The 114,367-nt window shown below is 35.0% G+C and overlaps 2 protein-coding genes across 15 annotated transcripts; both read left to right on the top strand.

The window, feature by feature from the left end:
• The first annotated feature begins 22,856 nt into the window (after positions 1–22,856).
• CFHR3 (complement factor H related 3) lies at positions 22,857–34,495 on the top strand. Its single transcript, XM_050782649.1, is given in 6 exon segments — positions 22,857–23,024; positions 27,303–27,497; positions 27,935–27,994; positions 27,997–28,110; positions 32,805–32,987; positions 34,107–34,495. Coding segments are annotated over 6 exon segments (816 nt in total). The 5' UTR covers positions 22,857–22,966; the 3' UTR covers positions 34,313–34,495.
• A 33,200-nt stretch (positions 34,496–67,695) lies between these two features.
• Positions 67,696–113,817, top strand: CFHR4 (complement factor H related 4). Of its 14 annotated transcripts, none has more exons than XM_050782532.1 (14): positions 67,696–67,881; positions 90,548–90,742; positions 93,116–93,298; positions 94,877–95,053; positions 95,336–95,518; positions 98,230–98,427; positions 100,669–100,851; positions 102,439–102,615; positions 102,881–103,063; positions 105,337–105,534; positions 107,750–107,932; positions 109,755–109,931; positions 110,219–110,401; positions 113,408–113,817. In XM_050782532.1, exons 1-14 carry the CDS (start codon positions 67,824–67,826, stop codon positions 113,602–113,604), a joined length of 2,475 nt encoding a protein of 824 aa, XP_050638489.1. In that variant the 5' UTR covers positions 67,696–67,823; the 3' UTR covers positions 113,605–113,817. The 14 variants fall into 14 exon arrangements, with proteins under 14 accessions (XP_050638489.1, XP_050638479.1, XP_050638548.1 ...); XM_050782522.1 differs by having other exon boundaries at positions 67,731–67,881; positions 90,545–90,742; XM_050782543.1 differs by lacking the exon at positions 67,696–67,881 and adding an exon at positions 79,633–79,668 and having other exon boundaries at positions 90,545–90,742.
• The last annotated feature ends 550 nt before the right edge of the window (positions 113,818–114,367 follow it).

Below are 114,367 nucleotides of genomic sequence, written 5' to 3'. Positions count from 1 at the left end.
GAAAACATTCTGCAGGATATTATCCGGGAGAACTTCCCCAACCTAGTAAGGCAGGCCAACATTCAAATTCAGGAAATACAGAGAACACCACAAAGATACTCCTCAATAAGAGCAACTCCAAGACACATAATTGTTAGATTCACCAAAGTTGAAATGGAGGAAAAACTGTTAAGGGCGGCCAGAGAGAAAGGTCGAGTTATACACAAAGGGAAGCCCATCAGACTAACAGCAGATCTCTTGGCAGAAACTCTACAAGCCAGAAGAGAGTGGGGGCCAATATTCAACATTCTTAAAGAAAAGAATTTGCAACAGAGAATGTCATATCCACCCAAACCAAGTTTCATAAGTAAAGGAGAAATAAAATCCTTTACAGACAAGAAAATGCTTAGAGATTTTGTCAGGCCTGCCCTACAAGAGTTCCTGAAGGAAGCACTAAACATGGAAAGGAACAACAGGTACCAGCCATTGCAAAAACATGTCAAAATATAAAGTCCATCAATGCTAGGAAGAAACTGCATCAACTAGAGAGCAAAATAACCAGCTAATATCAGAATGACAGGATCAAGTTCACACATAACAATATTAACCTTAAATGTAAATGGACTGAATGCTCCAATTAAAAGACACAGACTGGCAAACTGGATAAAGAGTCAAGACCCATCAGTTTTCTGTATTCAGGAGACCCATCTCACATGCAGAGACACACATAGGCTCAAAATAAACGGATGGAGGAAGATCCACCAAGCAAATGGAAAACAAAAAAAGCAGGGGTTGCAATCCTAGTTTCTGATAAAATAGACTTTAAAACTTCAAAGATCAAAAGAGACAAAGAAAGCCATTACATAATGGTAAAGAGATCAATTCATCAGGAAGAGCTAACAATCCTAAATATATATGCGCCCAATACAGGGCACCCAGATTCATAAAGCAAGTCCTTAGAGACCTATGAAGAGACTTAGACTCCCATACAATAATAATGGGAGACTTTAACACCCTACTGTCAACATTAGACAGATCAACAAGACAGAAAGTTAACAAGGATATCCAGGAATTGAACTCAGCTCTGAACCAAGCAGACCTAATAGATATCTACAGAACTCTCCACTCCAAATCAACACAATATACATTCTTCTTAGCACCACATCACACTTATTCCAAAATTGACCACATAGTTGGAAGTAAAGCACTCCTCAGCAAATGTAAAAGAACCAGAATTTATAACAAACTGTCTCTCAGACCACAGTGCAATCAAACTAGAACTCAGGACAAAAACTCAATCAAAACTGCTCAACTACATGGAAACTGAACAACCTGCTCCTGAATGACTACTGGGTACATAATGAAATGAAGGCAGAAATAAAGATGTTCTTTAAAACCAATTAGAACAAAGACACAACATACCAGAATCTCTGGGACACATTTAAAGCTGTGTGTAGAGGGACATTTATAGCACTAAATGCCCACAAGAGAAAGCAGGAAAGATCTAAAATTGACACCCTAACATCACAATTAAAAGAACTAGAGAAGCAAGAGCAAACACATTCGAAAGCTAGCAGAAGGCAAGAAATAACTAAGATAAGAGCAGAACTGAAGGAGATAGAGACACAAATAACCCTCCAAAAAATCAATGAATACAGGAGGTGGTTTTTTGAAAAGAGCAACAAAATTGATAGACTGCTAGCAAGACTAATAAAGAAGAAAAGAGAGAAGAATCAAATTGACGCAATAAAAAATGATAAAGGGTATATCACCACTGACTCCACAGAAATACAAACTACCATCAGAGAATATTATAAACACCTCTATGCAAATAAAGTAGAAAACCTAGAAGAAATGAATAATTTCCTGGACACTTACACTCTCCCAAGACTAAACCAGGAAGAAGTTGAATCCCTGAATAGACCAGTAGCAGGCTCTGAAATTGAGGCAATAATTGATAGCCTACAAACCAATAAAAGTCCAGGACCAGACGGATTCACAGCCGAATTCTACCAGAGGTACAAGGAGTAGTTGGTACCATTCCTTCTGAAACTCTTCCAATCAATAGAAAAAGAGGGAATCCTCCCTAACTCGTTTTACGAGGCCAACATCATCCTGATACGAAAGCCTGACAGAGATACAACAAAAAAAGGGAATTTTAGACCAATATCCCTAATGAACACCTATGCAAATATCCTTAATAAAATACTGGAAAACCAAATCCAGCAGCACATCAAAAAGCTTATCCACCATGATCAAGTGGGTTTCATCCGTGGGATGCAAGGCTGGTTCAACATACGCAAATCAATAAACATAATCCAGCATATAAACAGAACCAAAGACAAAAACCACACTATTATCTCAATAGATGCAGAAAAGGCCTTTGACAAAATTCAACAGTTCTTCATGCTAAAAATTCTCAATAAATTTGGTATTGATGGAATGCATCTCAAAATAATAAGAGCTATTTATGACAAACCCACAGCCAATATCATACTGAATGGGCAAAAACTGGAAGCATTCCCTTTGAAAACTGGCACAAGACAGGGATGCCCTCTCTCACCATTCCTATTCAGCATAGTGTTGGAAGTTCTGTCTAGGGCAATCAGGCAAGAGAAAGAAATCAAGGGTATTTAATTAGGAAAAGAAGAAGTCAAATTGTCCCTGTTTGCAGATGACATTATCGTATATTTAGAAAACCCCATTGTCTCATCCCAAAATCTCCTTAAGCTGATAAGCAACTTCAGCAAAGTCTCAGGATACAAAATCAACCTGGAAAAATCACAAGCATTCTTATACATCAATAACAGACAAACAGAGAGCCAAATCATGAATGAACTCCCATTCACAGTTGCTTCAAACAGAATGAAATACCTAGGAATCTAACTTGCAAGGTATGTGAAGGACCTCTTCAAGGAAAACTACAAACCACTGCTCAGTGAAATAAAAGAGAACACAAACAAATGGAAAAACAATGCTCATGGATAGGAAGAATCAATATTGTGAAAATGACCATACTGCCCAAGGTAATTTATAGATTCAATGCCATCCCCATTAAGCTATCAATGACTTTCTTCACAGAACTGGAAAAAACTGCTTTAAAGTTCATATGGAACCAAAAACGACCCCGCATTGCCAAGAAAATCCTAAGCCAAAAGAACAAAGATGGAGGCATCACGCTACCTGACTTCAAACTATACTACAAAGCTACAGTAACCAAAATAGCATGGTGCTGGTACCAAAACAAAGATATAGACCAATGGAACAGAACAGAACCCTCAGAAATAATACCACACACCTACAGCCATCTGCAAATCAAAACCACAATGAGATATCATCTCACACCAGTTAGAATGGCAATCATTAAAAAATCAGGAAACAACAGGTGCTGTAGAGGATGTGGAGAAATCAGAACACTTTTACACTGTTGGTGAGACTGTAAACTAGTTCAGCCATTGTGGAAGAGAGTGTGTAGATTCCTCAAGGATCTAGAACTAGAAATACCATTTGTCCCAGCCATCCCATTACTGGGGATATACCCAAAGGATTATAAATCATGCTGCTATAAAGACATATGCACACGTATGTTTATTGCAGCACTATTCACAATAGCACTGACTTGGAATCAACCCAAATGTCCATCAGTGACAGACTGGATTAAGAAAATGTGGCACATATACACCATAGAATATTATGCAGCATAAACAACGATGAGTTCACGTCCTTTGTAGGGACATGGATGCACCTGGAAACCATCATTCTCAGCAAACTATCACAAGAACAGAAAACCAAATACCACACGTTCTCACTCATAGGTGGGAATTGAACAATGAGATCACTTGGACACAGGAAGGGGAGTATCACACAAGGGGTCCTCTTGTGGCGGGGGGAGGGATAGCATTAGGAGACACACCTAATGTAAATGATGAGTTAATAGGTGCAGCACACCAACATGACACATGTATATGTATGTAACAAACCTGCATGTTGTGCACATGTACCTTAGAACTTAAAGTATAATAATAATAATAAAAAAAGCCAGGCATGGTAGCCACACCTGTAGTTCCAGCTACATGAGAAGCTGAGGTGGGAGAATGACCTGAGCCCTGGAGTTTAAGGCTCCAGGGAGCTGTCATTGCATCACTGTACTCCTGCCTGGGCAACAGTGAGCATCTGTCTCTAAGAAAAGAAAAGTAGCCAGGAGCAGTGGGTCACACCTGTAATCCCAGGACTTTGGGAGGCCGATGCGGGTGGATCACCTGAGGTCAGGTGTCCGAGATCAGCCTGGGCAACACGGTAAAACCCCGTCTCTACTAAAAATACAAAATCAGCTGGGTGTGGTGGCACATGCCTGTAATCGCAGCTACTCGGGAGGCTGAGGCAGAAGAATCACTTGGACCTGGGAGGCGGAGGATGCAGTGAGCCGAGATCGCACCTTTGCACTCCAGTGTGGGCAATAAGAGTAAATCTCCGTCTCACCGAAAAAAAAGAAAAAAAGAAAAAAGCTAGTGGCTAGGAATCCTAGCAAACATTTAAAGAATCAACACTAATCCTTCTCAAATTCTGTCAAGAAATTTAAGAGTGAACTCTCAGTTTTATTATATGAGGTCAAAATCACACTGACACCAAAGCCACACATGGACACAACAAAAAAATTATAGATCAATATTCTTCATGAAAATAGAGGCAAAAATGCTCAACAAAACACTTGCAAAGTGAACACAACACACTAAAAGAATCATTCACCATAATGAAAGGGGATACATATCTGGGATGTAAAAATAGTACATATACACCAATCAATTACTGTTCCACACCAAACTAAAAGAATGAAACACAGAAGTTGTATATTCATCTCAATAGATAAAGAAAAGGCATTTAACAAAAATCAACACCCTTTCATGACAAAAAGTCTCAACAAATTAGGCAGAAAAGAAATTACCCCAAGACAATAAAGGCTATATATCACAAGCTCACATTTAACATTATACTCAAGAGTGAAAAGTTGGAACATTCTTCTCTATGATCAAGAAAAAAAAAAAGAAGCTCACTCACACCATTTCTGTTCAACATAGTACTGGAAATTCTGGCTAGAGCTATTAGGCCTGGAAATTGGATAAGAAGAGAGTGGTCTCTGTTTGCAGATGACATGATCTCATTATATATACACAGAAAACCCAAGGACTTCACCAAACCTTGCTAAAACTAATAACCAATTCAGTAAAGTTGCAGTGTACAAAATCTACAGACAGAGCCAGTTACATTTCTATACATTAACAGCAAACTATTGAAATAAGAAATTGAAAAAAAAATTTACAATAGCATCAAAAATAATAAAATACTTGAGACTAAATCAAAGCAAGGAGATGAGAGTCCTGTACTCTGAAAACTAGAAAATATTGATGAAAGAAATTGAAGAAAACACAAATAAATGAAAAGATGTCCTGTCTTCAAGGATCAAAAGAATCAATATTATAAAATTGTCTTCAATACTTAAACCTCCAGATTCCATGTAATATTGTCAATATTCTAAACACATCTTTCACAGAAACAGAAAAAAAAACTAAAATTAATATAGAACAAGAGACACCAAATAGCTAAAGCAGCCTTACAAGAGAAAAAAGCTAGAGACAGCACACTATCACGCTCTCTGGCTTCAAATTATACTACAAATCTATAATAATCAGAACAGTTTAGTCCTGACACAAAAAAGATACATAGACAGAATTAAAAGCTCCTAAATAAACTTATGCATATATAAAGGCACTTGAAAATATTCATGGAAAATTGAATTAAAATAAGAAAATTTTAAAAATACAGTTTATTTCTTAACATAAGCTCCATCAAGTTCAACACACTTTTGTAAACAGTGATACAAGCCATTTAGTCCATCCCTAAAAAATCGATAGTTCTGGGAAAATAGCCATCCATGTTAAGCAGTCTTTTTTACATAATTAACTGAAACGATGGGTACCCTTTGTAAGATTTTTTAAAATTAGGAGAAGGCAAATCAGGACTGTAATATAGGAATGCTCAGTGATTTCCCATACAAATTCTCACAAAATTGTTTTTGTTTCATGAGAGGAATGGGCAGGAGCATTGTTCTGGTAGAGGAGGACTGTCTGAAGTTTTCCTGGGCATTTTTCTGCTAAAGCTTTGAAAACTTTCTCAGAACATTCTCTTAAGAAGTATATGTTACTCTTTGGCCTTCCAGAAACTCAACTAGTGAAATGCCTTGGCCATCTCACAGACTGTTGCTGTGATGCTTTCTCCTGACTGTTCTGCTTTTGTTTTCATTGGACCACTTCCACCTTTGCAGTGCCATTGCTTTGATTATGCTTTACATTCAGGATCATACTGATAAACTCATGTTTCAGCTCTTGTTACAGATCTTTGAAGAAATGTTTCAGGTTCTTGTTCCCACCTGTTTAATACACTTTCCATTAAAAACTGTTCTTTTGTTGGCCGGGTGCCGTGGCTCATGCCTGTAATCCCAGCACTTTGGGAGGCCGAAGAGGGTGGATCACGAGGTCAGGAAATTGAGACCATCTTGGCTAACACGGTGAAACCCCATCTCTACTAAAAATAAAAATATTATCCGGGCGAAGTGGCGGGTGCCTGAAGTCCCAGCTACTGGAGAGGCTGAAGCAGGAGAATGGCGGGAACCCGAAAGCCAGAGCTTCCAGTGAACTGAGATTGCGCCACAACACTCCAGCCTGGGCAACAGAGCAAGATTCCGTCTCAAGAAAGAAAAAACACTATCCTCTTGTCCACTACACCTCATCTGGGTGCAATGGTCCTGGCTCTCGTTGAATGAAAATTTTGCTTTAACATTATTTTTTCCATCAGAACTTGCAAGGTGAACTAATTATGGTGTTGACTATTGATTCTGCTCTTAATCATCAGTCCTCTTTAATCCAGGTCTGAGCAAAATTATTTTTTTCTCACAAATTAGTGTGGCTAGTCTGCCGCTGTGGGCTTCATTCTTAACATTGCCTTGTCTCTGCCTAAAATTAGTTATCTCTTTGTCAACTGCTGAGTTCTTTTGGTGTGTCTTCCCCTTAAATTTTTCAATAATTTCACTAGTGCTCCATGATAAATGTTGCTTAGGATGTGGAAAAAAGGAAACACTTTTACATTATGGGTGGGAATGCAGATGGTTACAGCCACTGTAGAAAACTCTGTGGAGGTTCCTCAAAATATTAAACATAGAACTATCGTATGATTCAGCAATTCCACTTCTGGCTGTATAAACAAAGAAAATGAAATCAGTATGTCAAAGAAATATCTCCACTCTTACGTGTTTTGCGGGGTTGTTCACAATAGCTATGATATGGGAACAACTTATGTTTCTGTCAAAGATGATTAAATAAAGAAAATGTGGTGCATGTATACAGTGCAACACATTAAATTGTGCCTTTAAAAAGAAGGCAAATCTATCTTTATTCACGACATTGACAAACATGGCAGATATTAAGTGAGGTAAACCAGACACAGAAAGACAAATGCCGCATGATGTCATTTATATGTGGAATCTAAAAAACACCTGAGCCCATAGAAACAGAGAGTAGAAGTGTAGTTACCAGGGGTTGCACAGTGGGAGAAATGGAGAGATGTCAGTCAGGGGATGTAAGTCATAAGACGAATAAGTTCTGGAGACCTGGTGTAAAGCATGGTGACTATAGTTATTAATAATATATTATATACTTGAAATTACAAAGACAATAGTTCTTAAGTGTTCTGATGTCATTCATACACACAAAAGGTAACTAGGTGAGATATTGGATATTTGATTAGCTTCATTATAATCATTTTAAAATGCTATATATATCAAAATAATATGTTGTATAACATCAATATAAAAATTTATATTTGCCAATGATGCTTTTATAGAGGAGAAAAAATTGATTACATTAATCAATAAAAATGGAAGTTAATGGACCAAAATACTACTTCCAGGTTTTGAAATATAAATACTTCTTTTTATAAAATAAGAAAAGATTTTTTGTTTGTTGTGTCACCTGGGAGCTGTGTATTTTGATTTATTCAATCTGTTTAAAATAAATACAGTATTTATTCCATTTAAAACTCAAATTATCCCAAATTTGGTTACTGGGTATCTCTGGAAACTGGCTCCTCGTTGCTTCTCATGTGTCCTAATTTCATTTTAGCAAGTCTCTTTTTTTATTCCAGCATAACATGTTCTAAGTTCACCTTATATTTCCTCTGCCCAACATTCAGAATCTTACATATTTCCAAAAAGTCTGATTATTTTTAAAGCAGAATAAAATTTAGAACTCAAGAACCATGAAGTATTGGTGATAGATGGGAATGTTCAATACTTTGGAAATATAATTATTTTCAGGGATTTTTGGTGGTAAAATCTTTGAAACATAAATAAAATATAAAAGTTTGTAGTTCTCACTGGATTTTACAATTCAAATTTAATAATAAATCTGTGAAAACAACTTTATTATATATGTTTTTTCATGTTTGTGAATATATGGAACGTCTATGCCTGTATGAGGTACATAAAATATTTTGATACAGGCCTACAGTGTTTGATAATCACATCAGGGTAAATAAGGTACTCATCATCTCTAGCATTTATCCTTTCTTTGTGTTACAAACAATTCAATTATACCTTTTATTTTAAAATGTACAATAAATTACTTTTGACTATAGTCACCCTGTATAGGTGACTATACAGTGACTGGTGACTATAGTCACTAGATCTTATTTATTCTAACTGTATGGTTATACTCATTAAATATATTCTTGTCTTATTTGTCTTTACTGACTGATTCGTGAAAATGTCAAAATTGTAATGAAACATTGATATTACTAGTTAAACTACTAAGTGAAAATTAAAATTTCTTTGTGTTTATTTTGCCCCTAGATAGTTGACTCTGAGTGTGAATCTTCTTTTCAAAAATGACTTAAAATACTTCTTATCTCTGGTTCACCCTATTACCAGATCCATAGAGTTGTATATTAATTTTCATTTGTTTTCTTCAGTCTTAGATTTTGCTTCTTTTTTCTTTCTTATAAACTAACAATAAACTGTCTGAAAGAGAAATTTAAAAATATATTCCTTTTCTGATAATATCAAAAAATATAATTAGGAGTAAATTTAACCAAGGATCTCAAAAATCTATATATTTTAAACAATAAAATATTGATGAACTAAATTGAAGAAGACACACATAAACAAAAATAGCCCATGCTCATGGACTGCAAGATTTAATGTGTTTAAAATGTTCATATTACCCAAAAAGATGTAAGATTCAATGCAGTCCCCATCAAAATTCTAATGTCATTTTTTTTTACAGAAAAATGAAAAACAGTTTGAAAATATGTATGAAATGACAAAAGATCCTGAAGGTTAAAATAATTTTGATCAAAAAGAACAAAGCTGGAGGCGTTACACTTCTAAATTTTGATTTATGGTATAATGCTATCATAAGCAAGGTCACATGACATTGGCATCAAACAAGACATATCCACCAATAAAACAGAATAAAATTCAATATATTTTCAATAAAGATGACAAGAACACACAATGGGAAAATAGTCTCTTCAATACATCTTGCCAGGAAAATCGGATACTCACATACAGAAGAATGAAATTGATCCCTTGTTTCACACTACATAAAACTTTGTACTCAGAATATATGTAAGACTGAGATGTAAAGCCTGAAACTATAAAACTGCTAGAGGAAAATAAAGGAGAAAAAAATACATGACATTGGTCTGGGCTATGATTTCTTGGATCGAATCCTCAAGCATCGGCAACCAAAGGAAAAATACACACATTGTATTACATCAAACTAAAAAGCTTCTGCACAGCAAATTAAACAATGTCCAGAGTGAAGAGAAAACTCATAAGGTGGAAAAATATTTGCGAGTCATATATCTGATAAGGGGTTAATATTCAAAATACATAAATAACTCAACTCAATGGCTAATAAAAAGGAATTAACCAATTTAAAAATAGGCAATGTACCTGAATAGATATTTCTCAAAACAAGATGTACAAATGGCTAACAAGTATTATTATCAACAATACAAAAAAAAAAGTGCTATCAAACATGTGGAAAAAAGGGCACACTTGCACATTGTTGGTGGAAATGCAAATTAGTACAGCCATTATGGAAAATAATATGCAGCTGGTCAAAAAATGAAAAACAGAACATATGATCAATCCAGCAATCCCACTACTGAATATATGTACAAAGAAAATGGGATCAGTATGTCAAAGAGTTATCTGCATTCCCATGTTCGTTACAGCATTATTTATAATAGGCAAAATATAGAATCAACTTAAGTATCCATTACAGATGAATAGATAAAGAAAATGTGGTCTATATACACCATGTAATACTATTCAGCCTTGAAAATCCTGTATTTTCAAGAACACAGAATAAACATGGAGGACACTAAGTTCAGTGAAATAGGACAGATAAAACCACACAATCGCACTTAAACGTGGAAACCAAAAAAGTTGGACTCAGAAAAATAGTAGAATGGTGATTACCAGGACTAGGGTGGGAATGAGGGTGGAGAGATGTTGGTCAAAAGGTAAAAAATTTCAGTTAGATAAGAGAAATAAATAAAAATATCTGTTGTAAAATATGGTAACTATAGTTAATAATAATATGCTGTATTCTTGAAAACTACTGAGTGTAGATTTTTAGCAGTCTCACTACACAAAAAAAAGAGAAGTATGTGAAGTAAAGCATGTATTTATTAGCTTGATTTAACCATTAATGTATACATATTTCAACACAATATGTTTTATATAATAAATATATGCAATTTTATTCACCAATAAAAAATAAATGGAAATGTTTACAAAAATAGAAAATGAGGTATATATACACAGTAGAATAATATACAAACCAAAAAGAAGACAATTCTGTCAATAGTGAAAATGTGGATGAATCTAGAGGATATTATGCTAACTAAAATAAACTCAACACAAAGACAAATCCTGCATGATCTTACTGATATTTGGAGTCTAAAAAATTCAAGTTTACAGAAGGTGAGAGTGGAGTGGTAGTTACCAGAGGCTGAAGGGATGGGGGTGGTTCTAGGGAGGTGTTGGTCAAAGGGTGTAAAATTTCAGTTAGACTAGAGGAATACATTGTACTATCTATTGCACAGCATGGTGACCTTACTTAATGATAATAACAGCGATAATATTGTATATTTCAATATTGCTGTGAGTAGGTATATTCTATTTAATATATTTAGGCCTAGCCTTTCTGACTACTACAGAAAGAGGAGCTAAACATTTGTTGTAAATATGCTTATCTTACAAAAAATAAGTTCATTTCACATTCATGTAATAAATCTAATCTTTACTTTATTGATTTTAAGATTGATAAATACCTTATCTGAATACCCTTTACAAATTTTATGTAAATCTAAATTTATTCCATAAGAAAAATTTTATGTACAAAAAAGATAAAAGTCTGAAGTATGTTTCAGTTTGGGTATTTCACTTTGTATTCACTGAATATTGAAAAAATTAAAATAGTATCAAATAATACATACAGTCATATAATCTGCTAAAAATACGCTGAGGAAACTACTTACTTTTCTGTGTCATTTTTGTCATTTTCGATAGTCAAGGTTTTTTGCTATATTATACTTTAAAAAGTAATTAATGAAGGGACTTACTCTTTTTTTCTTAATAACACACTTAACAATATTAGTGGATTCCTGGTGTTCTTCACTAAGGTCCTTGGTCAGTAATTTCTGATTATATTTTATGCAAAACACTTTGAAAACACCTTGTGCTACATTTTAAAGTTTATTATAATCCACATTTCTGACCAATCACAGCTGTTGCAAAAAGTTGGAACACTCGGAAAAATAAAATTATTTTCAAAAATATTTCCTTCTCCTTTTTCCAGAATTTCAAAAACAACTGTGTTTAAAATAGCAACCATAGTTTTGAAAATTACAATGCTTTTATAAAGGTTTAACAAAGACTAATTACAGATAGAGGAAAATTTCATTATAACTGAAAATGTTTTCATTAACATGTTATACTTGGCTAAAGGTCATTATCCAACTAAAATTCCATCTCTCTTCACCATTGACATATATATTTTGCTGAAGATTCTTTAACTTATGTTTTTGAGTTATTTTAAAGTTGTGGAGGAGGTTTTGCTAATTTTACTATATTTATTATATGGTTTGTCTTTAGCACTATTTATAGATCTTTTTCTCCTAAATATGAGCCATATTTTCTGCTTCTTTACATATCTAGTAGGTCTATTCTACTCTGGGCAATGCCAATAACACATTGTGGTGATAACCATGGAATATAAAAGTTACCAATGGGTTTCTCATATATGCTATTTATGGTATTGAGGTACTTTTCTTCTATACCTATATTTATAAATTTTTATGTGTACAACATAGGTGTACAGTAGGTGTATGTATTCATGGAGTCCTTGCAATGTTTTGACACAGGCATACAATGTGAAATAAGCACATCATGGAGAATGGGGTATACATTCCCTCCAGCATTTATCCTTTGAATTCCAACAATCCAACAATACTCTATAAGTTATTTTAAAATGTACAAGTAAGTTATTGACCATAGTCAACCGATTGTGCTATCAAATAGATGGGCTTATTTATTTTTTCAATTTTTTTTTTCTTGGTACACATTGACCATCCCCACTTCCCCTCTAGCCCTATACCATCCTTCACAGTCTCTGGTAACCATCCTTCAACTTTCTATGTCCATGAGTTCAATTGTTTTGATTTTTAGATGCCACAAATAAGAGAGAACATGTGAGGTTTGTTTTTCTGTGCCTGGCTTTTTTCACTTAAAATAATGATCTCCAATTCCATCCATATTGTTGCAAAAGACTGGATCTCTTTCTTTATTATGGCTAAATAGTACTCCATTATGTATGTTTACCACATTTTATTTATTCATTCATCTTCTGATGGACACTTAGGTGGCTTCCAAATCATAGCTATTGTATTCAGAGAGGCAACAATCATAGGCATGCAGATATCACTTCCATGTACTGATTTCCATTCACTGCTGGTGTATATACAGCATTAGGATTGCTGGATCATAAGGTAGCTCAATTTTTAGTTTCCTAAGAAACCTCCTAACAGTTCTCCATAGTTGTTGTACTAATTTGCATTCCCACCGACAGTGTACAAGAGTTCCCTATTCTCCACATCCTCATTAGCATCTGTTATTTGATCTCTTTTGGATATAAACAATTTTAACTGGAGTGAGATATCTCATTGTAGTTTTGATTCGCATTTCTCTGATGACCAATTATGTTGATCATCTTTTCACATGCCTGTTTTCCATTTGAATATATCCTTTTAAGAAATCTATATTCAGATCTTTTGCCCTTTTTGATCTGATTATTAGATGATTTCTGATAGAGTTGTTTGAGCTCTTCAATTATTCTGGTTATTAATCCCTTGTCAGATGGGTAGTTTGCAATATTTTGACCCACTCAGTTAGTTATCTCTTCTCTTTGTTCATTGTGTCCTTTGCTGTGCAGAAGATTTTTAACTTGATGGGATCTCGTTTGTCCATTTCTGCTTTGCTTGCCTGTACTTGTGCGTTATCGCTCAAGAAATTTTTGGCCAGAGAAAAGTCCTTGAGATTTTCCCCGGGGTTTTCTGGTAGAAGTTTCATAGTTTGAAGTATTAGACTTAAGTCTTTATACATTTTGATTTGATTTTTGGATATGATGAGACACAGGGGTCTAGGTTCATTCTTTTGCATATGAAAATCCAGTTTTCCCAGAACCATTAATTGAAGAGACCATGTTTTCTCCAGTGTATCTTTGTCAAAAATGCATTCACTGTAGATGTGATTTTGTTTCCGTGTTCGTTATTCTGTTCCATTGGTCTGTGTGTCTGTTTTTATGCCAGTATTATGTTGTTTTAGTTACTATAACTCTGTAGTATAATTTGAAGTCAGGTAATGTTATTCCTTCAGTTCTGTTTTTATTGCTTAGGATAGTTTTAACTATTTTGGATATCTTTCACTTTTGTGGTATCATATAAATTTTAGGATTGTTTTTCTCTATTGCTGTGACGAATGTCCCTGGTATTTTCATAGTGATTGCTTGAATCTATAGATTCCTTTGATTAGTATGGACATTATAACTATATTGATTCTTCCAATCCAAGATCGTTAAATATCTTTTTAATTTTTGGTATCCTCTTCAACTTCTATTTTTAGTGTTTTACTGTCTTCCTTATAGAGATTTTTGAGTGCATTGGTTAATATCTAATTATTTATTTTTATCTGTGATTATTGTAAATGGGATTACCTTTTGGATTTTTTCAGATTGCTTGCCACCGACATATAGAAATGCTAGTGATTTTTTATGTTGATATTATATCTTGCACCTTTACTGGATTTGTTTATCAGTTCTAATAGTTTTCTGGTGATTACCTTAGGTTAACAAAAAAAGTTATACCATCTGCAAACAAACATAATTTGGCTTCGTTCTTTTCAATTTGGATACGTTTATATCCCTCTCTTGTCTAATTGCTATAGCCAGGACTTCCAGTATTATGTTGAATAACAGTGGTGACAGTGGGCATCCTTGTCATGTTCCAGTACTTTGAGGAAATGACTTCAGTCTTTCTCCATTCAGTATGATAGTAGCTGTGTATCTGTCAAATGTAGCTTTGATTATGTTTGGGTGTGTTCCTTCTATCTTCAGTTTTCTTTAGTGTCGTATCATGAAGGATTTTGAATTTTGTCAAATGCCTTTTCAGAATCAATTGAAATAATCATGTGGTTTATATCCTTCATTGTGTTGATATGATGTATCACATTGATTGAGTTGTGTATGTTGAATCATCTTTGCATCACAAGGATAAATCCCATTTGGTCATGTTGAATGATCTTTCTAGTACGTTGTTAAATTTGTTTGCTATTGTTTTGTTGAGAATTTTTGCAATTACATGTATCAGACATATAGACCTGTAGCATATTTTTATTAAAATGTGTCTTTGTCTGATTTTCTTATCAGGGTAATATTAGCCTCATATTGGAAGTATTTGCTCCTCCTCCTCCTCTATTTTTCTAAATAGTTAGAGTAGAATTGGTACTAGTTCTTCTTTAAATGTTAGGGAGAATTCAACAGTGAAATCAATATGTCCTGAGCTTTTCTTTACTATGAGACTTTTTATTCTGGCGTTGATCTCATTACTTGTATTAATAGTTGGTCTGCTCAGGTTTTGGACTTCTTTCTGGTCCAATCTTAGTAGGTCTTAGGTGTCCAGGAATTTGTCCATTTCTTCTAGATTTTCCTATTTATTGGAATATCATTGCACATAGTGGGCAATAATGATTCTTTGAATTTCTGCACTATCAGATGTAATGTTTCCTTTTTCATTCCTGATTTTATTTATTTGAATCTTCACTCTTTTTCTCTTAGTCTGGATAAAGGTTTATCAGTATGTTTAATATTTCAAATAAAACAACTTATTCTTCATTGATCTTCGTATTTTATTCATTTCAATTTCAAGTTTTTTTGCTCTGATTTTTATTATTTATTTTCTTCTAATAATTTTGGGTTTGATTGCCCTTCCTTTTCTAGTTCTTTAACATGAATCACCAAATGGTTTATTTCAAGTTTTCCTTTCTATTTTATGTAGTCACTTATAACTATAAACTTTTCTCTTGGTACTAATTTTGCTATATCCCATAGGCTTTGTGTTTCTATTATCACTTGTTATACAAAATGCTTTAATTTCTTCTTAATTTCTTCATTGTCCCACTGGGCATTCAGGGGCATATACTTTAATTTCCATATTCTTTAATTTTTGGTTTCAACTTACCGTAAGGACTGCAAATACTATTTTATAACCTGTTCTTTTCACCAGAAAACAACTTAACACTGTTTGCATAAACTAACAAGCCAAAAGAAAACTCATAACAACTCTCCATCTTAATTTTTCCTTCTGCTTTCAAACTTTTTGTTGTTTCTATTTTTATCTTATTGTACCAACTATGTCTTGAAAAGCTGTAGTTATTATGTTTCATTAGTTCATTATTTAGTCTTTCTACTTTGGATAATGGTAGCTTACACAACCCAGTTTCAGTGTTTTAATATTCTGTATTTTTCTATGTACTTACTATTAGCAGTGAGATTTGTGTCTTCAGGTGATTATTTATTGTTCATGAATTTTTTTATTGAAATATTCCCCTTAACATTTCTCGTAGGACAAGTCTGGTGTAATAAAATCCCTCACCTTTTACTTATCCGAGAATATCTTTATTTCTTCTTTATGTTTGAGGGATATTTTCACCAGATATTTTATTCTAGGATGAAAGGATTTTTCCTGTCAGCATGTGTCATGTCACTCCATCCTGGCCCATAAGGTTTCCTCTCAAAAGCCTGCTGCCAGATGCATTGGTGCTCCATTTTGTGTTATTTATTTCTTTTTTCTTACTAATATTAGAATAGTCCCTTTCTCCTTGAAGTTAGAGAATTCGATAATTAAATGTGTTGAGGTAGTCTTCTTTGGGTTAAATCTGCTTGGTGTTCTATAACCTTCTGTACTTGATATAGATATCATTCTTTAGGTTTGGGAAGTTCTTTGTGATTATCCATTTGAATAAGCTTTCTACTCCTATCTTGTTCCATACTTCTTCCTTAAGATGAATACATATAGACTTGCTTTTTTGGAGATTATTTATTAGATCCTGTAACCATAGTTCATTGTTTTTAATTCTTTATATTTTGTCTCCTCTGACTGTGTATTTTCACATAGCTTGTCTTCAAGCTCAACAATTCTTTCTTCTGCTTGATCCATTCTGCTATTAAAAAAATGGCATGTCTAATATCTTCTTCAGATTGTCAACTGCATGGTTCAGCTCCAGAATCTCTGCTTGATTTTTAAAAATTATTTCAATCTCTTTGTTCAATTTATCTGATAGAATTCAGAATTCCTTCTCTGTGTTATCTTGATTTTCTTTGAGTTTCTTCAACAAAACTATTTTGAATTCTTTGTTTGAAAGATCACATATCTCAGTTTCTCTAGGATTGTTCCCTGGTGTTTTATTTAGTTCATTTAGTGAGGTCATGTTTTTTTGGATGGCATTAATGCTAGCAGATGTTCTTCAGTGTCTGGGCACTGAAGAGTTAGGTATTTATTCTTTTCTTCACTGCCTGGGCTTAATTTTATCTATCCTTCTTGGCAAACGTTCCACGTGTTTGAAAGGACTTGGGTGTCGTGACCTAAGGTGTATCTTCTTTACAGGGTGCCCGAAGCTTAATAATGCTGTGGTTCTTGCAGACTTCTAGAGGTACGGTATTAATGGTCTTGTACAAAATCCGAGAGAATTCAGGGTGATGAAGGCCCCTGGACCAGGGTGGCTTAGAGATATAATCTGTGAGTCAGGGACCAGATTCAAAATCCTTAGATGTCTGCCTGATGTTCAATGGTACTGCAGCTGGGCTGGCAGTCATATTGCCAATTGGAGTCCTTCTCACTGTTCCCTCCCCTTTCCAAAGGCAGAGGAGCCTAACCCCATGGTCTAACACCACTCCAGGCTATCAGGAGTACTGTCAGACAACTGCTGATGTCCCCTTAAGGTTTAGTTGCTCCTAAGTCAGTTTGTCGTGAATGCTGGCTGGCCTAGGGTTCACCCTTCTGGGCACTGGACTCCCATCTGGTCCAGGGTGTGTCTACTAATGCCATCCACCAGTCAAGTCCTGGAACTGGGGACACCAGGAGCCCAGCTAGTTCTATACTCCCTGTGGCCACGTTGGTACCGGAAGCCAGCAAGTCTCAGAGGCTCACCTAAGGTCCTCAATGTAGTATCTGAGTATCACTGCAGGTTATTCAGAGACAAGGGGTCTTCAGTTAGCCTGGATGAATGCTGCCATGACTGTATCATTTCCTTCAGGGCAGTGAGTTCCCTCTTGCCTCAGGGTATGTCAAGAAATGTTGGCTAGCAGCAGGGGCCTCATTACTTTGACTGTTGCCCTATCCTGCTGTGGCTGATCTGATATCCAAAGTCTTCCCCATTCTTCCCTCTGCCCTCCTCAAGCAGAAAGAGGGGGTTATATTGGAGCTGTGAACTGTGAAGCCTGGGATTAGGGGCTGGGTTTTGCCAAGACTCCTTCGGCTACCCCAGTTGGTAGAGTTGGTGTCTCTGAATATCATGTATCTTCCCCCAATCCACTGTCTCTGAGCCTAGTTCAGTACTAGGACTCATATACGTGTTGTAATCCTTATGTCCTAGATTGTCTTGCTAGTTTACTCAGAGACAGAGTAGGTAGTCCCAGGTGGCAAGACTTGTGGGAATTCGATTTCAGATCCATGCAATCAGCAATTACATCATGGCTAGTGTTGGTTTAAATGCTCCCTCCATGGGCAGGTGTTAGCTGAGTTTGGTCTGGTTTTCCTTTCTGCTCTAACAGCACAGCACTTTGTTCAATGCCTCACAATTGCTGTGTTCTCCCTCTTTCAGTGCCTAGAGCGAGACTTTGTACACCATGACACAGCTGCAAGTGTGGATAGAGGGGAAAGGGTAGTGTCAATGATTCAAGACTGTCTTATCTATGTCTTCTTGTCTCTTTAGGGATATGAAGTTACGAACATATACCTTGAGTGCTAACCTGATATTTTTTTGTTTGTTTTATGAAGGTCTTTTTTCTGTGTAGATAGTTGTTAAATTGGTGTGTTTGAAGGGGAACGGTTAGTGTCACGTTCCATTCCATCATCTGGCTCTGCTCTGCTAATTTGTTGAGAGTCTTTGTCTTAAAGAAATGTCAAATTTTCTCAAAAGCTTTTAGTGTCTCTGTTGAAATGATCTTATAATTTTGTTCATTCTGTAATTTCGATATGTAACATCTATTGATTTGCATATGTTGACCCATCTTTGCTTCCTTGAGATGAGTTCCACTTGATTGTGCTGAATGACCTTTTTAATGTGCTATGGTTCTGTTTTCCAGGCTAGGCACGGTGTCTCATGCCTGTAATCCCAGCACTTTGGGAAGCTGAGGAGAGCCGATTGCTTCAAGCCAGGAGTTTGAGACCAGCCTAGGTAACATGGCAAAACTTCATCTCTACGAAAAATACAAACATTAGCTGGGTCTGTTGACACAGGCCTATAGTCCCAGCTACTCCGGAGGGTGAGGTGAGAGGATTGCTTGAGCCCAAGAGGTCGAGCATACAGCCAGCCAGGATTGCGCCCCTCCATTCCAACCAGGCTGACAGAGAGAGACCCCATCTAAAAAACAAACAAACAAACAAACAGAAATTAACTTTTTTTGTATTTTATTACGAATTTTAACACCTCTGTTCAACAGGCACATCAGCCTGTAGTTTTCTTTTTGTGTTGTTTCCTTGTTTGGTTTTGGTATCAGGGCAATGCTGGCATGCTACAAAGAGCTGGAAAAATTTCATTATCTTTACTTTTAGTATAGTTTGAGAAAAATTACTATCAGTTTTTTTTTTAATGTTTGGTAGAATTCATCAGTGATGATAACAGATTTTGGGCTTTTTTGATGGGTGAAGTTTATTACTGATTTAATCAACTTACTCATTATTTGTCTATGTAGATTTCTATTTATTCTTAATTCAATCTTGATATGTTGTATGTGTCCAAAAATGTATCCATTTCTTCCAGGTATACCAATTTATTGGTAAGCAATTTTTCCTTATAGTTATATATAATCATTTGTGTTTCTGTAGAACCAGATGTAATGTCTCCTTTTTCCTCTCTGATTTTACTTATTTGGATCTTCTCTCTTATTTTTCTTAGTCTAATAAAAGGTTTGTCAATTTTGGTTTTTTTAAATCTTTGCTTTACTGATTTTTTTTTTAACTTACATTTAGTCTCTGTGTTGTTTGTTTCTGCTCTGACATTTATTATTTATTTTCAAATTGTTTTTAATAATGTTATTCTTATATTTCTAGCTTCTTAAGGTGCAATGTTTGTTATTTATTTGAGAGCTTTCTTCTTTTTGATAAGGCATTTATTGCTATAAATTTTCCTATTAGAACCGGTTTTGCTGTGTCTCATCTATTATGGCATGTTGTGTTTCCATTGTCATTTGTCTCTAAAACTTTACAATTTTTGTTTTCTTCTTACTGTCTTCATTGAGCCATTGGTTTTAAATGAACCTGTTGTTTAATTTCCAAGTGTTTGTAAAGTTTCCAAGTTTTCTTCTGTTATTACTAGCTGTGTACCATTATGATCAGAAAAGATTCTTGACATAATTCCTATTTTTTTCAATTTGTTACAACTTATTTTATGACCTATCTGATGATCTATTCTGGAGAATATTCTATGTGCAGTTAAGGAGAATGTGCTCTTCAGCAGTCAAATTAAATATTCCAAAAATACCTGCTAGATCTATTTGGTCTACAATGTTCTTAAAATCCAATGTCATTTTGTTGATTTTCTGTGGGAAGTATCTTTCCATTGCTGAATGTGAGGAGTTGAAAACTCCTACTATTATTGTATTGCAATCTCTCTCTCTCTCTTTAGAGCTATTAATATGTGCTTTATATATATATATATATATATATATGCTCTAATGTTGAGTATATATATGTATGTTTACAATTCTCATGTGCATGTGCTGATTTGATGTCTTTATCATTATATAATGACTTTCCTTGTTTCTTTTTCTGTTTTTAGTTCAAGTCCATTTTATCTGATTTACATATTTCTGCTCCTGCTTTTCTTTTCCAACAGCATGGAATATCTCTTTCCCTCCTTTCACTTTCATACTATGAGTCCTTAGAGGTATCGTGTGTCTCTTGCAGCAAGAATAGAGTTGAGTGTTTTTGTTTTTTTAAATCCACTAACCGAGTCTGTCTTTTAATTGAATAATTCAATCCATTGACATTCAAGGTAATTACTGATAGATAAAGATTAATTATTGCCATTTTGTAATTATTTTCTAGTCATTAGGCAGTTTTTTTTTCTTCCTATCTTCTTCACTCTTTTGTGGTTAAATGATTTTTTCTATTAGTGTTGTTTGACTCTTCTCTTTTTACTTGGAGTGTTATTATTAGAGCTTTGTGCTGTGGTTATTCTGAGGCCCACAAAATTCTTATATTTATAACAGCTTATTTTACCATGATAACAACTTGTGATTCACTTTTTAAAAGAAAATAAAAAACTGTACATTTTTACTCTACTTTGGCACACATTTTGAATTTTTGAAGTTACAACTTACAACTTTTTAAATTGCATATTCTTTAACCAATTTTGTAGCTCTTATTTTGAATTGTTTGCTATATAATAGCTTCACTCCTAAGTTCTGGGATATTCAGGGTGGTAATCTTGGCTCTGGGTGGTTGCTACTAAGTTTCTGTAGGAGGGAGAGAAGCTGGAGAACTCCTACACTGCTGTTTTGCTGATGTTATTCTCTCCACGATTCTCTTATTTTAATGAGCGGTATCTTAAAACACAGCAAGTATAATAATGTAAAATAAAGAATAAACAGAAGAAGTCAATGAGAGAACATGTGTGGACTTGAGTTATATTCTTCCAACAAAGCAGAAATTTTTATATATATATCATATATATATTGGAAAATAGGTGAGTATCTTCCACATACAGAGGAATCACTAATGAATAACTCTCAGGGTCCACATGTCACTAAAATTTTCTGTTGTCCTTTGCTTTGCAGTACCTAACTTAATTATTTCAGGATGTTTGAAAACAAAACAGTGTGTCTGGACCACATTCCACTGTCTGTATATATATATAATATATATATATGTAAAATATATATATTATATATATGTATGAATGTATTGTACCTTAAAATAAAGATACCCTAAAACACAACTTTAAAAATATTTAAAATCAAGAATATACTGAAACTTTTGTACTCAGTATGATCTATTGTGAGTTCTGAAAATCAGTCTGTTTCTCTAAACACATAAAAATACAGACAGTGGAATGTGGTCCAGACACACTGGTTTGTTTTCAAACATCCTGAAATAATTAAGTTAGGTACTGCAAAGCAAAGGACAACAGAAAATTTTAGTGACATGTGGACCCTGAGAGTTATTCATTAGTGATTCCTCTGTATGTGGAAGACACTCACCTATTTTCCAGTGTTTAATTTTAAAATTAGTGTTCTCATTGTAAGAAGAGTATGTTGGATAAGAAATTGTATTTTGACCATTTGTGAGAAAAAAAAAAAAAACAGCTTGCCAAGCTCAACAGCAGGATTTTCAGAAAGAGATTAGTGTGCCAGATGTTTATTTTCAATGTGACATCAACCCAGTTCCTATTTTCATTTTCTTCTGCATTGCGGACCATAAGTTTGAAACTATAGTTTCCGAAGTTCCTTTCTCCATAGCTTGCTTCTACCTTAGATTCCCCCATGAGATGTACTTAAAGAAGATTTGGAAGAAGAGAAAGACAAAGTATTATCTGGTAGCAGCTGCTCATAGCAGCTGAGATCACCAACAATAGCTTTTCTTGATTCTGGAAGTTTTCCTGAGAAACATCCACTGCAGCACCATGGATAATTAGTGAGGGCATCACTAAGATTCTTGAATATCAGAATTTTCCGGAAATAGCATTTTTGACCTTAGTTCCCTCAGTTCTTCCAACAGTTGCAGAAGCCTTTCGTTCCCTTTATTAATACTCTCTTTACTCAAAAAATAAGAAATAAAATAAATTAATATTTTATATTACTTTTGGATTCAGTCCATTACTGTCCCTAAATAAAATTGTACACATCAACTGATAAGCTACACATCAGGAAATCAATTCCACAGATGATTGTGAAACCACTAACTGGAATTATTGAAGGATTTTGCAAAACTCTCTGAACTTTGATATTTACTAAGTGACCTTAAAGGCCTAGCTTTGTGGTAGTGCACTTAAATTGAGAATCACACTGGGTAACTAGCAAGGAAAGATTTCAAACCCCAAATAGTGCAATTGAGACCTTTGTATGAATACATATTACTGAGAATATCTAACATGTTGTTACTAATCAATGTCATTCTCACCTTGTGGGTTTCCTGTGCTAATGGACAAGGTAAGTTAAAAGCGATCTAAACACTCAGCTTCCCTCTTAAATGTAACTTCAGGTAATATCTAGCTTTGTATATCTATCTGTTTTTTAATGAATCAAAGAGGATTAATTCACTATGCTAGTGGAAGTGGCATATTTTGTGGGAGTATAACAGAAACTAATGTTATAAAAAATTATCTCATTTTAACTTAAAGAAAAAATGAATAATATTTTATTTGTTTTCTAAGTTCTGCAGTGTAAAAGGCATTTAATATTGATTAAGGAGATATGAGAATGTACTCATGAAACGTTATTAGGAAACATGTCATTAGACAGATTCTAAACTTAAGACGTTCAGAATTTTCTTATCCATAGTACAAGGGGAACATTGGGAGTGATTGATATTTTCATAATCTTACATATGGTGATTTTCATACATTTATATATTAAAAATCAAATAATACATTTTAAATTATGCAGTTTAATGTATTTCTATTATATCTTAAGAAAGCTGCTAAAACTAATTAACATTATCATCAACCTACCGTTTCAACAAAATTAGCAACATATATATATGTTGAATATAAACTTATATCGGAATGACATAAAAAGTAGAATATAAACTTACATTGGAATGACAGTATGTTTTGATTGGCTTTTCTGAGTCCACTAGCAAATGTTCAATAAGTAAATACACAGAAAATACTTTTCAGAGCTTTATGTCATTGTTCACTGATTTCTTTTCTCCTTGATAGTCATATATTTTTCTATATTAACTATCTTTTTGAATGCAGGCTTTCCATGTTAAAGAACTATATCATAACATTAGCAGCTGAACCATATGGGTCAAAAATCGTGACCAATCAATGGTGTGTGGCTATTAATGAAGAATACAAACTTTGTTATTATTCAAGATTTTATAATATTTCAACAAACGTAACAGTGGGTAATACTGGAAATCCCATTATCAATTTATGAGAGTATCTTTTCCCTCATCCTCTCCTCTCAAAGCTATGCCACCTTATTTGATTCTAGGGAAAGAGTTTTTAGTTTTATGATATTAACTATCATATGATTTGCTAGTTTTATTTGTTGTGCAAAACAAACTTGATCTATGCCAAAATGGAAAAAAAAAAGGAATTACTCCGGTTATTTCCTTTTTTAACTGAACTGTTACAGGTATATTTTTTCAAATAAAGATTAAATAGATTAAAGTAGAATGCAAAGGAGAAAAATAGCACTAGTTTGAAATGACTGGAATTAGAGAAGCATATGCGCTATACTTTCTTACTTACTTTCTTAAAAGCACTATAGAAAAGAATGATGACAAACTCTTTCTTATCTGATACTCCAGTTGAAAACTTGTTTCCTCCAATGAACTCTTTGTAAGAGTAAACTAGAGCAAACTGTCCTGTAAATTTGGGTCTCACCTGTATTTCTCAAAGGAGAAAGTAACTCATTTAGTGGAATAACGTCTTGGGTAGAGAGAAATATCTTTATGTATTCAGTAGCATTGGCTCAACTGCATCCCTCCAAAATTCATTTGTTAAAGTCCAAACTCTCAATACCTGAGAATGTGAGTGCATTTGGAGAAGGAGTGCTTAAAGAGGTAACTAAGTTAAAGGTCAATGATTCAGGTGGGCCCTACTCCAATATAACTGGTGTCTATATAAGAAGAGAAAATAAGGACACACCATATAGAGAAAGATCAAGCAGGCATAGAGAGAATACAACCATTTACAAGACAAAGGAAGAGGTCTCAGAAGAATTCAACCCGGTTGACAGCTATATCTCAAACTAGTAGCCTCCAGAACTGTGAGAAAATAAATTTCTATGAAATCTGTGTACTTTATTATGGTAGCTCTAGCGGATGAATAGAATGATATTTACACAATTTATTAAAACAATATTAATAATTAAAATAACTTTCTACTTTTTACTCAAGGATATATATATACACACACACACACACACACCCCCAACACAGATTTTAGAGCGTATTCATCAGAATTTGGTAATAATATCTTGGGTGTATTGTCCTTGCTGATTTTTGTCTTGTTGAACACTTTATGTTTACATATTATCTGTATTCATCTATAATCAGAATCTAGTTAATCAAATCAACAGATATTTTTCATATGATTAATGAATGATATACTTTGTTAGTTGCTTATGCTAAGAATTTTTTTTTAATGGTAGTTGATATTTCAGTTCTGAACAATAAAATCAGCACGCCAATTCTTTTGGTAGCCACACTATTTGAAAGATAAACTTGACAGAAAATTTGTAATTGTAACTTATTATAACGTTCATTGAATTTGTATTGACCAATATTTCTTCCATCAACTCATAAGTTATTCACACTTATTTAAAAATAGGGTGTCAAGAACATTATTTTTAATTTATAATATCCTTTTAGAGTTGTTTAAATTGTACATTCATCTACTAGAGTTGCCATAACAAAGTGTCAAGGGTGACAATTCGTAATGTAGAGCAGGGTTGCTTCTAAATCCCTTTTAAACTGATCATTTTCAGTACCCAATGCATTACAATAGTCATTGTACTTCTTTGGGACGCTCAAATTTGTTTCAAATCTCACTAAGAAGCTGGCTTCTGTGTATATTTCACGTGCTCCCATTAAGCTTTGGCATAACAAAAGGTCCCAGGCTTTCCTTGACTTTTCCTACTATGGACCAAGTTCCTTTAGTTTTTCTATGAAATTCAAGTGGCTTTTAGTGGGAAAAACGATTTTTAGAAACAAACCTAAACTATGAAAAACTCACTACAGGTTCGAAATTATTGTTGACTAAGAAAAATAATTTTTGACTGAGCCGGGGGCTCACGCCTTAATCCCAACACTTTGCGGGGCCAAGGTGCGCGGATCACTTGAGGCCAGGAGTTGGAGACCAACCTGACCAACATGATGGAACGCTGTCTCTACTGAGAAGTCAAAACTTAGCCGGGTGTGGTGGCACACACCTGTAATCCCAGCTCCTCAAAAGGCTGAGGCAGGAGAATCACTTGTACCTGGGAGGTAGAAGCTGTAGTGAGCCGAGATCGTGCCACAGTACTCTAGCCTTGGCGAAAGAGCAAGACCGTTAAAAAAAAAAAAAAAAAAAAAAAAAAAAAAAAAAAAAAAAAAAAAAAAAGAAGAAGAAGAAGAAGAAGAAAAAGAAAAAAGAAAGCAAAAGAAAAATTAAAATGATTTCCTTTAATATGTCCCTTTCTTCCTCAGACTAAATATCCTGCAAACATAAGAAAATATAAGAGTATCTCAGGAAGTTATACAGAGCAGGGAAGGTTAGATTTTCCAATATGGAGGAGACACTCAGCATAAAACTGTGCATCCATGCTTGAGGGGCTGGGTCAGAGAAGCTGTCATGCGTCACCCAACAAGCCTCTGGAGCCAGTTAGGTAACTAGCAAACGCTTCCCACTAAGTAAAGATGTCACTTCTCTGAACTTAGTCTTCTCGTCTGCACACTAAAGCTGTTGTGCCGCTAGCCTCCTTCCAGTTCTGATTTATGATGGTTCAAATTTAAAGATTTGTCTTTAGTTATGTTCTCAGTTTTCACAATAAATAGGTTGTAAATATTATTTTCTATCACTTGTTCCAGAATTATAAAAGAAACATAAATTATATGCTATTTAAATTATGGTGTAAGTATAAATATATATATATTTTTTTGAACATTCGTGTATGCACCTATATTTTTTATGTTAATAATATATCTCATCCGATACATGAATTCGCACTATGGTAAGAATGCATGCCATCGAATACAAACAAAATGCCACGAAATTCAACAAAATGTTTTATTTCTGAAGATAATTTGCTACATTTCTGATTTTTTTTAATGTTAGAGTCGTATTTCTTGTTTCTCTTTTCCAAAAAACAATTAATGCCAATGTGTACACCCTGAACTGACAGCTTTAGCATAACTTGGTATAGAGTTAGATAAGCTCAGTTTAAATTAATGCTGATAAAACCTCCAGAATTGCTGAAGAGACCATACTACGTGAGTAGAATTAGAGAAAGTGGAATGAGGTTCTTCTTGTCCTGTTAATTGATTTGGGATCCATTAAGGATTTTATGGAGAAATAAAATGGTCAGATGATGGGTTATTAATTTATACGAAGGAAAATAGATTATAAAGATGAGCGGTCAGGATCAGGAAACTAGTCATGGTTGCTGTGATTCCAGAAGAAAATGTTTGAGAGAAGGTGATATCAAAATTTATCTCTAATATGAGTTATTACAGTAAAAAATATGTATACTTTTTTGTTTGTTTTTTATTGCAAGTGAGACCTTGTCATTTTCCTGACATTAAACATGGAGGACTATATTATGAGAGCATGCGTCGACCATACTTTCCAGTAGCTGTAGGAAAATATTTCTCCTATTACTGTGATGAATCTTTTGAGACTCCTTCAGGAAGTTACTGGGATTACATTCATTGCACACACGATGGGTGGTCACCAGCAGTACCATGCCTCAGTAAGTAAACCTCTGGACAGCTATACATGCATAAAACTTTCAAAGATTAAAGAAAGGAGATCACATAAGTGATTACTCTTGTCTTATGTAACAGAAATAGGGCCAAGAAAAGAGTTGTTCAAGCAAAATGACTAGAATAGATCTTTTCTATTATGAGGAGTTCTTGAAAATCCTATGAGAAGTAAATATAGAGACTTTATGAGAATATCTATATAGTTTATACATATTTTAATTATTTAAACTACAGATAAGTAATCTTCAATGCTGATATTTCTTTTTGTGAAAACTTTTGTTAATAATTTTAGTTCATACTTATTTGTATATTATTTTTTGATGTTTATGCACTCTAATATGGTAACAATAATTTTAATATACTATTTTGAACAAATTTATGCTTCTCATTTACTTTATTTATTTATCATTGTTATGGTCCTTAGGAAAATGTTATTTTCCTTATTTGGAAAATGGACATAATGAAAATAATGGAAGAAAGTTTGTACAGGTAACTCTATAGAAGTTGCCTGCCATCCTGGCTATGGTCTTCCAAAAGAGCAGACCACAGTTACATGTACAGAAAATGGCTGGTCTCCTCCTCCCAGATGTATCCATGTCAGTAAGTACACTGCTCTGAGATCCCAGCATGTTCATGTCTTTCTAAGTAACACAGATGACATTCGCAAACTCATCCATATTAACTGTGGCAAAATGTTTTTGTCAACTTGTTTTGCCAACGGACTTATTTAGTTTTACTTTTTAATTGTGTGAATATACAAATTTCTTGATAAGAACATAGCAAAATAAATGCTCCTATTAATGAGTATTAGTCAAGAATACAGTAAAAGAATTAGAACACAATACTTGTTGGTTAAATAAAGTCATATCGAAGCAGCATCACTGTCTGGGGTAAATACTTGAGGTTGGTCATCTCGCACCAAGAACATTAATTACAAATGAGTGTTCTGGGATATTGTGCATATTCAACTCTAGAAGGTTTCCTACAGTATTTATTCCAATATACATTTATATCAACAGTTCCTTCCTTTTTTACATGTTTCTAATGATTGGTGATGTCACATTTTAATATTTACAAGTTGAGTGGCTATAAAATGTTACAGCATTGTAGTGTAAATTTGCATTTCTTTTACTACCAACTGGATTTACAATATATGTTCACAATTTAATTGGTATTTAATGATTCTAATCTTTGGAAATACAGTTTGATGTTTTTTGATTTACCTTTTTGGGAGTTTTGGTATTTATTAGTTGGAATCATCTTAATAATTCTGAATATAAAATCTCTTTAATTATATGTAATGCAAATGCATTATTTTTGTGGCTAGTATTGTTCTTTCCTTTTTTCTGCATTATGAACATAAGTTGCTCATTTTACTAAATAATTGTCAATCTTTTTTCATGATGAATGTTTTTCGGTTCTTTTTAAAGGAATACATTTTCAAAAGCACAGAGCCATTATACCATTCTTTATTCTAAAATGTCATATGTTATATTTTCATACTTAAAAAATATTTTTTTATTTTCTTGATAACAGCTATATTTCATTTTTAAATAAAATACGATAAACTCAACATTTCCCTAACAGTTTTTATGGTACCTTTCTCATACAGTATATGTTATGTTGTATATTTTGTACATTGTGTGTGTATACACACACAGGCATACACACACACAATGACTATTATTCTGAATACTCTGTTCTACAGTATTAGTAAACAATTTTTTAATCATCATTCCAGTAACCCTCTATTGAATTTTATTTATTTATATATTTTTAAGACAGAATTTCACTCTGTCACCCAGGCTGGAGTGCATTGGTGGGATCTTGGCTCACTGCAACCTCTATCTCCTGAATTTTAATTAATATAGGTTTACAATAAGTATGGATATGGCTTTTCACTCTAATGATGACCTTTCACCCCAGTCTTTTTTCTTCATCAGTCTCTTTTACGTATCTCATCATTCTGTGTCAGATGATCCCATTACTTTTAGACTATTTTTAAAGATTGAGGCTGATAATAAGCTTTGATTAGATGTGCAATTTCTGCTGATATCAACCAACTCAATCAAGGTTTATGCCCCTTGCTTTGGTTTTGGAGCTAATTGTAGAGTCAACTACTTATTTCCTTTTTATTTTTCTTACTTTTTTCCTTCCTTCCTTCCTTCCTTTCTTTCCTTCCTTCATTCCATCCTTCCTTCTTTCCTTCCTTTCTTGTTTCCTTGCTTCCTTTCTTTCTTCTTTCAGCTGTTGAAAGAGTCAACTACATTTTTTCTCCTTTCCTTTCCCTTTTCCTTTCTCCTTTCCTTTCCCCTTTCCTTTCTCTTTTCCTTTCCTCTCCTCTCCTCTCCTTTCTTTCCTTTCCTTTCTTTTCCTTTCCTTCCCCTTTCCCTGTCCTTCTCCCTTTTACTTCCCTTTCCTTTCCTTTTTCCTTTATTCTACTTTTCTCTTCTTTCTCTTTTTTCTTTTTTTCTCCCTTTCTCTTTCTCTTTTTTCTCTTTTCTTCTCTTCCTTTATTTTTCCTTTTTTCTTTCTTTATTTTTCTTTCTTCTTTTTTTCTCTGTTTCCTTCTCTTCCTTCTCTTTCTTTCTTTTTCTCTGTCACTCTTTTTCCTTTATTCCTTTCTTTCTTTACCTTTCTTTTTCTTTTTTCTCTTTCCTTCTCTTCCTTTCTTTCTCTTTTTCTTTCTTTCTTTCTTTCTTTCTTTCTTTCTTTCTTTCTTTCTCTTTCTCTCTTTCTTCCTTCCTTCCTTCTTTCTCTCCCTTCCTCACTCCTTCCTTCTTTCCTTCCCTCCTTCCTTTCTTCCTTTCTTCTGTCTCAAGTTTGTCTGGCTCAAGTTATTCCTAATAATGTTACTATTTTGCTCTTCATGCTAGACTCTGTACTTTAGTCAGGTTATTTATCTACTTTGTAGTGGTCATATAATTAACAAGACTTAGCTTCATCTTCAGATGGATATATCAATGTTATATTATCAATGTACAGTCAATTATCAGTGAATCACAATACTTCTCAATTTAATAAAATGTAAATTCCTCAAACCATGTTGTGAAAATAAGCAGAAAAATTTAAATATACTTAAATGAATACAGCAGATATATACTGGAGTGTGTCCTGCGTTTGTGCAAACTGGCTGTGATTTCCTTTAAAATAATCATGTAAAGAAAACATTTGCCAAATAAATCACAGAATACCAATTTCCCTTGACTTCGGTCTTATTTACATATCCATTCTGCCTTTCTTGGCCTGTTAACTGGTGCACTTGGACTATTCACACTTAAAATAATTATCGATATATAGGACTTAAACCTCTGTCATTTATTAGTTTCTGTTTGCTTCCTCTGGTTTTCAGCCCTATTACCCTATTCCTCCATTCCCTGTGGGGAAATCTTTAAAAAAGATTAATTTTGATTCATATGTATTGTTTTTGATTGTATCCCTTGTATAACTTTTTACCTTTTTTAAAAAAAGTTGTTGCTTTAGCTAATACTATATACATATAATAATATATTACTGTCTACTAGTACTGACATTCAAATCTTCAACTGGAATATGGAAACCTTACTTTCATGTAGATCCAATTTTACTCTCCACGTTTTAAGTACAAATGCCACTAGTATTTTCCATACATATATTGAGCACGATATTAAACTCATTTGCTTCAAACATCAAACATAATTGAAAAAACATATGAGGAAAAAGCCTGTTATATTGACTCCTCTTTTTTTTTTTTTTTTTTTTTTGAGACAGAGTCTTGCTCTGTCACCCGGGCTGGAGTGCAGTGGCCGGATCTCAGCTCACTGCAAACTCTGCCTCCCGGGTTTACGCCATTCTCCTGCCTCAGCCTCCGGAGTAGCTAGGACTATAGGCGCCCGCCACCTTGCCCGGCTAGTTTTTTTTTTTTTTTTTTTTTTTTTTTTGAGACGGAGTCTCGCTCTGTCGCCCAGGCTGGAGTGCAGTGGACGGATCTCAGCTCACTGCAAGCTCTGCCTCCCGGGTTTACGCCATTCTCCTGCCTCAGCCTCCCGAGTACCCGGCTAGTTTTTGTTTGTATTTTTTAGTAGAGACGGGGTTTCACCGTGTTAGCCAGGGTGGTCTCGATCTCCTGACCTCATGATCCGCCCGTCTTGGCCTCCCAAAGTGCTGGGATTACAAGCTTGAGCCACCGCGCCCGGCCTGACTCCTCTTTTTATCTATTATATTGTTCTATTCTTTCAGTCTCCTAAAGTCTCAAGCTCTTTCTTTTATCTTTTTATTTTAATTTGAAGAATTCCTTTAGTTAATCTTTAAGCATAGGTCTACTGGAGACGAATTCTCTTGGTTTCCCTTTTTCTGAGAATGTCTATATTTACCCCTTTACTTGTAAAGGATAATGTCACTGGATATAAAATTTAGTATGACAGTTCTTTAAACACTTGATAACTGTGCCACATGGTTATGGATGAAAAACTCACCGTCATTGAAATTGTTGATCCCCTAGAGGAAAGGCATAGTTTTTGTCTAGTTGCCTTCAAAATATTTTGTTCTTTTTAAAAGTAGTTTTATTTTAACGTATATTTGGTATAAATTCCAAAGTGTTTATCCTCTTTGGAGTTCACTCAGCTTCTTAAATATGTAAGTTTATACCTTATGTACAAAATGGGAAGTTTTCAGCCATTATTTTATTTATTCATTTTTCGAACCTAATACCCTTTCTCTTCTTTTTATGGATCTGCATTATTTGTTGTTGTATTTTTCTAAATGTCTCAGCTCAGTTTTTTGTTTTCAATCTTTTTCAGAGTGGGTAATTTATATTGCTCTATGTTCAAGTTTATGGATTACATTGTCTGTTAGCTCACAATGTATTATTAAGCCTATCAAATGTTTTTAAAAATTTTTTTTCAAATTTTTCAATTTTGTAACTCCTATTGGGTTTTTAAAAACCATCATCAATTTCAAAACCTGTATCCTCTTAGTGTCACTCCAAAGAAGGTTGAATACAAAATAAGAAACTTCCTTTGTCATAGTTTTCTATGTTTAGCATGTATTCATTCAAAAAGACATTTCTTAATTCTGGCCTACTATAAGTGGCAATATTTCTTAATGTTTTATGTGTTTCTTCAGTAAGGCAAAAATAACTTAAATATATTACTTTCAGTTTGTAGAAGTAAAATTTCTTCCAGGAATCATTTCTTTCACCAGAAATCACAAAATTGTTGATATGATATGAAGTGCTGTGTTTGTATTTGCCTTATTTGAACTTATATTTTGATTTGCTCTCACAATAAATCAAGTGATGAAATGATGTTTTTTAGATTCTACAAGAAAGTGTGGGCCCCCTCCACCTATTGACAACGGAGACACTACTTCATTCCCGTTGTCACTATATGCTCCAGATTCATCAGTTGAGTATCAATGCCAGAACTTGTATCAACTTGAGGGTAACAAGCGAGTAACATGTAGAAATGGACAATGGTCAGAACCACCAAAATGCTTACGTAAGTACTTTAATATTCGCATGGACCCTGGAAAAATCAGTGTGATGAGTCTGATATTTCACTGTTTGTAACAAAATAATCACAGATTATTGTATAACCATTCTGCTGAATGCTTGCCTACCAAATATTTATGTTAGAAAGCAAACTTTAGAAATTTTTCTTTACGGCAGGGACAGTGGCTCAGGCCTGTAATCCTGCAGTGTGGGAGGCCGAGGCGGGCGGATCACGAGGTCAAGAGATCCAGACCATACTGGCTAACACACTGAAACCCGATCTCTACTAAAAATACAAAAAAAATAGCCCTGCATGGTGGTGGGTGCCTGTAGTCCCAGCTAGTCGGGAGGCTGACACAGGAGAATGGCCTGAACTCAGAAGGCAGAGCTTGCAGTGAGCTGAGATTGGGTCCACAGAACTACACCCTGGGCAACAGAGCAAGACTCCATCTCAAAAAGAAAAAAAAAAAAAAGAAAGGAAATCTTTCTCTTTATATTTACATTTTATGTTAAAACATTTACTTGACAAACAAAAATATTTTCAAGTTTGACAATATACTGTTTTGATATATTTGGAATACAATGATTACCACAATCAAATTAATTAGCACATTCTTCATCACCAATGCTTACCATTGTGTGTAGGTGGGTGTGTGAGTATGTGTGTGTGTGTTTGTGGTTAGGACACTTAAAATCTGTTTCCTTACCAATTTTCAAATAAATAGTACAATATTATTAGCTATAAATATCACTAGATCTCTACATTTGATTCCCAGTTCTTGTTCATATTATAGCTGAAAGTTTGTACTCTTTGACCAATATCTTAATCAACAAAAAACAGCAATGATAGGTTCTAAAATGCAGGGATCCTAAAATGACAATTGATGTAATGAATCATTGATAATACACCTCTAATTCTCGTACATTAAACATAGTACTTCTTTTTTACATCGTTTACCATTTTAACTTTATTTAAATCAATATGATGTTTTTACATAGTCAGTTTGGATAGTGTTTTGAGAAATAATTCCTGGACCATCATATAACATTCTACTTGAAAACCTGAAAGTCTATGAAGATTTGCATAATAGTTAATGTTTTTATGTTTACTGTTTTCTATTTCCAGATGCGTGTGTAATATCCCCAGAAATTATGGAAAAATATAACATAACATTTAAATGGGCAGCCAAACAGAAACTTTATTCAAGAACAGGTGAACCAGTTGAATTTGTGTGTAGATCTGGATATCATCTTTCACCAAACTCTCACGCATTGCGAACAACATGTCAGGATGGGAAACTGGAGTATCCAACTTGTGTAAAAAGATATTGATCATAAAATGCACACCTTTATTCAGACCTTTAGTATTAAATCAGTTCTCAATTTCATTTTTTAAGTAATATTTTACTTCTTTTTATTCATAAGTAAAATTTTGGGGTTGATTTGTGAAAATGTAATTATAATCTGAGACTGGTGGCTCTCTTCTTAAAAGCACCATATTAAAACTTGGGAAACAAACTGTTGTGTCCAGTTCATAAAATTTTTATGGCATGAAATTAGATGCAATTTTTTCAGACTGTATTTCTGTCCATCACTGTTAAATCTCTCAAAGCTTTCTCCATAGCTTCTGAGGCTCATTGTTTTACAGTAAATGGAAAACATATTGTTGTCTCTGACTTCAAAATTATATCACTTCACAAAGATGTAAAAACCAAGTCAAGTCTTAACTCATGTTAATAATAAAAGTAATTACTATTTATGAATACATAAATGCACCAAAGTGATATCAACACATAAATGCACCAAAACTGATGAAATACAGATACTTCTACAAGATGTCAATCAAGCACACATAGTAATGCAAACTAATCACAAAGAGGAATGAAAATGTAATTGGGTATATAAATACTATAACATAGACATACAAAAAATACAAATACAGTATCAGTTATAACACACTCACATGCACGCACTCACCTGCAAACACAGAAACATGACAGTTTTGCCCTGAATTAATGTTTATAGAAAAAAATGTTGCCAAGAAATTCGAAACTATGGATACAATTCTATATATGTGTTTAGAGATAGTAGGGGTAAAATTTGTGATTTAATTCCTTTGTATATATCAGTATTCTCTGATTTTTCTACCTTTAACATATATTACTTTGAACCAAAAGCAAAATTTATTTTAAATAATGATTTATAACAAACAAGGTGGTACATGTTGAGAATGATAAACATGTCATCAGTAATGATCTTAACATCAAATAACTTCTTAACTATTTTTGGAGAAGAGTTTTGGAAATTTCAATAATAAGGTTCTGAAGTGTAATTTTAAAATTCATTCATTTTAACCAGCACTAGTTAGTTAAAATCATTTTTGACTAGGAACATTTTAAACTCCTAAAGGAGGTGAAGCCATTATGTGCAAATAAAGATATAAATAATACACCAAAAATATTATTTAATGATACCTTATGACTTCAAATTGCATAAAATCAGGTGACTTGTATACTCAGGCTTTCCCCTTGTTAGTGATCCTGATTTAGATAAATTGTATGAGTTGAGGAAAGCCAGCTTTCACAAATTTAAAGGACATTTGTTATAATTAGCAAGTAGTGTTTGTAGTAATGTCAACACCTAGGAATATACATTTATTCCTAAATTGTTTTAGTACTTTTGGTCCACTATAAGAAATTACCATAAACTGGCTAGTTTATAAAAAATAGAAATTTATTTCATAGAGTTTTAGAGGTTGAGATTTTCAAGATTAAGATGCCAACTAATTTGATGTCTTGTAAGGGCTTGTTCCCTGCTTTGGTGCCTTCCTACTATGGTGCCTTCCCACCATGGTGACTTCCCACTACGTCCTTACGATGTGGAAGGGGCAAGGGAGTTCCATGAGGCTTGTTTGTAAAAAGACTAATCCAGTCTACGAGGGTGGAATCCTCATGACCTAATCACCTAAAGAGGCCTCACCTTCTGATATAATCACCGTAGTGATGAGGATGTAACATACAAATTTTGAAGGGACGCTACTATGCAGACAATAGCACAGCATATGGATAAACAAATATATTCCATGTAAATGGAAACCAAAAGAGAGAAGGGTGGATATACTGACATTAACTAAAATAGAATTTTGAGTCAAATCTGTAGAAAGAATTAAGGAAGGTCATTACATAATAATACAGGAGTCAATTCACCAAGAAATCATAACTATTGAATATATATATATATATATGCACTCAACATGGGAGCAATGAAATGTATAAAGCAAACAATATATCTAAAGGAAGAAATAGACAACAAAACAATCATAGTATGGGACTTCAATGCCCCACATTCAACAATGGATAGACAATCTATACAGAAATCAATAAAAACATTGGATGTGAACTATAAAGTAGACCAAATGGACCTAACAGACCTATATAGAATATTCCATTTAACAACAGTAGAATAAACATTCTTCTATATTGTACACACAAAGTACATTCTCCAATATTGATCACATGTTGGGCCGCAAAACAAGTCTTAAAATTTTTAAAAAGATTGAAATTACATAAAGTATTTTTTTCAGGCATCATAATATGAAACTAGAAATCCATTGGAGAAATGTTAGGAAATTCACAAATACATGGAAATTAAACAACATCATCCTGAACAACCAATGAGGCAATGAAGAAATTCAAAGGAAAATTTAAAAATATCTTGAGACAAACAAAAATGGAAAAACAACATAGTAAAAAACATATGGTATGCAGCAAAAGCAGTTTTAAAGGGATGTTTAGAGACATGAATGACTCCATGAAGATTCTAATAAAGCAAGTAACTTTGTATGTCTGGAAACTAGAAAATGAAGAAAAAATTTAACCCAAAGCTAGTGGAAAGAAAAAAAAAGCAAGGTACAGAACTAAATAAAACAGACTGGAAAAATAATAGTGAAGATCCACAAAACTAGAAGTTAGCTTTCGAGAACAAAAACAAGATTGACAAACCTTTAGCCAAAATCAAAAAGAGAGAAGGAACAAATAAATAAAACTAGAAATGAAAGAGGAAACATTGCAACTGATAGCACAGAAATAAAAAGAAACTGGAAAAGACCACTAGGAACAATTGTACGCCAACATATATCTGTTGAATAACCTGGTGGAAACAGATACATTCATAGACACATACAACCTACCAAGACTCAAACATAAAGAAATACAAAATTAATACAGAACAGTAATGAGTAAGAAAAATGAACAAGTAATAAAAAGTCTCTCATCAAAAAAAAAAAAAACCCAAAAAGCTAGTGGCTTCATGACAGATGGAATCCTACCAAACATTTAAAGAATCAACACTAATGCTTCTCAAATTCTGCCAAAAAATTAAGAGTGAACTCTCAGTTTTATTATATGAGGTCAAAATCACGCTGACACCAAAGTCACACATGAACACTACAAAATAATTATAGGTCAATATTCTTCATGAACATAGAGGCAAAAATGCTCAACAGAATACTTGCAAAGTGAGCACAACACATTAAAAGAATCATTCACCATAATGAAAAGGGGATGTATATCTGCGATGTACAGATAGTATACACACACCAATCAATTACTGCTCCACACCAAATTAAAAGAATGAAAAACAAAAATTGTATACTCATCTCAATAGATACAGAAAAGTATTTAACAAAAATCAACATCCTTTCATGATAAAAAGTCTCAACAAATTAGGCAGAAAAGAAATTACCCCAACACAATAAAGGCTATATATCACAAGTTCACATTTAAAATTATACGCAAGAGTGAAAAGTTGAAACATTTTTCTTTATGATCAGAATAAAACAAGGAGGTTCACTGTCACCTCTTCTGTTCAACATAGTGCTGGAAATCCTGGATAGAGCTATTAGGCATGGAAATTGGATAAGAAGACAGTTGTCTCTGTTTGCAGATAACATGATCTCATTATATACACATAGAAAACCCAAGGACTTCACCAAACCTTGCTAAAACTAATAAACAATTCAGTAACACTGCAGGGTACAAAATCTTCAGACAGAACCAATTACATTTCTATACACTAACAGCAAACTATTGAAATAAGAAATTGAAAAAAAAATTCCAATTTACAATAGCATCAAAAATAATAAAATACTTAAGACTAAATCAAAGCAAGGAGATGAGAGTTCTGTACTCTGAAAACTGTAAAATACTGATGAAAGAAATTGAAGAAAATGCAGATAAATGAAAATATGTCCTGTCTGCAAGAGTCAAAAGAATCAATATTATAAAATTGTCTTCAATACCTAAAACTCTAGATTCCATGCAATATTTTTTTTTTTGAGACATAGTCTCACTCTGTCACCCAGGCTGGAGTGCAGTGACTGGATCTCAGCTCACTGCAAGCTCCGCCTCCTGGGTTTATACCATTCTCCTGCCTCAGCCTCCCAAGTAGCTGGCACTACAGGTGCCCACCACCTCGCCCAGCTAGTTTTTTGTATTTTTTAGTAGAGACGAGGTTTCACCATGTTAGCCAGGATCGTCTCGATCTCCTGACTTTGTGATCTGCCCATCTTGGCCTCCCAAAGTGCTGGGATTACAGGCTTGAGCCACTGCACCCAGTCTATTCTAAATACATCTTTCACAGAAATGGAAAAAAAATCTAAAATTAATATAGAACAAGAGACACTGAGTAGCTAAAGCAATCTTAGAAGAGAAAAAAGCTAGAGACAGCACACTATCATGCTCTCTGGTTTCAAATTACACTACAAATCTATAATAACCAGAGAACAGTTTAGTCTTGATGCAAAAAAGATACACAGACAGAATTAAAATTTTCTAAACTCATGCATATATAAAGACACTTCAAAATATTCATGAAAAATTGAACTAAAATGAGAAAAATTTAAAAATACACTTTATGGCTTAACATAAGCTCCATCAAGTTCAACACATTCTTGTCAACAGCTATACAAACCATTTAGTCCATCACTAAAGAATTGATGGTTCTGGGAATATAGCCATGTTAAGCAGTCTTTTTTACACAATTAACTGAAACAATGTGTACTCTTTAAAGATTTGTTTTTAATTACACAAAAGAGGGGCAGTTCAAAGATGGATGAATATGAACAGTTCCAGGCTACAGCTCCCAGCATGAGTAACACAGAAGATTGGGGATTTTTGCATTTCCAGCTGAGCTTTGAAGAGAGTAGTGGTTCTCCCAGTATGGAGTTTGAGATCCAAGAATGGACAGACTGCCTCCTCAAGTGGGTCCCTGACCCCCGAGTAACCTAACTGGGAGACACCTCCCATTAGGGGCCAACTGACACCTCATACAACCAGGTGCCCCTCTGAGACAAAGCTTCCGGAGGAACGATCAGGCAGCAACATTTGCTGTTCAGCAATATTCGCTCTTCTGCAGCCTCTGCTGCTGATAACCAGGCAAACAGGGTATGTAGTGGACCTCCAGCAAACTCCAACAGACTTACAGTTGAGGGTCCTGACTTTTAAAAGGAAAACTAACAAACAGAAAGGACATGCACACCAAAACCCCATCTGTATGTCAGCATCATCAAAGACCAAAGGTAGATAAAACCACAAAGATAGGGAAAAAGCAAAGCAGAAAAGTTGAAAATTCTAAAAACCAAAGCACCTCTCCCCTTCCAAAGGATCGCATCTCCTCACCAGCAATGGAACAAAACTGAATGGAGAATGACTTTGATGAGTAGAGAGAAGTGGGCAAATGATATGAACACTTTTCAAAAGAATACATTTATGCAGCCAACAGACACATGAAAAAATGCTCGTCATCACTAGCCATCAGAGAAATGCAAATCAACACCACAATGAGAAACCATCTCACATCGGTTAGAATGGTGAACATTAAAAAGTCAGGAAACAACAGGTGCTGGAGAGGATGTGGAGAAATAGAACCCTTTTACACTGTTGGTGGGACTGTAAAGTAGTTCAACCATTGTTGAAGAGAGTGTGGTGATCCCTCAAGGATCTAGAACTAGAAATACCATTTGACTCAGCCATTCCATTACTGGCTATATACCCAAAGGATTATAAATCATGTAGCTATAAAGACACAGGCACACATATGTTTATTGTGGCAGTATTGACAATAGCAAAGACTTGGAATCAACCCAAGTGTCCATCAATGACAGACTGGATTAAGAAAATGTAGCACATATACACCATGGAATAATATGCAGCCATAAAAAAAGGATGAGTTGTCCTTTGTAGGGACATGTATGCAGCTGGAAACCATCATTCTCAGCAAATTATCACAAGAACAGCAAACCAAACACCACATGCTCTCGCTCATAGGTGGGAATTGAACAATGAGATCACTTAGACACAGGAAGGGGGACATCACACACCAGGGCCTGTCATGCAGTCGGGGGAGGGGAGAGGGCTAGAATTAGGAGATATACCTAATGTAAATGACGAGTTAATGGGTGCAGCACACCAATATGGCACATGTATACGTATGTAACAAACCTGCATGTTGTGCGTATGTACCCTAGAACTTAAGTATAATAAAAAAAAAAAAATAGGCAAAAGAAAGAAATCAGGAGGAAGCAAATCAAGACTGTAATGTAGGAATGCTCAATGATTTCCCATAACAATTCTCACAACATTGGTTTTGTTTGATGAAAGTAATGAGCACGAGCATTGCTGTGGTGGGGGAGGACTCTCTGACGAAGTTTTCCTGGGCATTTTTCTGCTAAAGCTTTGAAAACTTTCTCAAAACATTATCTTAAGAATCAAATGTTATTCTTTGGCCTTCCAGAAACTCAACTAGTGAAATGTCTTGGCCATCTCACAGACTGTTGCCATGATGTTTTCTCCTGACTGGTTTGCTTTTGTTTTCATTGGACCACTTGTGCCGTATTCAGGATCACACAGATAAACCCATGATTCAACTCTTGTTACAAATCTTTGAAGAAATGTTTCAGGTTCTTGTTCCCACTTGTTTAATACACTTTCCATTAAAAACTATCCTCTTGTCAACCGGGGGCCATAACTCACAACTGTAATCCCAGCACTTTGCGAGGCCGAAGTGTGTGGATCACGAGGTCAGGAGGTCGAGACCATCCTGGCTAACATGGTGAAACCCCGTCTCTACTAAAAATAAAAATATTATCTGGGCAAGGTGGCGGGCACCTGTAGTCCCAGCTACACTGGAGGCTGAGGCAGGAGAATGGCGTGAACCTGAGAGGCAGAGCTTTGCAGTGAGCTGAGATCGTGTCACTGCTCTCCAGCCTGGGTGATAGAGGGAGAATCCCTCTCAAAAACAAAAAAACAAACAAACAAACAAACAAAAAACAAAAAAAACCTATTCTCTTTTCTACTACACCTCATTAAGGTGCAATGTATCTTGGCGCTCATTGAATGGAAATTTTGCTTTAACATTAATTTATCCATCAGAATTTCTAAGGTGAACTAGTGAACTAATTATGGTGTTGGCTATTAATTCTGCTCTTAATCATCAGTCTTCTTTAATCCAGGTACGAGCAAAATGAATTTTTGTTCTCAGAAATTAGTGTGGCTAGTCTGCCACTTGGGCTTCATCCTTAACACTGTCTTTTCTCTGCCTAAAATGACTTATCTGTTTGTAAACTGCTGATTGCTTTTGGGGTGTTGTCCCCAGAAATTTTTCAATAAATTCACTGAGGCTTCATGACAAGTGTTGGTTAGGATGTGGAAAAAAGGAAACACTTGTACATTGTGGGTGGGAATGCAGATTGTTACATCCATTGTAGAAAACTGTATGGAAGTTCCTCAAAATATTAAACACAGAACTATCATATGATTCAGCAATTTCACTTCTGGGTATATAAACAAAGAAAATGAAATCAGTATGTCAAAGAAATATCTGCACTCTTATGACATTTATTGCAGCATTGTTCACAATAACAATGATATAGAAACAACTTATGTTTCTGTCAAAGATGATTGAATAAAGAAAATGTGGGGGGGGGGCGGAGCAAGATGGCCGAATAGGAGCAGCTCCAGTCTCCAACTCCCAGCGTGAGCGACACAGAAGACCGGTGATTTCTGCATTTTCAACTGAGGTACTGGGTTCATCTCACTGGGGAGTGCCGGATGATCGGTGCTGGTCAGCTGCTGCAGCCCGATCAGCGAGAGCTGAAGCAGGGCGAGGCATTGCCTCACCTGGGAAGCGCAAGGGGGAAGGGAATCCCTTTTCCTAGCCAGGGGAACTGAGACACACAACACCTGGAAAATCGGGTAACTCCCACCCCAATACTGCGCTTTAAGCAAACAGGCACACCAGGAGATCATATCCCACACCTGGCCGGGAGGGTCCCACACCCACGGAGCCTCCCTCATTGCTAGCGCAGCAGTCTGTGATCTACCGGCAAGGCAGCAGCAAGGCTGGGGGAGGGGCGCCCGCCAGGCTGAGGCTTAAGTAGGTAAACAAAGCTGCTGGGAAGCTCGAACTGGGTGGAGCTCACAGCAGCTCAAGGAAACCTGCCTGTCTCTGTAGACTCCACCTCTGGGGACAGGGCACAGTAAACTAAACAAACGCAGCAGACACCTCTGCAGACGCAAACGACTCTGTCTGACAGCTTTGAAGAGAGCAGTGGATCTCCCAACACGGAGGTTGAGATCTGAGGAGGGACAGACTGCCTGCTCAAGTGGGTCCCTAACCCCTGAGTAGCCTAACTGGGAGACATCCCCCACTAGGGGCAGTCTGACACCCCACACCTCACAGAGAGGAGTACACCCATGAGAGGAAGCTTCCAAAGCAAGAATCAGACAGGTACACTCGCTGTTGAGAAATATTCTATCTTCTGCAGCCTCTGCTGCTGATACCCAGGCAAACAGGGTCTGGAGTGGACCTCAAGCAATCTCCAACAGACCTACAGCTGAGGGTCCTGACTGTTAGAAGGAAAACTATCAAACAGGAAGGACACCTACACCAAAACCCCATCAGTACATCACCATCATCAAAGACCAGAGGCAGATAAAACCACAAAGATGGGGAAAAAGCAGGGCAGAAAAGCTGGAAATTCAAACAATAAGAGCGCATCTCCCCCGGCAAAGGAGCACAGCTCATTGCCAGCAACGGATCAAAGCTGGACGGAGAATGACTTTGACGAGATGAGAGAAGAAGGCTTCAGTCCATCAAATTTCTCAGAGCTAAAGGAGGAATTACGTACCCAGCGCAAAGAAACTAAAAATCTTGAAAAAAAAGTGGAAGAATTGATGGCTAGAGCAATTAATGCAGAGAAGGTCCTAAACGAAATGAAAGAGATGAAAACCATGACACGAGAAATACGTGACAAATGCACAAGCTTCAGTAACTGACTCGATCAACTGGAAGAAAGAGTATCAGCGATTGAGGATCAAAAGAATGAAATGAAGCGAGAAGAGAAACCAAAAGAAAAAAGAAGAAGAAGAAATGAACAAAGCCTGCAAGAAGTATGGGATTATGTAAAAAGACCAAATCTACGTCTGATTGGGGTGCCTGAAAGTGAGGGGGAAAATGGAACCAAGTTGGAAAACACTCTTCAGGATATCATCCAGGAGAACTTCCCCAACCTAGTAGGGCAGGCCAACATTCAAATCCAGGAAATACAGAGAACGCCACAAAGATACTCCTCGAGAAGAGCAACTCCAAGACACATAATTGCCAGATTGACCAAAGTTGAAATGAAGGAAAAAATCTTAAGGGCAGCCAGAGAGAAAGGTCGGGTTACCCACAAAGGGAAGCCCATCAGACTAACAGCAGATCTCTCAGCAGAAACTCTACAAGCTAGAAGAGAGTGGGGGCCAATATTCAACATTCTTAAAGAAAAGAATTTTCAACCCAGAATTTCATATCCAGCCAAACTAAGTTTCATAAGTGAAGGAGAAATAAAATCCTTTACAGATAAACAAATGCTTAGAGATTTTGTCACCACTAGGCCTGCCTTACAAGAGACCCTGAAGGAAGCACTAAACATGGAAAGGAACAACCGGTACCAGCCATTGCAAAAACATGCCAAAATGTAAAGACCATCAAGTCTAGGAAGAAACTGCATTAACTAACGAGCAAAATAACCAGTTAATATCATAATGGCAGGATCAAGTTCACACTTAACAATATTAACCTTAAATGTAAATGGACTAAATGCTCCAATTAAAAGACACAGACTGGCAAACTGGATAAAGAGTCAAGACCCATCAGTCTGCTGTATTCAGGAGACCCATCTCACACGCAGAGACATACATAGGCTCAAAATAAAGGGATGGAGGAAGATTTACCAAGCAAATGGAAAACAAAAAAAAGCAGGGGTTGCAATACTAGTCTCTGATGAAACAGACTTTAAACCATCAAAGATCAAAAGAGACAAAGAAGGCCATTACATAATGGCAAAGGGATCAATTCAACAGGAAGAACTAACTATCCTAAATATATATGCACCCAATACAGGAGCACCCAGATTCATAAAGCAAGTCCTTAGAGACTTACAAAGAGACTTAGACTCCCATACAATAATAATGGGAGACTTCAACACTCCACTGTCAACATTAGACAGATCAAAGAGACAGAAAGTTAACAAGGATATCCAGGAACTGAACTCATCTCTGCAGCAAGCAGACCAAATAGACATCTATAGAACTCTCCACCCCAAATCAACAGAATATACATTCTTCTCAGCACCACATCATACTTACTCCAAAATTGACCACCAATTGGAAGTAAAGCACTCCTCAGCAAATGTACAAGAACAGAAATTATAACAAACTGTCTCTCAGACCACAGTGCAATCAAACTAGAACTCAGGACTAAGAAACTCAATCAAAACTGCTCAACTACATGGAAACTGAACAACCTGCTCCTGAATGACTACTGGGTACATAACGAAATGAAGGCAGAAATAAAGATGTTCTTTGAAACCAATGAGAACGAAGATACAACATACCAGAATCTCTGGGACACATTTAAAGCAGTGTGTAGGGGGAAATTTATAGCACTAAATGCCCACAAGAGAAAGCAGGAAAGATCTAAAATTGACACTCTAACATCGCAATTAAAAGAACTAGAGAAGCAAGAGCAAACACATTCGAAAGCTAGCAGAAGGCAAGAAATAACTAAGATCAGAGCAGAACTGAAGGAGATAGAGACACAAATAACCCTCCAAAAAATCATTGAATCCAGGAGTTGGTTTTTTGAAAAGATCAACAAAATTGACAGACCGCTAGCCAGACTAATAAAGAAGAAAAGAGAGAAGAATCAAATCGACGCAATAAAAAATGATAAAGGGGATATCACCACTGACCCCACAGAAATACAAACTATCATCAGAGAATACTATAAACACCTCTATGCAAATAAACTGGAAAATCTAGAAGAAATGGATAATTTCCTGGACACTTACACTCTTCCAAGACTAAACCAGGAAGAAGTTGAATCCCTGAAGACACCAATAGCAGGCTCTGAAATTGAGGCAATAATTAATAGCCTACCAACCAAAAAAAGTCCAGGACCAGATGGATTCACAGCTGAATTCTACCAGAGGTACAAGGAGGAGTTGGTACCATTCCTTCTGAAACTATTCCAATCAATAGAAAAAGAGGGAATCCTCCCTAACTCATTTTATGAGGTCAACATCATCCTGATACCAAAGCCTGGCAGAGACACAACAAAAAAAGAGAATTTTAGACCAATATCCCTGATGAACATCGATGCAAAAATCCTCAATAAAATACTGGCAAACCGGATTCAGCAGCACATCAAAAAGCTTATCCACCATGATCAAGTGGGCTTCATCCCTGGGATGCAAGGCTGGTTCAACATTCGCAAATCAATAAACATAATCCAGCATATAAACAGAACCAAAGACAAGAACCACATGATTATCTCAATAGATGCAGAAAAGGCTTTTGACAAAATTCAACAGCCCTTCATGCTAAAAACGCTCAATAAATTCGGTATTGATGGAACGTACCTCAAAATAATAAGAGCTATTTATGACAAACCCACAGCCAATATCATACTGAATGGGCAAAGACTGGAAAAATTCCCTTTGAAAACTGGCACAAGACAGGGATGCCCCCTCTCAAAACTCCTATTCAACATAGTGTTGGAAGTTCTGGCTAGGGCAATCAGGCAAGAGAAAGAAATCAAGGGTATTCAGTTAGGAAAAGAAGAAGTCAAATTGTCCCTGTTTGCAGATGACATGATTGTATATTTAGAAAACCCCATTGTCTCAGCCCAAAATCTCCTTAAGCTGATAAGCAACTTCAGCAAAGTCTCAGGATACAAAATTAATGTGCAAAAATCACAAGCATTCTTATACTCCAGTAACAGACAAACAGAGAGCCAAATCAGGAATGAACTTCCATTCACAATTGCTTCAAAGAGAATCAAATACCTAGGAATCCACCTTACAAGGGATGTAAAGGACATCTTCAAGGAAAAGTACAAACCACTCCTCAGTGAAATAAAAGAGGACACAAACAAATGGAAGAACATACCATGCTCATGGATAGGAAGAATCAATATCGTGAAAATGGCCATACTGCCCAAGGTAATTTACAGATTCAATGCCATCCCCATCAAGATACCAATGAGTTTCTTCACAGAATTGGAAAAAACTGCTTTAAAGTTCATATGGAACCAAAAAAGAGCCCGCATCTCCAAGACAATCCTAAGTCAAAAGAACAAAGCTGGAGGCATCACACTACCTGACTTCAAACTATACTACAAGGCTACAGTAACCAAAACAGCATGGTACTGGTACCAAAACAGAGATATAGACCAATGGAACAGAACAGAGTCCTCAGAAATAACACCACACATCTACAGCCATCTGATCTTTGACAAACCTGAGAGAAACAAGAAATGGGGAAAGGATTCCCTATTTAATAAATGGTGCTGGGAAAATTGGCTAGCCATAAGTAGAAAGCTGAAAATGGATCCTTTCCTTACTCCTTATATGAAAATTAATTCAAGATGGATTAGAAACTTAAATGTTAGACCTAATACCATAAAAATCCTAGAGGAAAACCTAGGTAGTACCATTCAGGACATAGGCATGGGCAAAGACTTCATGTCTAAAACACCAAAAGCAACGGCAGCAAAAGCCAAAATTGACAAATGGGATCTCATTAAACTAAAGAGCTTCTGCACAGCAAAAGAAACTACCATCAGAGTGAACAGGCAACCTACAGAATGGGAGAAAATTTTTGCAATCTACTCATCTGACAAAGGCCTAATATCCAGAACCTACAAAGAACTCAAACAAATTTACAAGAAAAAAACAAACAACCCCATCAAAAAGTGGGCAAGGGATATGAACAGACATCTCTCAAAAGAAGACATTCATACAGCCAACAGACACATGAAAAAATGCTCATCATCACTGGCCATCAGAGAAATTCAAATCAAAACCACAATGAGATACCATCTCACACCAGTTAGAATGGCGATCATTAAAAAGTCAGGAAACAACAGGTGCTGGAGAGGATGTGGAGAAATAGGAACACTTTTACACTGTTGGTGGGATTGTAAACTAGTTCAACCATTATGGAAAACAGTATGGCGATTCCTCAAGGATCTAGAACTAGATGTACCATATGACCCAGCCATCCCATTACTGGGTATATACCCAAAGGATTATAAATTATGCTGCTATAAAGACACATGCACACGTATGTTTATTGCAGCACTATTCACAATAGCAAAGACTTGGAATCAACCCAAATGTCTATCAGTGACAGATTGGATTAAGAAAATGTGGCACATATACACCATGGAATACTATGCAGCCATAAAAAAAGATGAGTTTGAGTCCTTTGTAGGGACTTGGATGCAGCTGGAATCCATCATTCTTAGCAAACTATCACAAGAACAGAAAACCAAACACCGCATGTTCTCACTCATAGGTGGGAACTGAAAAATGAGATCACTTGGACTCAGGAAGGGGAACATCACACACCGGGGCCTATCATGGGGAGGGGGGAGGGGGGAGGGATTGCATTGGGAGTTATACCTGATGTAAATGATGAGTTGATGGGTGCAGCACAGCAACATGGCACAAGTATACATATGTAACAAACCTGCACGTTATGCACATGTACCCTACAATTTAAAGTATAATAATAATAAATCAATTAAAAAAAAAAAAGAAAGTGTGGTGTATGTATACAGTGGAACACATTAAATTCTGTCTTTAGAATTGGAAAAAACTGCTTTAAAGTTCCTATGGAGCCAAAAAAGAGCCCGCATCCCCAAGACAATCCTAAGTCAAAAGAACAAAGCTGGAGGCATCACGCTACCTGACTTCAAACTATACTACAAGGCTACAGTAACCAAAACAGCATGGTACTGGTACCAAAACAGAGATATAGACCAATGGAACAGAACAGAGTCCTCAGAAATAATACCACACATCTACAGCCATGTGATCTTTGACAAACCTGAGAGAAACAAGAAATGGGGAAAGGATTCCCTATTTAATAAATGGTGCTGGGAAAACTGGCTAGCCATAAGTAGAAAGCTGAAACTGGATCCTTTCCTCACTCCTTATACGAAAATTAATTCAAGATGTATTAGAGACTTAAATGTTAGACCTAATACCATAAAAATCCTAGAGGAAAACCTAGGTAGTACCATTCAGGACATAGGCATGGGCAAAGACTTCATGTCTAAAACACCAAAAGCAACGGCAGCAAAAGCCAAAATTGACAAATGGGATCTCATTAAACTAAAGAGCTTCTGCACAGCAAAAGAAACTACCATCAGAGTGAACAGGCAACCTACAGAATGGGAGAAAATTTTTGCAATCTACTCATCTGACAAAGGCCTAATATCCAGAACCTACAAAGAACTCAAACAAATTTACAAGAAAAAAACAAACAACCCCATCAAAAAGAGCCTATAGAGACACATGCACACGTATGTTCATTGCGGCACTATTCACCATAGCAAAGACTTGGAATCAACCCAAATGTCCATCAGTGACAGACTGGATTAAGAAAATGTGAATACTATGGAATACTATGCAGCCATAAAAAAGGATGAGTTTGTGTCCTTTGTAGGGACATGGATGCAGCTGGAAACCATCATTCTTAGTAAACTATCACAAGAACAGAAAACCAAACACCGCATGTTCTCACTCATAGGTGGGAACTGAACAATGAGATCACTTGGACTCGGGAAGGGGAACATCACACACCGGGGCCTATTATGGGGAAGGGGGAGGGGGGAGGGATTGCACTGAGGGTTATACCTGATGTAAATGACGAGTAGTTGTGTGCTGACGAGTTGATGGGTGCAGCACAGCAACATGGCACAAGTATACATATGTAACAAACCTGCACATTATGCACATGTACCCTAGAACTTAAAGTATAATAATAATAATAATAAAAATATTATGTTGTATAACATGAATGTAAAAATTTGTATTTGCCAGTGACACTTTTATAAAAGTGAAAAAAAGATTACATTAATCAAAGAAAAATGGAAGTTAATGGACCAAAATAATACTTCTAGATATTGGCAATATAAATATTTCTTTTTATAAAAAGAAAAGATTTATTGTGTGTTGTTGTAGTTGTGTATATCACCTTGGTGTCCTTAATTTTGATTTATTCTATCTGTTAAAATAAATACAGTTTTTATTCTATTTGAAGCTCAAATTGTACCAAATTTGGCTACTCAGTGCCTCTGGAAACTGACTCCTCATTATTTCTCACATGTCCTAATTAGTATTTGAAGATTTCTTTTGGTTTGTTTTTGTCTACCAAAACATGTTCGAAGTTCACTTTACATTTCCTCTGCCCAACATTCAAAATCATACATGTTTCTGAGAAAGTCTTATTATTTTTAAAGCAGAATATAATTTAGAACTCAAGAGACATGAAGTATTGTTAATAGATTGGAATGTTCAATACTTTGAAAATATAATTATTTTCAGGGATTTTTGGTGGTAAAATCTTTGAAACATAAATAAAATATAAAAGTTTCTAATTCTTACTGGATTTTACAATTCAAATATAATGATACATGCATTAAAACAACTTTAGTATGTATATTTTTATTTTTCAGTTTTATGAGTACATGATAGGTCTATATATGTATGCGGTACAGGAAATATTTTGATACAGGCATACAACGTCTAATAATCACATCAGGGTGAATAAGTTACTCATCATCTCTAGCATTTATCCTTTCTTTGTGTTACAAACAATCCAATTATATATACATTTTAGTTATTTTTAAATGTACAATAAATTACTTTTGGCTGTAGTCACCCTGTTGTGCTATCAAATACTAGATCTTTTTTATTCTATCTAACTATATTTTTGTACTCATTAGTCATTTGTCTTTACTGATTGATTCATGAAAATGTCAAAAGTATAATGAAACATCGCTATTACTAAACTACTAAGTGAAAATTAAAATTTCTTTGTTTATTTTGTCCCTAGATAGTTGACTCTGAGTGTGAATCCTCTTTTCAAAAATTACTTGAAATATTTCTCATCTTTGCTTGACCCTATTACCAAATTCATAGAGTTGTATATTAATTTTCACTAGTTTTCTTCATTCTTAGATTTTGCTTCTTTTTTTTGTTTCTTATACACTAACAATAAACTATCTGAAAAAGATATTTAAATACCTATTTGTTTTGTGATGACAGCAAAAAATAAAATAATTAGGAGTAAATTTAACCAAGGATCTCAAAAATCTATATATTGAAAACAATAAAATATTGATGTAAAAATTTGAAGAAGGCACACATAAACAGAAAAATAGCCCATGTTCATGGACAGCAAGATTTAATATTGTTAAAATGTTCATATTACACAAAATGATTTAAGAATTCAATGTAGTCCCCATCAAAATACTAATATCATTTTTCACAGAAACATGAAAAACAATTCAAAAATTTGTATAAAATAACAAGAGATCCAGAAGGTCAAAGCAATTTTGATCAAAAAGAATAAAGCTGGAGGCATCACACTTCTAAATTTTGATTTACTTTATAATGCTAACTTAGTCAAGATAGTATGACATTGGCATAAAACAAGACATATCTATCAATAAAACAGAATAGAATTCAATGTATTTTCAATAAAGATGCCAAGAACACACAATGGGAAAATAATAGACTCTTCACTACATCTTGCCAGGAAAATCGAATATTCACATATAGGTGAAATGGAACCCTGTTTCACACTCCATAAAACTATCTACTCAGAATATATGTAAGACTTACATGAAAGCCTGAAACTATAAAACTGCTAGAGGAAAACAAAGGAGAAAAAAATCCATGACATTGGTCTGGGCTATGATTTCTTGGATCAGACCCCCAAGCACAGGCAACAAAAGGAAAAATACACACATTGTATTACACCAAACTAAAAAGCTTCTGCATAGCAAATTAATGCACAGAGTGAAGAGACAACTCATGGATTGGAAAAAAAATACTTGCAAAGCATACATCTGTTAAAGGATTAATATTCAAAATATATAACAAACTCAACTCAATGGCTAATAAAAATGAATAAACCAACTTAAAAATAACCAATATACCTGAATAGACATTTCTCAAAAGAAGACGTACAAATGACCAACAAGTATTTTTATCAGCAATACAAAAAACAAGTGTTATCAAACATGTGGAGAAAAGGGCACACTTGCACATTGTTGGTGGAAATGCAAATTAGTACAGCCATTATGGAAAATAGTATGCAGTTTGTCAAGAAATGAAAAACAGAACATATGATCAATCCAGTAATCCCACTACTGAATAAATGTACAAAGAAAATGAAATCAATATGTCCAAGAGATATCTGCATTCCATGTTTATTATAGCATTATTTATAATACCCAAAATATGGAATCAGCTTAAGTATCCATTACATGTGAATAGATCAAGAAAATGTGGTGTATATACACAATGGAATAGTATTCGCCTTGAAAAAAGGAAATTCTATATTTTCAAAAACATAAAATGAACATGGAAGACACTAAGTGAAATAAGACAGACAAAACCACGTGATCCTACTTATATGCAGAACTTAAAAAGTTGGATTCATAGAAAGAGTAGAGTGGTGGTTACCAGGACTGAGATGGAATGAGGGTGGAGAGATGTTGGTCAAAGGATAAAAAATTTTAGTTAGATAGGAGAAATAAATCGAAATATCTGTTGTAAAACATGGTGACTATAGTTAATATGATTTATTCTTGAAAACTATTGAGTGCAGACTTTAAGTAGTCTCACCACACACAAAAGAATGAGAAGTATGTGAAGTGAAGCATGTATTTGTTAGCTTGATTTAGCCATTATATAATGTATACATATTTCAAAATAATATATTGTACATAATCAACATATGCAACGTTTATTTTCAATAAAAAATAAATGAAAATGTTTACAAAAAAGAAAATGTGGTATATACACAGAGTGGAAGGCTATACAGACTAAAAAGAAGACAATTCTTTCAATAGTGAAAACGTGGTTGAATCTAGAGGATATTATGCTAACTAAAATAAATTCAACACAAAGACAAATCCTGCATGATCTTACTGATATGTGGAATCTAAAAAATTCACATTTACAGAAGATGAGAGTGGAGTGGTGGTTACCAGAGGCTGAAGGGATGGGGGTGGTTCTAGGGAGGTGTTGGTCAAAGGGTGTAAAGTTTCAGTTAGACTAGAGGAATACATTGTACTATCTATTGTACAGCATGGTGGTCACAATAATAATAATAGTGATTATTATATATTGCTGTGGGTAGATATGTTCTATTTAATATATTTAAGCCTAGCTTTTCTGACTACTACAGGAAAAGATGCTAAACACTTGTTATAAGTATGCTTTTCTTACAAAAAATAAGTTCAATTGATATTCATGTAATAAATCTAATCTTTGTTTTATTGATTTTCAGATCAACAAAGACCTTATCTGAATACTCTTTACAACTTTTATGTAAGTCTAAAGTTATTTCATAAGAAAAATTTTATGGAAAAAAGACAAGGGCCTGAAGCATGTTTCAGTTTGGGTATTTCACTTTGTATTCACTGAATTTTGAAAAAATTAAAATAGTATCAAATAATGTGTACAATCATATAATCTCCTTAAAAAAATCCACTGAAGAACCTACTTGCATGTGTAGTGTTGGATAATCAGGGTTTTTTGCTATGCTATACTTTAAAAAGTAATTAATGAAGGGGCTTACTCTTCTTTTTGTTAATAGCACACTTAACAATATTAGTGGATTCCTGGTGTTCTTCACTAAGGTCCTTGGTAAGTAAGTTCTGCTTATATTTTGTGCAAAGAACTGTGAAAACACCTTGTGCTGCATTTTAAAGTTTATTATAATCCACACTTCTGACCAATCACAGCTGTTCCGAAAGGTTGGAACACTTGGAAAAAAAATTTTTTTTTTAAATATTTCTTTTTCTTTTTTTCAGAATTTCAAAAACAACCATGTTTAAAATTAATAACAATAGTTTTGAAAATTACAATACTTTTTAAAAGGTTTTACATACACCACTTACAGACAGAGTAAAATTTAATTATAACTGAAAAAGTTTTCATTAACATGTTATACTGGGCTAAATGTCATCCAACTAAAATTCCACATCTCTTCACCATTTACATATATATTATATATTTTTATATGTAATATAAATATATATCTTACATATAAAATATATATAAATATATAAATGTATGTATAAATATATAAATATATGTTATATATATTTTGTATATAATATATAATATAAAATATATAAAATGTGTGTATATATAAATATATAAATATATGTAATATATATTTTATATGTGATATATATTTATATATGTAATATATATTTTATATGTGATATATATTAATATATATGTAATATATATTTTATATGTGATATATATTTATATATTTATATATATTTATATATTAAAGTATATATTAAAAATATGTATTTTAAATATATATTATATATATTTTAAATATATATATTACATATATATTTTCCTGAAGATTCTCTGACTTACATTTTCAGTCATTTTAAGTTATGGGAGAGGTTTTGCTTAATTTATTATATTTTTTATACAGTTTGTCTTTAGCATTATTGATAGATCTTTTTCTCCTAAATGTAGGCCATATTTTCTGCTTCTTTACCTATCTAGAAGTGTTTTATTGTTCTCTGGGCAATGCCAATAACACATTGTGATGATTACAGATCCTGCTATGCATGTCAGAATAATACCGATTTTTCTCTTTATAAGAAATAATGCACTATTCACAATAGCAAAGACTTGGAATCAACGCAAATGTCCATCAGTGACAGACTGGATTAAGAAAATATGGCACATATACACCTTGGAATACTATGCAGCCATAAAAAAGGATGAGTTCTTGTCCTTTGTAGGGACACGGATGCAGCTGAAAACCATCATTCTCAGCAAACTATCGCGAGAACAGAAAACCAAACACTGTATGTTCTCACTCATAGGTGGGGATTGAACAGTGAGATCACTTGAACACAAGAAGGGGAACATCACACATCGGGTCCTATTGTGGGGAGGGTGGGGGAGGGAGAGCATTAGGAGCTATACCTAATGTAAATGACGAGTTAATGGGTGCAGCACACCAAAATGGCACATATATACATATGTAACAAACCTGCAGGTTGTACACATGTACCCTAGAACTTAAAGTATAATAATTAAAAAAAAGAAGTAATGTTCCTGCTAGAAAACTATCATCTTATTATTTTGAGGTACGTTCCATCAATACCGAATTTATTGAGCGTTTTTAGCATGAAGGGCTGTTGAATTTTGTCAAAAGCCTTTTCTGCATCTATTGAGATAATCATGTGGTTCTTGTCTTTGGTTCTGTTTATATGCTGGATTATGTTTATTGATTTGCGAATGTTGAACCAGCCTTGCATCCCAGGGATGAAGCCCACTTGATCATGGTGGATAAGCTTTTTGATGTGCTGCTGAATCCGGTTTGCCAGTATTTTATTGAGGATTAAACCCACAGCCAATATCATACTGAATGGGCAAAAACTGGAAAAATTCCCTTTGAAAACTGGCACAAGACAGGGTTGCCCTCTCTCACCACTCCTATTCAACATAGTGTTGGAAGTTCTGGCTAGGGCAATCAGGCAAGAGAAAGAAATCAAGGGTATTCAGTTAGGAAAAGAAGAAGTCAAATTGTCCCTGTTTGCAGATGACATGATTGTATATTTAGAAAACCCCATCGTCTCAGCCCAAAATCTCCTTAAGCTGATAAGCAACTTCAGAAAAGTCTCAGGATACAAAATTAATGTGCAAAAATCACAAGCATTCTTATACACCAGTAACAGACAAACAGAGAGCCAAATCATGAATGAACTTCCATTCACAATTGCTTCAAAGAGAATAAAATACCTAGGAATCCAACTTACAAGGGATGTAAAGGACCTCTTCAAGGAGAACTACAAACCACTGCTCAGTGAAATAAAAGAGGACACAAACAAGTGGAAGAACATACCATGCTCATGGATAGGAAGAATCAATATCGTGAAAATGGCCGTACTGCCCAAGGTTATTTGTAGATTCAATGCCATCCCCATCAAGCTACCAATGAGTTTCTTCACAGAATTGGAAAGAACTGCTTTAAAGTTCATATGGAACCAAAAAAGACCCCGCATTGCCAAGACAATCCTAAGTCAAAAGAACAAAGCTGGAGGCATCACACTACCTGACTTCAAACTATACTACAAGGCTACAGTAACCAAAACAGCATGGTACTGGTACCAAAACAGAGATATAGACCAATGGAACAGAACAGAGGCCTCAGAAATAATACCACACATCTACAGCCATCTGATCTTTGACAAACCTGAGAGAAACAAGAAATGGGGAAAGGATTCCCTATTTAATAAATGGTGCTGGGAAAATTGGCTAGTCATAAGTAGAAAGCTGAAACTGGATCCTTTCCTTACTCCTTATACGAAAATTAATTCAAGATGGATTAGAGACTTAAATGTTAGACCTAATACCATAAAAACCCTAGAAGAAAACCTAGGTAGTACCATTCAGGACATAGGCATGGGCAAAGACTTCATGTCTAAAACAACAAAAGCAACGGCAGCAAAAGCCAAAATTGACAAATGGGATCTCATTAAACTAAAGAGCTTCTGCACAGCAAAAGAAACTACCATCAGAGTGAACAGGCAACCTACAGAATGGGAGAAAATTTTTGCAATCTACTCATCTGACAAAGGGCTAATATCAAGAACCTACAAAGAACTCAAACAAATTTACAAGAAAAAAACAAACAACCCCATCAAAAAGTGGGCAAAGGATATGAACAGACATTTCTCAAAAGAAGACATTCATACAGCCAACAGACACATGAAAAAATGCTCATCATCACTGGCCATCAGAGAAATGCAAATCAAAACCACAATGAGATACCATCTCACACCAGTTAGAATGGCAATCATTAAAAAGTCAGGAAACAACAGGTGCTGGAGAGGATGTGGAGAAATAGGAACACTTTTACACTGTTGGTGGGATTGTAAACTAGTTCAACCATTATGGAAAACACTGTGGCGATTCCTCAAGGATCTAGAACTAGATGTACCATATGACCCAGCCATCCCATTACTGGGTATATACCCAAAGGATTATAAATCATGCTGCTATAAAGACACATGCACACGTATGTTCATTGCGGCACTATTCACCATAGCAAAGACTTGGAATCAACCCAAATGTCCATCAGTGACAGACTGGATTAAGAAAATGTGGCACATATACACCATGGAATACTATGCAGCCATAAAAAAGGATGAGTTTGTGTCCTTTGTAGGGACATGGATGCAGCTGGAAACCATCATTCTTAGCAAACTATCACAAGAACAGAAAACCAAACACCACATGTTCTCACTCATAGGTGGGAACTGAACAATGAGATCACTTGGACTCGGGAAGGGGGACATCACACACCGGGGCCTATTATGGGGAGGGGGGAGGGGGGAGGGATTGCATTGGGAGTTATACCTGATGTAAATGACGAGTAGTTGGTTGCTGACGAGTTGATGGGTGCAGCACAGCAACATGGCACAAGTATACATATGTAACAAACCTGCACGTTATGCACATGTACCCTAGAACTTAAAGTATAATAATAATAAAAAATAAAAAATAAATTAAAAAAAGAAAAAAAAAAAGAAAACTATCATCTTATGAAGTCATGAGTTTCAGTTTTTTTATGGTGAATCTACTTCAGTTTTGACTTATTCTAAATGTATAGCACTTAGTCCACTCCTGGGACATGGCATTTACTCCTAAGACATATGTTTTGAGTTCCAGTACAACGTGAGGAATTTAACAAATTATGCCACCTTGAGCTCCAAACTCTTCCTCCCTATATGGGTATTAGCTGAATTTTTCACCATTTTCAATCTTGCTTTTCTATATGGTTTTCATTGTAGAGATCTTTCACTTCCTCAATTAAATTCCTAATTATTTTATTTTTTTGTATCAATTTAAATAAGATTAATTTCTTTGTCTCTTTTTCAGAGAGTTGATTTTAGCATATAAAATTCTACTGATTTTCATATGCTGATTTTGTTCTGTAACTCTACGGAATTTGCTTAATATTTCTAACAGTTTGTTTGTAGAGTCTTTAAAGCTTTCTGCATATAAAACCCTAATGTCTGTAAATAGTTCTTTTTAACTTGGATGCCTTTTATTTCTTTCTTTTGCCAAAAAGCTCTGGCTAAAACTTTTAGTACTATCTTGAATAAAAGTGGTGAAGGCAAGCATCCTTGACTTGTTTTGATCTTAGAGAAAAAGATTTCCACTTTTACTCATGGAATATAAAAGTTAGCTATGGGTTTGCCATATATGCTATTCAAGGTATTGAAGTACATTTCTTCTATAACTATATTTTTAAATTTTTTGTGTATATAGTAGGTGTATAGTAGGTGTATGTATTGATGGAATACTTACAATGTTTTGATACAGGCATACAATGTGAAATAAGTACATCATGGAGAATGGGGTATACATCCCCTCAAGGATTTATCCTTTGAGTTCCAATAATCCAATAACACTCTATAAGTTATTTAAAAATGTACAAGTAAGTTATGACTATAGCCAACCTGTTGTGCTTCCAAATAGAAGGTCTTATTTATTTTTTCTTTTTTTGTTCTTTTTTTTTTTTTTTTTTTTTTTTTTTTTTTTTTTTGATACACATTGACCATCCCCACCTCCCCTCTAGTCCTGTACCACCCTTCACTTTCTGGTAACCATCCTTCAACTTTCTATTTCCATGAGTTCAATTGTTTTGATTTTTAGATGCCACAAATAAGTGAGAACATGTGAGATTTGTATTTCTGTGTCTGGCTTATTTCTCTTAAAATAATGATCTCCATTTCCACCCATGTTGTTGCAAATGATTGGATCTCATTCTTTATTATGACTAAATAGTACCCCATTGCGTATGTGTACCACATTTTATTTATTCATTCATCTGTTGATGGACACTTAGGTGGCTTCCAAATCATAGCTACTGTATACAATGAGGCAACAAACATAGAGGTGTAGATATCTCTTATATACACTGATTTCCGTTCACTGCTGGTATATACACGGCATTAGTGATATACACAGCAATATTGATTCTTCCAATCCATGATCATGAAATATCTTTTTATGTTTTGGTGTTCACTTCAACTACTTTTTTTAGTGTTCTACTCTTTTCCTTATAGAGATCTTTGACTTCTTTGGTTAAGTTAATTTCTAATTATTTATTTTTATGTGTGGTTATTGTAAATGGGATTACCTTTTGGATTTTTTTCGGATTGTTTGCTGTTGACATATAGAAATGCTACTGATTTTTTATGTTGATATTATATCTTGCACCTTTACTGGATTTATTAGTTCTAATAGCTTTCTGGTGATTACTTTAGGTTTTGTCAAATAAAAAGTTATATCATCTGCAAACAAAGATAATTTGGCTTCTTTCTTTTCAGTTTGCATACCCTTTATATCCCTCTTTTGTCTGATTGCTATAGCCAGGACTTCCTGTATTATGTTGAATAACAGTGGTAATAGTGGGCATCCTTGCCATGTTCCAGTACTTAGAGGAAAGGATTTCAGTTTTTCTCCATTCAGCATGAGAGTAGCTGTGCGTCTGTCAAACACAGTTTTGATGTTTGGTTGTGTTCTTTCTATCCTCAGTTTTCTTTAGTGTTTCATCATGAAGGATTTTGAATTTTATCAAATGTCTTTTCGGCATCAATTGAAATGACAATATGGTTTATATCCTTCATTCTGTTGATATGATGTATCACAATGATTGAGTTGTGTACGTTGAACCATCCTTGCATCTCAAGGATAAATCTCATTTGGTCATGTTGGATAATCTTCCTAAATATTGTTAAATTAGTTTGCTATTGTTTTGTTGAGAATAATTATATTTATCAGAGATATTTCATTTTTATGTATCTTTTTCTGATTTTCATATCAGGGTAATGTTGGCCTCACAGAATGGATTGGGAAATATATCCTCCTCCTCCTTCTCCTCCTCTATTTTTCAAAATAGTTAGCGTGGAATTGGTACTAGTTCTTTTTTAAATGTTAGGTATAATTCAACAGTGAAGGTATCATGTCCTGAGCTTCTCTTTACTATCAGACATTTTATTCTTGCTTTGATCTCACTACTAATTAATCTCATGTTAATTGTATTAATATTTGATCTGTTCAGGTTTTGTTCTTTCTGCTTTAATTTTAGTAGGTCTTATGTATGTAGGAATTTGTCCATTTCTTCTAGATTTTCCAATTTTTTTGGCATGTATTTACACTTAGTGTCCAATAATGATAAATTTCTGCAGTATCAGATATAATGTCTCCTTTTTCATTTCTGATTTAATTTATTTGAATCTCTCTTTTCTCTTAGTCTAGATAAAAGTTTATCAGTTTGTTTAATATTTCAAAAAACCAACTTTTGTTTCATTGATCTTCATTTTTTTTCCACTTCAAGTTTATCTTCTCTGACTTCATCATTTATTTTCATCTATGAATTTTGGGTTTGCATTGCCCTTCCTTTTCTAGTTATTTTACATGAATCATCAAATTGTTTATTTGAAGTTTTTCCTTTTTTTTGTTTTTGATGTAGTCACTTACAGCTATAAACTTTTCTCTTGATATGAATTTTGCTATATCCCATAGGTTTTGTGAAGTGAAGTGTGTTTTTTATAGGCAACAAAATCAATGGGTCTTGTTTTTTCGTTCTTCAGCCAGTCAGTGTCCTTCGATTGGAAAGTTTAGTCCATTTACCTTCAATGTTATTATTGCAATATTGGTATTTGTTTTCTGTTTTTTTCATGATCTCCTTTTCCTTTTTTCTTTCCCTTTTGTCTTCCTTTAGTGAGGTTGATTATTTATGGTGATACGATTTAGTTTCTTGCTTTTTACTTATTGTGTCTCCATCGTATGTTTTTTGGTTTCAACTTACTGTAAGAATTGGAAATACTTTCTTATAACCTGATTTTTTTTTACCAGAAAACAACTTAACACTGTTTGCACAAACAAACAAGCAAAAAGAAAATTCATAAAAACTCTCCACCTTACTTTTTTCTTCTGCTCTCAAACTTTTTGTTGTTTCTATTTTTATCTTATTATTATACCGACTATGTCTTGAAAGGCTGTAGTTATTATTTTTCATTGGTTCATTGTTTAGTCTTTCTACTTAGACTAAGGGCAGCTTACACAACCCAGTTGCAGTGTTATAATATTCTGTATTTTTCTATGTACTTACTATTATCAGTGAGTTTTGTGTCTTCAGGTGATTATTTATTGTTCATGAATGTCATTTTCTTTTTGAATGAAATATTCCCTTTAGCATTTCTTATAGGACAGGTCTGGTGTAATAAAATCCATCACCTTTTGATTATCTGAGAATGTCTTTATTTCTTCTTTGTGTTTGAGGCATATTTTCTCCAGATATTCTATTCTAGGATAAAAGTTTTTTTCTGTCAGCACATTAAATATGTCATGTCACTCCATCTTGACCTGTAAGGTTTCCACTAAAAAGCCTGCTGCCAGATGTATTTGTGCTCCATTTTATGTTATCTGTTCCTTTTTTCTTACTGGTTTTAGAAGAGTCCCTTAATCCTTGACCTTAGATAATTTGATTATTAAATGTGTTGAGGGAATCTTCTTTGGGTTAAATCTGCTTGGTTTTCTGTAACCTTCTTGTACTTGATATGGATATCATTCTCTAGGTTTGGGAAGTTGTTTCTCATTATCCTTTTGAATAAACTTTCCACTCCTGTCTTGTTCCCTAATTCTTTTTTTAAGGTCAATACTCTTAGATTTACCTTTTGGAGGTTATTTTTTACATCCTGTAGGCATACTTCATTGTTTATAATTCTTTGTTTTTTTGTCTCCTCTGACTGTGTATTTTCACATCGCTTATCTTCCAGCTCAACAATTCTTTCTTCTGCTTGATCTATTCTGCTATTAAAGAATAGCATGTTTAATGTCTTCTTCAGTATTTTAACATAGCTTGTCTTCACGCTCAACAAATCTTTCTTCTGCTTGATCTGTTCTACTATTAAAGAATCGCATGTCTAATGTCTCCTTCAATATGTCAATTGCATGTTTCAGCTCCAGAATCTCTGCTTGATTTTTTAAAATTATTTCAATCTCTTTGTTCAATTTGTCTGATAGAACGCAGAAATCCTTCTCTGTGTTATCTTGATTTTCTTCCATTTTCCTCAACAAGACTATTTTGAATTCTTTTTCTGAAAGTTCTCATATCTCAGTTTCTCCACAGTTGTTCCCTATTGCTTTAATTAGTTCATTTGGTGAGGTCATGTGTTCTTGGATGGTGTTAATGCTAGCAGATTAACTAGTGCTAGCAGATTAATTAGTGTCTGGGCACTGAAGAGTTAGGTATTTACTGTTTTCTTCACTATCTGGGCTTATTTGTAACCATCCTTCTTGGGAAGACTTTCCACATATTTGAAAGGACTTGGGTGTTGTGACCTAAGCTGTATCTGCTTTAGGGGGCACCCCTACCCCAGTAATGCTGTGGTTCTTGCAGACTCCTGGAAGTACGGTATTGATGGTCTTAAACAAGATCTGGGAGAATTCTCTGGGTTACCAGGCAGAGAAACGTGTTCTCTTCTCTTGCTTTCTCACAAAGAATGTCTGTCTCATTGTTCTGAGTCACCTAAATATGAGTATGGAGTGAAAAAATGCCCCCTGTGGCCACTGACACTAGACTGCACTGGGTCAGACCTGAAGTCAGCCAAGAACTGGGCCTTGGGTCATCCAAGGTCACCATCCCTGGTTACTGCCTATGTTCACTGCAGGCCCTGGGCCTCTAAAATCAGCAGGTGGCAAAACAACCAGGCCAGTGTTTTACCCCTCAGGGTGATAAAGGCCCTGACCTAGGTAGGTTCAGAGGTTTTATCTGTGAGTCAGGGACCAGAGTCAAAAACCTTAGATGTCTGCCTGATGTGCTATGGTACTGCAACTGGGTTGGCAGTCATATGGCAAGTTAAAGTCCTTCTCACTCTTCCCTCCCCTTTCCAAAGGCAGAGGAGCCTCACCTCATGGTCTAACACCACTCCAGGACTCCAGGCCATGACAAGTACTGTCAGACAACTGCTGAAGTTCCCTTAAGGTTTAGGTGCTCCTAAGTCAGTTTGTACTGAGTGCTGGCTGGCCTAGGATTCACCCTTCTGGCCACTGGGATCTCATCTGGTCCAGGTAATGTCCAGAAATGCATCCATGAGTCAACTCCTGGAATTGGGGACCCCAGGAGCCCAACTGGTTTTCTACCCCCTGTGCCCATGCTGGTACCTGAAGTCAGCAAGTCTCAGAGGCTCTCCTAAGGCCCTCAATGTAGTACCTAGGTATCACTGCTGGTTATTCAGGGCCCATGGGCTCTTAGTTAGCCTGGATGAATGCTGCCATGACTGCATCATTTCCTTCAGGGCAATGGGTTCCCTTTTGGCTCAGGGTATGTCAAGAAATGTCATCTGGGTGCTTCAGCTTAGAGCAGGGGCCTCATTACTTTGACTATTGTCCTGTCCTGCTGTGGCTAAGCTGATATCCAAGATGTAAGACAAAGTCTTCCCCACTCTTCCCTCTGCCCTCCTCAAGCAGAAGGAAGGGGTTTCTTCTGGAGCTGTGAACTGTGAAGACTGGGATTAGGGGTTGGGTGATGCCAGCACTCCCTTGGCTGCCCCAGCTGTTGCAGCTGGTGCCTCTGAATATCGCATGTCTTCCCCCAATCCACTGTCTCTGGGCCTACCTAGTTCAGCACTAGGACTCATATTAAGTGTTGCAGTCCTTATGTCCTAGACTGTCTCTCTAGTTTATTTAGAGACACAATGCATGGTAGGTAGCCTTAGATGGCAAGATTTGCAGGAACTCGACTTCAGACCCCTGTGATCAACGATTCCATCATGGCTAGGATTGGTTTAAATGTTCCCTCCATGGGCAGGCGTTAGGTGAGTTTGGTCTGATTTTCCTTTCTGCTCTAACAGCACAGCACTTTGTTCAATAACTCACAGTTGCTGTGTTCTCCTTCCCTCAGTGCCTAGAGAAAGGCTCTGTATATCATGGCACAGCTGCAAGTGTGGAGATAGGGGAAAGCTTTGGTGGTGTCAGTGATTCAAGACTGTCTTATCTATCTCTTCTGGGACTCTTTCAGGGATATGAAGTTAAAACCAGGTACTACGAGTACTAACCTGTTTTTTTGTTTTTTTATTTTTGTTTCATGAAGGTTTTTTTTTTTTTTTTTTTTTTCTGTGTAGATAGTTGTTAAATTCGTATCTTGGAAGAGGAATAGTTGGTATCACCTTCTATTCCTCCAGCTGGCTCTGCTCTGCCTAATTTGTTGAGAGTCTTTATAATGAAGAAATGTCCGTTTCTCAAATGCTTTTTCTGCTTCTATTGAAATGATCGTATAGTTTTGTTTATTCTGTTATTGTGATATGCTTCCTTGCATATGTTGCATATGTTGACCCATCTTTGCTTCCTTGAAATGAGTTCCACTTGATTATGCTGAATGATTTTTAAATGTGCTGTTCAGTTTCTAGGCTAGGCACAGTGTCTCATGCCTGTAATCCCGCACTTTGGGAAGCTAAGAGGAGCCGATTGCTTGAACCCAGGAGTCTGAGAACAGCCCAGGTAACATGGAAAAATACCATCTCTACAAAAAATACAAACATTAGCTAGGTGTGCTGTCACAAGCCTATAGTTCCAGCTACTCAGGAGGCTGAGGTAAAAGTATTGCTTGAGGCCAAGATGTCAGGGACACAACGAGCCAAGATTGCGCCTCTGCATTCCAACTGGGCTGACAGAGAGAGACTCCTTCTCAAAAACAAACAAACAAACAGAAATTCACTTTTCTTGTAATTTATTAAGAATTTTAGCACCTCTGTTCAACAGGGACGTCAGTCTGTAGTTTTCTTTTTGTGTTATTTCCTTATTTGGTTTTGGTATCAGGGTAATGTTGGCATGCAAGAATGAGTTAGAAAATTCCATTATCTTTTATTTTTTTGGCATAATTTGAGAAAAAACACTATCAGTTTTCTTTTTAAAAACATGTTTGCTAGAATTGAGCAGTGAAGACATCAGGTTTTGGGCTTTTTTGATAGGTGAATTTTATGACTGGTTTAATCTCCTTACTCATTACTTGTCTGTTTTGATTCTCTGTATATTCCGAATTCAGTCTTGATATGTTGTATGTGTCCAAAAATTTATCCGTTTCTTCCAGGTTTGCCAAATTTTTTTTTTTTAACAAATATTTGTTTTTTATAGTCTTTTATGATACTTCATGTTTTTTTGTAGAACCAGAGGTAATGTCTCCTTTTTCACCTCTGATTTTATTTATTTGGATCTTCTCTCTTTTTTTCCTTAGTCTAATGAAAGGTTGGTCAATTTTGTTTTTATTTTTTTTTAAGAAATCTTTACCTTTTTTTGCATTTACATTTAGTCTCTATGTTGTTTGTTTCTGCTCTGATATTCGTTATTTCCTTTTCTACTTGTTTTTGGTAAGGTTGTTCTTGTTTTTCTAGCTCCTTAAGGTGCAATGTTTGGTTGTTTATTTGAGAGCTTTCCTCTTTTTGATAAGGCATTTATTGCTATAAAGTTTCCTCTTAGAACTGGTTTTGTTGTATCTCATCTATTATGCTATGTTGTGTCTCCATGATCATTTGTCTAAAAACGTTTCAAATTTTCCTTTTAGTTCCTTCATTGACCCATTGGTTTTAAATAAACATGCTGTTTAATTTCCAAATGTTTGCAAAATTTCCAAGTTTTCTTCTGTTGCTAATTACCAGTTTTATACCATTATGATCAGAAAAGATTCTTGATGTAATTCTAATTTTTTTTTCTATTTGTTACAACTTGTTTTACCGCCTAATTTATGAGCTGTTCTAGAGAATATTCTATGTGCAGTTGAGAAGAATGTGTTCTACAGCTGTTGAATTAAATATTCCAAAAATGCCTGTTAGAGGCATTTGATCTAGAATGTACTTTAAATTCAGTGCCTTTTTGTTGATTTTCTGTCTGGGGTATCTTTCCATTGCTGAAAGTAGGGAGTTGAAGTCTCCTACTATTATTGCATTACAATCTTTCTCTCTCTTTTTAGAGCTATTAATATTTGCTTTATATATAGAGCTGCTCTAATGTTGAGTGTATATAAATATTTACATATATATACATTTACAATTCTCATGTGCTTATGCTGAATTGATGCCTTTATCATTATATGACGACTTTCTTTGTTTCTTTTTCTGTTTTTACTTAAAGTCTACTTTATCTGATTCACATATAGCTGCTCCTGGTCTTTTATTGTTTCCAATAGCATGGAGTATCTCTTGCTATCACTTCACTTTCAGACTATGAGTCCTTAGAGGTAATATGGGTCTCTTGCAGGGAGCATATAGTCGAGCGTTGTTTCTTTTTTTTTAATCCACTAACCCACTCTATGTCTTTTAATTGAATAATTCAATTCATTGTTATTCAAAGTAATTATTGATAGACAAAGATTAACTATTGCCATTTTTAATTGCTTTCCAGTCGTTTGGCCGATATTTTTTTTCTTCCTCTCTTCTTCCTTCCTTTGTGGTTGATTTTTTTCTATTAGTGTTGTTTGCCTCTTCTCTTTTTATTTGTAGTGTACTTACTATAGATTTGTGCTGTGGTTACTATGAGGCTCACAAAATTCTTATATTTATAACAGCTTATTTTACCATGATAACAACTTGTGATTTTTTCACAAGAAAAATCAAAACTACATTTTTACTCTACTTCAGTCCACATTTTGAATTTTCGATGTCACAACTTACAACTTTTTAACACATATCCTTCAACCACTATTGTAGCTATTATTTTAAATTGTTTCCTATATTACAGCTTCACTCTTATATTCTATTATATTCAGAGTGGTAAACTTGGCTCTGGGTAGTTGATACTTGAATTTCTGTAGGAGAGAGAGAAACTGGAGAACGCCTACACTGCTGTTTTGCTGATGTTATTCTCTCCACGATTCTCTTATTTTAATCAATGGAATCTTAAATCATGGCAAGTATAATAATGTAAAATAAAGTAAAGAAAGAACAGAAGAAGTCAATTAGAGAACATGTGTGGACTTGAGTTATATTCTTCCAACAAAACATAAATTTTTATATGTATGTGTGTATACACACACACACAGAGGAATGTATTGTACCTTAAAATAAAAGATACCCTCAAACACAAATTTAAAAATATTTAAATGTCAAGAATATGCTGAAACTTTTGTACCCAGGACGATCTATTGTGAGTTCTGAAACTCAGTATGCTTCTGTAAACACATGAAAATACAGTGTATTCTTAAATAATTAAGCTGGGTATTGGAAAGCAAAAGACAACAGAAAATTTTAGTGATGTGGACTCTGAGTGTTATTCGTTTATGATTAATCTGTTTGTTGAAGAACTTCACCTATTTTCCAGTGTTTAATTTTAAAATTAGTGTTCTCATTGTGAGAAGAGTATCTGGGATAGGAGATAGTATCGTGACCATTTGTGGAAAAAAACAACTTGCCATGCTCCACCAGCAGGATTTTCAGAAGTAGAATAGTGTGCCAGACGTTTATTTTCAACGTAACATCAACCCAGCTCCTATCTTCATTTTCTTCTGCAGTGCAGAAGATAAGTCTGAAACTACAGTTTCTGAAGTCCCTTTCTCCATAGCTTGCTTCTCCCTTAGATTCCTCCATAAGATGTACTTAAAGAAGATTTGGAAGAAGATAAAGACAAAGCATTCTCTGGCAGCAGCTGCTGGTAGCAGCTGAGATCACCAACAGTAGCTTTCCTTGCTTCTGGAAGTTTTCCTGAGAAACATCCACTGCAGCACCATGGATAATTAGTGAGGGCATCACTAAGATTCCTGAACTTTGGAATTTTCTGGAAATAGCATTTCCGACCTTTGTTCCCTCAGTGCTTCCAATAGTTGCAGAAGCCTTTTGTTCCCTTTATTAAAACTCTCTTTGCTCAAAAACTAAGAAATAAAAATGAATTAATATTTTATGTTACTTTTGGAGTTGGTCTATTACTGTCGCTAAATAAAACTGTACATGTACATATCAGGGAATCAATTCCACAGACGATTGTGAAACCACTAATAGGAATCATTGAAGCATTTTGCAAAACTCTCTGAACTTTGATATTTACTAAGTGACCTTAAAGACCTAGCTTCGTGGTAGTGCACTTAAATTCAGAATTATATGGTAACTCATAATGAAAGATTTCAAACAGTGCAACTGAAACTTTTGTATTAATATACTGCTGAGAATATCTAACATGTTGTTACTAATCAATGTCATTCTCACCTTGTGGGTTTCCTGTGCTAATGGACAAGGTAAGTTGAAAGAGATCTAAACACTCAGCTTCCCTCTTAATTGTAACTTCATGTAATATCTAGCTTTGTATGTCTATAATTTTTTTATAAATCTAATAGGATATATTCACTATGCTAGCAGAAGTAGCATATTTTGTGAGAGTATAACAGAAATTAATTTTATGAAAAAAATCTCATTCCAACTTAAAGAAAAAATGAATAATATTTTCTTTGTTTTACAAGTTCTGCAGCGTAAAAGGCATTTAATATTCATTATGGAGATATGTGAATATACTTATAAAATTTTAAGTAGGAAACATGTCATTAGATAGATTCTAACCTTAAAATGTTCAAAAGTTTCTTATTCATAATACAAGGGGAACTTTGGGAGTGATCGACATTTTCATAATCTTACATATAGTGATTTTTTATAGATTCATGTATCAAAACCGCAAATAAAATATTTTAAATTATGCCATTTCTTACATTTCCATTATACCTTAAGAAAGCTGCTAAAACTAATTAACATAAGAATTTAATATTTCAACAAGATTAGCAATATGTAAATCATAACATACATGTAATCAAAAAGCAGAATATAAACTTACATTGCAATGCAGTAAATTTTAATTTGCATTTCTGAGTTTTCTAGCAAATGTGCAATAAACAAATACAGAAATAAATACCTTTCATAGCTTTATGTCATTGTTCTCTGATATGTTTTCTCTTCAGTAGTCATGTATTTTCTGTATTAACTATCTCTTTGAATGCAGGCCTTGCATATTAAAGAACTACATCATAACATTAGCAGTGGAACCACATGGGGTAAAAATCATGGAGAATCAAGGGTGTGTGGCCATTAATGAAGAAAACAAATTTTGTAATTATCCAAAACTTTATAATGTTCCAACAAATGTAGTGTAGGATAATACTAGAAATCCCATTGTCAATTTATGAGAGTATCTTTTCCCTCAGCCACTCCTCTCAAAGCTATGCCACCTTATTTGATTCTAGGTTAAGAATTTTAGGTTTTACAGTATTATCTATCACATGATTTGCTAGTTTTAATTGCTGTGCAAAATCAACCTTGATTTGTGCCAATATGAAAAAAAAGCAATTTCTCCTGTTATTTCCTTTGTTAACTAAACTGCTACAGGCACATTTTTTAAAATAAGGATTAAATAGATTAAAGTAGAATGCAATGCAGAAAAATAGAGAAAATCAGTACTATTTTGAAATGACTGAAATTAGATTAGAATAAGCTCTATACTTTCTTACTTACTTTCTCACTTACTTTCTCAAAAGCACTATAAGAATCATGACAAATTCTTTCTTATTTGATATTCCAGTTGAAAACTTGTCTCCTCCGGTGAACTCTTTCTAAGAGTAAACTTGAGCAAAATGTCTAGATATATAGATATAGATATATAGTATCTAGATATATAGGGTCGCACCTATATATCTCAAAGGAGAAAGTAACTCATTTAGTTGAATAATACCTTGGTAGAGAGAAACATCTTTGTGTATTCAGCAGCATTGGTTCAACTGCATTCCTCCAAAGTTCATTTGTTGAAGCCCAAATTCCCAATACCTGAGAATACGACTGCATTTGGAGAAGGAGTGCTTAAAGATGTAATTAAGTTAAAGTACAATGATTCAGGTGGGCCCTACTCCAGTATAACCGGTGTCAATAAGAAGAGAAAATAAGGACACACCATATAGAGAGAAGACCACATAAAGGCATAGACAGAATACAACCATTTACAAGGCAAAGGAAGAGGCCTCAGAAGAATGCAACCCTGTTGACAGCTATATCTCAAATTATTATCCTCCAGACCTCCAAGGAAATAAATTTCTATGAAATCTGTGGTACTTTGTTATAGTACCGCTAGCAGAAAAATACAATGATATTTACACAATTTATTAAAATAATATAATTAAAACTAATTTTTACTTTTCACTCAAGGATACGTATATACCCACAATACATATTTTAGAAGGTATTTATTAGAATTTGGTAATTATATCTTGGCTGTATTGTCCTTGCTGAGTTTTGTGTTGTTGAATACTTTGTGTTTTTATATACCTGTATTCATACATATTTAGAATCTGGTAAAGCAAATCTAAGAAATATTTTTCATATGATTAATGAAAGACATACTTGGTGAGTTGCTTATGCTAGGAAACTTTTTTAAATCGTAGTTGACGTTTCAGTTCTGAATAATAATTATTTTGGAAGCCACGCTATTTGAAAGATAAACTTGACAGAAAATTAGTAATTATAACCTATTATAATGTTCATTGACTTTGTATTGAACATTATTTCTTCCATCAACTCATAAATTATTAACACTTATTTAAAAATAGGTTGTCAGAAAAATTATTTTAATTATGAATATCCTTTTAAAATTGTATAAATATTGCATTCATCTATTAAAGTTGCCATAACAAAGTATCAAGGGTGACAATTCGTATTGTAGAGCAGGGTTGCTTCTAAATCCCTTTCAAACTGGATCATTTTCAATACCCAATGCATTACAATCAGTTGCCATTGTACTTCTTTGGGACGCTCAAATTTGTTTCAAATCTCACTAAGAAGCTGGCTTCTGTGTGTATTTCACGTGCCCCCAGTAAGCTTTGGCATAACAAAAGGTTCCAGGCTTTCCTTGACTTTTCCTACTACACACCCAGTTCCAATAATTTCTCTATGAAACTCCAGTGTCTTCTAGTGGAAGAAACGATTTTTAGAAATCAACCTAAACTATGAAAACCTCACTTCAGGTTTGAAAATATCATTTATTAAGAAAAAGAATTTTTGGCCTGGCATGGTGGCTCATGCCTGTAATCCCAGGAATTTGGAGGCCGAGGTGGGTCAATCTCTTGAGGCCAGGAGTTCGAGACCAGCCTGGCCAACATGGTGAAACACTGTCTCTACTAAAAATTCAAAAAATTAGCCAGGCATGGTGACAAACACCTGTAATTTCAGCTACTCAGGAGGCTGAGGAAGGAGAATCACTTGAACCTGGGAGGTGGAGATTGCAGTGAGTCAAGATCGCACTACTGAACTCCAGCCTTGGCGACAGAGCAAGACTGTCTCAATAAATAAATAAATAAAATTATTTCCTTTAGTTTATTTCCCTTTCTTCCTCGGACTAAATATCCTGCAACCATAAGAAAACGTAGGAGTATCTCAGGACGTTACACAAAGCAGGGAAGGTTAGATTTTCCAATACGGAGGAGATTCAGCAGAAAACATCCATGGTTGAAGGGCTGGGTCGGAGAAGTTGTCATGAGTCACCCAACAAACCTCTAGGGCCAGTTCCGTAACTAGCAAATGCTTCCTACAAAGTAAAGATGTCACTTCTCTGAATTTAGTCTTCTCATCTGCACACTAAAGCTGTCATGCCACTAGCCTCCTTCCAGTTCTCTCTGATTTATGATGATTCAAACTTACAGATTTTTCTTTAGTTATATTCTTAAGATTTCATAACAAATATAATGTAAATATTATTTTCTATCATTGTTTCAGAATTATGAAGAACTTGATATAAAGAAACTTGTTTTGAAATTATAAACAAACATAAAATGTATGCTATTTAAACTGTGTTGTTCAACATTCTCTATGTATATGCATTATATACATATACATATGGAATGTATAAATATATATGTATATTCGTGTGTGTGCCTATATTTTTATATCAATAATATATCTCACCTGATACATGAATTCTAACAAACAAAATGCCACAAAACACAACAAAAAGTTTTATTTCTGGAGATAATTTGCTACATTTCCGATTTTTTCTCATGTTACAGTAATATTTATTTTCTCTCTTTTCCAAAAAACAGTCATTACTAATGTGTGCACCCTGAACCGACAGCTTTAGCATAACTTGGTATAGTTTTAGATAAGCTCAGTTTAAGTTAATGCTGATAAAATTTCCAGAATTGCCAAAGAGACCATACTACGTAGGAGAAGTGGAGAAAGTGGAATGAGGTTCTTCTTGTACTGTTAGCTTATTTGGGATCCATTAAGGATTTTAAGTGGAGAAATAAAATGACCAGATGAAGGGTCATTAATTTATACACAAGAAAATAGATTATAAAGATGAGAAGTGAAGATAAGGAAACTAGTTATGGTTGCTGTAATCCCAGAAGAAAATGGTTGAGAGAAGCTGATATCAAAGATTATTGCCTGGGTTTTTTTGTGCCTGTTGTGTTTTTTTGTTTGTTTGTTTTGATAGAAAAATTGAATGAAAAGGAACACCACAAATTCAGAATTTCGGTTAAGTTTGAGAGAGGTAATGAGAATGATTAACATGAATTTCTCCCCCCCAAAAAATTCTGTCAATAATTACCATATTATGAATAAATAGAGCATGGGTTATTTTTGAAGCTGACTCAGAGAAAATAGCTGTCACAGCAAACCTATGTCTATATTGAAATTCATATGTACATTTAAAGAATATTACTTTACCCCATTTATCTCAAGAGAACTAACCTTCAACTCAAGGAAAATCAGCAACATATTTTTAATTAAAATTTTAACTTCTTTCAAAAATACCTTTATTATTTATCTATTAAGAACAAATAAATCATTCATGAGGCATTCAAGTCAAAAAAGAATTTTTACTTTTTTGTTGGTGGATTTACCTAGTGGAAACAACATTTATATTTAGCTTTTAAAAGTAAATTCCACTGATACCAGATGAGGAAACATTGAACTAACAACGCAATTAAGTGGAAGAAAATGAAGATATTCATTAATAAGCCTAATATTAATAGACAATAGTGGTACTGAAAGAAACATCTATCTCTTCTAGACTTCACAAGGAATGATGTTTTTCATTATCAACGAATTAATCTCAACTGCATGGTTTGCCCACCAAATATCATATCTGTAATAGTGTATTGCACTCACTCTACCACATTTTAAAATGATTGGTATCAAACTATCATGGCATGGAAGACAATATATAGATAGTTGAAGAGTTAAAGAAATTATAGCACAAGAAGCATGCGAAAAGGTACAGTTATAGCATTATGATGACTGTCGAGGTATTTCAAAACACTTATGAAGGGGAGCAAGTTAGCTTTTGATGAAGGCTGTCACAGTCAGTGAAGCAGGTAACAGTTTTATCCAACATCGAGTCAAAGGTCGAGTGACTTTCTAAAAGGGTGACCTTTACAGATATTGCCATATGTTGTGGGGATGGCAGGGTAGAAGAGTTGATCTCTTTTGAGCCCTCCACATTTTAAGTTGTATGATTCAAAATTACACATACAAACCTTGTTTTAATTATATTCTATTTTTAAAACTGCAGTTATCTTTTGAGTTGATTTTATAATTTATTTTTCTTTTAAATTTGACTTGAGCTCACAAGCAGTTCCTTGGAAAACATATTTCACTACACAATTGAGCGATCTTCACTTATAAGTACTGTTCAGAAAAGATGTTAGAAAGAGATAAATGAACACAAGAAAATGATAACCCACATTCAATTTATGTTTGGCTGATAGTACGTGGAATACCATTGTTTGTCTTCAGATGTAAAAGGTTTACCAACACAAGAAGCAGATTTTCTTTTTATTTGGGAATAATTGTATTCTCAAATCTCAGTAGCTTAATAAACCAAAGTTTATGTCTTGTTCACACTTTGTTTTCAGTGTAGCTTAGAATCTTGTTTATTACAAGAATTCTAAGACTCAGGTGACACAGACCTAATCTCTCTACGTGCTTCCATGATAACTCTTAACAGTTGGGAAGAGAACACAAAAATTTCCCCAATGGCTTCTTAAAATCCACCCCCATCTGAATATTAACTCTCATTTACACCTATTACATATTACAACACTCTCGGTTGAATTGCACCTGCTTAACTTCACTAATACATAAAAACTTTGCTCCATTCCCTCTTTTCAGTTGTTAATGTCACAGAACTGCTTCTTTACACATCATGTGCCCAAAATGTAATAATTCATTTAAATGCATTGTTTTCTTAAATTATGTAGAAAATGAAATGTGGAGTTATAAATCAAAGCTACAACAATAAAAGCTTTCAGGTTAATAATTGTTTTTCTAAACTTCACTGGTCTTTTAAATCATATAGAAAATCCAAAAAATGGAAACAAAACCATTGTTACTGTAATGCTGGTCTTTTTAAATTGCTCATGTATTTACCTTTAATGAGGTCATTATTTCTTCCTTCACTGTCCAGTTACTGTCCAGTATTATTTCACTTTACCCTTCAGGACTCTATTAGACATTTCTTGAAAGTCAAGTCTAGTGGTCTCAAACTCCCTCAGCTTTTGTTTATCTGGGAATGAGTTAATTTCTCCTTCACTTTTGAAGGACACTTTTGACAGATATGGGATTCTTAGTTGAAAGACATTTTTTCTTTTAGCATATTGAACATACTGGCCCAACACCTTCTGGCCTATAAGTTTCTGATGAGAAATCTCCTAATAATCTTACTAAGAAATACTTACCTGTGAGAAATTGCTTCTCTCTTGCTTCATTCAAGACTCTCTGTGTCTTTGCTATTTAAAAGTTTGATTATCACCAAGTATAGTATCTCATTCCTGTAAAACCAGCACTTTGGAAGTCTGAATGGGGAGAGTTGCTTAAAGCCAGCAGTTTGAGGCCAGCCTGGCTAGCATGGCAAAACCCTGTCTCGAAAACAACAACAACAACAAAAAGTCTTCAGGTATGGTGAAATGCACCTGTAGTCCCAGCTACTCAAGAGGCTGAAGTGAAAGGATCACTTGAGTCCAGGAGGTCGAGGCTACAGTGAGCAGTGATCACATCACTGCATTCCGGCCTGGGTGCCAGAGCATGACCCTGTCTAAAAAATAATAAAAAGTTATATTAAATTAAAAACTTACCCTGATATAGTAGAGCATGCCTGTAGTCTTTACTATTGAAAAGGCGGAGGCAGTAGGATTGCTTTGGACTAGGAATTTGAGATTGCAGTGAGCTATGATCACATCACTGCACTCCTGCCTGGGTGTCAGAGCAAGACCCTATCTCTACAAATTAAATAACTTAATTAAATAAAAGCTTGATTTTTTAAATTATACTTTAAGTTATAGGGTACATGTGCACAACGTGCAGGTTTATTACATATGTATACATGTGCCATGTTGGTGTGTTGCACCCATTAACTCGTCATTTACATTAGGTGTATCTCCTAATGCTATCCCTCCCCCCTACCCCTCCCTACAATAGGACCCGGTGTGTGATGATCCCCTTCCTGTGTCCAAGTGATCTCATTGTTCAATTCCCACCTATGAGTGAGAACCTGTGGTATTTGGTTTTCTATTCTTGTGATAGTTTGCTGAGAATGATGGTTTCCAGCTGCATCCATGTCCCTACAAAGGACACAAACTCATCCTTTTTTATGGCTGCATAGTATTTCATAGTGTGTATGTGCCACATTTTCTTAATCCAGTCTGTCATTGATGGACATTTGGGTTGATTCCAAGTCTTTGCTATGGTGATTAGTGCTGCAATAAACATACGTGTGCATGTGTCTTTATAGCAGCATGACTTATAATCCTTTGGGTATATACCCAGTAATGGGATGGCTGGGTCGAATGGTATTTCTAATTCTACATCCTTGAGGAATCATCACACTGTTTTCCACAATGGTTGAACTAGTTTACAATCCCACCAACAGTTTAAAGGTGTTCCTATTTCTCCACATCCTCTCCAGCATCTGTTGTTTCCTGATTTTTTAATGATTGCCATTCTAACTGGTGTGAGATGGTATCTCATTGTGGTTTTGATTTGCATTTCTCTGATGGCGAGTTATGATGAGCGTTTTTTCATGTGTCTGGTGGCTGTATGAATGTCTTCTTTTGAGAAGGGTCTGTTCATATCCTTTGCCCACTTTTTGATGGGGTTGTTTTTTTCTTGTAAATTTGACTGAGTTCTTTATAGGTTCTGGATATTAGCCCTTTGTCAGATGAGTAGATTGCAAAAATTTTCTCCCATTCTGTAGGTTGCCTGTTCACTGTGATGGTAGTTTCCTTGGCTGTGCAGAAGCTCTTTAGTTTAATTACTTCTCATTTGTCAATTTTGGCTTTTGTTGCCATTGCTTTTGGTGTTTTAGAATGAAGTCCTTGCCTATGCCTATGTCCTGAATGGTATTACCTAGGTTTTCTTCTAGGGTTTTTATGGTTTTAGGTCTAACATTTAAGTCTCTAATCCATCTTGAATTAATTTTCGTGTAAGGAGTAAGGAAAGGATCCAATTTCAGTTTTCTACTTATGGCTAACCAATTTTCCCAGCATGATTTATTATATAGGGAATCTTTTCCCCATTTCTTGTTTTTGTCAGGTTTGTCAAAGATCAGATATTTAGAAAACCCTATTGTCTCAGCCCCAAATCTCCTTAAGCTGATAAGAAACTTCAGCAAAGTCTCAGGATACAAAATCAATGTACAAAAAACACAAGTATTCTTATACACCAGTAACAGACAGAGAGCCAAATCATGAATGAACTCCATTCACAATAGCTTCAAAGAGAATAAAATACCTAGGAATCCAACTTACAAGGGTTGTAAAGGTCCTCTTCACAGAGAACTACAAACCACTGCTCAGTGAAATAAAAGAGGACACAAATAAATGCAAGAACATACCATGCTCATGGATAGGAAGAATCAATATTATGAAAATGACCACACTGCCCAAGGTAATTTATAGATTCAATGCCATCCTCATTAAGCTACCAATGACTTTCTTCACAGAATTGGAAAAAAACTGCTTTAAAGTTCATATGGAACCAGAAAAGACCCCACATTGCCAAGACAATCCTAAACCAAAAGAACAAAGCTGGAGGCATCACGCTACCTGACTTCAAACTATACTACAAGGCTACAGTAACCAAAACAGCATGGTACTGGTACCAAAACAGAGATATAGACCAATGGAACAAAACAGAGCCCTCAGAAATAATACCACACATCTACAGCCATCTGATCTTTGACAAAATCTTGATTTTAATGTATCTTGATATCTATCTCTTTGAGTTCATTCTCATTAAGTTCATTAAGTTTATTGAAGGTCTCTATCAATGCCATTATTTCTTCAAACATTCTCTATTCATCTTTCTCTCTCTTCTCCTTCTGAAGTCCACTTTGTGTATGTTGGTTGGCTTCTTGGTGTCCTGTGTTCCTTAGATTCTCTTCACGTTATACTTTAATCTCTTTTTCTGTTATTCAGATTCAATAATTTTGGTTTTCCTAAAATTGTTGATTCCTTTATCTGCCTGCTCTACTATGCTTCTGAATCTCTTTTTTGATCTTTTTCCTTTTCAATGATTGTACTTTGTGCCTTCACAATTTCTTTTTGGTTCCTTTTCAGGCTTTCTATCCTTTATTCATATTTCCATTTTGATCATACATCATTTTCTTTCTTCACATCTTTCTTTACTTCTTTCAACATCTTTAATACAGTTATCTTAAAATTTCTGTCTAATAGACCTACCATCAGAACTTTTTCAGGGAAACTTTCAGTTTATTTTTTTTAATAGGCCATATTTTCCTATTTCTTTATATGACATAAATTTTTTGTTGAAAACTGAACATTTTAATCTAATAATGGGTAACAATGGGAATCAGATTCTCCTACTTCTACATGTTTGCTGAGGTTCTTTCTGCATTGTTTTCATTTATTGTTTTTGTCTGAATGCTCTAGGCTGTGTCTGTGTCAAGAATTAGCCTGTAGTATAGACTTTAGGTTGTCTCCAGTGTTTTCCAAGCCTGCACTTTTTCCTAAGTGTTCATAGTCATTTTCTAATTTTCCCCATTCATGCAGTTACTTTTGAATATCCTAGTGTATCTCCCCTTGGACAAATCCACATCAGCCAAGGAGAGGGAATTGCAACAATGGAGAAAGCTGCAAAAACAATGGCCACCTATCTTTCTCTCTGCATCTCTGTGATCAAAGAACCCAGCAATCAGATCACAAATCTCAAATATTTGAAGAATCGAGTTGTTTTCGACACTCTGGCTCCCCGATGCTATGCACAGGTTGCTCCAGAAATACACATACAGCTGCCTATCATGTGGTTAAGGAGAGTGGTATGAACATATGCCACTGTGCTAGGAGCTAAAATCGACGGAATGTGAGTGCAACTTATGATCCAAGTCACCCCTAGAAGTTGTAGGCCTTCAATAGACTCCAAAAATAGTACAAACAGACAAATTCTGGCCATGCAACTGTAAAGGTGAGGAGTCAAATTCCAGGTGTTTCCTCCTCCGCCATCTTCCCAGATTTCTTTTTCTATATTTCTTACATTGCTTTCAGTAAATAGAATAACAAGCTAATGAATTTAATCTTTATTATTATTATTATTATTATGCTTTAAGTTGTAGGGTACCTGTGCACAACTTGCAGATTTATTACATACGTATACATATACATGTGCTGTGTTGGTGTGCTGCACCCATTAACTCGTCATTTACATTAGGTATCAAACAAAAACACTACTAACTCCATCCATTGAATTGTTCTGAGAAGAAAAGGCAGGACTCTGAAATCTGATGGAAGGGAACAGAAAGAAAAAAAGACCAAGGACTGAAGGACTGAATTGGTGAAAGCACCTTTGTCTTTCTTCTTCTTCTTTTTTTTTTTTTTTCAAGTTCAATTACCAAAAAGAAATTTTATTGAAGTTTGACATCACAGACTTTACAATGAAAATCACTGTACAGAATGTTCTCTGTTTAAAATAACACCACCCATGTTGACAATGCCAAGTCATTCACACTAAGGCCAAGTGAAAGTCATTCCCTAACAGTGCTTTTTTCCCAACAACACTGTATTATATTAGAAAGGTGTTTAGGCATTGTTTGGGTTGTAGTTCGGAAGGAAATGCTGAAAGATGTTTTCATAAAACTTATATTTGGGGAAATATTTTCATGAGCTGAAAAGAGCTTATAAATGGGAGAGTTCCCTGATTCCCCTCGCGAGACATGCGACAGGGGTGTCACCTGCTTTGTCGCCCCGCAGCTCAAACCCCTAGGGGCTGCTGGCAGACGGGCAGGTGCAAAGGCCGGCATAAGTGCTTTTGAGTTCTGGCCCCAGGGCAGAGTCTAGGGGTAGGTGTCTGACTACAGAAGCCCAGGTGGATGTGTGTTACAAAACTCAGATTTGCTGTCTGCAGACGGCTTGCGTGTTAATCAGTTCAAAGGACCCTCTGCCTTATCTCAAGAGCCTGGGACCAGTGTATAGCTTTCTGTATCTTGAGCCTTTGCCCTGTGTTCCGAAAGAATTGGATCACATGCGGGCTCAAAGGATGAGTGCAAGATTTTATTGAATGATGGAGGTGGCTCTCAGCAAGTTCGAAGGGGAGCCCGAAGTAGGGGATGGAGTGGGAAGGTAGTCTTCCCCTGGAGTTGGGCCATCCAGCGGCCAGATTTTTCTCCGACCTTCCCCAGCGGAACCCACCTCCCTCGGCATCCAGACATCCCTCCTCTTCTCTCTCTGCCGCCGTGTTCCGCTGTGATTAGTCTTGATGTTCAGCCGTCTAAGTGTGCCCGCTAAGGTGCTGGGTTTATATGGGGACTGGATGAGGAGCATGGAGGGCCAAAAGGCAACATTTTGGACAGGAAAACAGACAGATCTGTCCTCATTTAAGGTTGGGGTGGGGCCTTTCCCGGGGCACTGCCCTCTTCTACCCAGTATTTGCCTGTCTCCTTTCCTTATCAAAGACTCTCACTAAATCAACCAGAGCTAAGATATGTGTACTCAAGGAGAAAAGCTGAAAGGCTTCTGTGAAGAATACATGGATGGTTAACACTGGTAAGTCCTTACTCAGGCCTTCCTTCTTATTTGCATTTTTACTGTGTTTCTAGCAAGAATGTACTTTATTTTAATGGGTAGTCATTTCTACATAGTCCACACAGCCATTTTCTTTTCAGAAAAAAAATATAATCCTCCTTATATTCAAAATGGTGTCTACACACCTGAAAGGGCAAAACGCAGAACTGAAGATTTAATCACATGTAAGTGTATAGATGGCTTTTATCCTGCAACCCAGGGAACCAGGACAAATGCACTAGCAGTGGGTGGGTACCTACTTGCTCCAGGATGTAGCGGTAAGTTCCAGTCCATGTATTGACTTTACATTTAAAATCTGAAATTACTTTCTCTTAAATGCAAAAAATAGGGGAAACAATAAATTTCAATATTTTAGTATATGGAGTTTTGAGAACTCTTTGTTTTCCAAAGTAGACAATTCTAAGTAGAATTTAAAACAATTTTTGTAAACTAAATTCATTTTAATGTTTGCCACTCAGAATTATACAGATGTAAGTGTGTGTATGAATAGGTATGTCTCTATTCTTCCAATGTCCAAAATAATACACTGGGTGAGACAAGTACCCTCTAAAGCCTAGTATGTTAATTATGTATGGTTGTGTAACATATTTTGCTAAAAACATATTTGCTTAAAACAACAAACCTTTATTTTATCACAGATTTTGTGGGTCAGGCATTTGGGAGTGACTTTGCTGTTTAGTTCTGTGTCAGATTCTCTCCTGTGTAGCTGTCAAGGATGTTGGCCTGGGCTGCGTGACCTAACAACATGGCTGGGCTGCAGGATCTGCTTCCAACATGGCTCACTCACACAGATTTTGGTAGGAGGCCCCAATACCTTACCACATTGTCCCCTTCACAGGTTGCTTAAATGGCAACTAAATTTCTCCAGAGCTAAAGATTCAAGAGAGAGAGAGTGAGGAGGAAGAGGAAGCCTTCATGTCATTTATCACCAAGTTACACACTCTCACCTGAGCCACATTTATTCTTCAGAAATGAGTCACTAAGTCCAGCACACAACAAGTGGAGGAGAATTAGACTCCACTATTTTGAGGAAGGAGTATTGAAGAATTTGCGGAATTTCCACAAATCATCAAATGTAGCAAAAGGTCTTTCACGTCAATACAGTGTTTTATTTCTATGATGGTTCTTTTGCCTTTTTCGGGTTTTTTTCTGTCTCTACAAACATATTCTTTTTTCTCTCTTGAAGTGCATTGTAAAGGGAACCATACTTCAAGTGGATAGTCCATGACAGAAAAATGTTCTTTTCTGTTGCCCAGGCTGGAGTGCAGCAGCGCAATATACGTCACTGCAATCTTGACCTCCTTGGCTCAAACGATCTTCCCACTGCAATCTCCTAAGCAGCTGGGAATATAGGCATGTGTCACCATGCCCAGTTAATTTTTTAATTAATTTTAATTTTTTATTTTTATTTTATAGACACAAGGTCTTTCTATGATGCCTAGGTTGATCTCAAACTCCTGGCCTCAAGCAGTCCTTGCACCTTGGCCTCCCGAGGTGTTAGGATTATCATGCCCAAGCCCAGATGAATTGCCAAAACCATGAGCTCTTAAAAGAGGTAGCTATTGTAACTGTGAAATCAATTTCAATGGGCATAAAAACTGTAAGGAAAATATGTAATTATTCTATAGTTGGCTTATGAAAATCCTAGATCAGCCCAAATGCTTCTGGACCAACTGAATCCCAGTTATATCTGGTTTTCTGCAAAAGTATTTTACAAATGACCTTCTGAAATTTGTGTGGAAAAGATGGAGAAACTGACTGGTTTGATGATTTATCAAGTAGTTTGTAGTTTTATTAAATATGTTTTTCCTGATTCTCAGTTACAGCGTTTTATTCTCAGGCTTTATTACTCTTTTGTGTCTGCCCATAGTTTAATGATGTAGGAGAAATGCAGTATAAATTCACAAACGAAATGCTACAGCAGATGGTGATACTGAATCTGCATTAGTATAGATTCATGATTCCAGAAGAATCCTATGTGCAAAGCTAAATCTAATAAAATTAAATTGAGTAGTGGTAACTGTAAGATCCTGGTCCTGCGTCAAAGGAATCAGCTGTACTGGTACAAAGAGATTAGCAACCACTATAAAAATCAGTGAGCATGTTAATCAATATTAAGGTCAGTTTGAGTTAACATTGTGATAGAACCATCATAACTGCTTATGAGTCTACAACTTATATTGGTAGAAGATTAAGAAATAGAATGAAGCTTCTCTAAGTTCTGCTGACTTCAATGCCAATTAGATCATTGGTGGAATTTTTTTTTTCTTTAGAGAACTACCATGTGAAAAAGATAAAAGTGTTCTAAATTTGCTCAGTAAAAAAGAAAAGTCATGAAGTGGCTCAAGCTTGTGGAATTAATGATAATGATAGCTACTTTTAATTATAATTCCTTTTTGATTTTTTTGAAAAGAAATTTCAGCAGACTATGTCACTTACATTCTATGAAACACCATCATGAGATAGATAACTATACTTGTTCTGAAATCAGAAAACTAAAGATTAAATCTCTGCTCTACCATTTAATGGAAAATTTAATTGAGTTTCTTAAGGCTCACTTACTGCAAATCCAAAAACTCAAGCTTATCCAAGGTGGAATTCGTCTTTTTTAAAAATTATTATTATACTTTAAGTTCTAGGGTACATGTGCATAATGTACAGGTTTGTTACATATGTATACTGGTGCCATGTTGGTGTGCTGCACCCATCAACTCGTCAGCACCCATCAACTCGTCATTTACATCAGGTATAACTCCCAATGCATTCCCTCCCCCCTGCCCCCTCCCAGTGATAGGCCCCAGTGTGTGATGTTCCCCTTCCCAAGTCCAAGTGATCTCATTGTTCGGTTCCCACCTATGAGTGAGAACATGCGGTGTTTGGTTTTCTGTTCTTGCGATAGTTTGCTGAGAATGATGGTTTCCAGCTGCATCCATGTCCCTACAAAGGACACAAACTCATCCTTTTTTATGGCTGCATAGTATTTCATGGTGTATATGTGCCCATTTTGTTAATCCAGTCTATCACTGATGGACATTTGGGTTGATTCCAAGTCTTTGCTATTGTGAATAGTGCCGCAATAAACATACGTGTGCATGTGTCTTTATAGCAGCATGATTTATAATCCTTTGGGTATATACCCAGTAATAGGATGGCTGGGTCATATAGTACTTCTAGTTCTAGATCCTTGAGGAATCACCATACTGTTTTCCATAATGGTTGAACTAGTTTACAATCCCACCAACAGTGTACAAGTGTCCTATTTCTCCACATCCTCTCCAGCACCTGTTGTTTCCTGACTTTTTAATGATTGCCATTCTAACTGGTGTGAGATGGTATCTCATTGTGGTTTTGATTTGCATTTCTCTGATGGCCAGTGATGATGAGCATTTTTTCATGTGTCTGTTGGCTGTGTGAATGTCCTCTTTTGAGAAGTGTCTGTTCATATCTTTTGCCCACTTTTTGATGGGGTTGTTTGTTTTTTTCTTGTAAATTTGTTTGAGTTCTTTGTAGGTTCTTGATATTAGCCCTTTGTCAGATGAGTAGATTGCAAAAATTTTCTCCCATTCTGTAGGTTGCCTGTTCACTGTGATGGTAGTTTCTTTGGCTGTGCAGAAGCTCTTTAGTTTAATTACTTCTCATTTGTCAATTTTGGCTTTTGTTGCCGTTGCTTTTGGTGTTTTAGACATGAAGTCCTTGCCCATGCCTATGTCCTGAATGGTATTACCTAGGTTTTCTTCTAGGGTTTTTATGGTATTAGGTCTAACATTTAAGTCTCTAATCCATCTTGAATTAATTTTCGTGTAAGGAGTAAGGAAAGGATCCAGTTTCAGCTTTCTACTTATGGCTAGCCAATTTTCCCAGCACCATTTATTAAATGGGGAATCCTTTCCCCATTTCTTGTTTTTGTCAGGTTTGTCAAAGATCAGATGGCTGTAGATGTGTGGTATTATTTCTGAGGACTCTGTTCTGTTCCATTGGTCTATATCTCTGTTTTGGTACCAGTACCATGCTGTTTTGGTTACTGTAGCCTTGTAGTATAGTTTGAAGTCAGGTAGCGTGATGCCTCCAGCTTTGTTCTTTTGACTTAGAATTGTCTTGGAGATGCGGGCTCTTTTTGGTTCCATATGAACTTTAAAGTAGTTTTTTCCAATTCTGTGAAGAAACTCATTGGTATCTTGATGGGGATGGCATTGAATCTATAAATTACCTTGGGCAGTATGGCCATTTTCACGATATTGATTCTTCCTATCCATGAGCATGGTATGTTCTTCCATTTGTTTGTGTCCTCTTTTATTTCACTGAGCAGTGGATTGTAGTTCTCCGTGAAGAGGTCCTTTACATCCCTTGTAAGTTGGATTCCTAGGTATTTTATTATCTTTGAAGCTATTGTGAATGGAAGTTCATTCATGATTTGGCTCTCTGTTTGTCTGTTACAGGTGTATAAGAATGCTTGTGATTTTTGTACATTAATTTTGTATCCTGAGACTTTGCTGAAGTTTCTTATCAGCTTAAGGAGATTTTGGGCTGAGACAATGGGGTTTTCTAAATATACAATCATGTCATCTGCAAACAGGGACAATTTGACTTCTTCTTTTCCTAACTGAATACCCTTAATTTCTTTCTCTTGCCTGATTGCCCTAGCCAGAATTTCCAACACTATGTTGAATAGGAGTGGTGAGAGAGGGCATCCCTGTCTTGTGGCAGTTTTCAAAGAGAATGCTTCCAGTTTTTTCCCATTCAGTATGATATTGGCTGTGGGTTTGTTATAAATAGCTCTTATGATTTTGAGATACGTTCCATCAATACTGAATTTATTGAGCGTTTTTAGCACGAAGGGCTGTTGAATTTTGTCAAAGGCCTTTTCTGCATCTATTGAGATAATCATGTGGTTTTTGTCTTTGGTTCTGTTTATATGCTGGATTACATTTATTGATTTGCGTATGTTGAACCAGCCTTGCATCCCAGGGATGAAGCCCACTTGATCATGGTGGATAAGCTTTTTGATGTGCTGCTTAATCCGGTTTGCCAGTATTTTATTGAGGATTTTTGCATCGATGTTCATCAGGGATATTGGTCTAAAATTCTCTTTTTTTGTTGTGTCTCTGCCAGGCTTTGGTATCAGGATGATGTTGGCCTCATAAAATGAGTTAGTGAGGATTCCCTCTTTTTCTATTGATTGGAATAGTTTCAGAAGGAATGGTACCAACTCCTCCTTGTACCTCTGGTAGAATTCAGCTGTGAATCCATCTGGTCCTGGACTTTTTTTGGTTGGTAGGCTATTAATTATTGCCTCAATTTCAGAGCCTGCTATTGGTGTCTTCAGGGATTCAACTTCTTCCTGGTTTAGTCTTGGAAGAGTGTAAGTGTCCAGGAAATTATCCATTTCTTCTAGATTTTCCAGTTTATTTGCGTAGAGGTGTTTATAGTATTCTCTGATGATAGTTTGTATTTCTGTGGGGTCGGTGGTGATATCCCCTTTATCATTTTTAATTGCGTCGATTTGATTCTTCTCTCTTTTCTTCTTTATTAGTCTGGCTAGTGGTCTGTCAATTTTGTTGATCTTTTCAGAAAACCAACTCCTGGATTCATTGATTTTTTGGAGGGTTATTTGTGTCTCTATCTCCTTCAGTTCTGCTCTGATCTTAGTTATTTCTTGCCTTCTGCTAGCTTTCGAATGTGTTTGCTCTTGCTTCTCTAGTTCTTTTAATTGCGATGTTAGAGTGTCAATTTTAGATCTTTCCTGCTTTCTCTTGTGGGCATTTAGTGCTATAAATTTCCCCCTACACACTGCTTTAAATGTGTCCCAGAGATTCTGGTATGTTGTATCTTCGTTCTCATTGGTTTCAAAGAACATCTTTATTTCTGCCTTCATTTTGTTATGTACCCAGTAGTCATTCAGGAGCAGGTTGTTCAGTTTCCATGTAGTTGAGCGGTTTTGATTGAGTTTCTTAGTCCTGAGTTCTAGTTTGATTGCACTGTGGTCTGAGAGACAGTTTGTTATAATTTCTGTTCTTGTACATTTGCTGAGGAGTGCTTTACTTCCAATTGCGTGGTCAATTTTGGAGTAAGTATGATGTCGTGCTGAGAAGAATGTATATTCTGTTGATTTGGGGTGGAGAGTTCTATAGATGTCTATTTGGTCTGCTTGCTGCAGAGATGAGTTCAATTCCTGGATATCCTTGTTAACTTTCTGTCTTGTTGATCTGTTTAATGTTGACAGTGGGGTGTTGAAGTCTCCCATTAGTATTGTATGGGAGTCTAAGTCTCTTTGTAAGTCTCTAAGGACTTGCTTTATGAATCTGGGTGCTCCTGTATTGGGTGCATATATATTTAGGATAGTTAGCTCTTCCTTTACCATTATGTAATGGCCTTCTTTGTCCCTTTTGATCTTTGATGGTTTAAAGTCTGTTTCATCAGAGACTAGTATTGCAACCCCTGCTTTTTTTTGTTCTCCATTTGCTTGGTAAATCTTCCTCCATCCCTTTATTTTGAGACTATGTATGTCTCTGCATGTGAGATGGGTCTCCTGAATACAGCAGACTGATGGGTCTTGAATCTTTAACCAGTTTGCCAGTCTATGTCTTTTAATTGGAGCATTTAGTCCACTTACATTTAAGGTTAATATTGTTATGTGTGAACTTGATCCTGCCATTATGATATTAACTGGTTATTTTGCTTGTTAGTTGATGCAGTTTCTTCCTAGCCTTGATGGTCTTTACATTTTGGCATGTTTTTGCAATGGCTGGTACCGGTTGTTCCTTTCCATGTTTAGTGCTTCCTTCAGGGTCTCTTGTAAGGCAGGCCTGGTGGTGACAAAATCTCTAAGCATTTGTTTGTCTGTAAAGGATTTTATTTCTCCTTCACTTATGAAACTTAGTTTGGCTGGATATGAAATTCTGGGTTAAAATTCTTTTCTTTAAGAATGTTGAATATTGGCCCCCATTCTCTTCTAGCTTGTAGAGTTTCTGCTGAGAGATCTGCTGTTAGTCTGATGGGCTTCCCTTTGTGGGTAACCCGACCTTTCTCTCTGGCTGCCCTTAAGATTTTTTCCTTCATTTCAACTTTGGTGAATCTGGCAATTATGTGTCTTGGAGTTGCTCTTCTCGAGGAGCATCTTTGTGGCATTCTTTGTATTTCCTGAATTTGAATGTTGGCCTGCCCTACTAGGTTGGGGAAGTTCTCCTGGATGATATCCTGAAGAGAGTTTTCCAACTTGCTTCTATTTTCCCCCTCACTTTCAGGCACCCCAATCAGACATAGATTTGGTCTTTTTACATAATCCCATACTTCTTGCAGGCTTTGTTAATTTCTTTTCCTTCTTTTTTCTTTAGATTTCTCTTCTCGCTTCATTTCATTCATTTGATCCTCAATCACTGATACTCTTTCTTCCAATTGATCGAGTCGGTTACTGAAGCTTGTGCATTTGTCACGTATTTCTTGTATCATGGTTTTCATCTCTGTCCGTTCGTTTATGGCCTTCTCTGCATTAATTATTCTGGTTGTCAATTCTTCCACTCTTTTTTCAAGATTTTTAGTTTCTTTGCACTGGGTACGTAATTCCTCCTTTAGCTCTGAGAGGTTTGATGGACTGAAGCCTTCTTCTCTCATCTTGTCAAAGTCATTCTCTGTCCAGCTTTGATCTGTTGCTGGTGATGAGCTGTGTTCCTTTCGAGGGGGAGATGCGCTCTTATTTTTTGAATTTCCAGCTTTTCTGTCCTGCTTTTTCCCCATCTTTGTGGTTTTATCTGCCTCTGGTCTTTGATGATGGTGACGTACTGATGGAGTTTTGGTGTGGGTGTCCTTCCTGTTTGTTAGTTTTTCTTCTAATAGTCAGGACCCTCAGCTTTAGGTCTGTTGGAGATTGCTTGAGGTCCACTCCAGACCCTGTTTGCCTGGGTGTCAGCAGCAGAGGCTGCAGAAGATAGAATACTGCTGAACAGCGAGTGTACCTGTCTGATTCTTGCTTTGGAAGCTTCCTCTCAGGGGTGTACTCCACCGTGTGAGGTGTGGGGTGTCGGTCTGCCCCTAGTGGAGGATGTCTCCCAGTTAGGCTACTCAGGGGTCAGGGACCCACTTGAGCAGGCAGTCTGTCCGTTCTCAGATCTCAACCTCCGTGTTGGGAGATCCACTGCTCTCTTCAAAGCTGTCAGACAGAGTCGCTTGTGTCTGCAGAGGTTTCTGCTGCTTTTTGTTGTTGCTGTTGCTGTTGTTGTTGTTGAGCTGTGCCCTGTCCCCAGAGATGGAGTCTACAGAGACTGGCAGGCCTCCTTAAACTGCTGTGAGCTCGACCCAGTTGGATCTTCCCAGGACTTTGTTTACCTACTTAAGCCTCAGCAATGGCAGGCGCCCCTCCCCCAGCCTCGCTGCTGCCTTGCAGTTAGATCACAGACTGCTATACTAGCAATGAGGAAGGCTCCCTGGGTGTGGGACCCTCCTGGCCAGGTGTGGGATATAATCTCATGGTGTGCCCGTTTGCTTAAAGCGCAGTATTGGGGTGGGAGTTACCCAATTTTCCAGGTGTGTGTCTCAGTTCCCCTGGCTAGGAAAAGGGATTCCCTTCCCACTTCTGCTTCCCAGGTGAGGCAATGCCTCGCCCTGCTTCAGCTCTGGCTGGTCGGTCTGCAACAGCTGACCAGCACCAATTGTCTGGCACTCCCCAGTGAGACAAACCCAGTACCTCAGTTGATAATGCAGAAATCACCTGTCTTCTGTGTCACTGGCACTGGGAGCTGGAGACTGGAGCTGTTCCTATTTGGCCATCTTGCTCCGCCCCCTGGAATTAGTCTTAAATGACCTATGCTGATGTATCATAATGTATCATGGTGAAATTCGCAAAGTTCAAAGGTAAAGAGAAAATAATACAAATCTCCAAACAGTGGTGGGGGAAAAACAGCATAATGTAACATAGAAGGAATGAAACTAAATGAGCATTTTAAGCTCAACTTTGGAAGGTTCAAAAAATGGGGGGCAAAATCTATCAACAATGAGAGATATGGATATAGGCCAAGAAACTATACAAAGACAAGGTATTGTTCCCAGGTCTTTGTTAAATACATTTACAACATGCAAGGATTCAAAGTTACAATCTGCATAACTAATCTGTAGAAACCGCTTGAAAAATTTTTCTAATCAAACAAAAAGAAATAGATTGATGAATGCAAGATGTGTTAAGACAAATTATTCATCTGACACTTGTTAAATATGACAAGACAGATTTTATCTGGCTATTGCAATAGGGGGAAGAGGTTGAGCTCAGCTTCAAAAACAGCACAGCTGAGAATTTATACCCTAAAATCAGAGTAATTGAAATGCTATTTATAAGCAAAGAAACTGAATGAATATTTGAACTTCCACATTGGAAGTTTCAAAAATGTGGCAGAAAAAAAAAAAGGTGATGAGAAATATGGACTGTAGGCCAAGAATCTATACCTAGAGAAGTTACCACATATCATTTAAATGAATGTACTTAAGAGATGCAAGAATTCAGCATTTATAATCCACATAACAAGACTGTAGAAACTGCCTGAGAATCTCTCTAATGAAAAACTAAGGAAGAAAGACAATAAACCAGTGGACTAAAGAATAATGGAGATCATAAACAATATTGTGTGTGTGTGTGTGTGTGGTGCATATGTTGGAATCTTTTATGTGTAGTATAAGGTTTCTTAAACAATGATCACATTTCATAGAAAAACTGAATACTATTCTAGTATTACAAGTAGTAAATTATCTCTGAATCATCCCATGGAAGTGGAAACCTTTTTTGGAAACATCAAGTATAAGCCTTATGATGACATAGTGCTTAAACATATATGTCAAATATTCAATATACACAAATTCCTCAATAAACTGTAATTATAGTATGCTAAAAATATTTTACATCCTAGCACTTTGGGAGGCCGAGATGGGCGGATCACGAGGTCAGGAGATCGAGACCATCCTGGCTAACCCGGTGAAACCCCGTCTCTACTAAAAATACAAAAAAAACTAGCCAGGCCAAGTGGCGGGCGCCTGTGGTCCCAGCTGCTTGGGAGGCTGAGGAAGGAGAATGGCGTAAACCTGGGAGGCGGAGCTTGCAGTGAGCTGAGATCCCTCCACTGCACTCCAGCCTGGGCGACAGAGCGAGACTCCATCTCAAAAAAAAAAAAAAAAAAAAAAAAAAAAAAAAAATTTACATAACACAGTAAAAACATCTTACTTTCTAATCGAAATTAAAAATAAATAAAAATGCTTATTATATTCCTAGATATTTAGATATTAAGAAATCGTAGTTCATTTTCCTGGTTAAATAAAGAATAGAAATCTTGTCTTAATAACTGGTTTGTGACATGAATTAGCAATATTATTTTGTTGTGTGATGTGATCAGTGAGAAATCTATATGTTTCCCTGTAGTATTTACATTCCTTCCAGTCAATTTTTTTAAATCCCCCAAAAACTACTATCTCCCACTATAGAGTTGGTCTGAGAAAAAAAGGCAGGGGTCTGATTTCTAATGGGATGGAACAGAAAGGAAAAGAAGACATGAGCTGAATGGTAAAATAAGCGTCTTCATCTCTCAACCAGGAAGCTCACTAATCAACCAGGACTAGAAGATCTGTACTCAAGGAGAGTACATTAAATAGGTCTGCAGTTTTCTTCAATCTTCATTAACAAACAGCTCTTCACATATCTAGGTCATTGGAATTCTGTAATTTTTCTTGCCCTAAAACTCCTAATTCAATGAGTGTAATTATGCTAAGAAGAGAAAATAATTCATTGATCAAAAATGTCATCTGTTGTATGATTATCCGTTATAGTAAAACATTATTTATACTGTTTTTTGTTTTTTATTACAAGAAGTGAAACCTTGCGATTTTCCAGAAATTCAACATGGAGGTCTGTATTATGAGAGTAAGCGTAGACCATACTTTCCAGTAGCTGCAGGAAAATCTTACTCCTATTACTGTGATGCAAATTTTGTGACTCCTTCAGGAAGTTACTGGGATTACATTCATTGCACACAAGATGGGTGGTCGCCAACAGTCCCATGCCTCAGTAAGTAAACCTCTTTACAATATGTGCATAAAACTTGAAAAGAGTGAGAGAAAAGCAAATAAATGATTACATTGTCTTATATAACAGAAATAGGACCAAAGGAAGAGTTATTCAAGCAAAAAGTCCAAAATGGATCTTTTCTGTTATGAGATCTTCATGAAAATTACATGAGAAATAAATGTAGGAACTTTAGGAGAATACCTATATAATTTAAATATATTTTATCATAAAAACTAAGGTTAAGTAACATTGAATACTGACTTTTTTGTACAAACACTTAGTACTAGCTTTAATTTTTCTTGAGTTATACATTAGTTTTGAGTATTGATGTAGTGTTATTTAAATATTCTAAAAATTATTTTAATATAGTATTTTGATCAAATTCATGTCTTTAATTTACCTTTAAATCATTTTATGGTCCTTAGGACAATGTATTTTCAATTATTTGGAGAATGGATATAATAAAAAATATGGAAGAACGTATTTAGAGCTGGTCTCCTCCCAGATGCATTGGTGTCAGTTAGTCCACTTATTTGAGATCCCAGTATGTCTGTAACTGTCTAAGATCTAGACATTTAACTGGAAAATTTTGTATATCAACCCTCAAGCTGAATTTATGTCTTTTTATTTTAAAACAAAAGCCTATCTAGTTCCCAGTTCCAAATGTGTCTGAACACATTTATAAGTTCTGGATAATTAGTGGATTCTCTCACTTAATAGGGTCAAGTAACAATAGAAATATAAGTCAGTGGCCAGGTGCGGTGGCTCACTCCTGTAAACCCAGCACTACGGGAGGCAGAGATGGGCAGATCACTTTAGGTAAGGAGTTCAAGACCAGCCTGGCCAACACAGTGAAACCCCATCTCTACTAAAAATACAAAAATTAGCCAGATGCAGTGGCACAAGCCTGTAATCCCAGCTATCCAGGAGGTTGAGGCTGGAGAATGGCTTGAACCAGGGAGGCGTAGGTTGCAGTGAGCCTAGATTGGACCATTGCACTCCAGACTCGGTGAGAGGACAAGACTCCATCTCAAAAAAAAAAAAAAAATATATATATATATATACACACACACACACACACACACACACATATACACACAAACATATATATGTTATGAAGATCACAAAATACATTAAATACACATTAAAGTAACACTGCTTCAGTGTTTACATCAAAGTGAATGCATTGATTTAAGTAGATTATAAAATTATAGCATTAATTAAAAAATACAATGCTTGCCCAAAGGTCACTTGTACGTCTCTCACATGCTTTAAATTAAGCCTTATAATCAGTTATAGCTGACTTTCACTTTTTAGGTAAAGGGGTCTCTGAAAGTTCTTTGTGTGTATTGTTTGCAATTTACAAAACATTCCATTATAGAAACTATATGATAATTAGGATACAATAAGAATGAAGGGGAATGGGAATCTTGCACACTTATAGGAGCACTGTCCTCAACAACAGCCTAAGCCTCTGAAAGAAAAGTCCCTTCTTCTCCTGCCATAGGCACCAACGCTGTTATTAATACACCTAATAAATATTGTTGTGTGTCAAGCACCTTTACAGGTATTGAAAATAAAATTGTTTACAAGAGAAACTGAACACTGTAGTTTAGAGGCGGGAGGAGATTAATAGGAAAGTAGGCAAGAATAGATCAGAAAACTCATGATTATGACAAATGCTATATTATAAAATATGTATCATCTTTAACATGATTTCTTTTCCTTTCAGATAGTAAAATTGGTCCACATTGATAATATATAAAGAACATATACATTACTAGTATACTAGAACTTATTTTTATTATCTTGTTTGTTTGTTTTTTTCCTGCTTACATTTCCACATTTCTCTCAAACACCATGTCTATAAGGGTTTAAGACCCACTTAAGATGATAACCATTTTAAATTCCTCGAGGCTAAAGATTTGCAAATTTATTTCTTTGTCTATGGTAAGCAGTGTGCACTGTATCTTTGCCTGGGAAATGGCATTTGACTATATGAGGTCTAAGATCTCTTAATAGCATCAAAAAGATTCAAGTTTTTGCAAAGCAGCCAGAAACTCTTCCAAAAAGTCATAGGGAATTGAGAGTTTGCTAGATCTGCATTCCTCCGCAAGGCCTGCCAGAGCTCTGTTGACAGTCTCAAGAATTATTTGCTTTTATTCTGCCTTTCCCTGTGTTTTCACTATTTTCTTTCAAAATTCATGGTTTATTTTAGGAACATGGATGTCTAGGAAACTTCCAGTTTTGCTATTTTCAATTCCTTAACAAATGTTTCATTGTTTTACCATATTGCCATGTTTTTACTTATTCCCTTTTATAAAAGAAATATTCAACAAATATTTACTTTTTTCTCTACTTTTGCTCTTTTAGGAACATGCTCAAAATCAGATATAGAAGTTGAAAATGGATTTATTTCTGAATCTTCTTCTATTTATATTTTAAATAAAGAAATACAATATAAATGTAAGCCAGGATATGCAACAGCAGATGGAAATTCTTCAGGATCAATTACATGTTTGCAAAATGGATGGTCAGCACAACCAATTTGCATTAGTAAGTGATTTACATATTCCCATTCAGTTTCTGTCAACTTCGTTCCTCTCTTTGAGATGATAGTGTTTTACTTAAAAATATAGAAAACACTTTTAGGAGTAAAGAGATACAAATACTTCTAATACCATTTAACATTCTGTGCCAGACTAAGCCTTTTTTGCCTTTTAGAGTAATGGCTACTTGGGAAGATGATCATTCCATCTCTTTCAATTCAATTTGCCTTTGCGTAAAAGCAATCCCATCAGGTACAGACTAGTTAGACAGCTGCATGGGACTCTCAGCAAAATGTAACAGTTGTCAATAAAAAACTTTGTTCTTTTCCCTTTCTTCGTATTTCAAAATTATCAACTGCTTGTATTGTATTCCCTGCTCACACTCAGCAAAGATGTACATGTCGGGGAAGGGATGAGTGCTTAATTCTGAGTTTCTGCTAGCATCAGGAGAATGAGACCTTAATAATTTGTATCAATGATGCAACTGAGGAGAACCAACTCAGAAAATTATTTCCAGCTGGTAATCTAGTACAGAGAAAACAAGTAAAGGAAAAGGGTAAGTGGGTGGGCTGAATGTTTACAAACCTCATACATGGCAATGGATTCCTTACAACTAAAGTTCTCTAAAACATTCCCAACTTGTAACTACTTATTATTAAAGAGATTGCATAATGAACCGTGGAAATCTTGCAGTGGCAAAAGTTGATCTTTTTTGTCTTTTCTCTGTAGACATTCACAAAGATTTTTAAAGATAAATTATTTAATTTATTTTTAACACACATATTGATATATAATTTACATAGTGCAAAATCCACTTCATTTTCAAGTGTACAATTCAACTATTTTTAGCCATGAGATGAAATGGAAGGGACTACTGATACATAATAGTGCATGGATGAATCTCAAAAGTATTAAGCTAAGTGAGAAAAAGAAAGGATACAATTAGAAAGTGATTATCTCATAGTTACTCTGAGGTTTGGGAGCTATAAAATATAATTCCTACATTTCTAGAATACTGTTTTCAATTTCTATGCTTATCATGGGTTCTGCAAAAGACAAAGCTGCATAGTTCAATCTAATTTGACTCAGCTTTGATAAATGATCTAAGACCTGTAAAATAAAAGATAATATGTTTTTAAAACTTTTATAGAACCTATATCCAATGAATATAATTTTAATCCAACATACACCCTTACTGTCAGTAAATTGAGTACATAAATATGTACATTAACTTTTAAATTCACAAAATTTTATCGTCTTTAAAATAATACATTATAATGATAAAGTTAGACTGTAATAATAGCCAATGAGATGTTCCCAAATAAAAATAGGCCTGACTAAATATTATTAATATGTTTCTCATAGGATTTAAATGATGAGAAGGATATATATAGGGAAATATATTTTTCTCTTCTAATAAACTATTACAGTACAAAGAAAACACTGATTATCAAACTATTTTTAATAGTACTCAATTTATTAGCAAACACTGATTGGTAAATTTTATTCCTATAATGAAACTTTCTTAGTTGAATTGTATATCATATGGCATAAAAAAGCAATCCTCAATTTTATTTTGTTTCAGAACTTTGTGATATGCCAGTTTTTGAGAATTCCAGAGCCAAGAGTAATGGCATGTGGTTTAAGCTCCATGACACATTGGACTATGAATGCTATGATGGATATGAAAGCAGATATGGAAACACCACAGGTTCCATAGTGTGTGGTGAAGATGGCTGGTCGCATTTGCCAACATGCTATAGTAAGTATTTTATTCAAGTATTTCTTTTTACTAGAATTAAATAAATAAATAAATAAAAACATACGTACATATACATATATGTACATATTCATGTAGTACTCATTTGAGTGTGAATTACCTTAAACCTTAAAAAAAAAAAAAAAAAAAACCAAGGTTGAAAATGCAAATGTCTTCCTAAGACATCAAATAAGATACAGTTAAGAGTATATAAAAAACTTCATTCAGAAAGTTTCCAATAAAACTGTTGATTTCTCTCTACATAAAAAATATTCTTTTTTTCAGATTCTTCAGAAAAGTGTGGGCCTCCTCCACCTATTAGCAATGGAGATACCAAGTCCTTCCCGCAAAAAGTGTATCTGCCACAGTCAACAGTCGAGTACCAATGCCAGTCCTCCTATGAACTTCAGGGTTCTCAATATGTAACTTGTAGTAATGGAGAGTGGTCAGAACCACCAAGATGCAGATGTAAGTTCTTAACATTCTGGATCTGAGAAAATTAGAGTAATAAGTTTGATCTTTGCTTATTTATGCTAAAATTTTTATGGGTTATTACCCTAGAACTGTGTTCACAAACAGTTATTCTGCTGAATGTTTGCCTTTCAGATCTTAATATGTAAGTGTATAAGCTTGGAAAATTTCATGTAAACGATGACGAAGTTTCTTTTTTAAAACAGGAATGTTCAGAAACCTCAATTTGTTAATGGACACAATGAGTCTTCAAGAATGACATCCATTTATTGCAAACATCTGAAATATAGCATCTCACCTTGACATCAATAACCATTTTCACATTACTAACACTTAGGTAAATAGTTTTCAAAGAGTTTTGAAAACACTGTTTTAAAACAATGAACTTGGAACCAACCCAAATGTCCAGGCCCAAATGATATGCTAGGTAAAGAAAATGTGGCACATATACACAATGGAATACTATGCAGCCATATAAAAGGATGAGTCATGTCACATGTTCTCACTCGTATGTGGGAGCTGAACAAGGAGAACAGGTGGACTCAGGGAGGGGAACACCACATACCAGGGTCTGCCCTAGGTTGGGGAGCTAGGGGAGAGATAGCATTAGGAGAAATACCTAATGTAGGTGATGGGTTGATGGGTGCAGCAAACCACCATGGCACATGTATTCCTATGTGAAGAAACTGCACGTTCTGCACATGTACCGTGAACTTAAAGTATAATAAAAACGATGCACTATTAACTAAAATCCTACTTGAAAACCTGAAATGCTTCCTGAGAGAGCACAGAGCTAGTTAACACTGAGAAGTTCTTTTTCTGATTATTGTTCTTTCTTATGTTTTACCAGTATCTCTAGCAAGCAAGAAAGAAATTAACAGAAAGTTCAACCATTTCCAAATCCCAATGGTTTCTGTTTTAACCTTCGTCTCCTCTGCCCTTGTCCCAGAATGAAAATGAATACACTAAAAACGCCTCAAGTCTGTAATGTAGGTATACTCTCAGAATTTTGTCCCACAATTCCTATGAACTTGAAGTAATACAATTGAAAATATGAGCCACAATAATTATGGTAACAACAATAAAACCTAAAAGTAAGTTTGCCACCAATTTCTACTAACCTATAAAGTATAGCCCTGGATACCCATCAGGCCTTGCATATCAGAGCTTCCTATCACAGCTCTTAAACTATAAACTTATGAGTTTTTCAAGTGCTTAAGTTCCTAAGTACAGGATGATACAAGCAGTTCTTTTCCGTGATATGACTCATTTCCTTTATTTTGCTGCTACGCTACATTTTACCTTTTATATTGACTGATGATGCTGATATTTTGGCTGATCCTATGATGGGCTAAACCTTAATTATAGTACCCTATTTATGTATCCAGTTCTGTAGATGATCATGTCTAAGTCTGGGCTCCAAACCATACAAGTGTCAAGACTGCAGAGGAAAGTTAGTATCCTCAAATCAAAATAGTTTACAAGTATTTCCAAACTTGATTCCATAGGAAAAATTAAGTATTAGGTTTCAGAGATAAATTCTGAGTCTTATATTTGATTGACTGAGCAGATGGACACTCCTAAGATGCGTTTCACAGCAAAAGCATTACCTCTTCTCACAATCAAGAACAGGAAAGGATTATAATTATCTGAAGACATGAGATCAGTTCCATGATACAAGCATGACTTTCAGTCTTCAAAACTAAAGAAGCAAAGAGCATTCAAGCAGAGAATTCTAGGGAAAAAGGCAACCTTATGGAAAATATTACATATACATATGGCATATTAAAGCAATGAGGAAAACTTAAACAGGCAGTAGGAAACTTTAGCAAGTTTTGAAAAATATGTTTGGAGAATTATTTAGTGCTCAAATAATGTTTATTTGTGAATTGTAAACAAACAGCCCCTAAATGTATTGAAGAGCTCTTAAAAATTTTTGGATTTCAGAAGTGCTATGTAGTATGTTAAGAAATTTATTTAAGTAAGTCCTTGAAAGATGTATTAAAATATGATTTGGGGAAATTTCTAAAGAAATACTAATGTTAATAAGGGCAAAACTTGAGTGCAGAATACTTGCATCAAAAGAAGAGAAGAGGAGTGAATGACATCATCAAAAATGGAAAGCTTACCATGGAAGAATTGGGCTTAATACCTAAGGTATGGGTTGATGGGTGGTGCAAACCACCATGGCACACTTTTACCTATGTAACAAACTTTCACATCCTACACACGTATCCCAGAACTTAAAAAATTATTATAAAAATTAAAAAAAAAATCTAAAAGAAAACGAGCCAGGCACGGTTGCTTCCACCTATAATCCCAGCACTTTGGGAGGCCAAAGCTGGTGGATCACCTGAGGTCAGGAGTTCGAGACCAGCCTGACCAATATGGTATAACCCTGTGTCTACTAAAATTACGAAAATTAGATGGGCATGGTGGTGTGTGCCCATAGTGCCAGCTACTCGGGAGGCTGAGGCAGGAGAATTGCTTGAACCTGGGAGACGGAGGTTGCAGTAAGCCGAGATCACACCACTGCAGCCTGGGCAACAGAGCGAAATTTCGTCTCAAAAAAAAAAAAAGAAAGAAAGAAAAGAAAAGAAATAAAAAACCCTTTATGTGGAAGGTAACATAATCAAAACAGTCATCTTTTATATCATTGTCTGTTACAGTGAAACATTATTTATACTATTTTTGTTTTTTGTTACAAGTAATGAAACCTTGTGAGTTTCCAGAAATTCAACATGGAGGTCTGTATTATGAGAGTAAGCGTAGACCATACTTTCCAGTAGCTGCAGGAAATTCTTACTCCTATTACTGTGATGCAAATTTTGTGACTCCTTCAGGAAGTTACTGGGATTACATTCATTGCACACAAGATGGGTGGTTGCCAACAGTCCCATGCCTCGGTGAGTAACCCTCTTTACAATATGTGCATAAAACTTGTAAAGAATGGAGAGAGAAGAGCAAATAAATGATTACATTGTGTTATATGACAGAAATGGTACCAAAGAAAGAGTTATCCAAGCAAAAAGACCAAAATGGATCTTTTCTGTTATGAGATCTTCATGAAAATCACATGAGAAATAAATATAGGAATTTTATGAGAATACCTATGTAATTTATACATATTTTATCATGAAAACGAAAGAGAACTAACATTGAATACTGACTTTTTTGTACAAACATTTAGTAGTAGCTTTAGTTGTCCTTCAGTTATACATTATTTTGGGGTATTGATGCAGTATTATTTAAATATTCTAAAATTATTTTAATATACTATTTTGATTAAATTCATGTTTCTAATTTACTTTTTAATCATTTTATGGTCTTTAGGACAATGTATTCTCAGTTATTTGGAGAATGGATATAACACGAAATATGAAGGAACATATTGACAGGGTCAATCTGTAAAAGTTGAAGTCTGTCCTGACTACGGTCTTCCAAATGTGCAGACCACAGTTTCATGTACAGAGGATGATTGGTCTCCTCCTCCCAGATGCATTCGTGGCAGTTAGTCCACTTGTTTGAGATCCCAGTATGTCCATAACTGTCTAAGATTCTAGACCTTTAACGGGAAAATTTTGTGTATCAATTCTCAAGCTGAATATAGGCCTTTTTTATTGTTAGATAGAAGCCTAGCTAGTTTTCAGTTCCAAATATGTATGAATACATTTATAATTTCTGGATAATGAGTGGATTCTGTCACTTAATAGTCAAGTAATAGAAATATAAATTTTGAATAGCACAAAATAAATAAAATATAGATGAAAGTAACACTGCTTCAGTATTTATATTGAAATCATGCTAAATGCATTGATTTAAGTAGATTATGAAATTATAGTATTAATTAAACAATAAATATAAGGCTTGCCCAAAGGTCACTTGTACATCTCTCACAATTATATGACATCTATTGTTATAGTTAGTGCTCTGTTGCTTTAAATTAAGACTCATCTTCTGTTATAGCTGACTTTCACTTTTTAGGTAAAGGGGTCTCTGAAAGTTGTTTGTGTGCATCGCTTGCAATTTACAAAACATTCCATTATAGAAACTGTATGATAATTATGATATAATTGACATGGAAGACAATAGAAATCTTCTTACACCTTTGTAGGAGCAATTGTACTCAACAATAGCCTAAGTCTCTGAAAGAAAAGTCCCTTTTTCTCATACCGTAGGCACCAACTCTATCATTAATGCACTTAATAAATATTGTTGTGTGTCAAGTGCTTTATAGATATGAAATACAATTATTTACAAGAGAAACTGAACACTGTAGTTTAGAGTTTAGAGGAGATTAATAGAAAAGTAGGCAAGAATAGATCAGAAAACTCATGATTATGACAAATGCTATATTATAAATATTTATCATCTTTAACATGATTTATTTTTCTTTCAGATAGTAAAATTAGTCCATTTACATTTTTTTAATTACTAACTAAAAAGGAACATATACATTACTAATATCTTAGAACATATACATTACTAAAATAATTACTACCTTATGCATAAACACATTAGTAACATATAGAACATATACAATAATATGTGAAGAACCTATACATTACTAATATATTACAACTTATTTTTGCTATCTTGTTTGTTTGTTTTTTTCCTGCTTACATTTCCACATTTCTCTCAAACACCATGTCTATATGGGTTTAAGACCCACTTAAGATGACAATCATTTTAATTTCCTGGAGACTAAAGATTTGCAAATTTATTTCCTTGTCTGTGGTAGCAGTGTGTACTGTATATTTGCCTAAGAAATGGCATATGACTATATGAGGTCTAAGATCTCTTAATAGCATCAAAAAGATTCAGGTTATTGCAAAGTAGCCAGAAACTCTTCCAAAAAGTCATAGGGAATTGAGAGTCTGCTAGATCTGCATTCCTCCGCAAGGCCTGCCAGAGCTCTGTTGACAGTCTCAAGGATTCCTTGCTTTTATTCCGCCTTTCCCTGTATTTTCACTATTTTCTTTCAAAATTCATGGTTTAAGAACATGGATGTCTAGGAAACTTCCAGTTTTGCTGTTTTCAATTTATTAACAAATATTTCATTGTTTTACCATATTTCCATGTTTTTACTCGTTCCCTTCTATAAAAGAAGTATTCAACAAATTTTTTTTCTCTACTTTTTCTATTAGGAACATGCTCAAAATCAGATATAGAAGTTGAAAATGGATTTATTTCTGAATCTTCTTCTATTTATATTTTAAATAAAGAAATGCAATATAAATGTAAACCAGGATATGCAACAGCAGATGGAAATTCTTCAGGATCAATTACATGTTTGCAAAATGGATGGTCAGCACAACCAATTTGCATTAGTAAGTGATTTACATATTCCCATTCAGTTTCTGTCAACTTCGTTCCTCTCTTTGAGATGATAGTGTTTTACTTAAAAATATAGAAAACACTTTTAGGAGTAAAGAGATATAAACACTTCTAATACCATTTAGCATTCTGTGCCAGACTAAGCCTTTTTTGCCTTTTAGAGTAATGGCTACTTGGGAAGATGATCATTCCATCTCTTTCAATTCAATTTGCCTTTGCGTAAAAGCAATCCCATCAGGTACAGACTAGTTAGACAGCTGCATGGGACTCTCAGCAAAATGTAACAGTTGTCAATAAAAAACTTTGTTCTTTTCCCTTTCTTCGTATCTCAAAATTATCAACTGCTTGTATTGTATTCCCTGCTCACACTCAGCAAAGATGTACATGTCGGGGAAGGGAAGAGTGCTTAATTCTGAGTTTCTGCTAGCATCAGGAGAATGAGACCTTAATAATTTGTATCAATGATGCAACTGAGGAGAACCAACTCAGAAAATTATTTCCAGCTGGTAATCTAGTACAGAGAAAACAAGTAAAGGAAAAGGGTAAGTGGGTGGGCTGAATGTTTACAAACCTCATACTTGGCAATGGATTCCTTACAACTAAAGTTCTCTAAAACATTCCCAACTTGTAACTACTTATTATTAAAGAGATTGCATAATGAACCATGGAAATCTTGCAGTGGCAAAAGTTGATCTTTTTTGTCTTTTCTCTGTAGACATTCACAAAGATTTTTAAAGATAAATTATTTAATTTATTTTTAACACACATATTGATATATAATTTACATAGTGCAAAATCCACTTCATTTTCAAGTGTACAATTCAACTATTTTTAGCCATGAGATGAAATGGAAGGGACTACTGATACATAATAGTGCATGGATGAATCTCAAAAGTATTAAGCTAAGTGAGAAAAAGAAAGGATACAATTAGAAAGTGGTTATCTCATAGTTACTCTGAGGTTTGGGAGCTATAAAATATAATTCCTACATTTCTAGAATACTGTTTTCAATTTCTATGCTTATCATGGGCTCTGTGTAAAGAAAAGCTGTATACTTCAATCTAATTTGACTCAGCTTTGATAAATGATCAACTATAAGACTTGTAAAATAAAAGATAAGATGCTTTATATATTTTTGTAGAACCTATTATCCAATGAATATAATTTTAATACAACCTATACACCAATACTGTCAGTAAATTGTGTACATAAATATGTATATTAACTTTTAAATTCACAAAATTTTATCGTCTTTAAAATAATACATTATAATGATAAAGGTAGACTGTAATAACAGCCAATGAGATGTTCTCAAATAAAAATAGGTCTAACTAAATATTGTTAATATGTTTTTCATAGGATTTAAATGATGAGAAGGATATATATAGGGAAATATATTTTTCTCTTCTAATTAACTGTTACAGCACAAAGAAAGCACTGATTGTCAGACTATTTTTTAATAGTACTCAATTTATTAGCAAACACTGATTGGTAAATTTTATTCCTATAATGAAACTTTCTTAGTTGAATTGTATATCATATGGCATAAAAAAGCAATCCTCAATTTTATTTTGTTTCAGAACTTTGTGATATGCCAGTTTTTGAGAATTCCAGAGCCAAGAGTAATGGCATGTGGTTTAAGCTCCATGACACATTGGACTATGAATGCTATGATGGATATGAAAGCAGATATGGAAACACCACAGGTTCCATAGTGTGTGGTGAAGATGGCTGGTCGCATTTGCCAACATGCTATAGTAATTATTTTATTCAAGTATTTCTTTTTACTAGAATTAAATAAATAAATAAATAAAAACATACATATATGTACATATTCATGTAGTACTCATTTGAGTGTGAATTACCTTAAACCTTAAAAAAAAAAAAACCAAGGTTGAAAATGCAAATGTCTTCCTAAGACATCAAATAAGATACAGTTAAGAGTATATAAAAAACTTTATTCAGAAAGTTTCCAATAAAACTATTGATTTTTCTCTACATAAAAAATACTCTTTTTTTCAGATTCTTCAGAAAAGTGTGGGCCTCCTCCACCTATTAGCAATGGAGATACCAAGTCCTTCCCGCAAAAAGTGTATCTGCCACAGTCAGCAGTCGAGTACCAGTGCCAGTCCTCCTATGAACTTCAGGGTTCTCAATATGTAACTTGTAGTAATGGAGAGTGGTCAGAACCACCAAGATGCAGATGTAAGTTCTTAATATTCTGGATCAGCTATTCTGCTGAATGTTTGCCTTTCAGATCTTAATATGTAAGTGTATAAGCTTGGAAAATTTCATGTAAATGATGACAAAGTTTCTTTTTTAAAACAGGATTGTTCAGAGACATCAATTTGTTAATGGATACAATCAGTCTTCAAGAATGACATTGATGTATTGCACACATATGAAATATGGCATCTCAACTTAAGATCAGTAATCATTTTCACATTATTAACATTTAGGAAAAGAGTTTTCAAAGAGTTTTGAAAACACTGTTTTAAAAACAATGAACTTGGAGCCAACCCAAATGTCCATCAATGATATACTAGGTAAAGAAAATGTGGCACATATACACAATGGAATACTATGCAGCCATAAAAAAGGATGAGTTCATGTCCTTTGCTGGGACAAAGATGAAGCTGGAAACCATCCTTCTCAGCAAATTATCACAAGAACAGAAAATCAAACACCACATATTCTCACTCATAAGTGGGAGTTGAACAAGGAGAACAGGTGGACTCAAGGAGGGGAACATCACACACCAGTGCCTGTCACAGAGTAAGGAGCTAAGGGAGGGATAGCACTAGAAGAAATACCTAATGTAGGTTATGGGTTGATGGGTGCAGCACACCACCATGGCACATGTATACCTATGTAAAAACACTGCACGTTCTGCACGTGTACCCCAGAACTTAAATTATAATAAAAACCATGAATGATTAACTAAAATCCTTCTTGAAAACCTGAAATGCATCCTGAGAGAGCACATAGCTAGTTAACACTGAGAAGTTCTTTCTCTGATTATTGTTCTGTCTTATATTTTACCAGTATTTCTAGCAAGAAAGAAAGAAATTAAAGGAAAGGTCAGCCATTTCTAAAACCCCATGTTTTCTGTCTTTACCTTTATCTACTCTCCCTTCATCCCAGAATCAAAATGAATACATGAAAAATCCCTCAAGTCAGTAATATAGGTATACTTCCAGAATCTGTTCTCCAAGTCCTATGAACTTGAAGCAACACAATTCAAAACATATGAGCCAAAATAATTATGGCAACAACAAGAAAACCTAACAGAAATTTTGCCACAAGTTTCTACTAGCCTATAACGTAGAGTCCTGGGATACCCATCAGGCATTGCATATCAAATAACCTATTCCTAACACAGCTCTTAAACTGTAAACTCATGAGTTTTCCAAGTGCTCAGCTTCCTAAGTATAGGATGATACCAGCAGCTCTTTTCTGTGATGTGACTCATTTCCTTTATTATGATGCTATGCTGCCTTTTACCTTTTATATTGACTGATGACGCTGATATCTTGGCTGATCCTACGATGAGCTAAACCTTAATTATTGTCCCCTATTTATGTATTCACTTCTGTATCTACTTTAGAAAGTGTTAGAAAATACATTTGGAGGAGTATTTAGTGCTCAAATAATATTTATTTTTGAATTGTAAATAGCCCCTGAATGTATTGAGAGCTCTTAAACATTTTTGGATTTCAGAAGTGATATGTACTATGTGAAGAAATGTATTTATGTAAGTTCATGAAAGATGTATTAAAATATGACTTGGGGAAGTTTCTAAAGAAATACCAATGTTAATAAGGGCTAGACTTGAGTGCCGAATACTTGCATCAAAAGGAGAGAAAGAGGAGTGAATGACATCATCAAAAATGGAAAGCTTACCATGGAAGAATTGGGCTTAATACATAGGGTACAGGTTGATAGGTGGTGCAAATCACCATGGCACACATTTACCTATGTAACAAACCATCACATCCTACACATGTATCCCAGAACTTAAAAAATTATTATAAAAATTAAAAAAAAAATTCTAAAATAAAACGAACCAGGTGTGGTAGCTCACATCTGTATTTCCAGCACTTTGGGAGGCTGAAGTGGGTGGATCACCTGAGGTCAGGAGTTCGAGACCAGCCTGACCAATATGGTAAAATCCTGTGTCTACTAAAATTACAAAAATTAGATGGGCATGGTGGTGTGTGCCCATAGTGCCAGCTACTCGGGAAGCTGAGGCAGGAGAATTGCTTGAACCTGGGAGACGGAGGTTACAGTGAGCTGAGATCATATCATTGCACTCCAGCTTGGGCAGAAGTGTGAAATTCCATATCAAAAAAGAAAAAAAAAGAAAAAAGAAAACAAAACCATTATGTGGAAGGTAACATAATCAAAACAGTCATCTCTTATATCATTGTCTGTTACAGTGAAACATTATTTATACTATTTTTGTTTTTTGTTACAAGTAATGAAACCTTGTGAGTTTCCAGAAATTCAACATGGAGGTCTGTATTATCAGACTATACGTAGACCATACTTTCCAGTAGCTGCAGGAAAATCTTACTCCTATTACTGTGATGCAAATTTTGTGACTCCTTCAGGAAGTTACTGGGATTACATTCATTGCACACAAGATGGGTGGTTGCCAACAGCCCCATGCCTCAGTAAGTATACCTCTTCACAACAATATGTGCATAAAACTTGCAAAGAATGGAGAGAGAAGAGCAAATAAATGATTACATTGTCTTATATGACAGAAATGGTACCAAGGAAAGAGTTGTTCAAGCAAAAAGACCAAAATGGATTTTTTCTGTTATGAGATCTTTATGAAAATCACATGAGAAATAAATATAGGAACTTTAGGAGAACACATATATATTCTAAACATATTTTATAAAAATTAAAGATAAGTAACATTGAATACTGACTTTTTTGTACATTTAGAGTAGCTTTAGTTTTCCTTCAGTTATACATTATTTTTGAGTATTGATGCAGTTTATTTAAATATTCTAAAAATTATTTTAATATACTATTTTGATTAAATTCATGTCTCTACTTTTTAATCATTTTATGGTCTTTAGGACAATGTATTCTCAGTTATTTGGAGAATGGATATAACACAAAGTATGAAGGGACATATTGACAGGGTCAATCTGTGAAAGCTGAAGTCTGTCCCGACTACCATCTTCCAAATGTGCAGACCACAGTTTCATGTACAGAGGATGATTGGTCTCCTCCTCCCAGATGCATTCGTGGCAGTTAGTCCACTCGTTTGAGATCCCAGTATGTCCGTAACTGTCTGAGATCTAGACCTTTAACAGGAAAATTTTGTATATCAACTCTGAAGCTAAATATATATCTTTTTTATTTTTAAGTAGAAGCCTAGCTAGTTTCCAGTTCCAAAGATGTATGAATATATTTATAATTTCTGGATAATGAGTGGATTCTGTCACTTAATAGTTAAGTAACAATAGAAATATGTCATGAATAACACAAAATAAATAAAATACAGGTGAAAGTAACACTGCTTCAGTATTTATACTGAAATCATGCTAAATGCATTGATTTAAGTAGTTTATAAAATTATAGCATTAGCTAAACAATAAATATAATGCTTGCTCAAAGGTCACTTGTACATCTCTCACAATTATACGACATTTATTGTTATAGTTAGTGATCTGTTGCTTTAAATTAAGACTCATCTTCTGTTATAGCTGACTTTCACTTTTTAGGCAAAGGAGTCTCTGAAAGTCGTTTTCGTGTATTGCTTGCAATTTACAAAACATTCCATTATAGAAACCGCATGATAATTATTATATAATTGAGATGAAAGACATGGGAATCTCCTTACAGCTTGTAGGAGCAACTATCCTCAACAATAGCCTAAGCCATAGGCACCAACTCTATCATTAATTTGCCTAATAAATATTGTTGTGTGTCAAGTACTTTATAGATATTGAAAATAAAATTGTTAACAAGAGAAACTGAACACTGTAGTTTAGAGACTGGAAGAGATTAATAGGAAAGTAGGCAAGAATAGATCAGAAAACTCATGATTATGACAAAGGCTATATTATAAATATGTATCATCTATAACATGATTTCTTTTTCTTTCAGATAGTAAAATTGGTCCATTTACATTTTTTTCTAATTACTAATTAGAAAAGAACATGTACACTACTAGTATCTTAGAACATAACATTACTAAAATAATTAATATCTTATGCATATACCCGTTAGTAATGTGTAGAACACATACATTACTAATATATAAAGAACAAACACATTACGAATGTAGTAGAACTTCTTTTGGCAATCTTGTTTGCTTTCTTTTTTCTGTTTATATTTCCACATTCCTCTCAAATACCACGTCTCTATGTGTTTAAGCACCCACTTAAGATGACAACCATTTTCAATTGTTGGAGATAAAGGATTTACAAAATTACTCACTTGCCTGTGGTAGCAGTGTGTACATTATCTTTGCCTGGGAAATGGCATTTGACTTAACGAGGTGTAAGACACCTTAATAGTACCAAAAATACTTAGGTTGTTGCAAAGTAGCCAGAAAATCTTCCAAAATATCATTAGGGACTTGAGAGTCTGCTAGATCTGCATTTTTCAAGGCCTGCCACAACTCTGTTGACAGTCTCAAGGATTCTTTGCTTTTATTCTGCCTTTCCCTGTGTTTTCAACATTTCCTTCAAAAATTCGTGGTTTCCTTTTAAGAACACTGATGTTTAGGAAACTTCCAGTTTTGCTGTTTTCAATTCATTAACAAATGTTTCATTGTTTTGCCATATTGCCATGTTTTTACTTGTTCCCTTCTATAAAAGAAGTATTCAACAAATACATATTTTTTCTCTACTTTTTCTATTTTAGGAACATGCTCAAAATCAGATATAGAAATTGAAAATGGATTTATTTCTGAATCTTCCTCTATTTATATTTTAAATAAAGAAATGCAATATAAATGTAAACCAGGATATGCAACAGCAGATGGAAATTCTTCAGGATCAATTACATGTTTGCAAAATGGATGGTCAGCACAACCAATTTGCATTAGTAAGTGATTTACATATTCCCATTCAGTTTCTGTCAGCTTCTTTCCTCTCTTTGAGATGATAGTGTTTTACTCAAAAATATAGAAAACACTTTTAGGAGTAAAGAGATACAAATACTTCTAATACCATTTAACATTCTGGGCCAAACTAAGTCTTCTGCATTTTTAGAGTAATGGCTACTTGGGAAGATGATCATTTCATCTCTTACAACTCAATCTGCCTTTACATAAAAGCAATCTTATAATGTACAGACTAGTTAGGCAACTGCATGGGAATATCAGCAAAATGTATTAGTTGCCAATAAAAACTTTGTTCTTTTGTCTTTATTTGTATTTCAAAATTATCAACTGCTTGTATTGTATTCCTTGCTCACACTCAGAAAAGATGTACATGTCAGGGGAGAAATGAATCCTTAATTCTGAATTTCTGCTAGCATCAGGAGAATCAGACCTTAATAATTTGTATCGATGATGCTACTGAGGATATCCAATCAAAAAATTATCTCCAGCCTATTGTTTACTACAGAGAAAACAAGTAAAGGAAAAGGGTAGGTGGGTGGGTTGAATGTTTACAAACCTCATACTTGCCAATGGATTCCTTACACGTAAAGTTCTCTGAACATGCTCGACCTTTACTTATTATGATAAAGAGATTGCATAATGAACAAAGGAAGTCTTTCAGTGCCAAAATTTGATTTTTTTCTTTCCTTTTTAGATATTCACAAAAAGTTTTAAAGATAAATTGCTTAATGTATTTTTAACCCAGAGGACTGTTGTATAATTTACATACTCCAAAATCCACTTCTTTTTCAAGGGTACAATTCAACTATTTTTGGCCATGAGATAATATGGAACCTTGATACATAATACAACATGGATGAATCTCAAAAATATTAAGCTAAGTGGGAAAAAAGAAAGATATACTTACAAAGTGATTATCTCAAAGTTACCGTAGGTTTTCCAGACTGTATCAATTCCTACATTTCTAGAATACTGTTTACTATTTCTATGCTTATCATGGACTCTGTGTAAAGTGTATACTTCAATTTTACTCAGCTTTGATAAATGATGTACATTAAAACTTGTAAAATAAACGATAGGCTGCTTCATAAATTTGTATAGAGCTTATATCTAATTAATATAATTTTTATCTAACATATACACCCTTACTGTTAGTAAATAGTTACATAAATACATAAATAGTTACATTTAAATTCACAAAATTTTATCATCTTTAAAATTCACGAAGCTTAAAATCACAAAAATTTTTTATTTTTCTCTTTCTTTTCTTTTTTTTTTTTTTTTATTGAATTGGAGTCTCCCTCTGTCTCTCAGGCTGGAGTGCAGTGATGTGATTTCAGCTCACTGCAAGCTCCGCCTGCTGGATTCAAGCCATTCTCCTGCCTCACCCCTCTGAGTAGCTGGGATTACAGCTAATTTTTGCATTTTTTGTAGAGACGGGGTTTACCATGTTTTAAATTCACAAAATTTTATCATCTTTAAAATACTACATTGTAGCATCGTAATATAGACTTTAATAACAGCCAATGAGATTTTCACAGATAAAAATAGGACTGACTAAATGTTCTTAATATGTTTTCACAGAATTTAAATGATAAGAAGAATATATAGAGAGAAATATATTTAACTATTGTAGTTAACTATTATAGCACAAAAAGCACTGATTATCAGACTATTTTTTAACAGTACTCAATTTATTAGCACACACTGATTGGTAAATTTTATTCCTATAATGAAACTTTCTTAGTTGAGCTGTACATCATATGGCATAGAAAAGCAATCCTCAATTTTATTTTGTTTCAGAATTTTGTGATACGCCTGTTTTGGAGAATTCCAGAGCCAAGAGTAATGGCATGTGGTTTAAGCTCCATGACACATTGGACTATGAATGCTATGATGGATATGAAAGCAGATATGGAAACACCACAGGTTCCACAGTGTGTGGTGAAGATGGCTGGTCACATTTGCCAACATGCTATAGTAAGTATTTTATTCAAGTATTTCTTTTTATTAGAATTAAATAAAATAATAGACAACTGCATATGTATATGTACACATATAAGTGTGCACATATATATACATATATATGTAGTCCTCATATGAGTGTGAATTATCTTGAGACAAAAAAAAAAAAACAAGGTTGAAAATGCAAATGTCTTCCTAAGAAATCAAATAAGAGACAGTTGAGAATATATGAAAAGCTTTATTTAAAAAGTGTCTGATAAAACTGTTGATTTTTCCCCACATATAAAATATTTCTTTTTCAGATTCTTCAGAAAAGTGTGGGCCTCCTCCACCTATTAGCAATGCAGATACCAAGTCCTTCCCGCAAAAAGTGTATCTGCCACAGTCAAGAGTCGAGTACCAATGCCAGTCCTACTATAAACTTCAGGGTTCTCAATATGTAACATGTAGTAATGGAGAGTGGTCAGAGCCACCAAGATGCATAAGTAAGTTCTTAATATTCTAGATTCTGAGAAAATCAGAGTAATAAGTTTGATACGTGCTTATTGATACTAGAATTTTGATGGGTTATTACCCTAGAACTGTGTTCACAAACAGCTATTCTGCTGAATGTTTGCCTTTCAGATCTTAATATATGTGTATAAACTTGGAAAATTCCATGTAAACAATGACCAAGTTTCTGTTTTAAAACAGGACTGTTGGCCTGGGGTGGTGGCTTATGCCTGTAGTCCCAGCACTTTGGGAGGCCAAGGCAGGCAGATCACGAGGTCAGGAGTTCAAGACCAGCCTGACCAACATGGTGAACTCATCTCTACAAAAAAATATAAAAATTTGCCAGGCATACTGGCACGTGCCTATAATCCCAGCTACTCAGGAGGGTGAGGCAGGAGAATCGCTTGAACCCAGCAAGCGGAGCTTGCAGTGAGCTGAAAACACGTCACTGCACTCCAGCCTGGGCGACAGAGCAAGACTCCATCTCAAAAAAAACAAAGAAAAGAAAAGAAAAAGAGAGAAAAAACAAACAAACAAGAATGTTCAGAGTCTGCAATTTGTTAATGAATACAATGATTCTTCAAGAACAACATCTGTTTATTGCGTACATATGAAATGCAGCATCTCAGTTTAACAACAGTGATCATTTTCACATTATTAAAACTTAGGTGAAGAGTTTTCAAACAGTTTTGAAAACATTGTTTCAAAAAACCACGAGCTATTAAATCCTACTTGAAAACATGAAATTCTTCCTGATAGAAAACATACCTGGTTAACCTGAGAAGTTCTTTCTCTGATTATTATTCTTACTTATATTTTATCAGTATTCCTAGCAAGCAAGAAAGAAATTAATGGGCACTACAGCCATTTCCATAACCCAATGTGTTTCTATTTTTACCTTATTCTCCCCTTCCCTTATACCAGAATCAAAATGAATACACTAAAAACCCCTTAAGTCTGCAATATAGGTATACTCTCAGAATTTTGTCCCGCAAATCCTATGAACTTAAAGCAACACAATTCAAAATAAAAGCTACAGTAATTATGGCAACAACAAGAAAACCTGACAGAAAATTTGCCACAAGTTTCCTCTAGCCTATGCGGTAGGGCCCTGGGATACCCATCAGGCCTTGCATATCAGATAACCTATTCCTATCACAGCTCTTAAACTGTAAGTTCATGAGTTTTTCAAGTGCTCAAGTTCCTAAGTACAGGATAATACAAGCAATTCTTTTATGTGATGTGACTCATTTCCTTTATTTTGATGCTATGCTACCTTTTACCTTTCATATTGACTGAAGACATTGATATTTTGGCTGATCCTAAAATGGGCTAAATGTTAATTATTGTCCCCTATTTATGTAACCACTTCCGTAGATGATCGTGTCCAAGTTTGAGCTCCAAACTATGCAAGTGGCAAGACTGCAGAGGAAAATTAGTATCCTCAAATCAAAATAGTTTACAAGTATCTTCAAACCTGATTTCATAGAAAAGTGTTAGGTTTCAGAGATAAATTCTGAGTCTTAAATTTGATTGAGGATATGGACACTCCTAAGACGCGTTTCACAGCAAAAGCATTACCTCTTCTCACAGTCAAGAACAGGAAGGGATTATAATTATCTGAAGATATAAGATCAGTTCCATGATACAAGCAAGACTTTCTGTCTTCAAAACTAAAGAAGCAAAGAGCATTCAAGCAGAGAATTCTAGGGAAAAAGGCAACCTTATGGAAAATATTACATACACATATGGCATATTAAAGCAATGAGGAAAACTTTCCCGGGCAGCAGGAAACTTTAGAAAGTTTTGGAAAATATGTTTGGAGAAATATTTAGAGTTTGAATAATATTTATTTTTGAATTGTAAGCAGCCCCTGAATGTATTGAAGAGCTCTTAAAAATTTTTGAATTTCAGAAGTGATATGTACTATGTTAAGAAATTTATTTAAGTAAGTGCTTGAAAGATGTATTAAAATATGATTTGGGGAAATTTCTAAAGAAATACTAATGCTAATAAGGGCTAAACTAGAATGCAGAATACTTGAGTCAAAAGAAGAGATAGATGAGTGAATGATATCTTTAAGAACTGAAAGTTTTATCAGGTAAGAATTAGGTTTAATACCTAGGGTATGGGTTGACAGGTGCAGCAAACCACCATGGCACACATTTACCTATATAACAAACCTGCACATCCTGCGCATGTACCCTGGAACTAAAAAAAAAAATTATAAATGTTTTTAAAAAAGAATTTTATAAAAGAAAACCCATATGTGGAAGTAACATTATCTTGCCGATTTTACAGATGAAGGCATAGTGAGATAGAGTAATTTGTCCATAATCATGTAGGGATTCAAATTAACTCTTGTGTGCTTATCCTTGCCTCTCTTTAAAATAGAAAATGAAGATGACAGGGATAGATGATGGTGATATATAGAGACATAATTGATAGATATTGAGGTATATTTATGTATGTATGTATATAGAGAGAGTTTCATTTTAATAGATGACTATTAGAAAGATTTAGCTTTCTACAGTTCTGTTTCTACATCATGGGCATAAGAGAAAAATAGAAACATAGAATTAAGCTAGCAAAATGTGAGTACATTTGGAGTGTTTGTAGTCATGGATGGTCGAATAGAGGGGAAAGAAGGATAAATAACCAAGACTCCAACAGAACATATTAGCATAATCCTTTTTGGTATGAAGTCACTAGGGTGGACATAACATGTTTTAGGGAAGAAGAGTTCAGGTTCTAGAGAAAGACTGCCAGAGTCCACGTTTATCACCCTCACCTGATGATCTCTGCTGTGACATTGGGGAAGTGCAACTGAACTTACTATATTTGTAAAATGCTAAAGTCAGTATGTAGCACAAGTTAATAACTATTAACTATTTGGATTATTTTATAATTTTATTTTACCCTAAAGTGTTCATTAGGATGCATTTTATTGCATGAAAAGGGAAGATTATGATTGTTAATTGATTTTTTTCTGCTTTCAGATCCATGTATAATAACTGAAGAAAACATGAATAAAAATAACATACAGTTAAAAGGAAAAAGTGACAGAAAATATTATGCAAAAACAGGGGATACCATTGAATTTATGTGCAAATTGGGATATAATGCAAATACATCAATTCTATCATTTCAAGCAGTGTGTTGGGAAGGGATACTGGTATATCCCAGATGTGAATAAGAACATTGTTACCCTAAATGTATGTCCAGCTTCCACTTCTCACTCTTGTAGTCTCAAAGCTTGCAAAGATAGCTTCTGATATTGTTGTAATTTCTATTTTATTTCAAAGAAAATTAAAATAATAGTTTCAATTTGCAACTTAATATGTTCTCAAAAATATGTTAAACTAAATTATTGCTTATGCTTGTACTAAAATAATAAAAACTAGCCTTATATTGGACTTCTTATCAATGAATTAGTAACTATAGAAACAGATAACTGAATGGCTTTCTGCATATTGTATAGTATACCTAGACATAGAAACAAAATGACTTTAGAATTTATTTGGGGAAGTAACAATACCATAAAATTAGATATTAAAGTTGTAAGTGAAAATAAACACACTATAGTATTCCCTTATTGCAGCCATGGTCCTCTAGATGCAGTTAACCAAATAGGGCCATTTTTATTAAAAGTAGTGTTTCCTGTCAAACACTGACATTATATCATTATCATAATTTAAAGGAAATAGTACTGAAGAAGGTGAATTATTATCATTTTCCTGTGAAAAAAGAGAAGAGGTTTTGCTAACCCTTTCAGAGCATTGGGAATACAGCCGGAAGTGCATTAAATGTATATATTAACTTGGGCAATGTTGACACTTTAGGATGCTGAAGCCAGGTACACTAATCCTAGCATTTTGAGAGGTCAAGCTGGGCAGATCATCTGAGGTCAAAAGTTCGAGACCAGCCTGGCCAACATGGTGAAACCCTGTCTCTACTAA

This window comes from Macaca thibetana, chromosome 1 (assembly GCF_024542745.1).
Source record: "Macaca thibetana thibetana isolate TM-01 chromosome 1, ASM2454274v1, whole genome shotgun sequence".
In the NCBI taxonomy this organism is placed as follows: domain Eukaryota; kingdom Metazoa; phylum Chordata; class Mammalia; order Primates; family Cercopithecidae; genus Macaca; species Macaca thibetana.
This window is presented reverse-complemented; position numbering and strand designations above follow the sequence as displayed.

Bases quoted from the DNA above. Each gene is read 5' to 3' on its own strand.
- CFHR4 (XM_050782522.1), top strand. From the start codon at position 67,824: ATGTTGTTACTAATCAATGTCATTCTCACCTTGTGGGTTTCCTGTGCT. The intron at 103,064-105,336 runs GTAAGTTCTTAA...TTTTGTTACAAG, and splicing joins AGAACCACCAAGATGCAGAT to TAATGAAACCTTGTGAGTTT. The intron at 109,932-110,218 runs GTAAGTATTTTA...TTTCTTTTTCAG, and splicing joins ACATTTGCCAACATGCTATA to ATTCTTCAGAAAAGTGTGGG.